The 144,179-nt window shown below is 37.3% G+C and overlaps 1 long non-coding RNA gene across 1 annotated transcript; it reads left to right on the top strand.

Moving 5' to 3' along the window:
- The first annotated feature begins 25,529 nt into the window (after positions 1 to 25,529).
- LOC129502608 (uncharacterized) lies at positions 25,530 to 137,642 on the top strand. The gene is made up of 3 exons (XR_008662990.1): positions 25,530 to 25,578; positions 137,073 to 137,202; positions 137,526 to 137,642. It is a non-coding gene; the product is annotated as an uncharacterized LOC129502608 (long non-coding RNA).
- The last annotated feature ends 6,537 nt before the right edge of the window (positions 137,643 to 144,179 follow it).

Raw genomic sequence — 144,179 nt, 5'->3', positions numbered from 1 at the left:
ACTGGATCTCATAGTCCCAGAGAGAACCAGAAGCCTTGACTAGAGAAGCATCACTGACCATAAATTCTTCAAGTGCAAGACCATCATGTTTATCTTTTCTTTTCTGTGCTTAGCTAAGTGACCATCAACATGTGGTCAGGGTCCGACCAATTTCAAGTCAATAAATGCACAGAAGTTATATCTTAGGAAAAGTTCTGGGGTCTAGTTGTGGGATGAATTGGAGAGGAAGACAAAATTGTGAAAAGATAGGGGGTAAGTCCAAAGATGCACACATTGGTTTCCTTTACCAAACACTCCTTGTGAAATGATCAAATTTTAAGTCTCATTGCTAGCACCACAACTATAGTTGAAAATAGCTGAACATGAACCAGTCATTGCACGAGTAGTAGTTGTAACCAGAAGTAGGAAATGTTTCATAAAAAGTCTATTTGTTTCTCTTTGGCTACCTGGCTATGTCTTACTGTGCCTAGTTTAGAATATTCCACAAATGCAACATGATGAAAAAAAAATTATCAGGAAAGTAGATTTTGTGCTCTCCTCAGTCACAATCTTTTTCTGATTGGTATGAGGAATAGTTTATTTAGTAAATATTTCTCTTTAATCATAGCATCTTCAGATCTGTTTTTGAGAGTTAAAGAATTTTTTAAATTTACTTTTTATTAAGCAAAAGCCAAGTAAAAAGAAAAGGTTTAATATGAGTTATCAAAACAGATTTTCTTCAATTCTTTATTCTGACCTGATACTTGGTTGATGTGTTTAGCTAGAAGGACTCTCAAAATCTCAGTGCTATTGGGGTTGAGAAATAAAGGCTGAAGTCTATCCCCAGTTACGTCAAGTGGTGTCAAATTTGGCTTGCCATTCTTACTTCCTGTTGACTCCAAGAGAAAGGCTGCAGTTGGCGTCCCACAGTGAAAAACATGAAGCTCTGAGACCAGTCTGAATTACTAATCACTACATGTCCTGTTCAGTCTAACCACTTTCCAAGCGATTAAATGAACCGCCAGGTCAGTGACTCAGCTTCCGAGGGGGTAGCCAGCAGCCCAAGCTCATCTGCACATCCTGGTTTTAATTCCCAAGGTTTGATCCAGAGCTGCCTCGGAAAAATGATTTCCCCTTGGAACTTGTCTCTTTAGGGATAGAAAGATGGACACAGATGATGAAGTCTATAGTCTACTGGAGGAGCGCCATCTCACGAGGAGTCCTTTGAGGGAAAGAGTTGCAAGAATGTCATCTTTCATCAGCTGGTGTCACTGTTTGGAACCAATCACAAGTAGTTGGGTGTGGCAGGGCGAAGTCGTATGAAGTTTGAAAGGGGAAAATATATTAAGTAGGAAACATTAACTTTTCTTTCTTGGCTTCACTATCAGTAGATACAGTATTCCCTGTTTGTTTCAGTAACTTCCAAAGGTTCTTGAAGATGTCAGCATTTTATAGTATATTTACTGGGTTTTCTAAGTGATTGGATAAACTTTGCTGCTTTTACGAAGCTTCATGTCCAGTTACCATAAAAAGCAGCACGTAGTCAGTGGTGGAAATAGGGGTGGGAGTGTAGGGGCCACAAGGGAATGCAATTCCAGGAACTCCCAGTCTCACATGCAAATTAGATTAAACTGCTCTGTGGCCAGGGCTCCCAGAGCAAATAATTCCCATTCCCACCTCTTAGCATTGTCTCTTGTGGGAATACAGAAATCACTTTCAATTTATGTCAGCTACTGCCTTGTTTTAAAAAAGTACATTATATGCCTATTATATGCCTGTTTGTCCACCTTGCTTAAGAAAACTCCTTACGAGGTAACATTTTTAAATACTTGAAAAAAAAAAAAAAGAAAAGGATTCTGAGATCCTTAGAAGAGAGTACTGTAAGCATATCAAAGTCTTATTTTGTCAGAAAGAAGTTGAGTCTTTTGAATGGCTGGTGCCACTGCATGCTTCAGGCGGCTTTCATACTTGGCATAAAACTTTTAGTCATGTCTCATATTTTCTTTGTTTTGATTAGTTAGCGCATGATAACTTGACAACACTCAAATGTAAAAGCTTGAGAAAGGGAGGGTGACAGGGAGGGAAGAAGCCCTCCAGCCAGCAATTCTTTCTTTAATTTTTTTTAAACATGAGGATTTCTTAAACACATGGACTGAAGAGGAACCTGAAGAATACATCCGAAACCACAACCTCAATTCTCTGAATGTGGCCATTTCATTGCTATCTGGAAACGACGTGCGAGCATGTGCGCTGTCAGAGAGCAAACATGTAAATCACTTCTTTCCCAGGACACTTTGAGCACTGCTGCTTTATCTACGCAGATGTGCTGTGGGCCTTGCAGATAGCATCTGTTTGTTCTATTTATGGGGAAAAAAGGCATGTATCTGTGAGCTCAGCATGAGCACAACTTTCTTTGTGGATATTTTATTTCATTATAATTAAAAATTTTTTGCATTTTGGAGCCAAGGAATTTGAGTAGTTGGCAGTTCTAGGTGTCTTCTGAATTCCTTCTTGTGTTCATTCCTCATTTGCAACCCCTGCCACCCCCAAACTTCACAGTTAAAATCAGAACTGGAGAAATGAGGTCACAAGCACAAGAGCATATAGCATTTATTATTAGTTTCATCCATCATTATTGAATTGTCTACTTATTTGCTTATTTGTTTATTGAGGATCTATTATAGTCTAGGCTCTGTGCAGCATTCTAGAAACTGGTGGTGAACACAAATGCCAGTTTCTGCCCTCCAAGTATTTTATAATTTACTAGGGAAAGACACAACAATAAAAATAATCAGGCAGAAATATACAACTTCATCCTTGACAAATACTACATGATGCCTTAAGAGCTTATAATAGGCTAATGAGTTGGTCAGCGGGGTAACAGAAGGTTTACTTGAGAAAATAATGCCAAAGCAGTGATCTGAAGGATAAGTAAAGCCTAATGAGGTATATCAAGGAGGGAAAAGTCTTTCTGGCAGAGGGAAAGGCATGGGCTAACACCCTGTGATGGATATAAGCATGAGAGTATGAGAACCTGAAAGAGAGTCAATGTGGCTGGAGTGAAGGGGAGGAGGAGCAGGAAAGAGATGGGCTGAGCAGTGAGTCAGAACCACACACTGCAGCACCTGTGGCTCATTTTGAAATTTTGCTTTACAGGTAATGAGAAGTCCATATAGCAAACAATGGGAGGGGGCAAGATTGGGTAGGGAAGACCATTGGGGACTATTGCTATCTAAAGTAGTGAGGGGTGGAAGAGATGAAAAGTAGTAGATACATTCAAGAGGTACTTAGAATGTAAAAATGTTACGAGGAGGAAGTGAGTAAGTGGGGACAAAGATGACCCCAGATTTCTGAGTGGAGAAAACAGATGAATGATGGTACCATTCACAGAGATGGAATGTTGGAAGGTGGGGTTAGATGGGAAGAGGATACATTTATCTTAAGAGGTTGACTATATGGGTCTGACCCTCAAAGGCAAGGTTTGGACTGGAGAGAAAGTATTTGTGAATGAATTGCTTATAATTTTGATACTAACATGATCTATTCCTCTTCAGTATCTTTCTGGAACAACACCTCTGTAAGTAGGAGTAAGTCCATTGATCTTGGACACCATGTTAAGTGAATTGCTAAACAACTTATTTTATATGGCAGGGATTTGAAGGACTTTTGGGAGGCAGTTTCAGGTCTCATGTGGATGAATTAGGTGGTTGTATAATTTGAAGGGTATCCAAAGTTACCTCTGTATGCAAATATCTGTATTCTTCCTCTTACCTGCCAGAGGGCCTAAAATTGCTGGCTAACATGTTGCTCTTTAATTGGTTCCCATTTTATTTGGGTTACAATGATACAACTGTAGTGTTTGAAGGTAATATGAAAGTTGTATACTACAAACTTCTCACTCAAAATGAGTCTACTTTACAAAATCTCAGACATATGGCCACAGCTTGAACGTATTTGTGATGGGGATTCAACATTTGATAAGGCAGTGTAGATTTTTAGTTGTGTTCTCCAAATTCCTCCTTTTATTGGATTTTCCCATCCAGGATGACATAGGACAGCTCTCCTTCCCCTTCCACACAGCAGACAATCAACTAGTGTTAATTCATAAATCATCACTATTCTTAGCTAAACTGCCACAAAGATGAATGATTGAGATTCAATTGTCATTGAAACCATTAAAGCCCTTGGACATACATCATCTCCCTTAGAGGTCACAATGACCCTTTGAGGTATGCATTATTATTCCACAAAGGGATGAAGAAACTGAATCTCTGAGTTAAGTGACTTACCCAGTGACAAGTTACATAAGTAAAGGGCAGAGCCAGGATTTGAATTCAGGTATTCTGACTTCCATCCTTAGTCTAAGCTACTTTGAGCATCTGGGGAGTTAGGGCTCTGAGCTGACTTCTAAAAGGGACACTTTAGTAGGGACTATTGAGCAATCAGCTGATGGCAATGAGGTGGAGCTTAGCCACCTAGACCTTGTGGGTCAAATGATGCCTGCCACCTTGACTTGCTCAGCAAATATTATAAAAAAAGTAATTACAGATGTTCAAACTGGTTTTTATTTTGAATACCTGGAGGCAGGACAGGAACTGTCTGGCTCTTCACTTTCTTCTTCACCACACCCTTCACCCTGTGCATATCACCTACCTGCACAGTCTGAAGGCACTTGCACTTAGAACTTTGTATCCCTTTAAGAACTGGAGAGAACTCCAATCTTCAAGTTTTTTTAGATTTCACTCCCTGTTAGATTAAAAAAACCCACTTGAACATGTATCCCAAATATTTTATCTGTGTATTTTTAGATTCAGTACAAATGTTTATGTAGATTACTATCTTTATTTTAAAATATATCAAATATATCTAAAAGACCATAAAGTTAGAAATGGAAGTCCTAATATTTTCATTTCTCACCCCAATGAATCATCTTCATGGATCATCTCCTTATGCTCCCACTAAAGGAACCACTGAAATGGAGTAGGGGAACAGGGGTAAGAGAGGCTAGTTGGAGTACAACACCTGGACAATGTATGGAAACATTTTAGATGTGCTGACAATGTGTTTTCCTCTCTGTGTTGCCCAGTTTCAGCTTATTTCCAAGGCACACACGCTGCTAAGATCTCTCTGGAGGTTCATAGTGAGTGAAGGGCTCTTTGCTTTGGTCTGCATTGTTTGTCCTTGGTTTTAATTGCCACTTGTGTCCCAAGCTATGTGGTAATAGGGCTAATAGCTAACATTTGTTGACTGCTTACTATGTGCCACTGTGCTAACAGATTTATGCACATTACCTCATTATTCTTATTACAGCTCTGAAGTTTTGCTACCCTTGTTTTACAAATGGGAAAACTGAGGTGTGGAAAGCTATGACTTACCCACGGGTATAGGGCTAGTTTAGTGGCACAGCTGGGATTTGAACCCCAGTCTGTTCTCCACCAAATCACTCATCTGGACTGCTATGTTCTACTGGCAGTAGGATTAGTGCTTAGATTACTGATAGTGATCTGGGTGGATTTCCATCACTTGAAGTGACTCAAATGGGAAGAATCACCAGCTGCACAGACCAAAAGGTTGGGTTCACAGCAGGTGTGGATATATGAGAGGAAACAGCCAGATTTATAGAAATACAAACGTGCTTATGCAGTTAAAAATGAAACCGTCCAACCTAATCTGGGTCCTTCTTTATTTCTAGATAATTTGGTCTCATTGTAACCCATAGCTCCAGGTAGCAAATATATGTTGAATACTTTTCTGAGTGAGAGACTGTTGGAGGCTACAGTGGTTATGTAGGGCAGATGAGTTCCATTATAGGCTGTATGTGGTACAACCTTATCTTCCTGTGCTTGAACAAAAGACACAGACATGTCAAGGAATCCTGGAGTTCTCTTTATTAACTGCTAGAGTGCTTCAGCCTAGTGGAGTCAGGTAGACCTGAGTTTGCACCTTGTCTCTGCTATATATTAGCTATGAGAACTCTGCCAAATTATCTAAGCTTTTCAAGTCTTAATTGCTCTCTATCATCTATCTTATCTATCTATCTATCTATCTATCTATCTATCTATCATCTACCATCTATCTAAAAGCTTATGTATTTGAGAGAGAGAGAGAGAGAGAGAGAGAGAGAGAGCAAGTTTAAGCAGGGGGAGGGGCAGAGGGAGAGAGAATTCTCAAGCAGATACCACACTGATCATGGAGTCTGACTCCAGGCTTGATCCCAGGACTCTAAGACCATGACCCGAGCCAAAACCAAGAGTTGGACACTTAACAGACTAAGCCATTCAGGCGCCTCTTAATTTCTTCATCTTTAAAGCAGAGATAATAAAACCTGCTTCAAAGTGGTGGTGTTAGGATTAAATCCTCTACCATATGTAGAATGCTTCACACAGTACTTGGGGCACAGTTGTGCTCAAAATTTGGCATCAGCTATTGTTCCTTGCGCCCGGCTTTCCCTAAAAAAAAAGGCACTGATTGATTATTTGTGCCATAAGCCCATGTCCTCTGCTATACTGGTTGGTTATGTCCTATATGTCCTATTTATAAATGACGAGGAATCCTTTCTTAAATCTCCTCAGTATCTTGTTTCCACAGAAAAACAAATCTGTTTCCACAAAAGAAGAACAAGAGCTGGAGACATTGGAAGTTTATGGGCTAGAGAAGGCAGCTCCAAGAAGAAAAGAATCTGGTGATCAGCGACACCCTCCTGAAGGGGCCCAGATGCAAGCCAGATGCTGAAACTCTGTAGAGACACGTTAGGCTCAATGAAAGGACTGTTATGCCATGACTTTCATCCATGTGGGCATGGAGAATATTGACTGATCTCACTCAGATTATTAAGAGTGACTTCAGGGCTCTGGAAACATGGGTGTAGGAGGCTGGGGCTCAAGGGGTGGTCTTGACAATCCTCCCAGTTGAGCAAAAGAGTTTCTGTAGATGACAGCCTGCTCCAGTGATGGATGCCTACTTCACATGCCTTGCCTCACGTGCCACCCCCAGAAGAGCGCTCAGCAAAAACCACTGGAGATACTTTAATGGGAGTGATTTGAGATTTCTGTCTATGTAGAAATCATCTCTGGTGACTTTTATTTGGTGTTACTAAAGTTATTTCAATGGGTTCCTAACTACAGTGGTTATTCCTACAGTCACCTTTCTTCAGTCAGCCGGTATGGCTAGTTTCTTTTCTGTCTGGACTTTCGACACCCTGCTCAACCTTCCATTCCACCTTTGAATAAGCATGTCTTGTCCTTCTAAACAAATAAGGATGGTGAAGCTTTCTCTTTTTGTGATTGGCACATTAGTATAACTCTTTCTAAAAAAGGGCTAAATGCAAGAGCTGAGCCTTGGACACAGAAAATATAAAGTTGATTGTTGCTGTTTCCCTGCCTTCAGTTTCCCCCCTACTCATTTCTAGTCAGGTCTTTCCACCACAGCCAGAATGACATTTCTACCTTCGTCCCTGTTGAGTTAATTTTCTATTGCTGCTATAACTAGTTGCCACAAACTCAGCAGCTTACAACAGTACAAATTTATTCACAGTGTTGTAGGTCAGAAGTCTGATACGGGTCTCAGTGGGCTAAAATCAAGGTGTGGGCATGGCTGTGTTCCTTCCTGGAAGTCCTAGGGGAGAAATCTTTCCCTTGCTCTTTCCAGCTTCTGGAGGCTGTCCATGTTCTGCTTCCATCTTCAAAGGAGCAATGTTGCATCTTTGACCATGCTTCCACAGTCTCATCTCCCTCTGCGCATGGCTGGGAAAGGGTCTCTGTTTTTAAGGACCCATGTGGTTAGACTGGACACACACAGATAATCCAGGATAATCATTTTACCTCAAGGTCTTTAACTTAATCACATCTGCAAAGTTATTTTTGCTAGGTAAGGTAATATATCACATCCCACAAGTTCTTGGGGATTGGTTGTGATATTTTGGGGTGGCTATTATTCTACCTATCTCATCTACCAACCTGCTTTAAGCTTGTCATTTCTCTACTGGACAGAGGCATCTGTTTTCTAGATGGTTTCTCTTTGTGCATCCTTGTTCTACCCCCTTCACTTTTTGTGATTTCTCCACCCTTTCTCTCTGATATAACCACACTGGCATCCTTGCTTTTCTTTGAACACACCAAGCACATTTCTGCCCAGGGCCCTTGCACTTGCTCTTTCTCTCTGCCTCGATTCCTTTTCATTCAGATATTTTCATGATTACCTCTCTTAGGACTTTTCAAATGTCGCCTCCTGAACCACTTATACAAGTGAGCACCTTATCCTTGTATTTTCCTTCATCCATCCCTTTGTCTCATGTTCTTACATATTGACTCATGACAGAGGACATGTTTGTTTCTTGTCTCTTTCCCTTAAGTCTTTATTTGACTTCCATTCTGAAAGATAGTTTCACTGATTATGGAATTCTAGGTTGACACCCACCCAACCCCAACCCCGGCTAATATTTTAAATATATAACTGCACTGTCTTCTGGATTGCATTATTTCTGATGAGAAGTCTATTGTTATTCTTTGTTTTCTTCCTCTTTATGTAACTTTATGCATTTATGATTTTCTCTTTGGTATTGGTTTTCAGAAATTTAGTTATTTATGTTGATGTAGTTTTCTTTGTGTTTCTTTTGCTTGAGGTCACTCAGGTTCTTTAGTCTATGGGTTTATAATTTCATCAAATCAAGCTATTATTTCTTCAGATATTTCTTTGCTGTCTCCTCCTTCTTCTGAGACTCCTATTATGCAAATATTAGTTCACTTGATATTGTCTCACAGATCACCAATTCTGTGTTTATTCCTATTCCATCATGGTATCTTTTCTATGTTTCATGTTGTAAAGTTCTGTTGCTCCATCTTGCATCTACTATTTCTGCTGTGTCTAATCTGCTGGTAATCCTATCCAGGGTTATTTTTCATTTCAGATACTGTGTTTTCATTCCTACAAGTTCAATTTGTGTCTTTTCATACTTTCCACATCAGCTCATCTTAGACTTTTTTTTTCTACTTTTTCACACATATGAAGTATATTTATTGTGGCTGGTTAGTATCCTTGATTTTTACTAATCCTATCATTTGTGTCATTGCTGAGTCTGTTGCTATTGATTGACATTTATTCTCATTATGAGCCATATTTTCTTGTTTCTTTGCATGCCTGGTAATTTTTGAGTCATTGCAGATACTGTGAATTTTATATTGTTAGTTGTTAGCTTTTTTCCTTTAAATAATTTTGGGCTTTTTTTTTTCTTTCTAGGACACAGTTATTTGTTGACAGTTTTGTTAGGGGAAATCTATAGCAGCCTTTAGTCTAGGATTAATTTGGTCCTACTGAGGCAATATTCTTCTGAGGACTCTGTTCAATGCTTTGTGTGATAGGAGTTCTTTCTCCTTTGGTTGGTGAGGGTAGCAACTCTTCTTTACTCTGTATTTTCTTTGAGGACTGTTTTGCCTGCTTTTTTTCCCAGTGGTTCTTTCTTTGGCCATTATAGTTTTTTTCACATGTATGCACTAATCAATAGTTTTCTAAAGATTCCAGGGTAACCCTCTGAATATGTTTAGAGCTTTTCCAGTGAAGATTCTCAGCTCTAGTACTCTGTTCCAGAATTTATTCCACCTTGAGCTCTCTGAATCCAGAACTCTGTCTATTCAATTCAGGGAGACTGCTAAACTGTGTTTGAGTCTCCAATCTCAATGCTGTGGTCAGGATATGCTCCCCAGGTAATAAGCTGAGTCACTTGCAGGGCTTACTGTGTTTATGTGCCTTCTCCTAGACATTACTATCTTGTGATGCCAGTTGTCCAAAACTATTATTTCACATATTTTATGGTGTTTTTTAATTGTTTAAGGTGACAGATTAAGTTCAGTTCTTGTTACTCCTTCTTGCCTGGGTAGAGAACTTTGTTCACTAACCTCTGAGACCTATTTTTTTTTTTTTGAGACCTATTTTTTTTTTATCAGAACTGTGTTTTCACAAACTCCTCGGTCTATGATCTGCCCCTGATCCCCACCTCTGGCCCTTCCAGGCTCTACCACTCTCTTCCCCATGTTTTTCTTGTTATTTGAATTTAGATTTTTCTGCCTAGATTCTAATTTCACTCACCTTTCTAATCCTTCATCTCTGATCAGTTCAGTTGAGGGTCCATGCACTTATTCTATAGATTCAGGATCTTCACTCTGACTTCTTTAGCAAGCCTTGGATTCTTTGCTGTGGGTGGAATTTGGACAATTATCCATTTTTAAAAATGTATAATAATTTGATAGATGAAAATAAAAATTGGTTTTGATTTTTATTTCTTTGACTACTAGTGAGACTGAATTTCCTCCAAACATATACTGTTTATATTTCTTTTTCCACAAGTAGACACTATCCATTTTCAATTTTGTATTGCTTTTCCTCTGTCCCAGAGACTCCACATTGAAAACTTTAGCTCCTACTGTCATTTGGATAAATTTGTGGGACAATTGATTATGCCAAAATTCCAAGGCTCTCTCTCTCTCTCTTGCGAATGGAAATCTTTTCAGATGAAGGAGTTTTATGCCTTAAAATCTTCTTGGAGAGGTTTTTGTTTTAGTTTAGAATAGTCAATAGTAGAAAAAGACATCAATTATTGATTATTTCTCCATCCCCTTACCATTCAAGATCAAGTGCCAGGAACAATGCCTAATCACTGAACTTGATTTTAAAATTAGTTTTAGTCCCAAAAGTAAGTCAGCAACTATGTCTAAATGAAAGAGAGATGAAAATATATCATGTAATGAATCCAACATATTAAAGAGTGATTAATGAATAATCTGCTAATAAAATCATTTGGAAAGAACAGATGAATGAACTGAGGAAAACTAGGAACTTTACAAACTGTAGTTTTATAATTCAAGCATTGGCCTAAATCTTTTCTGAGGGATGTTAGTGGATTTATTGGTGTAGAACGAATCATTGGATTATCATTACTCAAAGCTGCCCTAGATTATGTTACTTATGAGCATTGCCATCATTATAATGACTTTAAAATTTACTATCATATTAGTCACTAACTTTTTTCTTACACAATAATTTGAACTCCTGATAGATTTTGATCATATCCATAGCCAACAATTTAAGTCTCTTTCATAAATCCAGAAATTGTATTTTCCCCTTTTAAGGTCTCTACAAAATGAAATTATCTTTTGATATAACAGTTGGAGTAATGCAATCTTCCCAGCTTGGATGCTGGCTTCATATTAATGTCAAGATTTGGCAACTTGCAATTTTCTCCATCTACCTAACAGCGTTCAGTCCCCAAGTGATGCCTTGTTTTCACTGATATTTTACAGGTTAACTTTTTTTGAAGAGGAGAAAAAGTCAGTATATAACACACTTTTCTTGTCCTTCTATTTGGAAAGTTGGATCCAGTAGTAAGATAGATGGACATCATTGGATTGTGTCAGTTCTATCACTGATAAAATAAGACATTTATTTTTCAGTCATGGGAATCTGCTACTACTTCAACCTTGAATACACAGACTTTATATTCCCTATCCCTTCGGTCTCTGACACAGCAGGGAAAATTCAGGTTTTCCTCAGATGGAATCTCCTTACATTTGGTCAGGAAGGTAATTAGGAAGACAGGAGATGGGAAAGGACTCAGAGAAACATACTAGTTCTGTCTCTAGGCTACTAATTACCATGGGTTATTAACCTCCATAGCCTTTCTCCTTATCTGTGAAACAGGGACAATACAACCTGCTTTTCTTAACTGATGAGTGTAAAAATCAATACATTCATTAATGTATTAACACATTAATATATTCATATATATTAATATGCTTATGAAGAAGTAAGTTATTTCTAAATGTGTTTTCAGTGGCCAATTGTTGCTAAATGACAAAAATCTGCTTGGAAATTGTAATAGTAACACAAGTAATAACAGCCATCCGTTATGTATTCCTTTCCATATCAGGCCACTGTGCTGGGAATTTTACATGTATTTTCTCACATCTTCTCTTTAAATGTTTATTCTATTTTCTGTATCATTTCCTCATAAAAATTATAACTTCAAGTTATTCTTATCCTCAGTTTGCAACTTGAGAGAATTGCTCATTTTCCTCTCAAATAACTGTTTTTCTCTTTAACTGTACAAAACTTTGCAAGCGTCTGTGTTTTTGCTTCTTGTGAAAGGAAATCTTAACAACCCTAGACATCCTACACAAGAGAAAAGGGGGACAGAATCTTACTTTAAGTTTTCTAAACACGAAGGCATTCTCTGAAAGCAAGTGTTAGTGTTTCTGCCCTTTACTAGGGGGCAGAAAGTGGGTTCAGGGAGCAGGCAGGCTGGAGGACAGAAGTCATGTTCTGTGTGTCAACATTTGCTCAGTTAAAGCAAAGAAAAATCATTTTGCTCCCATCTAGCCCCTTTGATGTTTCTTTTTGCCCTCCCTCCCTCCCTCCTCTCCAAGGGGTGCAGGCCCAGTGGTCCTGGTTCTAGCAAACTGGAAGAAGAGGAAAGTGCTAAGCCTGGTGCCATACCCAGCTTCTGGCTGCTGTCCCTCTCTGTGTCTTCCCTGCTTGCTTCTGCCCCTGCCCTGCTCTCTTTCCAGACTGGGGCCCCATGTTACACTGCACACAAGGGTAGGATGACCCTTTCCTTCTTCTCTGCTGTGCTTGGGGGAATGAAATACAGTAGATGCGCTCCGTTCTGGCTTTGCCTCATTAAGAGGTCTCTATGGATTAATTCCCAAGAGATCGAATCTCGTTACTTTACTGTGGCAAAGTGAAATTAGTGTAAAGTAACAAGGAGCCCGATTAATGTGACCCCAGGAAATAATCCATAAAAAACTTATGAGGCCTTTAGCAGGCTGTAAATTGGATTTCAGACAGGGTGAGGGGAGGGAAAGAATCATGTTAAAAACAATCAGTTGGTAATGAATAGAGCTAATATTTTAGCACTTCGAAATAGAAAAAAACACCAAAGTAAATAACTCTGAGAACCAATGGCAATATTTTCTAACATGTGTAAATAATTGAAATTGTGATTATAATCCTAACTGAATTTTTCTTGCTTTATGGTTGCTGGGAAGTGTATTGTTCATTAAGCATCACAGAACTCTAAATCAAAAGAACAAAGGAGAAGAGAAAAGCAGAAGAAAGAGATGGAAAAGAAAACTATCTAGTCTGGGGTGATCAGTTGTCCAGCCCAGTCTGTAGGCAGAAGGGAAGAAAAACAATTCATTGGGTTCATTTCTGGGATAAGGAAACTGACTCTAAAAGGGGGAGGGGAGAATGGTTTGAAGGCTGATAGGATATCAATTTCTTTTTTACCTTTTTTTTTTTTTCTTAAGCTGTGACAGGAAGGGAGAAGTAATAGGTGCTTGGCATTTGTATCCAGCCTGTACTATATTATTATATGGTTAAGAAAGGATACCATGGATATATCAGAGAAATAGATAAACAGTCCTAAGATTCACATGGAACCACAAAAGACCCCAAATTGTTGAAGCTATCTTTAGCAAGAAGATCAAAGCTGGAGGCATCACACTTCCTGTTTCCAAAGCTATATTATAAAACTGTACTAATCAAAATGGTATGGTACTAACATGAAACAGACATCAATGAACAGAATAGAGAGCCAGAAATAAACCCACATATATATACTATCAACTAATTTTCAATAAGCAACAAGAATATACAATGAAAAAAGGATACTCTCTTCAGTAAACAATGCTGGGAAAACTGAATATCCACATGCAAAATAATAAAATCATACCCTTGCATCATACTACAAACAAAAATCAACTGAAAATGGACTAAAGACTTGAATGTGACACCTGACATTGTAAAACTTTAGGAAAAAAAAACTCATGACATTAGTCTTGGAAATAATTTTTCTGGTATGACACCAAAAGCAAAAGCAACAAAAGAAAAATAGAAAAGTGGGATTACATTAAACAAGCTTCTGTACAGCTAAGGAAACAACAAAATGAAAAGATAACCTACAGAATGGGAGAAAGTATTTGCAAACCATACATCTGAAAAGGGATTAATAACCAAAATACATAAGGGATTCCGAAACTCAATAACAAAAAAAAAACCACCTAAATATTGAATTAAAAAATTAGCAAAGGACCCGAATAAACATTTTTCCAAAAAAGACATACAAATGGCTAACAGGTATATGAAAAAATGCTCAACATCACTAGTCAACAAGGAAGTGTAAGTCAAAATCATAATGAGCTATCATCCCATACCTGTTAGGATTGGTATTATTGAGAAAATAATGTAACAAAATGTTGGCAAGGTTGTGGACAAAAAGGAACCTTGGTACACTCTTGGTGGGAATCCTTGCACAAAGGCCAAAGATACAGAGCACTTGCCTTATAAGTTCCCCAGAGCCGGGGTGAACTGCAGATAGGAGTTGTCAACGCCACCTGTTAATCCAATAAGAGCTGGGGCAGGAGATGGGAGGTAGATTCCCCACTCTCTAAAGGGAATAAAAAGCTCAAGTCCATCTCCTCAGCCCTACCTGTCTTGACAGTTGTTTTCAGGTTAAATGAGAATTTATATCTTCTCTACATTATTCATTTAATGCAATTTTAATATAATCCCAATGTTTGATGGAATTTAAGAAAATATCTCTGAAATTATTTGGAATAATAAACAGGTAAGGATAGCTAAGGCAGTTTTGAAAAATAAGAGTAATGAAGGTATGTATTCTGAAAGCTAATAAAACATATTATAAAACAGTAATAAGTAAACCACTATGAAATTTGGACAGGTAGACAGAAAATAGATTATAATGTAGTGTTCAAATCCAAACTATAGAATATATGAAAACTTAATATGTGGTAAAACAGATAACCCTAATGAGAGGGAGAGGAATCAAGTAATATGTTATTTAGGAAAATTTGATTTATCATTTAGAAAAAAAGTTAACTGAGAGTCTCATCATTAGGTAGCAAAATTTCTAGAAAGCATGCATGTGTGTGTGTGTGTGTGTGTATACATATAAATATTATGGATTGACTTATGTTCTCCAAAAAGATAAAACTTGGTTACAGCAGTCCTACAATACTAATGCTATATATATTTATATATGTATGTATGTAGATAATTATAGTATTTTTAATGGTTGATTTGGACATTGAAGTGCTAAGGCTAGCAAATATAATTCAACAAAGAAGCTTGAGTGGCACCTTGCCTTAACAGGTTTTAAAATATTTTATAAAACAATGATAATTAAAGCAAAAAGACCAATAGGTCATTAGAACAAAATGGGGAATTTAATATATAAAAAATATGGGAAGAGAATAAGGATGTGCAAGTGACTCAGTTCTTCCCTGTGTGGACCTGCTTAGGCTTCCTTAGCATGTGGTTCTAAGAGTGAGCATCGTGAGAGCACAAGGTGGATGTGTGTGACATTTGTATGGCCTAATTTCAGAAGTCATATGGTGTCATTTCTGACATACTCTTCTGGTCAAGATGGTAGACCTACCTGGGCTCAAGGGGAGAGACAGAGACTCACCCCATGATGGGAGAATGGCAAAGTTCTAAGAAAGTGTGTGTGATGGGGGATAGGAAAGCATGCTGTTACTGTCATAGGAAAATCATCTGCCACAATTTGGACTTGGGAAGTCCTTTCTCTCTCCATATACAAACTATGTTGGCTATAACTGGCTTTGCTTCCTGAATTTCTTGGATTGGTTCTTGCACTGGCATCTCTTTGACCTCTCGATTTATCCTTACCTTTACTTTGCTATCATTATTTTGGGGCAAAATTCCTGGACACTGGTGACAATTTTATCGTGTGAGACATTTTGGGAAAAAAATCTGAACTTGATTTCCATCAGGGTTAAGGTGATTGTGGAATCATCCCAAACATAACAACACAATGATTCAAATATAACACACAAAGAATAAAGGATTTTAGATAGTTTTAGGTGATGCAAATTTGAGGAGTTGTCAAAAGGAATTGTGAGAATGCCACCTAGCCATACATGCAGACTTCTAAATGTTTTTAATTGTGGAATGGCCACAAGAATTTTGAGTTCTCTCCACATTGTTTTGGGGGTTCAAGGCAGGCTCTACCCTATAAAACCTAATTCGTGGCCATGTTAAATCTTTGGACTACAAGTGCTGTATTGACAGTTTTATGACTTTAGCTTTGAGAAATTCCTTTTGTTCCTTGTACCAGGGCTCCCTTTTTGTTCCCCCCACCCCAATCCCTACATTCAGCCAACTATAGCCTCAATAGGGGTCCTCAGATAATGTAGAAGAATAAAAGATAAGTCTGTTTTAAAGAATCTGAAGAAACTCTACTGACTTCAAAACTCAACTCTGTATCATGGGAATCAGCTGGACCATGTAGTGTCTCAAGTTAAGTTCAAAGGAGCAAATTTGGACAAAACTTTATGTAAAGTCAAAAATTTCACTGCTCCCATATCACCATAGCAACCACATCCTGTAATAAGTAGTTGCTATTCTCAGAAGTAAACTTGGAAAAGTAACCTTTACCCTGAAATGGAGTTCTGATGGTTTCATACAAGTGATTTCATAGCCCATGATACTCACGGGCTAATTAGCACTTGAAAGCAGTCATTTGGATGAAGGTCAGCAAATTATTGATACTAGAGATATTGCTCATACTCTTTATGTCTTAATACCAATAAATAATGTCACCCTAGCTAATGTGGAGATGGTATAGAATTTCAGCTCTATTTACCTATGCTCTAATAATAGCAGCAGTCCTACAATACTAGGAACAAAAAGGGAGCCCTCGTACAAGGAAAATAAGGATACTACAGCATTTTAGATAATGAGAGGACCACTATCCAAAGGGGGAAATGTGTGTGTGTGTGTGTGTGGCAAGGTAGATGCTAGCATATACTCAGGCCTAACACAGCGCCTGCACGTACAAATGATCAGCATTTATGTATTGAATAACAAAATGAAGGGAGAAGGAATTGGGATTATGTAACAAAAAAGAAGATAGAAAAAATATGCAGAATAATGGATGCCTTAGCATTGAGCCATTGCTACATTAAGCATTAAGATGTTCTATTATTGGGTGCCTGGGTGGCACCATCAGTTAAGTGTCTGACTCTTGGTTTCAGCTCAGGTCATGATTTGAGGGTCATGATCTCAGGGTTATGATCTCAGGGTCATGAGATTGAGCCCAGCATCAGGCTCTGTGCTCAGCACAGAGTCTGCTTGAGATTCTCTCTCCTCTGTCCCTCCTACTTGTGGTCACTCTCTCTCTCTATAGCTCTCTTTCTAAAATCAATCAATCAATCAATCAATCAATCTTAAAGAAAGATATTAATTATTACTGTGTTGTATTTTTCACTAGGGTTATGGTTTTTCTTACCAGGTCATTGGCATTTTGAGGGAAGGTCCAGTTTGAAATCTTTTGCATAAGTTCATTATGTAGGATAGATCAATGAGTTCCAAAAAGACTATAAATTTTGATGTGGTTTAACTTCAAATAATTCTCTTTTGGTTTAATAGCACCTAGACAGCATTTTAGATTTTGTTCCTTTTTGCATCTGATGCTTCAGTGGCTGATTTCAGGTGGGCTTAGGAAACAAATTTTGGAAACAAGTGAAGGAAGTTGAGATTGTATTTTGACTCCCTTCTAAACAGAGAGTGAGGAAATGCAATTGCAAAAGTAATAAAAGCAATGAAAAGAGTCCTTATACAGTGCTTTCCCAAGGCATTTCAGACACTTTGAAGATACTAATTAATGCTTTTTAAAGTCCTATGGGGTAGGAAGGGGGCAAGGATTATTAACTTGTTTTATAGGGGAAACGAAGCAAGAGGGTTTTAATAAACTGTCATATCAAGCAGCAATTATGGAAAAGAATAAAGTGTCAGGCCTTGAACTCCTTTTTCTCAGGGCCTTGCTCACCAAAGCACAAATAAGATTGTTCCTGCATTGCGGTCTTAAGTGAATTTCAGCAAGCCTCCTTTTTATCTCTCTTACCTTCACAACTTGGTCCCCAGATCAGGTGTTCTAAGCCCTTTTTACACTGTTCAAGCCCCAGCCCTTTACTTCCTTCCTTCCCTCTCAAGCAGATGAAATTACTTCTTATTCACAGAGATCCTTGTGGCCGTATACAGTGAACTTTCAACCTCCCTTCTCTCGGACTCAAAATTTATTTTTATCTTCATCCATTTTCTGCTCATTCCTCTTCCTTGTTTCAGAGTCTCATCACCTTGAAAAGTGGAGTCTGACTATCCCTCTTCTGGATTCCATGCATGATATCCTTCTGACGGGAGTGAGGGGCTTTCTGCCACCTGCCATGGGCTCCCTCATATCTTAATCTCTCCTTAGCTCTTTCCTGTCAAGCTAAAACCAGGCTCAAAACTCTCCTTCCCTAAAAATACTTTTCCCTGGCCCTGCTTTTCTTTCATGCAATGCGACTTCTCTATCTCTCTCTCTTCCTGTGATTGCTAAATTTCTGAAAAGGGCGGCCTATGTCTGTCCTGTTCTTACAGACTCTTTGTAAAGATCCTTTGGACTGCTCTTGTCTTCCTGAGAAGCTGCAGAAATGTTGGAACCAGACTGCCTGGGTTCAATTCCAATGAGAGCAAGACTGGCCTTATCATCACCACTCTGCTGTTCACTGGAAAAAAGTGATTACTGCTTTAATACTGTCTTTTCAAGCACTGATTTACATCATTCTGCATTTTACAGCAGCTCTGCTTAGGGAGACATCTTATTTGCTTTTATTTTCAAATTTGACCTCGTGTCTGACATAAAATCTTGTCTTTTCTATGAAATTCAGTTGAGCTTATGTACTGTTAAGTAGAATTACTTCCATTTTTTAAATTTAGATTTTTATTCTAATAAAATGAGGAAAGCAAGAACAACCACCGCCACAAACTGAAAAATCTACCTATGTATAAGGGTTGGCTACCATGCATAGCTCTTCAGCCTCTTCTATTAAAAATCTCTGTACACACAGAATCAAATAATCACTTAGGTCTTGGGGAAGTGATTTTTGTTAGACTCTATGATAAAAATAAAGCAATATTGCTTCACCAGTTACCTGAAGGTCTTACAAGAATTTATTTTTTATACTTGGTTTAAAATCACTGATTTGATAGGTAAGAGAAGTCTAAATATACCATGGAGACTGTTGTAGAATAAGGAATGTACTCTGATTGAGGAAAAGAGACAAGTAAGAGCAAAAGGCCAATAACAAATGTTCACGGGAGTAGTTCTTTGGGTAAATTAAGCACCATTATGTTAAAATGAAATCTGATGAGACTTGTAATAAGAGACTGCCCATCTAAAGATACAGAGAAACCCAAGAGAGCTTCAACTGCTTCCTCTAGCTGGTGACCACCAGACAGACATTCATTCATTCAACCTACGTTTCTGGAATACTTTCTAGACGAGACACTTGGAAAGCAAGGGGTGAACAACACAGCTCTGGTTCTGAAGAAGGACGCAATCTTAAGAGCATGAGACACATGGATAAACAAACAGTATATGTGTGATAAATACAGTGATTCAAGTTTCCCTGAAGATGTGATGAAATGGTACAGACTCAAGGAGCCAGGCAAGCATCCCAGTGGAGGTGCTGAGCAGCACTCAAAAGGAGTCCGCCCAACATGGAGAAGTAGGAGTGGAAAGGCATTCAGGGAGAGTTATAGTGGAGAAATTTGGGGAGCGAAGAGTCTCAGAAGAGGGGCGGGTGCAAGATAGGGCAGGAAAAGTAGGTCAGGTCGGGATCAAAAATTAAATGATGTTGAAATAATACCAGTGGCAATAAAAATAGGGGGTGAAAAAATACAAAAAAGAACTAAGCACTTCAAATAAAATGTTCTGGCTGGGAATGGAAAATGTAAACCATGACTTACAAACCCCTGGGAAGAGAACTGTAAACCAGATTGTGTGTGGGTCTGAGTGACCTTGACCAAGCTCAGTAATTCCAAGTGCCCAAAACTCTTTAAACCAGAGGCTCCAGATCTCTGTCCCTATCTTAAATATGCCATGTTCTTGTATTTCAAGGGAAACCCACTTTCTATCTATGTTTATTTTTATCTTTGTTCTTTATGCCCTGCTGCAGGGCAGTGAGGACTAGAGGTGCTTATTGAACTGTAAGCTTGGTTTGGTCTCTAGATATCCCTTCTAGTCACAAGGATGGATGTGTAATGCTCCAGGCTGTGTTTGCTTTGTAGGTCAAAGTCTGGAGTGGCTGTATTTTTACCTTGTTCCTTGAATTTTTCCTACAGATGTTATCGCTAGTGGAAGTGATACCTGATGCTTTCATGATCTCAAGTAGCTCATCTTTGTAAACGAATTTTCACAACGAAGCTGGCAGTTTTATAAAGAAATAGGCAGTGTTTATAAAGAAACGAAACTACTTAACCAATTTTACAGGGTGTGGAGTAACGTCTCATACAATTTTTTGGCAAATGACTCTAAACATGGCAGTGAAAATGAAAAGAAAAATATAGCTTTTGAGGCTTTTTTTTTCTGTTGTGTATTTGTTCTGCTGAAAGATAGACATAAGAGCAAAACTCAGTTCTTGTTATGTTCCATTTGTTTTCACATATGTGACTTTACATGTGTAACATATCCAGTGAGGCAGGAAGTGTTACTATCCCCATTTTCTAGAGGAGGAAACCAAAAAGATTAAATAGAATCTTGTAGAATAGCACAGAATTAGTAAGAGTCACAAGTCTAGTTTTACTATTTGATTCTAAAGCTTCAACTTTCCGACTGCACCAAGTTATAAAAGTTTGGGAGCTACTTCTACTTCTGCTCGGAGGACCCTATCCTTCTTCTTTATCAATAAAAGAATCATACTTTTCTTTGAATTAAAACATATACAGAGAAAAATTTACACTTATCTTAAGTCTGATGGAGTTTTCACAGACTGAGCCCATCCCTGAACTGGCTCCCAGATCAAGACATGAAGGATCATCAGCATCCTCATGGGTTCCTTATATATCTGCCCAGTCAGGAACCCCTACCTCCAGAGTAACCACTCTCCTGACTCCTATCATGCATTAATTTTGCCTCTTTCTGTTTATTATACCTAGACTCATACCGTCTGTTCCTGCTTTCTTTCACCCAATATTGTGTTGGTAAGATTCATTCATAATACTGCAAGTCATTGAAAAATTTCATTCTCATTGATGTATAGTATTCCAGTATATGAATAAACCACAATTATCCTTATCCTTATGTCTTTAGTTGCCAGGAAATGGAATACTTTCTGTTTGGTGTTTCTAGTAGGCAGAATAATGGTTCCCCAAAGATGTCTACATCCTAATCCCTGTGAATATGTTGTCTTCCATGACAAGAGGGAGTTTGCAAGTGTGATTAAGTTAAGGCTCTTGAGATGGGGAGATTTTCCTAGTTTATCCAGATGGGCCCAATGTAATTGAAAAAGTTCTTACGAGAGAGAGGTAAGGGAGTCAAAGTCAGAGAGGAGATGTGATAATGGCAGCAAAGGTTGGAATGATGTGTTTTCAAGATATAATCTAAGGATGGCAGCTGGAAAAGGCAAAGAAATATTTACACCCAGCTCCTCCAGAGAGAATGTAGCTATGTCAGCACATTGATTTTAGCCCATGGGATCCATGGGGATTTCTGACCTACAGAATCATAGATAGCACATTGGTATTTAGCTCATGAAGTCTTTGGTAATTTGTTATAGCGGCAATAGTAAACTAACACAGAGCTATTATGGGTACAGCCACTATGAACATTCTAGTACCTGTATTTTGGTGAACATACAAACATATTGCTTTAGAATATACATCCCTGGGGAGGAGACTGCTGAGTCATAGAATATGCATAGTTCAACTAAAGTTGAACTATGTTTCCGAGATGGTTTTATCTATGTAAATTCGGCACTAGAAGTGATGAGAGTTTTGGTTACTTCACATCTTTGCTGATATCTGAAGTTTTCTTTTCTCACTTAGAAATTCTGGTGTGCAGTGGTATCTTTTTGTGGTTTTAATTTGCTTTTCCTGATGACTAATAAGTGTTGAACACTTTTTCATATATTTGTTGGCCATTTGGACTTTTTGTAAAGTGTTTATTTTCTTCCAATTTCTTTCTCCCTACTGGGTTATATGTCTGTCTTGATTATTTTAACTATAGAATCCATTCAGCAATACTTTCCAGAAACTGTACTCATGCTTCAAAATGATCTTTCTCTATTCTATCCCATTTTTCTAACTTTCATTCTTCAGTTTCCCTCCAAAGAAATACATCATAAGCTGACTCAGATCTACTCATGACTTCCTGTAAGTTTGCAATTACCTCTTTTAGAGCTTTGCAATTTTTTAAAAAGAGGATATTTGATCCAATTTCTTGACAGTACCGGCATTTCTACAACCTCTCCTTATCTAGGTCTGCAAAGTAAGGCCTAACAACTCCATATTTAGACCTCTTGGGGCTTTCCAAGAAAAAAGCAAAGTCTACCACATGGCCACTCTTCCCTGTAGCCAAATTTGATACGTGTAGTTAGGAAGCTTAATGGTCTATGGAGTTCAGTTATGGTGGGAGACACCAACAGAATTGCACTCTTTTAGTTTCTTCCAAATATTGGTGATTTGGGATCTCTCTTTTTTCTTTGTCAGTCTTGGTAGAGATTTACCAATCTTATTGATCTTTCATGTGGCCAGCTCTTGGTTTCATTTATATTATCTATTGGTTTTCTGTTTTCAGTTCTATTGCTATGCTGTTATTTTTAATTAATTCCCTCACTCTTCTTTGTTTTCCATTGTTTTAAGGTAGAATCTTGGATTATTTATTTGTGATCTTTATTCTTTTCTAACATAAGAATTTAATGCTATAAATTTCTCTCTAAGCACTGCCTTAAACACATCACACAAATTTTGAGAAGTTGTATTTTCATTTTTGCTCAGTTCAAAATATTTTCTAATGTTTTTCTAATCTTCCTTTAGTCTCCTTTTTTGACCTATGGTTTGCTTAGAAATTTAACTTTCATTTCCAAGTGTGAAGAGACTTTCTTTGTTGTAGTTATGTAATTAATTTTTAGCTTAATTCAGTTATGATCTGAGGACATACTTTGCATGATCCCAAGTCATTTAAGTTTGCTAAAGTTTGTTTTTGACATAGGTATTTTCTACCTTGGTAAATGTTCCATGTGACACTAAGAAAAAAATGTCTGTTTTTCAATATATTTTTGAATAGATTATCTGCCACTCTTGGTTGGAGTTCTGTATACAACTAGATGGAGTTAGTTGGTGGTGTAGGTCAGTTGCTATCCTTGCTGATTTTCTTCCTACTAGTTCTATTTACTGCAGAGAGAAGGGTGTTGATGTCTCCAGGTATAACTGGGGACTTGTTTATCTCTCCTTTCAGTTCTGCCAGTTTTTGCTTCATGTATTTTGAAATTCTGTTGTTAGATGCCCACACATTTAGAATTATTATGCTTTTTTGGTGTATTAACACTTTTTTCATTATCTAATGTCTCTTTAGGTGCATGGTTTAACTTAATTTTTCCATTTGTGTATGGAATCTGAGAAAAATACATATAGGATATTTTGGATTCTTGAATGTAGACTTAGTCCTGATTATATTATGTTCTTTCAACAATGCTAATTTGTAAGGGTCTGGACTCTTTTAATGTTAGTTGAACCAATATCCCAATATCACCTGTTTGGCTCAATCTTAAGCAGAAAAGTTAGAAGAGCTTGTCATTGAGAAATGTTTAGTCCTGTGGAGTCACAGGCTTTTTCTAGCGCCAATTTTCTCTAAAACTATAAGCTAGGAATTATTTGTTTTTAAAAGGCTCAATTTTGGTTTATAGATTTCAAGTGGATGAAGACTGCTTCCAGGATCCTTGTCCAAGCACTTCCTCTATTTTGGTTGTCCTTCACCTCTGCCTGTGAGAAAACAGGCATAGTTTCTAGGAGAGAGGGTATCTGTCTGTGACATAGAAGGCCAAAAAAGATGAGCAGAGAGAAAAAGGAGACTGTGGAAGTGAGGGAAACCATGGCCTAAGAAAGATTTGTTCCTTTCCCTAGCAACCTTAAGTTTTGGTCACACAATTCTACTGCACTTCTGATAGATTGATGATCTGATGGAGTGTGGCAAATACAAGTGTCTAGCCTCCTGTTCTCTCTAACTCACAGCTCAGCAATGGAAACCACACAGTGCCTGTTGTCTCTAAAACAACCACTCCTCTTTCCCAGTCTGCACTGAAGCAAGATATGACCAACCTGGAGAACAATATGGAGATGTAGCAAGAAGTTAAGAAGATAGGAGAAAAGTCCCTGAAAACATTTCTCTTGCTTCTTCTTATATCTGTCAAGTTAATTATGCTTCAACTAAAATAATAGATGGTCACCAAATTGAATACCACCCCAAAACCCATTCTCAGCATTAAACTACCATGGATTAACTGCTTAAATTGTGAGCTTTAGCGTATAGCATCAGCATAACCCTTGAATGAATTATGGACTTGCATTCACTCCAGGACAATCTATTACCCTCTCACATAACAGAAAATGCCATTTATTGCAATTTGTGCAAACTATAAATCAAGACATTATTACTTAGAGGCATGTATGCTGTGGCTATACTGCATACTCCTGCATTTGGTAATGGTGTGTATGTGTTTGGGTGGGGAGGAATAGATATAGATGTAAAAATTCCCAGGAGAATTAATGGTGGCTGCTATCTCCTTGTGCTGTAAAGTGCCATCTCTGTTCAAGTGTTCCTTTGGGTCTGAAATATATACTGACCCTCAAATAATCAAGTTTTGAATGTAGTTTTAAGTTGGAGGAATTGATTGTGCAGCTCCAGAAGGTAGTAGAATCCTTTTGCAGACATTTCCACCCTGGAACCATCTGGGAGGTAAGGCGGACTTTGGAAAACACTGATGCCTACATGAAACTCCTAGGGGTTATGATAAAAATTTTCGGGTTGCACCCAGATGGCAGAATTTTAAAAAAGCCATTCAGATGCTTTTTAAATGGATAGCCAGAGTTAATAACCTCTGCTCTACAAAATAGAAAGAGGAAAAAAAAAAAAACAGAAAACGTAAAAGGAGAGTAGTTATGGGCTGTAATTTTCTCAAATCAAAATGGAAATGCATCTTGGGGATTTCAGATAGGAGCAAATCCACGGGATGCTGCTTATACTATTTCTGTGAACACTCTGAGGAGCGAAAAAAGATAAAATTAAGTGTGTCTGACAAGAAGTAAGTGCTTAATAAATCCTTATTTCCTCTCTTAAAAATGCAGATAACTGATAGAGACCTCCTTGTGCAAGTAAGCACATACCAGCCTTGCATAAAGCTTTGCCACTTTCCTTTGGTCCTTCATGCTGTGCTTTTTGACCCTTTTTATGTCATGGTGCTTCTCGACCCTTTTTATGTCATGGTGCTTTTCGACCCTTTTCATGTCATGAGAAAACGATGTTTGATCTGCGCACTGGAGTGAATAACCGAGGCTGCAGCCCAACTATTGCCAGTTCTGAGGTGTCAATATCTGGTGGGAAACAGCAGTGACTTTTTGTCCCTGGAAGACAAGAGAGTTTGCAAGAGTTTCTGGGTATTTCTTGAAAAAGTGTACCCTTCAAGATTATTTTCATTTTACCTACAGCACCAACAAGACACTGGAAGTCAGTGAGATGGCTGCCAACATCATAAGGTAATAATGAGAGCTACAATTTGCCGAATGAATGCTATTTGCACCTACTATGCTGAAGTGATTCTCATCTATCAGCTCCTTCAGTTCTTCTGACCACCTTGTAAGTAGGCATATTTAACCCCATTCCCCACAAGGTAAGTGGATCCCCACTATTCCTGACCATCATTCTGTGACAGCTCAAGTACTTCATCATTTCCATTCTGTTCACTCTGTTTCTAATCACTCCTTCCTGGATTTGACCATGGCAGAGCCTTGGAAAGAGTTTTCTACTCCAGATTTTAGCTACCTGGAAACTTTCTCATTTTCATTTATGATTCAAACCCTGCCTCTTGTGATCATCAACCACCATGCTGGTCTCCTCTGCTTTAGAGTCCTGTAGAACTTAAAATCTGCTCTGTTGCACTCCAATTTCTGTTCCATGTGGCTAGCATATTTATGTGTGTGTGTGTGTGCTTTATTTTCCCAAAGATCCTACAACTCTTGATAGCAGATCTGTGTCTCATACTTCTCTTCCTCAGCAAATGCCTTAATTAATTAGCAGTACCTATTAAGCCCTACAATGATTGTTTTTCAGAAGTTTTAAACAATTTTTCCCCTTGAGGAGTGGAATGAAACAGGGTAGGCAGTGTCCTATAATGGAAAAGATGACTTGAGACATCGCAGACCTGGGTTTTTTTTTTAAATTTTTATTTATTTATGATAGTCAGAGAGAGAGAGAGAGAGAGAGAGAGAGAGAGAGAGAGAGAGAGGCAGAGACACAGGCAGAGGGAGAAGCAGGCTCCAAGCACCGGGAGCCCGATGTGAGATTTGATCCCCGGTCTCCAGGATCGTGCCCTGGGCCAAAGGCAGGCACCAAACCACTGCACCACCCAGGGATCCCCAGACCTGGTTTTTAACTCTGGTTCTGCTCTTCACCTCTTGCATGACAAGTCGTATAGTTACCGAATTGTCTGTTTTCTCATTTGTAAAATGGCATGATAGTGTTACCTTGCAAAATTATTATGAGAATGGTATTATCTTGCAGAATAAAATATCTGGCTCAGGACCTGAAATGTGTCCTTAGGAAATGTTAGCTCTTTCATAATTATTATGTGTCATAATTGGTTGCCATAGAATTTTTTATGACATCACTTTTGTAGGGACAATGTCAGGATAGGTTCTGTTAAAGTGAATTATCTCTCTGTACTTATGTTTTATGTCATGGTTAGTGAGGAGTATTGGTGAGACTGGCAGAGGGTAGGCAGCCAAGCTGGTGAGTGGAAGGCATCCAGTAGAGGCTGCATGGAGTCTTATTAGGTGAGGTTTATTTAGTCACAAAAACCCATCCTGGGCATTCATTTGCACTATACATAATAGCAAGAGCACTGAACATGGAGTCAATAAAGCTAGATTCATTGCCTGGCTCTGTTGCAAACTAGCTATGTGACTATGAACAACAGCCAAGTCCAAGTATCAGATTAGGCCCAGCCAGTTCAGAAACTGTCCTCTGAAGTCTATTTAACAATGTTTTCCTCCTTTGTTCTCAAAGACAACAGAAAGGACTCCTTGAGACTGACCGGACCACTTCCCTCCATGGAACAACATTATGCAAGGTTTATTAGAGAAGGAGCATAAGCAGTATTTTTTCCCTTGTGCCGTCACTTCATGTTCTTCTCTCTTATGGCCTACAACTGAAATGTTGTTTAATTTATCATCATTATCCAAACGGAGACACTTTTGAAAGTGAAAGGTGGTGCTACTGGCAATTAAACCAGAACAACAGGGATAAAGTGAGATTATTTTTTTCTGTAGCCATACAATCAGGTTGTATGGCTACAAGGCCTCTTGATGGCACTTTGTTCACCAGTCTAACCTCCCCACCTGATCATGTTCTCTCCAGAGCAGACCATGTTTCACTCATATCTAGATCCCCAGCACCCTGTACAGTGTCTAGGACACAGTGGGTACTCAGTAGGTATTTGGTGAATGAAGGAACTCATGAATTAACTAGTTGGGGACGCATTGGGTAACCTTGAGTAGCTCAGGTGAGCTCTTGGTGTCTCTGGAAAATGAGCAGTAGATGAGTGATTTCAAGGTCCTTCCAACTTCCCAGTTTACAACTCTTCCCAAATTGAGCAGTTTCTGCTTATATCCTTCCTCTTGGATGACTTAGATGTGCTCTCTGAGAACCAGAGGAAAGCCCCAGCCTTGAGTTGGAGGTGTTGCAGAGATAGCTGTCAACACCTGCCTTGCTGTGAGCCCAGGGAAAGATCTCTTCACATCTATGGGAGTCTGAAAGGTAGAAAGGAGAAAGAAATTAAGAAAACCATGCTTGTGCTTTTCTTACTTATGGTTGGTTAAAAGAGAGAGAAAGAGAAAGAGAGACATGGAAAGGAGATTCAGCAGTGCCAAGGTCATAGAATAAATTGATGACCAGGATAGGAAGAGCCTCAGACAACTATTTCCTAAGGGAAGTCTTTCAGCCTAAGTTGGGAGAGTGAGCCCATGGAGTCCCTCAGCATAGGCACAGGGCAGTATTTTTGTCAGCGGCAGCCCTTTCAGGGAACCATGACTGCAGTCATATTGAATCATGAACTAGATTAGCCACATTAGAGGTTTAGCTACAATATATTTCAAAGTTAAAACACAGGCTGTGGCAGTGGTATCAAAACCTATAATTTCTGATGCAAATGAACGGCATGAAAAATGGCCCCTGGCTACTGGGATAGATAGAGGCATATGTGAGTGAAATAACATGGCAGTTATGTCAAAATTGGAAGAATAACTGTATTCCAGAATAGTAAATTATTATCATGGCCTGACTCGTAGAGTAACCCAGAAGGTAGGAGAATGTATTTTTTTGTACCTGGATAAAATTACATTGTCAATTTTGTTTAGTCCCTCTTTAAAACCTGAGCATTCATTTTTGAAAATATGTGTGGAACATAAGGTGACATTTGGAAAAAAAAGCATAATTTTCAAAGAATACTGATCCCATTAGTTCTTATATTACAGATGTCGATGAATTTAACTTTTATAGTTTTGCTAACACATGGAAGGCATAAAATGGACTTTCAGCTACCTAGGGTTTTCAACAACATTTCAGGGAAGTACCTGAGCTTTATAAAATGTTTTCAGCGGGGCATACTGTGGCATTGGGTTTTGTAGGCACAAGCCCATGGAATCAGAAATCTTTAACTTCAAGTGCTAGGGCCATTTCTTATTGGCTGAGTGAACTTATGCAACCTACATAATTGCGCTGAGCCTAACTTTTCTTATCTTTAGAATGGGTATAATAATACCTTCCTTATTAAGGCCCCATAAAGATTAGAAATGATAATATGGGGAAAGTTTTAGAATATATCTGTCTTCATATATCAAGCACTTTAAAAAGGAACTGTTATTGTTGTTATTATTATTATTTAATGTTCCCTATGATACGTATCTTTTAAAAGTCATACTTTTAGAATCAACTGGGGGGGTTAAAGCAAAGATAGTGGGTTTAGTATTTTGTTAACATTGTTAACTTTTGTTCATGTTTGAATTGACTCTGATAGTGGGTGATGTGTATATATAGTGAGCTAACTAACCTTTCTAAAAGTAGCAATCTTGGGATCCCTGGGTGGCACAGCGGTTTGGCGCCTGCCTTTGGCCCAGGGCGTGATCCTGGAGACCCGGAATCGGATCCCGTGTCGGGCTCCCGGTGCATGGAGCCTGTTTCTCCCTCTGCCTGTGTCTCTGCCTCTCTCTCTCTCTCTCTCTCTGTGACTATCGTGGATAAATAAAAATTAAAAAAAATAAATAAAAGTAGCACTCTTCAAAGTTTTTAACAAATTAAACTGTAAAACCCTCCCAATCAGAAGGAAAATATAGATATATTTCATCTTTATTTTTTATTTATCTATAATTTACTAAATATCAGATACTAAAATATATAAATATCATTTATTTAAGTTTTATACTCACTGTTACCATGAATTAGATATATACACTCACACACACATACACATAAATACACACACATACTAAACAAATTTATGTATTTTGAGATTTGCCCCTCTATCCCAGAGAGCAACAAAACAAAGTGGCAATAATTGGTTGAGAGGAAGCCTTTGGGGTTAGGCAAACATGGGCTTGATTTCTAGCTTGTTTTTTTTTTTTTTTTTTTTTTTTTTTTTTTGCTAGCTGTGTGATCTTAGATTTAGCTTCTATGTGTCTCAGCTTCCCCATCTAGGAAATGAAAGCAATATCTGCTATAGGATTATTGTAGGGATTAAAATAATGCATAAAATGCTTGGCATGGTGCCTATCACATGGTACAGTCTACATAAATATTGTCTGTTATTAAAAAGGTTATGCAGGGTTTGAAACCATGATTTGGTCAAAAGGCAGAAATACCATACCAAGAAATCATGTAAATATCCAAGTAGTTCTTACAAGATGGTTAGCTGAAAGGATCTAATTTCTGTATAGACAATAGGTTCTTTATGTCATTTTCATGACTGGATGGCATTATTCCCTTGCGGTTTCAATGCATTTCTAGCTCCCAAAAACTATTGTAAAAAGAAAAGCAAATTTGAATATTGTATCTGGTTAACTTAATACTATGTTTAGAAGAAGACTTTTTAAAAAAGAAAACATTATTTTGTCTACCTACAAGTAGGTATGGCCTTGTGTTAATGTCATAGGTAAACTTAGTTTGATTCAGTGCATTGCAGTTTCAAAGCATTTTTCACAACTGTTATTCCAGTAGGAAAATATGGATATGGCAAATAAGTGGAACTGGTATTGACAAATATGAGGAAAGCTATTAAAAAATGTTATGGTCTAAAAAATGTTATGGTCTGAGCGAACATTTTTGTAGACCTATATCTATCTATCTATGTGTCTATATCTATCTGTCTATCTAAATTTGTTATTTGAGGATTTGAAAATGGTCTACTTTGCCATCTAGTAATTTTGATTATAGGTCTCATTTCTTTTGTTAAAAATTCTCAAATTCAACAATTTGCACTGAGTTTCCCTCATGGTGTATATAATGCATTACCATAATTCAAGTCATATTCAGTCAATGCTGTGGTCTCAGGGAGCCCATACACTTCAAATTTATTTCTAAGGTCATGAAGCCATCCCCCATGGCAAGTGCAAAATGCCTTTGATGTGGTGGGTACAACATCTGTGCAGACAGACACACTTAACTTATGCAGTGCTTTGATTTCACATTTTGGTTGAGAGGTAAGGTCTTTTGAACCCAAGTACATTTAATGTTAACTCATATTAAACAACTAGGCCAATGGGCCTTGGTAGTTGGAGAGATAGCACCCTGGTTATAAAGTCTGTTCTGAAATACCTGACAAGGAAAAAGAAAGACTCATGTACTGTTGTCATCATTATCTTGGGTTACATGCTGGAAGTAGCTCAGAATCAGCTCTTGAACATGTTGAACATTAAACTTGAGAGCTCCTAAGTATGTTTTTCTCTTGGTTTCCCCAACCCAGTTAATGGCACCAACATCTTTTCAGGTGACTGTGCCAGAGCCCTATTATCATTCTTAACCATCATAATTAATTAAATTAATTAATTCTTAATTCATTTCCTTCTCTCATCTTCATTTCTGTATCTAATTGATGACCAGGACTACTTAATCCTAAAGTTGCTCACATGTGTGTAGCACTGCCTTGTCCTCATCCCTTGCTTGATAATCACTACAGTCTCCTAATTTTCTTCCTGTCATAGGCTTGGCCCACTCCAATCCTCCATTCTGCAGCCATGATGAAATCTTTAAGCTACTTTCTTTCCTGCACCAGTTTCTGCAGAGAACTTCTCATGTGAATTCTAGTTCCTATTTCCTTGTCCATATCACCTGCTGACTGAAAACTCAGCAGAGCAGGAAATAATTCCACTCTAGCTGAGTGGCACATATTCACTATTCAAAGAATATCTGTTAAATCAATATATTATTTTAAATCTTCTGCTCCCTTTCCCTACAATTAAACATCAGACCTTGATATAGGCTTATCTATATGTGAGTCTGTGTTGGACATAGGAAAGGTTCTTTTATAGAAATGCCACTGGAAACCTGGATTATTGTGATTTAATGAAATATTATTAAGAGATATTGGAGCATGAAGTTCTATTTCTCGTCTGCAGGTAGTGGAAATGGAGCAGAACTGATGTACAGCTTCTTGTAGAGAATAAGCCAGTGAAAGAAGTGCGGGGAAAGCAGGCACAGTGGAAAGGATGTTTTGTGCACACATTGCTTTCCTCTTCCCAGTTTATAGGTCTTTTCTGAATTGTAGTATTTAGTTGGGTGATAAGGAGAATTCATTTGTCATGTATACAAGTAATTTTCAAGTGCTGTCATTTATGCAAGGCTGAGTAGGCACTAAAGAGACTCCAAAGGGACATGGTTCCTGCCCTAAAAGATTTTGGAAGGTTGAGAAGATGAGATTTTAATTAAAATATCAGTTACAAAAAGAGTCAAAACAGGAGTTATTTAGATGGTTATGACAGTTGAGATGAGAAATGCTGAATAGTTGGGATGCTATTTGGTAACAGGGCCTAAGAATGATAAATTTCTCAGTCACTGCTCTTCTACTGCTCTCCATGAAATCAAAGTTCCCACTGGAAGAAATGTGAACTTGGAATCACATGAATTTGTGACTGTCATATCCTTGAACAAACCTGTGGGACATTGAGAAAGCTGCTTAGTCACTCTGATCCTAAATTCTCTTATTTAAATAAGTGGGGATAAGACATACTTTATTAGGTTATCATTACATAAGATCACATGTGAATTAACATGACTCATGCAAAATTGCCTAACATTATGACTATTTGTTTAAATGTCAGGACTCGGAATACACAGGAATGGTTACATGCCTAAGGGTTAGAGGAAAAATTTAGAGAGCCAAATTTTTAAAGGAAGATTCAAGTATGTAATAGTTTTGTCTAGGATCTAGGAGGCAACATTATGTGTAAATAAGGTAAGCAGGATGATGGAGCCATCACATAAGGGGACTAGGAGGTATTTGTGGGGGTGGCCAGGCATATGAGGACCAGGGCCCATGGCAAGTCAGGTGCTATCTGGGCTGGCCAGGAAGAAAACTTGCTTATGCATTACTGTGGCAGGCAGGATTCTAAGATAAGCCTCCATTGACCCATGTCCTGGCATCCCCTTCTGGTGAATGGGGATGGGACTTGCAAATATGATTGGATATCTTTTTCATAAGTATATTGTGTTATATGGGGAGAGGGATTTTGCAGACATAATTAAGGTCAGCTTATCAGTTGACTATGAGTTAGCTGATCAGAAGGGAAAATATCCTGGGTGGGACTGACCTAACCTGGTGATCCCTTAAAAGAGACAAAAAGCAGCAGCTGAATCTCCAACTGTCCTTGAAGAAGTAGATCATCACCTTTTGAGATGAAGGGCCATGTGACAAGGATGTGAGAGTGGCCTCCAGGAGTTAAGAGTGGTCCCTGGCTGACAGCCAGCCAGAAAATAAGGACCTTGGTTATACAGTCGCAAGGAAATAAATTTTGCTAACAACCAGTGAGCTTGGAGGAGGATCCTGATTCACACATGAAATGATAGCTCTGGAAAATATATATATATTTTTAAGATTTTATTTATTCATGAGAGACACAGAGAGAGAGACAGAGAGAGAGAGAGAGAGGCAGAGACACAGGCAGAGGGAGGAGCAGGCTCCACGCAGGGAACCCAATGTAGGACTCGATCCCGGGTCTCCAGATTCAGGCCCTGGGCTAAAGGCAGCACTAAACCACTGAGCCACAGGGGCTGCCCTCTGGAAAATATCTTGATTTCAGCCTTGTGAGCATCTGGCTAACCTGTACCCAGACTCCTGACTTGAGAATATGGGAGATAATAAATTTGTGTTTTTAGCTACTAATTTTGTTCTATAACAACAGAAAATGAACACACTTAGTCTTCCTTGTCTACTTCAGGCCGAACTAGTTGTTTCATCCTTTTGGTTCTTATAGCCTTCTGATCTCTGCTTAGAGTCCCAATCACCTTATTTCGTAATGTTGGATTATGGCTCTCTCTCTACATAAACTGTTTATAAGGATGTGAGCTCTTTATAGAAGCTAGGTGTAGTTGAAAACATTTGGATTCCTTTAGAATCAAGGAGACCTCTGTTCTATTCCTGGTTCTACCAGGTAATCATTGTATAATTTTAACAGCCTATTGAACTTCTCCAAATACCAGTTCTTATTTACAAAATGACAACATTACCAGAGTAGTGGTACTCAAAGGGGAGAAATTTCACACCACCCAGGGGACATTTGGTGATGCCTGAAGATATTTTGATTGTCCCAGCTCAGGATGGAGATAGATGCTGCTGGCATCTAGTACATAGATACCAGGGATGCTCCAAAAATATAATGTGTAGGACAGCCCCCATTATAAAGAATTATCTGGCCCAAGGAGTCAATAGGGTTAAAGTTGAGAGATCCTTTAAAAGATTAATAAAATTGTTATGAAGAATATGAAATGGTCTATGTTGTGCTTTATATTCTGTGGGAGAGGTACCAATTCCCTTTTGAGAAGACTCTCTAAATTATTTGGAGAACTTTCTATAAACTACGCATATGCTTCCACTTTCCTTACATGATCCTGAATTTGACTTCTTGTCTTACTCCAAGTCACTGTAAACATTAAGAGATGTTACAAATGGGAGTTTCTTGTACAAGAAATAGCATGCAGCCAGGAAATAGTTTGAGAATCACTGGCTCTAAAACATAGTGGATACTGAATGGTTCCTTTTTTCCTTTCTGAAGCATATGATTTTGTCTCATCATTAGCACATATCTGCATGCCCAACCTATATCAGGAATATTACCAGTACTTAACTAACTGCTTGAAAAGATGAATGCCCTTTAAAAAAATAATGTTTTATAATTTATTCTCTGGCATTTTTCTCCTATTATATTTTATCTTGAAAATGAAGCCTTATGGTAAATATGGAGAGAGAATAAACTTGCAATTGGAAACAAACAGTATTACGTTGAGCTATTGATTTAACATTTCCAAACCTCTTGAAAGTAGATGTAATAACATCTGTCCCATAAGATTGCAAGGATTAAAGGAAATCTGCTAAACTGCCCCCATCTTTCAAGAACCAGCCCAAATTTCAGCTCCTTTGGGAAGGTTTTGGTAACTCCCATGGTGACCATAATGTTCTGTGCAAAGAACTTCATCTCCATGTCAACGATTGCACATATTTATAGTACATCTATTTGTTTGTGCTTCTGTTTCCTCTACTTGAGAGATGTGTGGGTCATTTTTAAAATTAGACTTTTAAATTTTGAGATAATTATACATTCAAATCTTATAAGAAATATTTATTTATTTAATTTTTATTTATTTATGATAGTCACACACAGAGAGAGAGAGAGGCAGAGACACAGGCAGAGGGAGAAGCAGGCTCCATGCACCGGGATCCCGACGTGGGATTCCATCCTGGGTCTCCAGGATCGTGCCCTGGGCCAAAGGCAGGCGCTAAACCGCTGCACCACCCAGAGATCCCAAAATCTTATAAGAAATAAAACAAAATTCGAAGTATTCTTTACACAGTTCTCTCAAAGGTAGTATCTCACAACATTGTAGTACCAAATTATAATCAGATATTGACATTAGCAGCCAAGATAAGAATATTTCCATCACCACAAGGATCCCTCATATTGCCCTGTTACGTCCATCCCACCCTACTTCCTTCTTTACTTCCTGGTGACCATAAATCTGTTCTTCATTTCTGTAATGTCATTTCAAGAATAATACATAAATGGAATCATAGAGAATACAACATTTTTGCATTGGCTTTTTTCATTGAATATAATTCTCTGGAGATTCACCCAGGTTGCTATGCGTATAAATACTTTATTATTTATTTATTTATTTATTTATTTATTTATTTATTTATTTATTTATTTATTTTTCTGAGTGATATTCCACGCTATGAATGTACTAGAGTTTAGCTAATTATCTATTAAAAAAGGGCATCTAGGTTGTTCCCAGTTTGGGGCTATCATGAATGGAATTGATATAAACATATATGCATAGTAGAATTTTGAATGAACATAAATCTTCCTTGGGATAAATGCTCAAGAGTGTTATTGCTGTCACATGGTACTTACAAATTTAGTATTTCAGAAACTGTCAAGTTATTTTCTGAGGTGGATGTATCATTTTACATTCTTGCCAGCAACATATAATTGATCTCATTTCTCCTCATCCATCCTAGCATCTGGTGTTCTTATTATTTTTTATTTTAACCATTCTAATTAGTATGTAGTGATACTTCATTGTTGTTTTAATTATCACTTCCCTAACGTGCCATGATGTCAAATGTCATTTCATATGCTATATGACATCTGTGTATTATCTTTAGTAAAATGTCTCTTTACGTCTTTTGCTCTTTTTCTCATTGGATTGTTTAGTTACTGTCAAGTTTAGAGAGTTCTTTATTTATTCTAGATACTAATCCTTTCTCAGCCTGTGGTTTGTCCTTTCATCTTCTTCACAGGGTCTTTCAAAGAGCAAAAGTTTAAATTTTGATGAAGCCTAATTTATCAATATTTCCTTTCATGATTTATGCTTTATTGTCAAGTTTAAGAACATTTTTTCCTAGCCTTAAATCCTAAAGATTTTCTCCTATAGTTTTTCTAGAAGTTTCATAGTCTTACATTTTATACTTATGTCTGTTATCCATTCTGAATTAATTTAAAAAGTACTAGTTTACTTTGAGTTTCTTTTCTTTTTTTGCTTATGGTTATTTAATTGTTCCAACACCATTTGTTGAAAAGATTTTTCCTTAGTAAGTTGCTTTTATACCTTTGTCAAAAATCACTTGGGCATATTTTGTAGAGGTCTATTTCTGGGTTCTATATTCTCTATATTAGGCCTTTTGTATGGATCTATTTCTGGGTTCTATATTCTATTCCACTGACCTATATATTCCATTGATCATATTACAGGTTTGATTATTCTATCTATATAATAGGTCTTGATATTGGGTAAATGGTTTTATCACACTATATTCTTATTTTTTAAAAAATTTAATAATTCTGATTTCTTTGCTTTTTCATATAAATTTTAGGATAATTTTGCCCATATCTCCAATATGCTGGGTTATGGGGTAGAGTTATATTAAACCTATATCTCTTTTAGGGAGAATTATATCTTTGCTACATTGTCTTCTAATGCATGAATATTGTTATATTTCCATTTATTTGGCTTCCTTGGTATATTTCATTTTTTTTTTCTTATCATTTTTGGCATGTAAGTCCTGTACATACTTTGTTAGATTTACAAATAAGAATTTCATTTTTTGAGTGATTATAAGTATTTTTATTTTCAATTTTCATGTCTTGGTTACTAGTATATAAAAATAAAATGAATGTTTTTATGGATATCTTGTATCTTGCTACCTTGCTGAAATTAATTAGTTTAAATGAGGTTTTTGGATAATTTTCGGGGGACTTTTTATATAAATAATGATACTCTTTGCAAGTAGGAGTGGGTTTATTTTTTCCTCTTCTGATTACTATGAGTTTTCTTTTCTCTTCTTGTCTTATTATATTGGTTAGAACTTACAACAGCATGTTGAATAAAAGCAGTGAGAATAGATATTCTTGGCTTGTTCTTTATCTTAGGGGGAAGACATTCAGAATGTTACTATTAAGTATGTCAGCTGTAGGTTTTTTTTGTAGATGCGTGTTATTAGATTGAGGAATTTCCCTTCAATTCTGTTTTTCTGAGAATTTTTGTCAGGATTCAATGTTGAATTTATCAAATGCTTTTTTGGCATCAATTGATATGATTATGTAATTTTTCCTTTTTAACCAATATATATAGTGGATGATACTGATTGATTTTCAAATATTAAAACAGTCTACAATCTTGGAATAAGCTTTACTTAGTCATAGTATATAATTCCTTTTATATAGTGTTAAATTTTAGTTGTTAATAATTTTGCCTCTGTTTTCATTAGTAATATTTTTTTTCTATCTTTGGTTTTGATAGTAGGATAATATTAGCTTCACAAAATGAATTGGGAAGTGTTATCTTCTACTTTCTGGGAGAGATTTCACTGAATTTTAAGACATTTAATATTTGGCATATATTTCAGTGAAAGCTTCTGGAATTGATTTCTTTTTTGCAATATTTAAATTATGAATTTAATTTCCTTAGTATTTATAGAGCTATTTAAATTATTTCATATGGATGAGGTATGGTTATTTGTATTTTTCAAGGAATTGGTTCATTTTATCTAAGTTGTCAAACTTAGGTGTGTAGAATTTTTAGTAGTCCTTTATCATCCTTTTGATATATGCAGACTTAGTACCCCCTTTTCACTCCTGAGATGGCTAATTTTTGTTTCCTTTCTCTGTCATTACTCCCCAGGGAGGTTGGAAGTCCAAACTCCCTACTTGGTTTCTACTGACACTTTGACAGGAATCTGATGGGGACAAAATCCTTCGTTCCTTATTTTGCCCTCTTTCATACCACACTGGCATGAGGGTGTTTGTGATGGATGGGTTGCCTTGTTACAGCCAGATGAGGGTAGAAGTGTGGCTTCCTACTTGACCTTTGTTGCCATGGGTGGAGGTGGGATCTTTTTTTTTTTTTTGGAGGTGTTTGTGTAGAATAGAATGGTTATTTTCTAAAATTTTTCTGTCTTACTAGGATGCCCTTTGGCCTAGAGGGAAAAGTTTTTGATGTTTTTATTTTTTTCTGAACCTGCTGGTAGTTCCACACTGAAAGCTTCTTCAGCTATAAATCTACAGTATATGAGGAAAAAAGAAAGCCCAAGGAATTCATCAGTGTGTCCTTCCTTGTATTCTGAGTTCCCTGGCTAATCTGCTTTATTCCTTCTGCCTTATAAAGTCTTTCATGTTTGTTTTATATATATAATGCCTAGGGCTTTTTTTTAAGGTTTATTTATTTATTTGAGAGAGTGAGGGGAGGGGCAGAGGAAGAGAATCTTCAAGCAGACTCCCCACTGAGCACAGAGTCCAAGGGGGGCTCCATCTCATGACCCATGAGATCTTGACCTGAGCTGAAACCAAGAGTCAGATGCTTAACCGAGTCACCCAGGTGCCCCATTGCCCAGGGCTTTTAACTATCCTTAGTGGGAGGAGTAGGGAAAATTGTATCCATTTTTCTTGGAAACAGAAGTTAAACAGTAATTTTAATTATTTTTATTTTAACCTGAAGCACCTATTTGGAGTACTTAATGAAGGTTGAAAGAGATAGTGATGGAGAAATCATCTTAAACTGTAAAACAGAAAATAAATGTAATGGATTACTCTTTTTCCATCATTTTTTTAATAAAATGGAAACTAGGAAAACTTCTATTTGTTACTAATGATAGTGGCTTTAAGACTGTTTTTGTTAGGTTTTCTCATTTGACTTTATTGGAGTTAATGCTTGTGAAGTGGAATAGTTATGGTGGAGCAGCACAAAAGGAAACAAATTCCATTAACACAGATGAGCTAATACCACAAAGACCAATATTCACTCCAAATTACTTGGTAAACAGGAAGTACAGGAAAAATATGTCTAAGTGAGCATACTCCTTCTGCATTAAGGCAAGCAGAGTATTGTTTTTGTATTAATGTAGATACACTCCCTATTTCATCAGCAAATCTGTCAGAGACTGGGTTATTCTGAGGAGAGGATGTCACTGAGGGGTGAATAGTCCTGTGACCTAGGAGCCAATTTAACCTGTCAAAATGTCACTTGCTGAGACATCCACTGAGAATTGCTACTCCTTTGAGACAAGAAACAGAGCAAGTTTAATTTTGTGGAGTAATTAATACTTACCTGAATGGTTGTCTGTAAAGCTAATTTTGGTAAGTTGATTGAATTTTTCCATTGGGTTCCATTATATATTTATATATAATATGAATCCTCAGAGATAAATCTTCAGCAAATATTGTAGTCATGTGTCATAGTCTAAAAACTTTGCTTGCAGAGAGCCTTCTCTGACCATACATTGCATATATCCTCTCTTAAAACATTCATCCCATAGAATCCAAAGAGATATCTGTTCCACAGCCTTGTTTCTATTCCACATTAAATATGCCCTTTGAAAATCTGAGCATTCATTTTGATGTAACCAATTTTCTTTTTGTAGAGCTTTCTTGACAAGAGCATATCTTTGAATTGAAGTATCTGAAGTTCTTTAAAATGATTTTATGCTGTTAAATATTTTGGTTCAATATAGGAGACTCTATTTTTTCCCGTTTTTTTTTTTTTTTATTGTTCACAGAACCACTCAAGACGGTATTTTCCTTGAGTTCTTTCTTACCTTTTATTGTTGATGCCTTCTATCTTCTTACTTTTTTGGTGAGTTAGTGAGCTTGTTTTTCTAGAAAATTCATAATCCTGTTCCCTTTGATGTACCCTGAATTTCACCATTTACAAATGTGCCTTCATAGTAAGGAAGGTGTCACAGGCTTATTGATTATCACCCTATTTGAAGGTGCAGTCTTGGATCTTCTTCTTGGCTTCAATAAAACTGGCTGAATGGTCATGATTCAGAGCACTGGGCTGTCATAAATCACCAGCATGAAGTAAGTGCAGCCAGTTTCTGAAGTTAATCCTTCAGCTTATGTGAATCAATACATTGTCTAACTGGCCAACTACTATTATTCTCCCTGCATAGAATTTTCTTCCCACTTTGTTCATCTAGTTTAAATGTCACCTTCATAGGGAAGTCATTGCCTAGGTTGGGTCACTTTTATTATGAGCTCATAGCATTTATTATTTCATTTATTCAATCAATAAATATCTATTGTGAGCCTATTATATGCTAGGAATGATTCTATGCTTTGTATATTCCAGCATCTACATGGTCTTCTTTTTAAAATATTTATTTATTTATTTATTTATTTATTTATTTATTTATTTATTTATTTATTTATTTTAAAGATTTTATTTACTTATTCATGAGAGACAGAGAGGCAGAGACACAGGCAGAGGGAGAAGCAGGCTCCCTGAGGGGAAGCCTGATACAGAACTCAATCCCAGGTCTCCAGGATCATGCCCTGAGTGAAAGGCAGACACTCAACCACTGAGACACTCAGGTGTCTCCATTTTTTTTTAATTTATTTATTTGAGAGAGAGAGTGAGAGACAGACAGCAGAGGGAGGGGCAAAGGGAGAGAGAGAGAATGTCAAGCAGACTTGACTGAGTGCAGAGCCTGATGCAGGGCTCGATTCCACAACTCTGAGATCATGACTTGAACCAAAATCATGTCAGACACTTAACTGAATCACCCAGGTGCACCCTTCATGTCAGTTTTTAAAATAATTATTCAAAATATTATTCACTTAACATCTACTGAGCACCATCTATTTGGTGGGCTTTGTGCTATGCATATTCCTGTTCATTGTGCACAGTTTTGCTTTGAGTTGCTTCTTTGTATAGGTTGTGAAGTTCTGGCCAGACTTTTAACTCCTACAAGACAGGAACAGTGTTTTATTCACTTATGTTTATGTTGTATTTTCAATAGTGGTTCCTAATAGGTGCTAAAATTTTTTTGATGGAAGAATGATTGGACAAAACACAGGCAAGACTGATTTTGGTAATAGAGAAAGGTCTGTGTCATTGCATATGAAAGGTAGTCTCTGCCTGTGGTGTCTGTGACACGTCGATTCTATCATAAGCAGTTCCAGCCAAATTGGCTCTCCTCAGGCATAGAGATGTTTTCCCTCAATCGGATTATGTACCATTTACCATATACTACTTGATGCCAAAGTATGCTCCCCTGATGAGCATGACATTTTATTTGCATGCACATAAGCAAGTTCATAGTGTTTAATTTGAAAGTGCAATCCCGCTACGAATGCATTTGTTTGTATTTATTTAAAAGCTTTTTTTTTTTTTTTTTTTAGATGGGCACATGGGGGTGATCTAGGGTATGGAAGCCTGACAAAGCTGATGAAAGCTGGTTCTCCCTTGAAGAATGCATTTTGGATGAAAGAAAAAAAATGACCATTAATAAGCTTCAGTCCTCTTTTTTTTTTTCTTGTTTCAGAACATTCTGTGAGTAGAAACTCCTAGACCTCCTCTGTTTTTTTTTTTTTAATGTTGATTTTATAGACTGATCATAGCCTTTGGTGTTTAAGATGAGTGTTCTAGTGTTTAGGTAGAATAAGTTTGAAGGGAGTTGGCTGATGGTTGGGGAGAGTATATTTGAGAGGAGTTTCTAAGGACTAACATGTCCAGATTCCTAACAGTTAAGGATTAACTATCATTCCTTCAGGTCAACTTCAACTATTATCAATCAAGGTAACTTCATGCTGCCTCAAGGGATTGAGCTAACTTTTTTTTTTTTCTAATTTTCTCAAAAATGATATAAATGTGATGGGTAAAGTAAGAGGTTCAGTTTTGCTTTGATGCAAAGTTGCCTGCATCCAGAGTGAGGCAGCCCATCCTTAGTTTGTTGTGTTATAGGTATTCCCTTTGTTGGCAGATTTAGGAAGTAAAAGAAAACAAGAAGAAATCAACCGGTTTCTCATTTCCAGCAGTGTTGCTTAGTGTCTCTCTTTAGTGGATGAATGTATAATTTGCAGGTTTCTTACGTAGAGAGACTTGCTTGGCATAGTAATGAAACAGGAAACCCAAAGCAAACACTGAGGGAAGGAAATGGTTAGTTTCTCACAGTCCCAAGCACCACCCAACTATTGCCTTTTTTCAAGGGAGTCAACAAAGAAGTCAGCCTCATTTTCCTTCAGGATATCTGTTTATTTTGCAATTAATCGGGAAGAAGGGAATTTTTCTGAAGTTTTTTTTTTTTTTTTTGATTGAAGACTTCTAATTTAAATGGAAGCTACTGCTTTGAGGATTAAGAGCATTATAAAGAAATCTCATAGGTTTTCCTTATATAAAGTTTATAATAGTTTATACTTACAAAAAAGATTAACCTATACCCCTGTAGTTTTGTGCTTTTTCCTTTTTATTCCAATTTCATCATCACATAGAAACACCTGAATTTTACCTCAATATTGGGGGTGAAAACAGACATATATTCACATACACCCATGGACTGTTGAGAATAGTTTTCTTCTTTTATTACTATAAAAAGTGATTTATAACCAAACCAAGGAAAACCTCAAGTCACTGGTATGGTGGGATTTATTATTGCTATCCGAAGTTAAGGAGGTTGGAAGTGTTATATTTGCTTCCAAGGTTCATCCAAATCACAGTGGTTTGGAAGTCACCTTAAACTTGACTTTTTCCTTTTTTCCCACTTAAACTAGCATCTTATATTCACTTTTATCCATAAGCATTAAGATAATTTCAGTAGAGCTTTTGGTTTATAATTTTGTAGCCTACTTTGATGCTGTGAAACTGGCTTATATAGCTTGGCATGTAGTGCCCTCACAGTTTTCTAACTGTCCCCACTGTGCTGTGGACATGTGTATGTTTTATATCCAGTGCTTGTCCCTCAACAAATATGAAGAAAGTTGATTAATCGCATTTACTATTAGAAGACAATAATTATAATATCTTGCTTTTGTATAGTGCTCTAGTTTGCAAGGCACTTTCACATGATTAAATCATTTGATCCTTAAAACAGTCTTTTGAAGTCAGCAAGGAGGACATTATTATCTGCATATTAGAGAGGAAACAGTCTCAGAGGGGTTAAGTGGCTTGTCTGTCATAATTAGTAAGAAGAAGAAACAGGATTGGAGAGCATGAGGTCATGGCCCACAGCTGCTCACTAACCACAGTGCCCTTCAACTCTGCTTTGGACCAGAACCCAAGGAATAAGGAGATTAATCTCAATGGATTAAAACAAGGTCTTTTATTGCATAGCACCAAAGACCAAAGTATGTACTCTTGAAACTCCCTCAAAAATACTTATAAACCAACAAAACAACAAGTTGCTATGAATAGGTACTTAACAATTTTAAGGATGTACCTTTAGGGAGTATTAATGAGGAGAGTTTACTGTAGAAGGCAAGCTTGAAAATTATTGCTGTGTGCATTGTGTTTGTTGAGTCCTCTGAGAAGCAGGCACTGAGGCAGGATTAGACAAAAGATTGACTGGAAAAAAGGCTACAAGGGAGGGACCTGGAGGAGGTGGGAGGAGGTGGGAGGGCCTTCAAGGCAACATGCAGGTCTGGCCTCTCAGAATGAGATAGGGAAGGCAGATAGAAAGGAGGGCAGGAAGAGTCTCAGATGGAAGCCCAGTTATAAGAAAGTTTGCATCCAGGATGATGGAAAACCCTTGAGCCAGAATCTCCCATAGAGAGGTCCTCTATCTCACAGGATGGGGTCTTTGTTAGGGAACCTAGGGGGCTCAATCCCTGGTTGGGAGTCGCTTGTGGGAAGCATGGTCTCAGCATGAACATGTTGGTGGATTCAGAGCCTAGTAGCTAGGACATGGCGGTCAATTATATTCCCTCCAGCAGGAGACCTGAGTGGCATGCTTTTCTGACCACCACATATATGTCATGGTACAACATTGATTTTCCACCTCTTCAAGACCAAGAAGTAAATAAAAACAACAGTAAATATTCTTAGTGAAAGACTGGAATGCCAGAAATAAAATGAAAAGCTTAGGTATCATCATTAACAAACTGACCTCTAATATGAAGGATGTGCTAGGATTCTGGAAGACTTAGATTTTGGTTTTCCAGAAGCTTTATTTGCAGTCCTTTTGATAACTTAACTGTGTGCTCTGTGATGGCTAGAATGGTAGACTATTTTTGTGTTCCTAACATAAACAGAGTGCCTGGTCCATAGAACATTCTCAGTAAGTGAGTGTTGAAAAAAATGGGTGGCCAAAGTTAAAAAAAAAAAAAAGGAAAAAGAAAAGAACATATTATTTCTGAATGTTTTTCATTTCTTCAGTATTTGAATGACTTCCAAAGGTGTTTCTTTATTAAGCTTATTAACAACAGACTCTAAGTTCCTGGAGTCAAAAGACACTTGGAACTCTAAAAATCAGAAAAGTCAACCTTTTCTGATCTCATGACTCGCATCTGCAGACTTGGGTGCTGACGTGGCCTTGTACATTAATTTTCTCTGCATACTAGCCTGCAGATGGGCTTGCTTGTTTTGGGAGTCAAGAGGCACTAGGGATGGGGAAGAGATGATGGAAACTCTGGGTACTTAGGTGAAGCTCTTTCACGTTTGTAGAATCAATAGAAATTCAGTACTTAACATAACCTGAAACTCATGAACAATGTATTTAAGTTTTATTTGCGTGGCATTTCAGTGTGTGTTTCTGTCATTAAGACCTCTAATTCCCCAGGCCCTTTGGACACCTTCGATTTTTCCTTTCTCTCATATCCAGCTAGTCAGGAAGTCCTGCCAATTCTTCTGCCACATTACCTAGTAAGATCCTTCTTCCATCTTAGTAAGCATTACTGCAGTGCCCTAAACTACTGTGAATATCCCTGATGGGTTTGCTCACCTCCAAGAACTTGCAGCCTTATGAATTTAAGAAGTGTCATGTGCACTTGAGCTTCAGTCTCAGATCAGCCTCTACCTGGCAGTGAACTTTAATGCAAATCATTGACCCTCTTTCAGCCTCAATCATCCCATTGTTGAATGGGAATAGTAGGACCTCCTCCAAGGCCTGAGGTGTGCTCAAAGTGAGAAAATACAGGGAAAGCCCCTGCTACCACACCTAAAGCATGGTGGTTTCTCCTTGCCACCAGGGAGTCCAGGAAGCATCCCTGACACTCTCAGGCTAATCCTCAACAAAGATTACTTCACTCTAATCTTCAAGTTAACTATTCAGACTGATTGCTCTTTTTTTGAACATCTCCAATGGTGTGAGGTCAAGGAACCACAGAACAAATTTCAAGTTTATCAGTCTGCCATTTAGTGTCCTCTATAAGCTACTCTTTCTCTAACTCGCTAATGCTAGGTAACCTTTATTATTTTCTTAAGGAAAATCTCCTATTCCAGTTGTGCTGGTTTACTCATTTTCCCTCTCATGCTACTTATGGACACACCTCTAATACTCAGTCATACTTTTGAAGGTACTTTTGAAGAACTGAAGTTCCCCTTTCTTCACATATCCCAATTCACAACCCACAGTGATCCTAGTTCCATCCCTTATCATGTGATCCAGGACACTGACCTCTTTGGCCTCTCTTTCCTTATCTACAAAATGATGGTGAATAATACCTACCTCACAACATTGTAGAGAGGATTGTTTGAGATAAGAAATGTAAAGCATATGGGGAAGTACCTGGCATGTAGCAGTAAATATTCACTACTGTTATTGGGTCTGTTTTGCTTGTGAACTGCTCTGTACTTACTGTCTATGCAGTGGTGACCACCTGTGGCTCCAAACCCAAACCCTGGTGGCTACTCAATATGTACACATATATTTTCTCTGTTTTCTTGTACTGAAAATACAACTTTTTTAAAAAAGATTTTATTTATTTATTCATGAAAGACACACACACACAGAGAGAGAGAGAGAGAGAGAGAGAGGCAGAGACACAAGCAGAGGGAGAAGCAGGCTGCATGCAGGGAACCTGACATGGGACTTGATCCTGGGTCTCCAGGATCACGCCCTGGGCCGAAGGTGGTGCTAAACTGCTGAGCCACCCAGGGATCCCTGAAAATACAACTTTTAATATAAGTCCTAAATGATGTTAATATTAGGTCCTGTATCTATTTGGAAATTAGTATAACTTTCAAAACATCTTTGTCTATGTTTTTTTGGTTAATTTTCAGTCTTTCCAAATGAATTTTTTTTAAGATTTTATTTTTAAGTAATCTCCACACTCAGGGTGGGCCTCAAACTCACAACCCCGAGATCAAGAGTCACGTGCTCCACCAAAGGAGCCAGCCAGGTGCCCCATCAAAATGAATTTTTTAATGTATGAAGATGAAAATAGTGTTTTTTGTTGGTGTCAAAGACAGAGCTTTTTGTTTTTAAGGTATACTTTACATACAGTAAAATTCACACAAGTGAAATAAAAACATGCAATCATACATAAACGTTGTTTCATTTGTCTTGGACAAATATATGGCATGTTATAACTACCACATCAAGAAATATATGCTTCCACCCCCTACCCTCACCATTCTTCTGTGGTCCTTTATAGTTAACTTTTCCTCCAACACCCAGCCTCTGGCCTCTGGTAATCATCAATCCATTCTTTGTCTCTTTACTTTTGCCTTTTCCAGAATGTTGTATAAACAGAATTGTTTGGCATATGGCCATTTGAGTATGGCTTCTTTCATTTAGCCTAATGTATTTGGGATTTACCTATGTTGTTGCATGTATCACTAGTTTGTTCCTTTTGATTAGTGAATTGTATTCCATTGTGTGGATGTTGCATGGTTTGCTTATCCATTTTCCAGCTGAAGGACATTTTGGTTGTTTTTAAGTTTTGGAAATTAGGAGTAAAGCTCCTATAAACATTTGTGTACAGGTTTATGTATGATAGCATGTTTTTATTTCACTTGTGCGAGTAACTAGGAATGGTATCTGGTTCATATAAGTGTATGTTTAACTGTATGAGAAACTGCTACACCACTGAGAAACTGCTACACCATTTTTCATAGTGGCTTTACCATTTTCCCTCCTACCAGCAGGATATGAGAGTTTAGTTATTCCACATCCTCACTAGCACTTGGTATGAGGAGAATACTTTCCACATAATAAGCACTGAATGTTTTTAAAGTAATCTTAATCAGTGCTGCTTACACTAATTCCATTGCTCTTGCTCTGACCACTATCTCAACAGCCTCTCTTATGAGCTAACTAACTTCTGAGTGTGACTCAATTTCTCTCTGGAAGCCAGAGCACCTTTTCATTAAAAGCAAAATATTGGGTTTGGCAGTTGAAGAGGCCACACAGGTTTTATGCTTCATTAAAACAAAACTCAAAAACCAAACACAATAGGCAGGGGGATGGGGATTAATAATTTAGGATCTTCAATTTCTAGGGAGTAAAGAAATCTATATTAATTGAGCTGAAATGGGACCCTGCTTTAGCTCACTCTCTTTCCAGCCTTACATTTCTCTGGTTGCCTGATTAGACCATTCAGTGTTTTCCATGAGTGTGTTAGCTTTGCTTCTTTTTTCTTTTCTTTTCTTTTCTTTCTTGCCTTTTTTTTTTTTCTGAAGCCAAGGAACTGCAGCGAGGGGGAGGGTGGACAGAGATAAGTAATGAGGCACTAACTAGGTGCTAACAAAGGGCTACAGCTAAGAAGAGAGAATGTGGAAATGTGATAATGAAGAATGTCTGATTAGGTTTCATGAGAAACAGAATTTTTAAGAAGCCCTACACTAAAAAGGACATTAAAAGCAGCAGAGCTTCAAATGTATGAGAGTTAATGCCAGTCTTCTAGAGTGGGTTGAAAAAGCTAGTGAGGGGAAGCACTGGTGATTTACCTGGATTCATAGCCATGAGCTAAACAAACAATTTTGTGGAAACCAGCAACCACTTCATTGAGGAGAGGTAATAGCTTGGCCCAAGATGTATGGAAAATTAAAAATAAGGAAAAAACAAAAATGAAAACAAACTAGAACTACCTTTTCTGTCTTTGCTGTGAACTACTTGAGTAATCTTAAGTGATTTTCAGCAGGTTTTTGTCCTGCCAATCTTTCATCTGTGAAAAGAGCTGGAAAATATTTACTGATTGCTTTGTTTTAAAAACAAAAGATACTTAAAAAAAAAAAAAGATTTGGTCTCAAACTATAACCATGGTAACTATGATTGGAATGGAAAAGGCCAAATGGTGTAGCAGGTAGAATTTTCAAATGGGGATTACAACCTGGGTTCTAGACTTGAGTTTACTGCCAATCAGTGAGATTTTGGAAAACACTTGTTAATCTTCCTGAATCTTGTTTCCTTAGGAATAAGATCAAGGTAAGTGGGCAATTTTTTAGTTCCTTTCTAGGTTTAATATCCCATTTTTCTGAATAATAAACAGAATGCAAAAGATCAAATCATCAATTTTCTTTTGGAAATATTTTTCTATGGTTTTTGGCTAGAAAGGTAGATAATCCTAGTTTCCATGGTTTAAGATGATATGAATCCCCTTATAAGAACTATCACTTTAAATTGTTTGAAAATTCTGATGCATGTTTTGTGGACATTTGGAGTTGTGAATCTTTGTAATTATTTCCTAAAGAAATCTCAGGTCTCTATTGTCTGTAGGCAGATAAGCTGAAAACCACAACACAACCATCTTGAGACTTAACTGGAATGTTATACTAGAACTATTTTCCATTTTCATTACAACTGTCATAAGAATAGATGTACATAATAGCAATTTTAGTTTCTCCTGTTCTTCATTGCCTCATATGTTCTGTGAATTACAGGGATATGTGGTATTTCCCATATGCTCTGATTTAATTTACCGCCTTCCAGTTGGGTTTTTACTAACCTGTGAAGGAGGAGGGTGTAACAAGAAACTGAAACTTATGATGTGGGAAAGATCAAAATAGTACTGAATTTAGGGATAAAGGAGGAGTGTCAGAAGGCATTGATGACAGAACTGCATTAATAGCCATTGCTCTCTGAGCCTTCTCTCTCCCTATGTTTAGATAACAGATAAAGAGATAAGGGAACAGGGAGCAAGATCTCAAGCTCAACAGTTAAATCTCCTGCATTGGGCCTTCGTGAATGGGACTTTGATAACTGGATGAGGAGCCGCCCTTTTGTTAGAAGTACCTGAATGCTAGCAATCAGTGTCTGTTATGTTGACATCACAGTAAGAGGTGTACAACAATGGAGAGGAAGACAGCGATTCAACCCAATTTAGGGAGTACTTAAGGCTCGAGTGACCACATTGTGATCTAGTCACTGAGTTGCAGATATTATATAAATTTTTACTTGCAAGATATTAGACACCATTTTGCAACAGGTAGACATATCAAATCAATATTCTTTTACTGAACAACACCAGCAAAACCAAATGAGTCAGATTATAAGAACATCACACATTTTCTTTTTCACCTTGAGGCATTATTTTTTTGGGTATAGTGATGGGCAAATTATTATAAGAAAACTATTGATTGGGATTATGGCAGGATGTAATACTAGCCACAGGCTAAGCATTTACGAAATATTTCCTGAATAGAATCTTTCCTGATATTTTCCACTAGTTTTCAAAAGATAAGGTATCTTGTACATTTTTATTTTTCCTAATATACAACAATGTGGCAAAAGAATTCTGGTCTCCTAGCCGTCACCACCTGGTTAGTGATTTGGGTTAGTCATTTTAGCTTATTCAGAGCTTATTTTTATCATCTGCAACAGAGCAAACAAACTATGGCCTACAGGTTAGATCCAGCTTGCCACCTGTTTCTGTAGATAAAGTTTTATTGGAATACAGCTACTCTTACCTGTTTACATACTGCTTATGTTTGCTTTTGCCTAAAAAGGTCAAGTTGAGTAGCTGTGATAGAGACTGCATGGTAGGCAAGCCTAAAATATTTATTATCTGGCTCTCTACAGAAAAAACTTACTGATCTCTGATCTACAATGTAAGAGAGAGAAGTCACTAGCTTTCAAACTTTTTTTATTGGTGAGACTAATTTTTTAAATTAATTCTTATACAAAACTCCAATATATAAAAAAGACACAAAACAAAGTTTCTGTGGTAGAAGAAGTGGTTGAGATTGAAAGGATGCGTCCAGTTTGGATCTTCCTGTCACCTAAGTTATTGCCAAAGATCCCCAGGTCTCCAATATGAAAATCCTTTGAAAAAATCATGTCTAACATATTTTAAAACTCTGGAAATACATATATAGTTTCTTATTTTTCAGCATATGTGGCAAAGTAGAATTAAGTGATAGATTTACTTCTTGTTTCCAGTCTTCCATTCTTAGGTTGTGTCAAGACTTCATTTGTCTTTAAACCAATTTCAGTTGGTAAGACTGTGGTGACGCTACCACATGATATATGCTGTGTGGCAAGTCTTTCAAATCTTTGTGTTTCTTGGAAAACTTTTGTATACTGATAAAAGAGAAACCAAAGTTACACTTTTAAAGCAGACCCCAAGGGTAGAATCTATCAAAGCATAATGTCTCAACTGTGACATGCAAGTTTTCCTTTCAAAGCATGGACCAATGGGTAAACTGTTTATTTCCATATACTTTAAACCAGCTTTTCTGATGATGGAGGCAGCAAAGGAATTGGATGTGGTCTAACAGCATAATAAAATCCAATTCAGTTAGTGTTTATGGAGTGCCCACAGGGTGTGGGCTATTGTGTTAGACAAGATAAAAACCTCTGTGATGTTCATTTTCTCTTTAGTGCATTTCTAAGGACTGTTTTGCTTTCCCAAATAAGCTAGAAACTTTCAGTTCACTGGAGAAAGTCCTCAGTGAAGGATATGTTCTTGTCCCTTGACTTTCTAGTGTGTAAAGGTGCAGGTAGGATGGATGTAGAGGAAAAGAATGAAAGCTATGGTTAATCTAATAAGATCTTGTGCTACACTTTTTCATAAAGTGTTCTCTTTTATTTCTCAAAACTATTTAGGGGGCATATCTTAAATTACATAAATGTGAAAACAGTAAATTCCCAAAGTTGCACAACAAATAAGTAGTGGAATAGGGATTCTAAGTCTGGATGCTTAGAAGTATAAAATTATAGTGTTCATTAGCTCTGGTTTGAATATTTAAAACACCATATGTACTCATGTAAATATCGATATGAATAAATATATCAACCACATAAAACCTAGAGTTGTCATTCCAAATGCATAGGACATTACTTTGTATTATCAGTAGCCTATATGACTTGAGAAGTTATCTTGGTCTTCTGTCCGAAGAGATAATAGGGAATTGTCTCAAGAAGAGATCAAGAATGAGAATATGTCTTTCCAGGAATCTGCAAACATTTTCTGTAAAGAGCTAGACACTAAGTATTTTAGGCTCTGTGGGCCACATGATCTCTGATCTCTGTTGTTGCTACTTAACACTGCCATTATAGTACCAAAGCAGCTACAGCTAAATGTAAACAAATGAACATGGCTATGTTCTTTTTTTCTTTTTTAAGATTTTATTTATTTATTTATGAAAGACACACAGAAAGAGGCAGAGATGAAGGCAGAGAGAGAAGCAGGTTCCCTTTGGGGAGCCCAATGTGGGCCTCAATTCCAGGATCCCGATCCGAGGACCCCAGGATCACAACCTGAGCTGAAGGCAGACACTCAGCACTGAGCCACCAGGTGTCCCTGAACATGGCTATGTTCTAATAAAACTTTATTTATGGACAGAATTTCATACAATTTTCACGTCATAAAATTATTTAGATTTTTAAAAACCATTAAAAAAATCTAAAGACCATTATTAACTGACAGGCTGTACCAAAACAGGGGCAGGTTGGATTTCGACTGTGGGGCACTGTTTGCCAATCTCTGCTTTAAACTGGGGGTTCACAAACAGTAAAAATCAACTAAAAATCTTGTTGAAAATAGTTTCCCAAGCTTCATCACTAAGTGTTCTGATTCATTTAAGGCCTAGAATATGTCTTGTTCAAAACCTCTATAGATTATTTTTTGGCAATGTTGGTCAAGTTTCCAAATGAAAATAGAAGGTACACTAAAATTAGGATGACTTTTATCTTGTTTTATCTAGGTCAGAACCAATTAGAAAGATGTGGGTGGAGTGTAGGAGAGCCATAAAGGAAATACAGAAACTTAGGGCCTATCAACACTAGGCCCTAAGGGTGAGGCAGGAAAGGGTCACTAGAATCCTGAAGGAAAAAAAATCAGTGAAGTCCACCGAAGTTCTGTGGTGCTGAAGGAACCATCTATCCAAGAAACTTTGTAGGGGGGAACTGGAAAAATAATCTGCCCACTTTAGTTTTTTCCCCAGTCTGAATATCCTGGCATGAGTCCCATTGATCAAACCCAATCAGAAAATAGGGAGCCCTGTAGCCCCATTCATGTGGTCCATGCTGATCAGCCTTTTGGCACAGAGCACGCTGGAGAAAATGAGAGAGTAAATCTGAAAGGGTCAAACAAAAGATAACCTTGAACAGTGGCACAGGCATGTTTAAGAACTTTGGTCTTGATTTCCCCTATCCCTTCAATGATACTCTTTTTCTTTCTTTCTTTCTTTCTTTCTTTCTTCTTTCTTTCTTTCTTTCTTTCTTTCTTTCTTTCTTTCTATTTATTTATTTATGAGAGAAAGAGAATGAGCAGGAGGTGAGAAGGAGCAGAGGGAGAGGGAGAGAGAATTTGAAGCAGACTGTGCTATGAGATCACGTCCAGGAGATCACAACCTGAGATGAAACCAAGAGTCAATGCCTTGGCTGTCCTTGGATGATACTTGTAATCCTAATTCCCTTTGATTGCCCACAGCTGAAAGCAGTAATGGCAGATAATAACTGATGATACCAATTTCCATGGCTGGTTGCCAGACATTTGGAGGTATAATTTTATCACATGCTCTGATGAATATGTGAGGTTCAGGAGATATTTGTGTTGTCTTTTAGCTCCGTAAAAGCCATAAAATTGACCCACATAAGAAGTTGGTTGAATGGTTTGGGTCAGAGACTATAGATCCAAATGTCACTATAGGTTCTAGCCTCTGATTTCTCTTCTACTGATTTGCTTGGGAGAAGAGATGTGAAACTTAAAAAGCCTGGGAGTAGGGGAAGAGAGAGGGAAAACAAGGAAGGCCTTGAGAATGTCCTGAGCTTGAGGTTGAGACCTCGCCTACCTTGATGTAGAGGATTGTAACAAGTACCCATTGGCTAAAAGAACCACTTATTGCTTAAGTCACAGGTATTTGAGATTGGAAAAAATGGTCAGGGAAATACCAAATATTAGCATATGCTGCAATATATTGTAATATAAATTGGTGTACTGAAACCTCAGGTCTTACCAGAGGGGCTGGAAGAGAAGTGAGACCAATAATTTGGAGCAGAGACCCTTGATGTACAATTGTAATCAATGGGGAAAGTCTTCTGGATTTGGTTATTAAAAGGTCAGTAATGGCTATCAGTAGTACAGTTTCAATGGGTAAGAAGCAAGACTTAAGGAGAGAGAGGAGAGAAACGCAGGCTCCTAGGCTTCCAGGCTTGAAGGAGCTTTTGTTGCAATGTTGATGCCAACAGCCCGAGCAGTTCTCCTCTGACAAGGCAGCCAGGAAAGGAGAGGACAGGTTAGTTTACAATTTTAAAAGGATATGAGTTTTTTAGAAAACTCTCAAATTTTTAGAGTTTAAACTTAGTGGTTGCCATCCCTGGAGAATCTAATCACTGCAAAAAATAGGTTTCCATTGAAAAGGATTGCTCCAACTTACCTGTTAAAAACTAATCATTTTCAAAGAAAATGATTCCATAGCTGAAAAGCATTTTGCATGCTAGGAGTGGCTGAGCCTAAACATTATCAAAAGGTGCAAGGAACTTTTCTACTACGAGTTTCATGTTTATTTGGTGAAATTGAACAAAAAAAACTACATAAACTCAGTTTATTTATTTTATAGCAAAATTTTATTTCTTAATTCTTTCCTCTTCACTATAGATGCCCATATATATATATAGGATTTTCAAATCTATTTTATACTAAGAAGAAGGTGAAATAAATAATAAGCTAAAAGTTGAATGCTAGATCTCTTGAGTTGATTTTGGTTCTTAAGGGTAGAGGAACTCAAAGGCAAAGAGAACATTTCTTTGAGAAGGCGCCACTGTGGTCTAAGACATTTCACATATCCATTTGGCTTTTGCTATTTGCATAATAACCACCCATTTATTTTCCCATTTGTCTAAATTTACACATTCATATGGTTTACTTTATACATAAGAAGACATCACTCCCCCTTACCCCCATCAGTATGAAGCAATGAAGAAAATCTGTTTGCCAAATGAAAAATTTAAGAGATTTTTCAAAAGGGGCATTAATGAATTGGTGGTAGCTCTGGAACAAAAAAGAATGGCAATAATTTTCAAATTAGTAAGTTTCTTCTTTGTTCTTCTCCAGAAGATTTTGAATGGATTGCCCAACTTCAAGCCAGAAAGTCTACTTTTCTCTTTAAAATCCTGATTATCTCATAAGTCTGTGCTTCATTATGTTTTCTGCTGTTCTATCCTTATATTTTCAGACAGAGCCACTTCCATGGGAAATTCAGAATAGAATTCCAATATTTCAAAGGGAGTCCACATAAAAAGTTTGAAAACCAGTTTTGCAAAGAGCTTTTCTTCTATTATCTTTTTCATTGACACTGAAGCAGGGCTTGAGAAATTATTAGGCATTTTCCACTTGGAGATTCCTAGATAATAAGATAAAATATAGAGTTGGAATTGGCAGTGAACAGAAAAAATAAAGAAGTAACTATCTGATCAATCACCAGAGTAGCTAATTACCCAAAAATAAGTTTCCATTTTCTTTGATGAATTCTCTCTGGCTCTGGCTATCTGATTAATTACAGTGTATAAATCGAAACTAGTTCCTCAGAGGTGAGAAGCCACTAGAAATGCTCTTATAAAATGTTCAATGAATTCTATCTGTTCCTTAAATCATGGATTGCTACTTAATCACAGGTTACTTTTATTCAGCAGCATAGAAGGGAATGACATAATAACCCCCGGAAATTGCTGAGACTGCTTATTTAAAAATCTACATATAGAATAAAATATCCTTCCTAAAGACATCATTAAAACTAAAGATCTTGACTCTGTTACTTTATTTAGTTTTAAGAATACTCCCTGGTTCAATCCCCAGTGTTCTGTTTGGTTACCATTTCTTCCTTGTTACTCTTCATACCTATAACTAGTGCTTTCTCAAACGATTGTATCACGTTCTTTTAGTTTGTTCTGTGAGTTCCTATTAAAATATCAGACTTTTAAAAATGTAACTATAAGAGTTGATCACCTCATAACTATAATTGCACCCCAAATGGAGGATTGGGGGAGGGTAGCAGAGGTGAGAGTTGTGAGTAAAAGGAATTAAAATGGTTCTCTTTTTAGTTTTCTTCTTCTTCTTCTTCTTCTTCTTCTTCTTCTTCTTCTTCTTCTTCTTCTTCTTCTTCTTCTTCTTTCTTCTTCTTCTTCTTCTTCTTCTTCTTCTTTCTTCTTCTTCTTCTTCTTCTTCTTCTTCTTCTTCTTCTTCTTCTTCTTCTTCTTCTTCTTTCTTCTTCTTCTTCTTCTTCTTCTTCTTCTTCTTCTTCTTCTTCTTCTTCTTCCTTCTTCTTCTTCTTCTTCTTCTTCTTTCTTCTTCTTCTTCTTCTTCTTCTTCTTCTCTTCTTCTTCTTCTTCTTCAGTATACTTTATGAGTAGCAGATGAGACAGAAAAGGGAGCAGGAAGTGTGAAAGAACTGTGATGCACTTTTCATCTTCACAGAAAAGCATTTCAGTGAATAATTTCAAATGCAACAGAAGACAAAACAAAGCAAAACAAAAAACAACCCTAGAATTATGTTCTGATTTTCTATTTCTGTTGTTCTGCATTCTTCATTGTGCTCTCTCCCTCCACAAATGCTTTCCAAGACACTGATCACTTTTGAAAACTGAGGTTTGGGAGTGAAATGCCTGTAAGACAAGACAGGAGCCCTGAGTATAGGATCAACCAAATGGGCTGTAGAGTTATGGAGCCCACCCCCACAACAGCCTCCCAACTAGAGGGATTGGCTAATGATTTCAGAGGAAGGTGCACCTAGTATACCCAAATCTCTGTATTTTCCAATTAAGTCTAGTAATCTGGATTTTCATGTGATATTTCTTGAATTTTGAATGTTGGAGACTAATTTAGTTAAAGGAAAATACTGCATGGGCCAAGGGCACACACATGCAGGCCAGCCTGAGTCTTCAGGTCACTACTTTGCAACCTATGACAAACATAGTATTATAGGCTTTGGATAGATCCCTGCTCTGGGAACTTCAGCACTACCAAGAAAGGAGAAACTGCTGTTCATATGCTTTGACTTCAGTATAAGGAGAGAATAAAACTGACATAAACTCATAAGCACATATATTTGCTTGAAAGAGAGACCAAACTCTAGCTCATTGTCTTTGTGAGGAGAAAAGTGTGGAATTATATATCTTTTTTTTTTTTTTTCCTCCCAGGAGCTACTTTTTGAAAGCCTTCTTTAGCTCATAGAAATGTTTTCTGATTTCATGGAAGCCTTTGATTCATGCATTCATTTTTGTTTTGTTTTACATCAAGGAGTTAGGTTCAGTTAAGTATACTTTCATCTATTTTTAGCATATATATTTAAGTGAGGCATCAATCTTTAAATATGTACTTGTCTTTGAAAATTGCACCATATATAAGTCTTGGCTAACGTGGTTATTAATGGAGCTAGACTCTTTGTTGCTACTCCCAATTTATACTTGCTTTGGTTGATAAGAAAGACAGGGCAGAGTGGTTAAGACTACCAGCTTTTGGGTGCAAAATAATTCAAGAACCAGCAAGGGCAGCTCTGGAGTGAGAAAGACTTGAGTTTGAATCCTTCTCCCACCTTTTTAAAAACAACCTGTCCTTGCTTAAAGTACCTAACATCATTAAGCTTCAGTGCTACTATTCACAGTGTTAAAATAGTTTTTGTGTGCTTAGAAGGTACTAGATGGTTGGAGACTTGTTGAGCTGGTTGGAACAAAGGCTTTGTTTCCAGAGCAACTAACAATGTGGGATAGTGGACAGAGCCAGATAATGGAAGCTCTTGAAACCTACGAGGAGTTTGGAGTCTAGGGCCTAAGTCTGGAGCCCAAGTTTGTAGACTAAGGTGAAGAATAAGAACAGTTGAGCAGGGGACAACCTTAAAAGAGAGTACTTTAAGCACAGTGATGAAGTAGCACTGGGTGACATGGCTCAGGCATGAGTAGCTATCATAGTAATCCATAGGAGAGGTAACATTGGTCTGAATTTGATCATGGCTGTAGAAACAAAAAAGGAGAAATATCATTTAAACAATATCACCAGATGTGACTTTCATATGAATAGACTTCTTTTGAAATTATGTTTTTGGGAAAGCTACACAGCAGCAAATCTCAGAATTTTAGGATTATTTAGGATTATTTTAAAGGTAATTTAAGATTTTGAAGAGAGAAAAGAGAGCTGAGGACTGAGAACATAGTACTGTCTAACAATTAAGAATTGGGAAAATATACTAGAGGGAATGGCGAGAGACTACAATATTCTAATAAGCCCTTTTTTGTTTAAACATTTCAAGGTATTTTTATACCCCTTATATCCTTAATGCTATTGATATGTTAATTCATATCCCATGTATCTTTTAGGAAAGCAACAGATTTCCTCAACTTGTATTTCCCATTTTTATATGTCACTTTAGGGTTTATTTCTCCTAAGAGGTTTTCATTACTTGACTTCACTCTTCTGTGCCTGCCTCTGAGTTGATGTGGGGTTATATATAGCAGAACGAGACTGAGAACATTGTGATCTGGTGTAAAATATGAAGTGCATATCCTTGTCAATTTTGTATATGTCTATATCAGCAAGGAGTCAGAACCTATCTCATTTTCTTCTTAATGGTTTGTGTGATTTTCGTTTTGTTAAAAATAAGACTGTCAGCATGTACAGGGCTGGAGCCATCTTCTGTTGTTGCTTCTGTCCAATAAAATCTTATATTATACCTTATGATTTTGTATCATGAAATATGAAATTGAACTGTGAGTAGGTTTATGTTAAATTTTATATAGTAATTTTTATTTATTTTCCATGCCTGCTGTACTTAGTAGAAACTAAAATAAGGGGTTATGTCAAAATTTGTAAAGGACTTATTCATGCTTTCTGGTCATTTAACTTTCTATTTAACATAAATTAACAGATTAACTTATTTGTTCCTTCATTTACCCTGGTCTCTGGCCATTTTGTTTATTTACTTATAAAATATTTTATATTCATTTATTTTTAGAGAGAGTACACGTGCATGAGGGGAGGGAGAGAGGGACAGAATCTTCAAGTAGACCCCATGTGCTGAGTGTGGAGCTCCACCTGGGGCTTGATCCTATGCCTCTGAGATCACGACCTGAGCCTAAATCAAGAGTCGGACACTTTTCCTACTGAGCCATGCACGTGCCCCTCTAGTCATTTTACATATGGTTAGATTAGGTCATGCCTTCCTCTGGCTTTCTTCCACATTAGTTTTCCAACATTCAATCAGTTGTTTGGGAATAAGTCTTTATAGCATTTATTTTCCCTTCTATAGCTTCTTTTCTCTGTTCTACTTTCATGTTTCTCCCACAGTTGCCTCATTTTCACATGCCTTTTTGTTGTTGGTGTTGTTCTATTTTAATTTCCTTTCTAGTGTCCCGACCCCCCACCCCACCCCCTCTGCCCAAGTGTGATCTCTGATAAAAATTTTACAACCTAAACATCTTAAGTGTCTGTTTTTAGAGAAGCCAACCCATAACACAGACACTGCCATACAGATTTTTCAGAACTTTCAACATCCCTGAGATTGCCCAAACTCTCTTTCCTTTTGGAGTTCTAGAAGGAAGAGGTCAGGAAATGTAACCTAGAATATAGTGGAATAAGGGCCTGCAGTTATATCCTCTTTGTTATTGGCCTAATATGATAGGGTGAGGTTGTTTTAGCTTGGGAAGAAATGAATCTGAGAAAACAAGTGAACAGTTAATTTTATGATTGGATTAAAGGTACTTCCAATCTCCAAAAGGGGCTTAGTTTAAAATCAACATATTGCAGCAATTGTCCTAAATGGAAACCTCCTACATATGAAGAATATGAAAGAGACCGTAGGAAAGTTTGAAGCAAGTTTAGCTGCTGTGAACCGGAACACTTTAATCTCTTATTAAATGAATGCAGTGTGATAATAATATAATGATACCTTGCATTTAGATTGCATATTTATTTTCCCCAAGACATTCCTAAAGCACTTTAATGCAATACCTTTTTTTCCCTTACTGCTGACTTTCCTCAAGTGGGGGAAGGAAGAATAGAGATAATTGAATCTTTAATAGCTAATGTCCCATTTTTTAATTCAAATGCTTTCCCAATGCACCTGTATTAGAGCTATGAAATAGTACTAGAAATGATTTTACTTCCTGTCCCTTTGACAGTCTAGGGGAGGTTGTCAGAATAAGAAATTAGATGGCTTGTATGAATAGAGAAATGAGGGTTGTGGGGAAAAGGAATCTGGCTACTGAATAATCTACAGACAGAATAATTTACCCCTTGATAATCAAAAATTGATACGGATCCCTAAGTTCTTATCATAATCATTAAAAAGCTAGAATATTGATATTTGTGTATCTTAGTGATATGCTTAGCAGGTATTCTGCTAAACATTTTATATATACTATTTATTGCTCAAAATATTCCTGGGTGGTAATTTTTCTCTTATTTCATAAAGTCGAAAACTCAAGCTCTGAGTGGTTGAATAAGAGGTCCAAGGTCACAGCTGGTAAGGAACAAAGGAACAGTGCTGGGATTTAAAACCAGGAAGACAGTTTTACTCCAAGGAAGGAACTTCTAGTTATATTGCTCACTGTCTCCATAAAGTGGAACTCTCTTATCTGTAACTGCGGTCCTGACTCTACAGTTGGAACAATGTTGTGTGTGTGTGTGTGTGTGTGTGTGTGTGGTGGGATAGGGTGTGTGGAAAAGCCTACTGAAATAGCCCTTAAGAGAACAGCTTGCTGAATATGCTTAAAACAAAACAGCTTCACTAGTAAAGCCCCAGGCTCCTATCAACTATTTCATCTTCCCGAACCCCCCTTCATGGAAATCTTTGGCTTTTCCAGTACAACTCAGGGAAGAGGATTTGACATCTTCAAGGATGACATCAAAAAATAAAGGAATAACAAACAATAAACATTGCACAACTATGCTAATTCATGCCCCAAAGGGAAGACAACAGGAAAAACCTAGAGTTTGCCAAATGGAAAAACAACTAAGCTGGTAGAGACAGAAATGTTAATTCAGACTTCAAGATGATAAAAGACTTGTTATGAACAATGGGGATTGGAAAAAATTGTTGTACTCAGCCAAATCCTTCAGATATATGTAAGCAACTAACTCCCACTGAGATAGATGGATGCGTCAGTTTCTACATTTTAATGAAGACTGTTAGACTTTGCGTGTTCACAGGGCTCTCTGTGTTCAGGTCCTTTTCTGGTTGGTACTGATGAGGCAATAAAAACAGTCAAATGCTTACACTGCAATCAGGGGAAGAAGTAGGCTCAAAATGGAAAGTGCATGGGCTCAGTTTGTGCTGGTTCCTTACACCCTCCCTTGGTGGGGAGGAGTGAAGGGAGGGGGAGGAGAGAAGCATACGTAGAATAGCTGACCCTGTTTTTGAACTCATGATAGGCCATTATTATTATATGTTTGTTCAATATTGTTATCTTAGGAGCAATCTTCCCTAAATTGCTACCTTCTACATCTGATATTATTTAGAACAATGTACAATTAGCCGCATTTTTGCATGAAGAACTTTTTTTTCAAAGCAAACATGATAAATTTTGGTAGTATGGTAGCCCTACAAACAATGCTTGATTGAGGCTGCTTAATTTAGTAATTTATTTATCAGCTTAAATGATCCCAGTCGTCTTTGCACATGTCAACATTCATTTGTTTTGTGCATATATTGAGGTCAAAATCAGCCTCTCATTCATTGGAATATTTATCTATACCACAGATGCATCTGAGTCTGCATTTGATATCGCCTCTTGCTAATCCATAAGGAAAATTTTCCTCTCTAATTAAATTGCTTTTATATTCTTACTGGGAGATGTGTTAATTTGTATTGTTCTGATGTAATTACTTTTGTTTATTTTTGTCTCTCCAACCAGATTTTGAACTCTTAACGGTAGAGAACAAGGTTTCTATTTCTTTTATAACCTTGTCCCTTTCCCCTATCCCAGTTACCAATAAATGCTTTTTAAATCTTACACCCTGAAGAAGTAGTTGTTAAATAAATATTTGTTAAACAACTTTGTAAATTTGGGTATTCAGACAGATAAGGAAACAGCCTAATTTCAAGTATGTGAAGTTTCAAAAACCAATAAAAAGGAAAAAGCAGTTTTGAACCTTTGAAGGACATTGATTGCCAAGCAAGTTACCTCTGGCAATTCTCCTGGATTGATGATCACCCCCCCTCAGAGGTGCAGTCATCTGATGAAACAAACTTAGCATGTGTGGAGGAGGTGGGACCTATACTGGTGAGTGCATAAAATAGATGTTCTCCTGTGACTTTGTCCTCAAAGCATCTCATGGTTTCACGTCTGATATTTCACTTGTGCATATTTCCCATTGCTTCCTTCACTGACTTTTTACCACCATCTTTCCTACTCTCCTGTTCTTATATTACTTTAAATTTGTTTAAAGGGTGCCATTTTTGTAGAATGTGATTTAGGGAGAAAGTGCTTTTCTCCAGCCCTATCTCAGTCTCCCTAAGGTTTGCCTTACCCCTGGAATTGTGAGAAGTGCACTTTAAAGATGATGTTGTATAATTTAGAATGCATAGGCCACACATCTCCCACTCCTTATTGGAGTAACCCATGCCATCTCTGCACCCCCTTCTTGTTCTTAAGTGACTTCTGGGCTGGTCCATTTGAAACTAGGAGAGAAAAAAAAGCATGGGTATAGCCAGCCTTTGCTGATTGATTATTTCATACTTGTGAAACAATTTTCTGTACCAATTATGTCTTTGCAGATGACAGAAGCCATTTAGTTTAATGACCATAATAATTAATTTTCATTATGAAGCAGATTGGTTAATGATGCTGAAGCCTAGATTTCATTATGGAACTAAAACACAAAACTTGCCCACACTCCCAGAACATAACTTTCAAGTTTGTTAAATCGGGGAGTAAGTAAATGCAATCATTACTTTTCTTATAGGGTCAACTAAGGCGAAGTTAGGATGAAAGTGTAAAGGGCTATAGCAGAGGTTTTTTTGTTTGTTTTGTTTTTGCATTGTGAAATCAGCTGCGATTCTCAAAAAGGAGTTTCTGACCATCAGCTTCAGCTTCACTGGGGAACTTGTTAGAAACGCAAATTAATGAACTTCACCCTAGATTACTGAACCTGGAAGCTCTGGGGTTGGGGCCCAACCATCTGCATTTTCATGAGCCTTCCAGGTGGTTCTGAAGCAGGCCAAAGTTTGAGAAATACTGGTGTGGAAAACAAAGGAAAGATGGTAAAACAGGTTTCCTTGTCATTTTTAGTGTTCCTCACTTAAGGTGTTAGGGGTTATAGGTCCCCCAATAAAAGAACCTCAATTTAAAAATCCAGGAGCAATATTTGACATATTTTTAAAATTTTATTTTATTGCCTGCCATTTGAAATGTTGGACAAACAATCTGGAATTCAGACCAAGATATATAATTTGGGGTCAAGAAACTCTTCTAACCAGTAAAACATCCAGAGAGTGGAATTCACTAGATATGTGACCCCAGTGAAATTGGAGGCAATTTTAAATATATTTATTTACTTTTGAAACAATTATTTACAGAGCAGCACTTTGGATCAAGATCTGTTCTAGGTACCAGGGTTTCAGTAATGATCAGAAAGACAAAAATCTTTACTAATATTCTAGAGTGGATAGGCAAGCTGTAAACAAATAATCAAGCCTGTAATGCCGTGTGGCATGACGTGCATTGAAGATAAAGAAGAGCTGATAAAGACAGAGAGGAAGACTGGGACATGAGGGACTGCTATTTTAGTTAGTTGATCAGGGAAGTTCTCCAAGATGAGCAGACATTTCAACGGTGTAGGAGAAAGACAAGCCAATATTCAAGGAGAGCATTTTAGGCAGAGAAAATAGAAAATGGTATGCAATTGGTATGTTCATAGTCCAGATTTCAAAGAAGATATGAAATTTAGCTCAAGTCATAAAGCTAATAATGAAGCCTGAATTGGCTGGTTCCAATACTTGGCTGGTTCCTTTATGCTGTACGCCCTCTCAGGGTAGTTTCCTGAGGAAACCTTTGTGCATGTATGCTTGATGCTTAAGGCCGGGGGTTTCTGCTTGATGAGTTGAAGGTGTACCCCAAATTCTACCCCAGGTGGCAATTGTTCTTTTTGATCATATGATTGACTCAGTCACTTCAAATGAAAGTCATGGCTATATATCTCTTGATGCTATTCTGAGAGGGATGAGGGAAGAGACAGAGCTTCCCCGTTTTAGCTGTCATCCTTGGTGACATAATTTTTAAACTGCCATTGATTGACCATTTGCTGTGTTTTAAGCACCAAGCTAAGTGAATTACCCAGATTTCATTCTCTGAACACTCATTTCTGGTTTTGGTGTTGATTGGAACATACCAGTATGTGAGTTCCATAAGGACAGCAATTTTATCTCAGTTTTCACAGACTTTCCCTGGAGCATTGTATGTTCATAGTATGTACACAATATATATTTGTTCAATGAAGGGATGAAGGAATTGTAAGTCATACAGCTAGCAGGTGGCAAAACTGAGACTTGAATCCAATTTATGTAATTCTAAAGCTTTACCTACTGTGCTACAATGTGAGTTAACCTGGAATGGAATGAGGGAGCAAATATGAGTGTTGAACATAAGAAAAGCAGTGTGGAAGAAGCAACTCATCTGAAGCTATTAATCAAGAAAAAATAGCGGGTCTGCTCTCCGTGACTGAACTTGTCTTAGACTTTCTTGAGGCTAAACATAAGGCTGTAACAATGCCAATTCTCTGCCCTCTAAAAGAGCAGGCTGGCAAGACTAATTCTCATGGAATAATTAGTCAGCAATATGATAAATTAAGTGGGATGCCATCTCATCTCATACTGTCCACTCTAGAGCTTGTCATCCTTGGAATCACAAACATGAAACTTGTAAATTACAGCACTATGTTGGAAACTCAAATTATGTGAATAGACAATAACCCTCATGCTAGTTTTAATTGGTTTCAGTTAATCAAAATTGCCATCATTTCTAATTTGCTGAAGCATACTGTTCAAATGGAATGTAATGCTTTGGATGGATGGGAAGGTCTCCCCCTTTCCTCTCCTCTTTCCACCCTCCCTGCCAATTCTCCTCCCCAACCCTGTCTTCCTCTCCTCCTCTCCTTTCTCTGCTTTCTTTCCTCTTCTTCCCCTCCCTTTCCCTTTCTCTCCCTTTCCCTCATCCTTCTTTCTTAAATTTATTTTTTCCATTTCCAAGTTTGTGATTGTAACCTTATAACTTTTATGTGGATTATGAAGACGTAATTATACCCACTTTACACATGAGAAAACTAAGTCATTGCAGACATTATGTAATTTGTGCATTTTGTGGTGAAAATGGAAAAAAAAACCCCCACATTTTATAACTTCAGGTACCTCATGCTTTTTGACATATTCACCAGTCCCAAAGCAAAATTTCAGGTTCAACATGGGCACTGGTTTATAGTGTATAATGAATAATAATACATTTATTAAAGATAAATGAAGGCTAGAATGAAAGTCCTTTCTGACTTAATATTTTAACAGGTAGTTTACATCACTTTTTCTCTATGTTATGGGAATAATAATGGATCCTCATATATGACAGATTTAAATATTTTTATGAAGATAGAATTATATTTTAAAGACCTATTTTTGTAGGATTAGATTGGCTTGGATTCCATCAAACATCAAGATGGCCTGTCTTTGCATATCATTTCTTGTCTACGCTTGAGTATGAGTTATTAGGTTGGTTCTGTTTTTTTGCCAGTAGGTGGTACTAGCAATTTATATAGTGTTGGTGAACCTGTCCTCATAGGGGAAAAAAGGAATGCTTGGGTACTTTGGGGGGATAAACTCTTCAGATGCTGTGGTTAATGAGGAGCCTTCCCCTGGAAGCAATTCCTTGAGCTCTATGGCCTACCTTCCAGGAACACAGTCTCTAAATGGTTAAAATGTAATTATTTGAAGAGTCTTGGTTTTACAACAGAAGAAATAAAAAATAAACAGGATGGAGCTCACATCATTTTTTCCCCCAGAGTAAATGATTTCTGATCATATGATAGCCAGTACCAACTCATTTTCTGGGGAACATTCTATTAGATCAGACGATAACTTTTTGCAAAAGATGTTCTAATAATGAAGCTGTGTTTGAAAGAAGTGCAGCAAAACAAGTTCACTGCTACTCATATAATAAAGGTTGTCATTGTCCTGATTCTAATAAGGCTCTAGTATTTTACAACAGGTAGTTCTTGTTGGAGATAATGTCCCTGTACAGTTTTTTTTTTTTTTTTAAGGGAAAACCCTGTTCAATAGCCAAGATGTCTGAAGTGACCATTTAAGGTCCAAAATAGTTATTTTCCAAAAGTGTTTTAATATGAAGCATCTGAGTTGTTAGAGAACCTTATTAATTTATAGGAAGGTGGTTTCAACACTAACTCCAATTAAAATGAATAGTGTTTAATAGCATCAATGTGAAGGGGAGCTAGTGTCATCATCATCTCTTATTTTCCTCAACTGCCACCCTCCACAAAACAAAATGAGAAATGAAACATGACCACAGACAATCATACTGTTGCCTAGTTTGAATTCTGTGTTGGGCAAAGTGGTGGAATTCTGAGATGAGGACCTCACTGTGGTTCCGGACTCTTGCAGTCCAAGGGCCCGAGATGGAAGGGAGCCTTTGGCCATGAAGACTGTCATTCAAGTCTAGTTCAATGACTGGACATAAAACCCCACATGAGATAGGAATGCACAGAGCTGCTGGAGTTTTCATTAGTTACTCTTTAAACGCAGCTGTATTATGCCATTTTCTTCTTCATGGATTAAGAGAGCTAAGGATTATTTGCGCAGTGCTTGTTAAATTTTCAGTTTGGTCCAGACTAGGATAATACTCCTCTTTTGGGTTTTCTCCTGCTGGTGGGTGGGCAGGCATGGGGCATCCTTATTTGCCTATCTGGCAGCACTATTGTGAGTTATATTTATTGACTGGAAACTTGGCAAGACTAATATTTTTTCTCAGTAACAAGACTCTACCCTCAATTTTTACTTACAAGATTCCACGGCAACCAGGTGGAACATACATCATTAGCTTACTGAATAATGAATATATTTTAAACCATGACTTAAAGCTGTTCATTTATAATATTAAACCAAAGAAAAGTTTTAATGCAGGCCCAAATTTTGTGCAGAACTAACTAAATCAAAATGAAGCTTCTTTTTTTCTTTTTTTCTTTTTTGGTCAACTTTATTGAAACTCATTCAACTTTCCAAGAACTAAAAATTAGCTTCCTGTCTTGACTATTTGGAATTACTTACTGTCATCTGTTTCAGACGTTAAAGGATGTGATTTAATATCAGCAATAAGGCCCCTTTTCCTCATTTGGCAGGTGTTAATTATTTAAACACTACTCATTTTAATTTGTTTCCAATCACTCTTTTGAGTGATTTGCTTTTTACAGATTTCATTATGTGCATTTCTTGAAAAAAAAAAATCAAAAGGAAGACAAGTTGAAGCCCTGGAACTGCACCGTATAATCTATCTATTGATAGGTGGGGCAAGGCAAGGCTGTATTTCATGTATTATGATCTTCATGATCTCTGCTGATGGAATATAATATACAATACATCATTTTTATCTTCTTTATAATAAAAAGTTGCTCAAGGCACAAAGCCTCAGGTTCCTGCATGCTAATGAACCTGACTGACTGGAGAAAGCCTTTGCATTTCCTGATCTGTCAATTAGGAATGAGCCAGACAACTAGAGTAATTGAAAATACAGGATGGACATTTTTCCCAGTGAAACCACTCCTTTCTTGAATTTTGGGTTATCATCTTTTTTGTCAATTCTTGCTGCTTTTTTCCCTCCAGCTAAACTGGCTTCTGCTCCACAATGACTCTTGTTTATAAAAAGCCCTGGGCTCGTGCTTCCCCTAAGTTAGATGGTTGTCAGAGCTTCCTCTGCTCGGATGGTATGGACCTGTGTGTGCTCATATGGAAAATCAGCTTCGCATTGGGCAGAAATGCTGGTGTCACTTAAGTCAGGCACTAGTCTAAGTGCTTGATAGAAAACTTTTTCAGAAGACTAACATCTAAATTTGAAAAGCAGAGGGATATGGAGAAAAAGCTTTCACAATCCCTCTGGGAAAGGAGAAACTGACAACCCCAGGTTTTTTTCAGTAGTACACAGCAAAGTGATTTCATCTCAGTGTGAAATGGAAAAGGTGGGTGTTTGTTTAGATTGAGGCCATTCGGTAATGATTTTAACACTCATTGGAATCTCTTAGCCAAAGTATTCCAGGGACAAAGTCTGTAATGAACACTTATCCTCCCAATTAAAGTTTCAGTCCCAATGAAAATGTTACCTGATATTCTCCTTCTCCTATTTTTTCAGCCTTTGCTCTGTTTTTGCCTTCATGATTGGTGGCCTTGCTCATCCTTTTTCCAGTGAAATTATTCTTCCTGGGGCAGCCAGCAACAAAGCCAAACAGGCTGATCTTCCAGCTTGGGAACCAGGTTAATCAAACTCACTGGCACTTTAGATTTGAAGGGTAGATGAACTGATTGAATTTCTGGATGACATGGATTCATTTCCTTGACTGAGTGGAAGAGGGAGCCATTAAGGCTTTATAAATAAAATGTTAATAAGCAAAAGCCTTAACTATTTCAAACATGACTCAGTTATCTAAGTTAACTTACTCAGTTTGCTCTTTTCCAAATCTCCGAGGCCACTTTCAGTTTGGGGATAGAGGGATGCCTGTGGTTGAAGTGGTGGCAAAAGTATGTAATGTGAAATGCACTTTGTAATGAAGAGCACAATAGCTTTGCTTGTCATTCTTCTCCATGTGTCGACAGAGTCTGCGAAGACAACATGTGTGGCTTCATCGGAAATCATCACAAGATTGGGTGGAGGGCTCATGTAGATGAAAAAAGGATGAGAACCAAGGTCTTTGAAAACATTTCAGTGTTTCTTCTGCTCATTCATTTGTTCAACAAATGTTAAATGAATGTACATTCTGTATCACAGGGCGAGGGGGAAAATACAATGTTTCACCAAGACAGCTCACAACTGAGTGGATTGGACAAACCTGTGAACAAAGAATATTAATCAGTGTATCACATGAACCATAAGTGCAGTGTCCTAGACAAGCTGAGAACAGAGAGAAGCTAATGTCCTCGGGAGTTTAGGAAGGCTTCCCAGAGGAGGTAGTATTTGAGTTGGGTATTGAAATAATGAGTGGTGTTCATCATGCAGAAGTGGTGATGGGTTGTGGAAGCAGGTGATAGAGGCCATTCCAGGCAGAGAGGAAGAAAGGAGCGTGGGATAGCACTGGTGCAAACGTCAGAGTGCACTCAGGGTTTGGAGACTGGTCGGTTTGGGCTCAGATTGTGCAGGGCCGGGCTAAGAAGTTTAATTTCTTTCCCCCAAATCAGTGGTCCTCCAAAAGGTTTTAAGCAGGGAAGGGCGAACATTACAGCTGAATTTTAGGTGATGACTGAAAAGGGGATATATTCAGCAAGGGAAGGAGAATGAAGTAGGAAGACCACTAAGGAGACAGAAACAAGCCAGGCAAGCAGGTAGTTTTGAGCTAAGCTAAGGCATTGGCAGTGGGTGTTTGGTAAAAAACTGGGAAGGGTCTGAACTTCATCCTAACTAACAAGTTAGTCTGCCACAGTTGAGCATAAAAATACTGACCGAAACATAAGACTTGGGGTTAGAGACAGATGCTGTATTACCCGCAGCAAGAAGAGCAGCTCCAGGAGCAACTTGCATCAGTCCATGTGCTCTAATCCCCATGAGGTGACTCCATAAGGGTTGGGTGTTAGCTATGTGTGTAATGGGGTGTTCCCCAGGAGGGGACCCCAAATTTTAGCACACTCTGATCTTTTATAGGGTCACTAGCATATCTCCTCATCTTCCCTCCAGAGAGAGAGATTATTTATTACCTGGAATGTAAGCCGGTCTCCTCCACATAAAAGGGGCAAGGCATCTCTTAAGTTTATAACCCTCGGATGTAAATAAACATCTCTGGAAAGATGCATCTCTAAATACATCCAGAATCTCAAGCTTCCTAAGCTGTCTGCTATTTAACACGTTCTTTGCTCAGAAGGCCCACTATGTAAACATGGGAAATCCATGGAGGATGGTTTCCCAGTGCAGAAATGGAGAGGAGGGATCCCTGGGTGGCGCAGCGGTTTGGCGCCTGCCTTTGGCCCAGGGTGCGATCCTGGAGACCTGGAATCGAGTCCCACGTCGGGCTCCCGGTGCATGGAGCCTGCTTCTCCCTCTGCCTATGTCTCTGCCTCTCTCTCTCTCTGTGACTATCATAAATAAATAAAAATTAAAAAAAAAAGAAAAGAAATGGAGAGGAAGGACTAAATAAATAAAATCCATGAAGAAGAATTGTCAAAGAAAATACAAGTTAAAAAGTTAGATGTTGGTTTTATGAATTGACTATACCTGAAGATACTATGGGGTTCTTGGGGAAGTGGCTACATTTTGCATCAATTGTAGTTGCACAAACAAGAGGGAAAGAAAATAAAAACGGGCAAAGAGAGCCAAAGTTCAACATTTCATGTGGACTCAGATTTTTTTTCTTCTTTCTTTCTTTCGTTCTTTATTTTGGTTTTTCTTTCTCTCTCTCTCTCTCTTTTCCTGGAAGATTGCTTTGGTCCTATTAGACAAAAAGAACTAAGACCTATGTACTATTTAACCTTCATTTTGGGAAACGGCTTCACGGGGAACTTGAACTTGTGGAGTAGAGCTCCTGAAACACCTTTCATCTCCCAAATTGTCACCAAGCAATTACTCATACAGAGCAGACCCTTGACAGGCTCTGGACATGAGAGAAATAAAATGGCATAGAAGGGAAGTGCCCAGCTCTTTCACATCTTCTTAAGAGCTGCTGCAATGGCAGAGACTGGGAATTCTGGAATGCATTTCTCATTTTTATGGAGTGGGAACAGCAAGGTGTGGTGCAAAGAGCCTTGGACTAGAGTTAGAAGGTCAAGGTGACAGTGTAGCTGCATCATTGACTAATCACGGGAGCCTGAGAAACTGCTAGGCTAACTGAGCCTTCTGTTCATCTTTTAAATGGGAGAAGGCTGCTGCTTTGCAGGGCTTTATCAAGTGAATATTCCATCAATTGTGATGATCTTGCAAGTTTAAATTGTTCCATGCTTTTGTATTTGAATCTGAATTCTATAAACATTCACTGAGTCAAGGTGCTTACTACATATTAGATATTTGAAGCAAAAGATGTTGATACTAGGTTTTTCTCGTCTTCTCTCTCTCTTTATGAAATCATTGTCTTTCCCTTTTCCAAAGCTTGTGGGATGGGTAACTCTGTGTAGCTTTTTATATGTATATGTGCCATGTTTGATCATGTATAGAGAATTCTACATTAGATAGATAAGAAAATATCTTGTTATCCCTACATTGAGTTTAAAACATGAGGGCTTTTTGGGGGAAAAGTTAGTGTTCTGTTTTGTTTTATTTTTTCTGATTGAGGTTTATTTTTAGTGGAAGCTTTCTTTTTCTTTGGCATCTATGACATTTAAAATACAATTTTATTACCCATGGTATCAAATAACTGTATATTATCCAACATGCAAAAGGTACTCTGTTTGGATTGTTATTAAAATGTCAATTATGATTGCATCACTTTAGGACTGGATATTTAATCTGAGAAAATAAACTAAGCACGTACCCTTCTGCATTTCAGGGCTTGGGTTCTAACTTTCTGGAGTATAACTACTGACTCCTAAATACACGAGACTCTACTTGATTCTAATGTAATATATCTAACCCTTGTTACAACTTGTCTTCAAAAGTTCACATGCTTTTCCTCTTTAGTCAGTTTAAAACATTACAAGCTACGCTTTATCTTTAATTATTGCTCTTTTATATACTAATTGCGTAGGCCCGTGCTGGGTGAGTTTAGAATTTCCGTACTGCTTGACCTTCCGAATCTGTGCATTTTATTTCAGACTTAAGCACCCAGTAAAGGCAGGACACCAAGGAAAGCCCAGGTATCTGGCTTTCAAAGGTACAAGAGTTGATATGTAAGATCGCTCCATTCTAATGTATGGTGAGTCCAAGAAGAATGAGGAAAAAGTTGGTGAGAGGAGAAAGAATACTTTTCAGAGAAGTATGGAGACACATAATGTCAGCATTGCAAGGGAAGGGATCTAAGTGATCCTTTAATCCAGGGTGACAAAGAAGTCAATTAACTGGACTGAAGGCAGCTTGTTTATCGGGACAAAGTTGGGCAAGAATCCTATTCCAAGTTGAATCTTGTACCACCTTTGCTCCCCAGGTTGTGCTCCTCCTACCTGGAGTTTGAGAAAGAGCTCTAAAGAGGGGAGAGCCAAGGGGCAGGAGAAATGTCGACTTAGGGAAGAGGTGTTAATGGAATTTAGCTCAGATTTCATTTCATGGAAAAGAGATCAGTCAGTGTTATGAGCTACTAAATGTGAGTAGATTGCTTAAGAACTAGTGAAGATTTACAAACTCCTTGGGTTATTTTCTCTGAATTGCAGTAGATTTTTATACAGTTCTTCCAATTTAAGGCACCTTGGGTTGAATAACAAATTGGTGATTTTGAACTGTTCTGTTTCACACCTGTTAAGAGTTAATAAATTGTAGCGCTCTTCTTTGCAGACCATTTCCCAAATAATTTAGATGCTGCCCTGCCTTGGACATTACAAACAAATTTTTTTGCACTTGGGACTTAAAACAGAGACTTGACTGGTCACTAGAGTTGGGAGAAAAATCACCCCAGTTCAAAACACCTGGAATCCTCATCAGTTCTTGGGAAACACTGCCACCATTGTCCTTTGGGTGATGTGAGCTAATTGTAGCATTACTGCGCAATAGCCCTTTATTTGGGACTAATAAAATCATAACCTCATTGGAAAGTATGGTGCCTACCCATTGGACTCTTGCATATGGTCACTAATGTCTGCACTAAAAAAGAGGAGAAATAGAAACCCTTTTCTACTGCTAAGAAACCCTGTCTGTTTATATTTATGGGCTATAGCTAGAATATTTCTTGAGCAAGATCATGCAGTGTGTGTGTGTGTGTGTGTGTGTGTGTGTGTGTGTGTATGGATGGGGATAAGTGGGCATGTAGTTCTGTAAAGATAAACAAAGCTCGGAGGGCCTAGAACCTGGAGTGTGGTGGTGCGGATGCTCATGGGGGAGTGTATTTGGTTGTAGTGAGGACAGCTTGTCTCCATCTCACTTCAACAAAATAGGCAGGAGACAGCACAGCTGAGTTTCCCCAAATGGCTAGTGCTATAGCCTATCTTTTTCAATGTCACTGGATTGATCGATCATTAAGATGTCTCATGTTTTTAAAAAGAGACAGCCTACTGACAAGCAGAATGGATATTTTAAAAAACTCATAACAGGGAAAGAAGCCAGCCAGACTGAAAGAAAACTATTTCAAGTATTGTTTTGGAAAACATTACTACCTTGTGCTAATCTTGTAATTCTGATAAGTAGCAATGATTTCATTGGTGGGCAAATCTTATTTCCTTGATAAAGCCTCTCCTGACCCCTTGATGAGATCTCTTTTGCCTCTGCGTCTATTGTCCATATCACTCATTTGCCAATGAATCTCATATTGTTCTGATCTGATTTTTGCTCATTTAAAACCTTTCCTGCAGTTTGACTTTGTCTTTGCTGGTAAGAAGCTCAAGATTTAGCTGGAGATAAGACCATTCTCTTATGTGTTTTGTTTTTTCTTAGTGTGGCATGACAAACATAGGGTGGATGCTAAAAAATATATAAATAAGGTGTGTTGACCTTATTTGCTATAGAATGACTTCAGTAGAGTAAGGAGCAATTTTACTCCTTTCTGAAGCAGTAAACAGTCATGAGTTTGTTATTGTAAGGTTGCCTAAGGCCAGGTTTTCAGACTAAAAGTGAGTGTGAGCTATCTATCAAGGAAGCAGAATTATTTAGCACAATAAACATTTTGGTATACATTTGGCCTAGAGGAAATTTTTTGTCTATCTGTATGGACCAAATTCTTCAAATAATGACTTTTTCCTTATCCCCGGTGTTTATGTTCCTGGTTATCAGGGAAATCTAAATCTAATCTAAAAAAGGAGAGAAATAACTTGAAATGTGGACTATTGGCGAATAAAATGCCATGATAATTTTGAGAATTTCTCAGAAAAGTAGCAATAAACATTCCAACTTGAGTGTAGGGCTCCAGGACTTCGATTTTGGGGTGAAGGCTCACACTCAGCTCTGTAAATGATTAAGATTACAGGTTGCTACAAGCATCAATGTCCTGTGTGCAGAAATGTTTCTGCTTACAGGGTTTATGACAGTGAGGATCGTGCCATCCAGTGTGTCTGTCTCATGACCCTGGGAAGTTTCAGGAATTCTTAATCAGTTGATTTCATGTTTTTAGGCTAATTCCATTTCCTATTCTGAAGACTGAAAGAAAAACATCAGTGCTTAAAAAAACAGTTTAGGATTCTTGCTTTTATCTTCGAGAATGTGATTATTAATGGCTATTTTAGAAGTGTTTTTCAATTTGGAGGCATTTTCCCCCTCCTTATTCATGAATCCTGAAGCTGCAACTAGTAAGCCTTCTCCGCTTTCTTCTACTCTTCCCTCTTGCTCTTTCAGACCCTCAGGCAAGCCTTTCATCCTCCTTCTGTATGCCACAAAATGGGGGAGCTATTTGAGGCCTGCAGCTTTTTGTGTGTATCAAAGGAAGGGATCCAGACTTCTTTAATGCAGCAGCACCCATCGGTCAATCCATCTCACTCTTTTCTGTAACCATCAGCCATCCCCCCAAAGTCCCTTGGCACCCCTTTTCTTGAAACCAAGGCCCAAGGAGATCAGACAGTCTCTCTTGCCTTGCCAAGCATCACTCAGCCTCAGCTGAAGTAATGTTTACATATATGATCATTCCATGCCATTTAAAATATGTAATGGATACTGTGAAAACAATAGGCATATTCAAGCTTCAGTGCTGTGCACAAATGAGAGAAATATTCCAATACTCCTATCAGAGCCTAATAGGTATAATTTTGCTCATGATAGAGTAATGCGCAGCAGCTTTCCCCAGACTGCTGAGTAAAACAAAGAAGTGGTTGTCAACCTTTTCGGAATCAGATGTTAATGATATTTCGTGTCTTTGTTGAGTCTGTGGAAAGCAGCTACTGCACCTAGAAGGGAAATGACTTCCATACCAACCGCCCTCAGCCAAAGTCATTCGGACTGGGAAAGCTGGACCGAGTCCATATTTACATTTCGGAGAGAGGTGTGAAAGAAGATTTCAAGACAGAATGGGCTGAGCTGCCTCCCATTTGCCTTACCCTATGTTCAATCTTATCTGTGCTATGAGGGATCTTACTATTTCCAACATATAGAAGGGGGAAATGTAATGTAAATAAAGGGCTGGCGTGTTTTGGCAAAGGAGGGAAGTATTTTCTGCATTTCATGTATTTTTGGAAACCTCTGAAATCCCAAAGTCATACATCTTCCAAGGTTAGGAGGAGGGTTTATGCAAGCATTGCCTGTGCTCTGCAGCTTGGGGAGCAGGGACTTTGCTGCATCTTTTATAGCAAGCAGCTATTTGGCTTTCTTCTCAAGCTGGTTGTAAAGAGCTGCAGCCATCCAATAGTTTGCTTTCCACGTCTTCCTAAATCATCCTTTTACACATTACAGTATGTCTTCACTTCAACAAGATTCTATTTTCGTTTGTTTTAAGAAAAGGTCTAAATTTTAGTTCAAGTCCACTCCAAAGGTAGGGCCTCTCAGTACTATGTTGTTGAAGCTGCTGGGAACTAGGCCACTTTTAGACTGGATGTATACAATTTTAATCCTAAATCTTTAGACACTGCACAACTGACAATTCATATTCTGACAGATACAGATCTAAGGGTAGGATTCACACCATTTTTAGGAAAACACAAACCCTATTACGATTATAAAAAGCAGAAGCTATACCACAACCATAGTTTAAGACTATGCTTAGGTTGAATCCCACTCTCAGAATGATTGTAATATGCCTTTATATAAAGACCTTCCCAGTTGTCCAAATTAAAATCAGGGGATATTTCCCCTGTCATGTGTGCCCACTTATGAAGGCTATGCAGCTCATCTCTGTAACTGTGAAAATTTTATTATATAAATTAAATTACAAGCAACATGTCTGCCAATATGGAACCTCTTGTGTTTATATATGTACTCGTGTCAGAGTTTCATGTAAGTTCTGAAATACTTAATAGACGTAATTGTGATTGTACGATGTGTTAATGAATACATTTTCCAGATTTGATGAATTACAGGGAACTTTGGTACAACAAATTCAATCATTTCTGTTGTTTTGGAGTCTGTTTCTGATTGCTGCAGCTTAGTGTTTTGCTGCTCAAAGTATTGTTTGTGGACCAGACTGGCAGCCCGTGAAACTTGTACAAATGTGGAATCTTGGGCTCCAAATAAGATTTACTGAATCAAGTGCTGGTCTGCCAACTGTACTTAAATAGCAAGGACCCAAAGGATCCTAAATTAGGTGTTCAGGTCATTTTGAAATTTAGAGAGCTTTGGAAGTATGTATACATTTTTTTGTGGCCAGGAGGGAATTATTTCATATATGATCAAATAATGTAGTAACATCCTCTTAGTTATGTGGTTTCCCAAAGAACCTGCTTTATTTTTGAGGACTATGCTTTTGGAAGAATTTGACTCATTAATTTATTAATTTGTGAATTCTTAATAGTGACTCTTGGATAGAATATGCAAACAGTTCATCCATTTACAATCAGATATCTCAGTGGTTTAGATGAAATACTTAAAAAGCAAAAAAAAAAAAAAAGAAAGAAAAAATAAATACTTAAAAAGCATTGGAAATTTAAAATAAAAACAATAATGACAATAATAGGTAATATTTATACAGCACTTAATAGGTGCTAGGCACTCTTCTAAGCACTTCATGTAGATGAACTCATTGCAGCTTCTTGACAATCCTATGAGATATCTTATTAGTATGCTGCTTTATAGATGAGGAGACTGAAGCATAGAATGATAGTGACTTGCCCAAGTTTACACAGCTAGGAAGTGGAGAAGCTGGGATTGCTTTGGTTGCCTTTTACGAACACTAGATGGTGATTTACCAAAGAATTCCAGCTTAGGTGGTTTCTTTTATAGCTTGGTACATCCTCTTGCTTTACATATGAGGGAAATGTGAGTCAGAAAAGCCATGGGGCTTCCATAACATTACAGATAAATTTGTGGCAATTAGCATATCTTAGCCCCTTGTAGTTCACACATTTGGACTTCATAATCTCCCCGGGAAATAGGTAGATACTCTGATGTCATACCAATGATGGTCCCATTTTGTCTTGTTACTTCAAGGGAATAGATTGGCCTAAGTCTAGTTGAGAGTGCCCATGAATTGGTTGCTTTTTTTTAAATATTTTATTTACTTATTTGATATATATAGAGAGAGCACAAGCAGAGGGAGCAACAGGCAGAAGGAGAGGGAGAAGCAGACTCCCTGCTGAGCAGGGAGCCCAATGTGGGGCTCCATCCCAGGACCTTGGGAGCATGACCTCAGCCAAAGGCAGACATTTAACTGACTGAACCACCTAGGTGCCCTGGTTGCTTCTTATGTGCTAGAATTGTGCTCTTTTTTATACCTCTACTAGACCCTGTCAAGTTATATACTGGACTAATTACTCTGATCTGTGTTATTTGTTGACATGTCTGCTCCACACCAAGGCTTGAGAGCTAAGACCATGTTTTATTTCTCTTTATGAACCTAATATTACCATAGACTATGATGTCACAGTAAGCCCTTAGTAAGCCATTGTCATGTGGACAAATAACTACTCCTTACCATTGCTCAGGTATGCTATGTAAATGGGTGTGAGGCTCAGGTGGCTCATGGAGGAAAAGAAGGAACTAGGCCCAAGATGAACATGGAGAGGGAGGGAATGTAGTTTCATGAGCCACTGGTGGTGTTGGTAGTGATTTGAGCTAGTAAGAGCACAATTCCGTGTTTCGGCTTGACTATTTCTTTCCTATATCTCTTCATATGTATATATTCTGGGTTTGAATATAAATTCTCAAAGGCAGCAACTCCCTTTCTTTACTCCCTTTGTACAGTGCCTGACTTTATACTGCGTGTAGAGAAGAACTGGGGACTGCGTGTGCAGATAATAATGAAATTGTTAATCTGCACCATGGAGAATTTATAAAAGTATCCGGTTTTTTTTGGAAAATATTCTCCTTGAAGGACTTTTTTAAAATTTAATTAGGTAGACAAATCTGCTGGTCAAAGTCATGGGGATAGTTAAAACATAGATGTTTCAATTTTTGCTAGCCCATGTTTTTAAAATGAAGTCATATTTTCAATGATCATATGAGCTAGTAGTCCATCCATGATCACAGTGTTTCCCAGTTATTTTGGGGATCCCCCCAAATAAGTGGCCCTATATCTTTATAAACCAGTCTATCAGCTGCAGTTATCACTTGGCCCCCAACTCTTGTTTTTCCTGCTCTGACTTGTACTTATCCACAACTGCTGCCTGCCAAGCCCTTGCATAAAATGTCATGGAGTTGCTGCTGCAAAATGTATAAGGAAAAGTCAAGAAAGGTCATTTGAAGAAGAATGAAAGAGTTTTGCCCTATTAGATTTATTTTTAAAAATCCAACTATTTGGAGATGATTCACATGCATTTAAAATAAATATTCAGAGAGAGCTTGTGCAACTTTTACCTGGTTTCTCCCAATTGTGACTTCTTTTTTTTCTTTTAAAGATTTATTAATTAATTTATTTATTCATGATAGACAGAGAGAGAGAGAGAGAGAGAGAGAGAGAGAGAGAGGCAGAGACACAGGTAGAGGGAAAAGCAGGCTCCATGCCAGGAGCCTCGAACCCAGGGTCTCCAGGATCGCGCCCTGGGCCAAAGGTAGGTGCCAAACCGCTGAGCCACACAGGGATTCCCCAATGGTGACTTCTTAAAAACTATAGTACATTATCACAACCAAGATATTGATATTGATATTGATACAATCAAGATACAGAACGTTTCTATCACCACAAAGATCTCTTGTGTTGCTCTTTTATAGCCACATCCACTCTCACCCCACCCCCCACATCCTGAACTCCTGGCAACCATTAATCTGTTGTCTAGTTCTAGATTTTTTTTCAAATCATCAATGACATATAAATGGATTCATATAGTCTGTAACCTTTTGAGATTGGCCTGTTTCTCTCAGCATACATGCAGGAGTATACACGCAGGTTGTTGTATGCATCAATAGTTTGTTCCTTTTTTAGTGCTGTGTAGTATTCCATGATATGGATGTATGGATATACTACAGCTTGTTTGACTATTCACTTGTTGAAAAATATCTGGGTTGTTTCTAATTTTAGATTATTACAAATAAAGTTGTGAAATTTGTGTACAGGTGTTTGTGTGGACATAAGTTTCATTTCTCTGGGATAAATTTTAAGGAGTATAGTTGCTAGGTCATATTATAGTTACATGTTTCATTTTTTTAAGAAACTGTTCAGTTGTAGATATTTCACTGCATGTAGGATTCTGGGAAGATAGTTCTTTTAATTCAGCAGTTGAAAAAATTTTGGTGACTTCCTTTTTGTTTCTATGGTTTCTGAGGAGAAATGTACTGTTATGAGTCCCCCCTCACCCATTGTCATATTGGTAAGGTGTTTCTCTCTCAACACTTCTAAAATTTATTCTTTGTTTTTAGTTTCCATAAATTTGACTACAATGTATCTTGAGGTAAATAGGGATTTGTTGAGATTTATCCCATTAAGATTCACTTAGCTTCTTGAATTTGTAGATTTATTTCTTTGCCAAATTTGAGGAGGTCTCAGCCATTATTTCTTTGAGTACTTTTTTTAACCCGACCCTCATTCTCCTTTTCTTCTATGACTCTCTTGACATGGATGTTACATCTTGGGTTATAGTACCACAGTTCCTTGAGACTCTGTTAGTTTTTTCCATTCTATTTTTTCCAGTTTGAGTAATTTCTGTTGTTCTGTCTTCCAACTCAATGATTATTTTCTCTATCTCCTCCATCCTGCCCTTGGGTTTATTTATTCAGTTGTTTATTTTGGTTCTTGTATTTTTCAATTCTATAATTAATTTTTTTTTTTTTAGAAGAGAGAGAGTGAGGAGAGGAGCAGAGGGGAGGGAGAGAGCAAATCTGAAGCAGGCTCTGCACCCAACATGGAGTCTGAAGTGTGGCTCAGTCTCACAACCCTGAGATCATTACCTACATCAAAATCAAGAGTTGGACACTTAACTGACTGAGCCACCCAAGCACCCCAGCTATTCAATTCTTGAATTTCTATTTGGTTCTTATTAAATCAACTACTTCCTTACTTAGACTTTCTGTTTGTTCAAGTGTATTCATACTTGTGCATTGAAGCATTTATATCATGGCTGCTTTAAAAATCTTTTTCAGATAATTCTAATGCCCCTGTAGTCTCAGTGTCAGCATCTGTTATCTTTTTTTTTATTCCATTTGAGATATTCCTGATTATTGATATGATATGTGATCTTAGGCTGAAATTTATACATTTGGGGTATTATGGTACATGAGACTGAATCTTATTTAAACCTTCTATATTAACTGGCTCATTTTGATACTGCTCCAGCAGGGGAAGGGAAAGGAGGTGCCACTTCTTTCCTGATATGCAAGGATAGAAATCCAGGTTCCCCACTGATCTTCATTGACACTTGAGCTGGGATGGGTAGTCTCTTAGATATTACTGAAAGAGATTGAAACTTCTAGCGCTACACTAGACCTCCATTAATTTGCTGTCTGGAAGAGGTAGGGTGATTCATTGTTGCTTGCTGCATGGTTTCCACTGATACATTTGGGGATGCCAGTGGCCTCATTGCAACTGGGTTGTGGAGAAATTCCTGATTCCACTACTCCTCCCCTGACACCATTTCAGTGGGGAAGAGGTGGGGTGCCTCCTTACTCTCAGATTGGGGTGGAAGTCGAGAATCTCTGCTAGGTCTTGCTGGCTTGGTTTGGGGATGTAGCCATAGTTTTTCTTTCTTCTATGATGTTTGGCAAAAGTAGAGAGATTGTCATCTAAAAGCTTTATGTTGTTTTCTAGGCTGCCTCTTGCTGGTCCTTTGGCTAAATTGAGTAGGCTTTGTTGGGCTTTTCTTTTCTCTGAAATTGTTGGTGTTTCTGGGTTGTTAGTGTCTTCAGTTCCAAATCTGGAATATATGGAGTGGAAAGAAAGCTTAGTGATCTCTCACCACCATATAATTCCAAAGTCCCTAGCCAGTCTGCTTTCTTCTTTCTTTAACTGTTTTCTTATATTATCTTTATATATAATGTTCTATGATTGTTATTTGCATTAGTAGGAAGGTTAGAAAAAATCTGCCTACTCCATCTTTTTGGAAGCAGAAGATTTGCTCTATTATATATTAACAATTATTATAAAGATCTAGAAAATTTAGCAAATTTTCATTCAACTCATTGATTTTTGGTGAATCAGCTTTTGGTCAGTTGATGTTTGTTCCCCTAGAACTAGTGTATCAATAGATAGGAACTACTACTAGTGAAAACTGGGTGGAAGAATTTAAAGCAGAATGGAGCTGTGCTCTGATATCCTTTGGACAATTCTTGAGGGGCCATAGAAGACTGTAAAAGAGCAGTAAGAGTACTTAGTATTTTTTATAGCAATTTCTTATTGTAAAATACCTTTTAAAATATCTGATATGTATAAATGACTAATGTTAATACATTAGGTATCTCTTTGTGAGGAATAACTATAGTTTATTAGTTTAACAATTTTAAGAGTAATTAATACAAAACGTAGGTTCTTAGGTCCTTGGGAACAAGAGGGTTCACATAATCAACTAACACTGAGTTACTAAGCAAACTGAATTGCTGAGACTTCCTTTTAAGAGTAACTAAACAATTTAGTGTGTTGACCTTTCATTTTTAAGGACTTCTGCTACTTCATGTTCTGTCTATAATAATGATTTGAAATCTTAGATTTTTATCGTAATGCCAGACAACTCATCCTTCCTCAAATAATGTCGCACCATAGGTTGCAGAACAGTGACCCATCAACTGCATTTAGTGCACTAATATGGGTATTTCATACCATGGAATGTTAAACATTTTTTAAGAAAAATCTTTAACACAGTAGATTTTGTGTAATAATAAGGGTTTCTGTCTTATTCTAAAAAAAAAAAAAAATTGAGTAATCTAGTAGTGGCTGACCTGCATTTAATTGTCTAAATGGAGTTCTGAACTGAGATCTGGTTAATTCTAACTAGTCTTATTTATGTTATCTCTCAGTTCTTAAATGAATGAATTAGTTCAAATACTTTTCACAGAATACCATTGACGGAGGTGCATTCCTTTTTTTTTTTTTTTAAGATTTAATTTATTTATTCATGAGAGACAGAGAGAGAGAGAGAGAGGCAGAGACATGGGCAGAGGGAGAAGCAGGCTCCTCATGGGGAACCCGATGTGGGACTTGATTCTGGGACTCCAAGATCACTCCCTGAGCAGAAGGCAGATGCTCAACTGCTGAGTCACCCAGGTATCCCGAGGGAGGTACATTTCTATAGCTATAGTAAAGAAGAAAAGAATATGCTGTAAGATGCCCTGAATTGGATCCAAAGATGTTTATTCATTTAAAATAAATAAATCACCTATGTTTCAAGTCTTACAGTGCAGGAGCTAGAACCTGGAATCAATTTATTATCTAGTTAATGGATGTCATAATTATTTTGATATTGTCTTATCTTTCTTATTTTTATATTTCAGCCTTGCAAGCTATGTTTCATTAAATAAGAACATAAGCTATGTTTCATTAAATGGGATTATAGATTAGACTCATATCCTAAAACAAATTCATATTTATTGGCCACTATATGGGATGCACTGTTAAGTGATTGTCAAAACTTATCTCACATTGTGTCCTCAAATAATCTATTTTTCACATTGGGCAGAAGGAGACTAATGAAAATTAAGTGATTTGTCCAAAATACACTCACAGAAAACCAAGAGCTCGTATCCATGCAGATCTGTTTACTTGGAAACCATAAACTTCCCTTAACACTTTGTTTTTTGTATTTCTCTAATTTACTCCTCCACTTTAGTTTACTTTGTTGAAATATTTTTCTTTATTGCTGCTACATACCAGTTACTCTTTTTTATGAACCAGCTTTTTTGAGTCAAGACTGTTTTTCTTAGAAAGCAAATTGTGTAGTAGAAGTTGAGGATATTTTTTGACAGATCTTACATTCCTTCTTTTTTTCTACCATTGTCTTCCCCAAAGCTCCCTATACATTTAATTCCTTAAAATCCTGTGAGTTTGAACACTTCTGTTCTCTGTCATCACTGCAGTGTCTCAGAAAAGAATCTCATTCCATATGCTTTCAGGCACTCAAGGAACCAAAACATGAAAACCTGGAATTTGTCATTACCCATTTAGCCTCTGGTCCATCAAATTCAGTAGCTTGCCTCCAGGAGAGATCAGTCCTTGAGTCCTCAAAAGAATCTCTTCTCTCTATTATGTATTTGGTTAATTGGAAAATGCTGTTTTTTAGGTAAAAGATCCTGCATCATTTGGATAGCAACCAAGTCAGCCATATGGGAAGGAAAATAATCTAGTGAGTTGCAAAATAAGAAATCATGGTCCATGTGTTCCTTCTGATGGTTTTCTTTGGGATATGAGGTACTATCTCTTTGCACTTCAGTTTATAGCTTTTTAAATGGGGATATCCTTGGCTCTATTACTAAGATTTGAGAATATGATGAATATGCATATAATAACTAAATCCTTTTACCAAGAGAAACAACTCTTCTGGAGAATTCCCTTTCCTGACCACCAAGGAATGTTATCGAATGATCTGACAGTTTTGACTCTCAGTGATTTCACCTTTTCTCATTTCATGCAGTAGTCCACTTGTAAAAATGTGTTGAGTACTTTACAATCATGGATGATGGCTTTGCTATAGAAATTAATTGGCCAACAGAAGCCAATGCATTGTTTCCCGTATTTGCTCTTCTAGGCCTTGTCTAAGACCAATGACTTACTGGAGAATAAAACACATTACTAATAAGTATTGCAGAGATAATGACAGGATGCGAATGTAGATATCAGCTGCATTGAGAATAAGAATTCTGTTTGGTTAGGCATTGCTGCAACAACTTTTTCTGGAGAAAACATGAGGGAAGAGATATATATTATTAACGTAACATTGAGGTTAGTGAAAGAGGAGAGGATCTAGAAGAGCCTCTGATATCAGACTAGGTGACCATTTGGTAGGTATTTTATGTTGTCAAGAAATCTCCTTCCTAAGGACTAAAAAGAAAACAGCCTCAGTCTTTCATGAGAAGTAAAGCAATGCTTAGTTGAGATTACAAACAGTGTACTTGCTAAATTGAAGACTCTTACATGTATAAACAAATCAGGAGATTAGTGAGTTCAAAAAAATGTTTATTTCTTTTTGGAAACTACCGGAGTCTTAAATTGTAGTTGTCATTCAAATACTGAAATTGTGTAGGTGCTTCAAAGTGGTGATGTCAATGAACTCATTCAAATTGTTTTCCTAGAATGAGTCAACTTTAAGAAATGTCAGAGATTTCATAACCACCAAAGCGCCTTTATAAATCCATCTTGTTACTTATGTGAGGGTCAAATTCTTCTAAATTCAGTGTGAAATTCAATCCGCTGGAGAATAGGATAAATCTTTCTAGAACGATTTAAGTAGGATCATGTCTAGATGGAAGGGAATTAATGGATTTTTTTTTTTGCTTCTTAGGGGCTTTGTATTTCTGTGAAACTCAGAGGGAAAACATCACAGATGATGAGTGGACACAGAACACTTTAGTTTTGTGATTGTCTTTTCTTTATCTTCACATATCTTCAGAGAATCTGTATTACTGAGAGTAGGAATTTGACCAGAAAATAGACAAAATTGAAGATGTCCTCTGGAGAAATTGCCACAAAAACAGTGTAGCTGATCCTCTGGTTACAAAGTATGGCTTCTTATCCTTCATTGGGAAGACATACATAAGGTTCATGTTCACTCATTTCAGGATAAGATTTCATAGCTGTTCTGGAGCTAATTATTACTTAGAAGTCTATCCTAGTTTATAATTTATAGATTTGCTATTTTGCTAGAGTTCAAAATCTTGTCACGAAAGACCAGTTAGTAAAAAAAGTTTGACTAAATTTGTTGGTCGTGAAATAGCAGTAAGAAGTGTAATGTTAGCCACAAAAAGAAAAATATCTATGGAAAGCTGAAAAGAAATGATTTTGAAGTCTCTCTTACACAAAACAGGGATTGTACATTTTTTTGGATCCTCTTTTTCTTGTGCTGAAATAGGCTTTTACTTATAGTCATAATTTGATCAATTATTTGTACCTTTCATAATTTAGTCAAACCTTACCCTCTGCTGAGCCAGTAAACATCATTAATGTACTCTTAAAAATTTGTCAACATTACGGGAAAAATAGAATGTTGACTTTTCTCCTGAAACATCTGTGACACAATTCAAGGAAATTTGACAGATTAGTCAGTGTACATGATAAATTTGCATAGCATCTCAGTTACTTTTTTTAAGGAAACCTCCCCAACATTCTTCTATGAAGCTGCTAAGCCTCTCTTTCCAGGAGGGGTAAGATATGCAGGGAGGTACAGGAAATGGGTTTTTGTATACTGATTCAGACACTGCTGTGAGGTTACAAATACAACATGAAGGCCATTGAGGGCTGGTTTCTCCTGATCCTGACCATTTTGCTTGCATGTGAGCAACCAAGGAAGGGCTAATGAATAGCCCCAATTTTAAAGATCACATTCATGTGATTTAATCACCTTTAAATACTCAAAGAAAAATTAAGAGATCTAGTCCTTCTCTTAAGGTGCTTCATATTATAAAACATCATGACAGACCTAGAGATATTGGATTTCATAATGTCTTTATACTAAACATACTACATCAGTCATTTCTAATGGATAAAGCTTTAATTAGTCATGTTATTTAAATGTGAAATGGTGACCTAGTAGAGTTTTGTGCCCGATAATATCAGATAGAAGAGAACACATGAATAACAAGATCCCTGCTGTATGGATAGAGCATAAGCAAGTCAATATCTTTACATTGTAAAAAATTTTTAATAAAGTAACAAAACTCAAATTGGGTTCATCTTTTTTTTTTTTGTTGACAATAGTACTTTACTCAATTAGGCTAAACATTCCAAACATGTGTGTAATGTGAAGAAATTAACATGGAATAAGTTTGAAATGTGTCAGAATGATAAATTCACCTCAAACAACTATGAAGTACAATATTAATATTTTACACTAGCATTACAAATCAATTCATTCTAAACAAAAAGAAACTAATTCATTCTATGCTTATGAGGATATAACAAAACTGCTATCTTCACATAATGGCAGCAAAATGGTACCACTTTTGGAAGGAAATTTGAAAATATATGTTTCCAATGAGCTAATTCTACTGCTGGAATATTAACTTAAGAATGTACGTAGCCCAGGGGCACCTGTGTGGCTTAGTCCATGAAACATCTGCTTTTGGCTCAGGTCATGATCCCAGAGTCCTGGGATAGAGGCTTGCATTGGGCTCCCTGCTCAGTGGAGAGCCTGCCTCTCCTCCTCCTTCTGCTACTCCCCTTGCTTGTGCTCGCTCTCTGTCTGTCAAATAAGTAAATAAAATCTTAAAAGAAAAGAACACAGCTCAAAATATGGGAGGAAAAGCTGTATCTACTAATATATGCACAGCAGCATTATTTATACTAGTAAGCAATTAGAAATAAATTAAATGTCCAACAATAAGGTAGTTTATATTACAGCATGTTACATGGCTATTAAAATCATACTTATGGAGTCTATTTATCAGCATGAAAAATGTTTATGTCATAATGTTAAGTGAAAAATTTCTAGAAAACTATATACTATTATTATAAAAATTTATATGTTTATTATATGTGTGTTTGTTTAAAAAATATTTGAAGCTAAGTAAAACTTAGTAGAAAAAATTATGCACAAGAAAACAAGCCTGAAGGAAATACACATAATTATATATTTGGGGGTTATTGTTCTATTTTTCATCTTTTGTAATATGTTTTAATTATTTTTATAATAAAAATTATAATTAAAAAGTAAATCCTACTGCATACAAAACCTTACTCCCCACCCCACAGAATGAAATTTAGATAGAGGATATTACAGAATTATAAGAAGAAGAAAATAAAAGGAAGTCAATTTGAAAGTTAATGACAAAGTGGTAGAAAAAGAAATATATAAGCATGAGGAGAACATTCCTGTGGGATACCAGGCAAATATGAACAGATACCTAGATGGCCTTCGAATTCACTGTAGACAAGTGAAATTTGGTAATCAGTTACATAGGGAAATTATTTTTTTAAAGATTTTATTTATTTAATTGTGTGTGTGAGAGAGAGAGAGAGAGGCAGAGACATAGGCAGAAGAGAAGCAGGCTCCATGCAGGGAGACCAATGTGGGACTTGATCCTGGGACTCTGGGTCACATGCTCAGCCAAAGGCAGATGCTCAACCACAGAGCCACTCAGGCATCCCCATAGGGAAATTGTTTACAAAAAAATGCAGCTAAAATAGATGATGGAAGCATGGAATGGAAAAGAATTCAGCAACATGGTAAATGGAGAGATGAGGGACAACACATTACCTGAATCACAGCCAGCTTCTTGAGTAGTTTTCCCAGCCTCATCTGTGAATTTTTTTGAGTGCTGAGTAGTAAGGCAGGTTATCAACACAAAAGACTTGGATCAGAGCCAGAAGTTATCCCAAAGAAACTTGGCTGAGCAGGATCCTATTCAAAGAATTGAAGCTAGAAGCCTATTTAAACAAGTTGTAAAATATTGAACTGAAGTAGTGGCCACTTGTGAATGAAACATTCATATTCCATCATTATAACTTTGAAAGAGAAGTGGTATCCAAAAACCAACAAGCTATCTTTGAGTTGACTGTGGCAGTAAACAAAACAGGTGGCTGCAGTATATGTGTGCTTTTTGAGACTTCATATAATGATTACCTGTTCTGGAGTTTCAGACTTTCCACTATCTACCAAAAGTGTCTGCATGTAAGTAATAGATTACACAAATATATTTGTTTGCATTCAGAGGGAAGTGTTTGTTGACGTAAAAGGGTTAATCGATTTAAGAATAAATGTTGTATTCTAAAAGGTAATCATTTACTCATATGATAGACTCCATGTCCTGATGATGTGTTTTATCGTATTATTTTCATGTGTTTGTAGACATGCAAAAGTAGTCTACACTTGGCTTTTTTCTCACACCACATTTGCCGTTTACTGCTCTCTGATTCCTTGGAATTTGGATTCCATTTCCACCGTTTCATTAGCACTTTTAAAATCATTCATTACTTATAAATAGCCATTGGCTTTTCCTTTTTTTCTCTGCATATTTCTATATGCACAGGTATTGTGTGACCATTTACTCTCTGCCAGATATTGCACTAAGAGTATCATGAAATGCTACTTTGAATTCTTTAACAGTTCAGGCTGGAGCAAGGGGACCTTCCCTGTTGGGCTGCGGTAGTTGCCTTGGTTCAGTTTCCCCTTGAAATCAACTCCAGGGCAGCCCGGGTGGTTCAGCAGTTTAGCGCCGCCTTCAGCCCAGGATGTGATCCTGGAGACCCGGGATCGAATCCCACGTTGGGCTCCCTGCATGGAGCCTGCTTCTCCCTCTGCCTGTGTCTCTGCCTCTCTGCCTGTCTCTCTGTGTCCCTCATGAATAAATAAATAAAATCTTTAAAAAAAAAATCAATTCCAGGTATAGTACCATAATGCATAAAACAACAACCCCCCCCAAAAAACAGAGGAGCTCGCTTTCATAAAGAAAATCATGTCAGTTAAGTAGAGTTTCTCTTTACTGTAAAACCACATTTAGAAATTACATGAGGAAGGAGAATCTTTACAAAGGAGATGCCTTGACTGTTAGTATTATTTGCCTGTTTCTTTCTCAACTCAGTGTTAAGTGGTCATTGAACAAGGGAATATTTTTGGCCCTGGTTATCTAGTTATCTGTCCCACTGGTAATATTAACCAAGGAATTATCGTTGTGTTGTGTAGACCTGAGTAAAAAGGGCCACAAAGAGCCCTTGCTATTCCGTTGATATGGGGAAATTTATTATAGGAATGCAAATATCATAAATATGGAAGGTTTGAAAATCATAACACAAAAAGATTTCTTTGTGTCCACCTCAGTGAGTCCATAGTTGGAACTGGAAAAGAGTAGAGGCAGGGGAGATGAAATGACATTCCACCCAAAGGCACATTCCAGGAGGATGTTTTAACTCAGCCTCTCCTCTGAGGCCCTCCCCTGTCTCTGTGTTTTTACAGTCTGTGTCTTCTTTTTGTCTCTTCTTTCCCCTCCTCCCTTTTCCCTGTCTTTACAAACTCCTGTTGAAGTCAGGGCATAGGTAGGGTGCTGTGACAGTGGTAGAAAGAGAGAAGGGAGTCACGGTTCCTATTCAAATTCTATCTCTTCTAATTCTTTCTTTCAGCAAGCATCGCACATTAGCAGTGGAGAACACACACACACACACACACACACACACACACACACACACACGCATTCTGTGCCAGAGCAGATCTCCTGAAAACTGCTGCCAAGTGGCCGCCGCCCAAGAGACTGCAGAATTTCTGGCACTAGGGCAGAATTGATGGCTGCAGCCAAGTGATTGTTGCTGAACTTACCTGTGTCGAAAGGTCAGGTTTGCGGTGCTAAGGCTGGGCACAGTCACTGAAGGTGGATGGGATTGTGAATGGAGGCCCTGAGGCGTGTTCTGCACTTTGCAACTGGTCTGGCAGGCTCCTCCACCTCCTGAGTCTGCCACAGGCCTGGGAAACACCTGGGCAGTGACAATGGCAGGTAAGGCAGCTTTGCCAAGGTACAGTATCAACTACCTTTGTTTTGCCCAGAAAAACGGAACCGTAACGGCCACATTCTTAGCAAGTGATTCTCTAATACACTGCTTCATGATGAAAAGCTCTAAATCTTTGCATTTAGAGACATTTACCTCAACTTCAACTCTAAAATCATGTGTTATTTGACTGGATCCTACACTGATTTGTAACTTAAATAGAAATGTTAACAATTCAAGAAAACACTAATGAGTTAGAGCACAGCTTAGAAATTGTTGTGTGTACATATTTGTGTGTGTGTGTGTGTGTGTGTGTGTGTGTTATGATGGCTTCATAGATTTAAAAAAAAACCATGGGTTATCAAAAAAATATATGCCAAAGCATAAGAACCAAAATTATTGAGTCATTGGCCACTTTTGTTCCTCTGCTCTTTCAGATGAAAAATAGATAAAAGAAAATATACTGTCTAATCTGCACAAGGGTCAGAGGGATGGATGAAATAAAAACTTTTTCATGAATGAAGTGCAAGTCATAAGATGGGAACTCCTTCAACTTCCTGGGACTGCCTCCATGCCCAAGGAGCCACCCTTTCCTCCTTCCTATGAAAGACGAGTCTACTTGCTTCATCCTACCATCTAAGCCTAATCCTTCCACCTTCCTTGTCACATACCCTTTGACCTCTTTAGGAACTATATTCTACTGCATATCTCCCCCTTTGGTAACCTCAACTTACTTCCTCCCTTCAGTATTTAAATGTGATCTAGTTTTTCTCAACTTTTAGGAAAACCTTCCTCAATTCCACAGTACCTTTCAACTCCCCTGTATCTTTCACAGCCAAACTAATTGGCTTATGGTAAGGGGGAGTGATTTTGCTCCTTTTCTCCCAGGGATTATTTGACAATGTCTGGAGACATTTTTGGTTGTTCCAATTTGGGGAGTGGGCACTGTTTCTGGCAACTATTGTTATCTATACCTGTCATTTTTTTATTGCTTCCCATTTTTTCCTTAGCACACTGAAGTCTGATGTCCACTAGCATATCTGACTTTTTAATTTAATTAAAATTTTTTTGCCTTTTTAATTTTTATTCTTCACTCATCTCATCAGTCAGCACCACTTGATCCTACTAGCTATTTCCTCCATTAGAGGTGTTTTTTTTCCCTTGGTTTCTGTGACACCACACTACACTTGGTGATTTCTCAAGCTCTTCCTTCCTGGTCTTTGTTGCATATAGGCACGTAATTTAGGCTGATTCTCAAAGATCTAATGTAAGTATTTTAATTTTTTCATAATAGAAGGTTAATATAGTATCAGTTAATATCTATGGGATACAAATAAACTTTTGATCATCAATTTTAAAGTCATTGTATTATTACTGTTACTTTATAGTGGTGTAGGCACCCAGGAGTGTCTATCATTTGACTCCAGGTCTATTGCTGCTCCTCTTTTTTCCCCTGGAAATGCTGAATACTCTATCATTTTTATCTTAATGGGATCCTTCTCAGTATTACCTACAATTTCATCTTAAGGCTACTACAGCAGCATCAGTATTCATGTTATTATTAGCTTATATTTCATGAGCACCTGCTATGTGCTAAGTTTTTCACATTTGTAATGGTCTCAACTCTATTCTGGTAAAAAATGTAATATTGAAATAATAATTCTAGTCCAGAACAAGCCTACAGAGCTAGATACTCTTCTGTTCCAATATTCAATTAGCAAAGATAGTATTCATACTAGGTTTACGTAATACCTAAAACCCACGTTCTTTCCATTATGCATACTTGCATTCTTTGCTATAACCCAAAGTCACTGTCCAGAACATCACATCTCAAAGTTGTCTAAATAGTTATTTGGTAGCTTCTTATGCAGTCTTTTCTATTCTAAATCATGACTTTAAAATGTTAGAGATGAAATCAACATTGAAGCCCCTCAGGCCCCAACCTTTTTGGAATGACCAGAAATATTTCTCAGATTTCTTTTATAAAATTTTCTTTTCCCCTGTATTGATTTTTGGTTGTTGACTTTGACTGGGCTTGGTACACTGTCAAGTACATTTCAAAAAATTACACTAAAAAGCACACACTCTGATTTTCTATGTGAGGGTTTTTGCACAGGAATGAGATAAAGAAGACAGATGTGAGGAACCAATAAGAGAATGGATAGAACTAATTGGCTGTAGGGCAACTAACTGGCTTATGGTAAGGGGGAGTGATTTTACTCCCTTCCTCCCAGGGATTATTTGACAATGTCTGGAGACATTTTTGGTTGTTCCAACTTGGGGAGTGGGCACTGTTTCTGGCAACTGGTAGAGAGAGGATGGGGATATTGCCAAAAATTGTAAAATGCACAGAACAGTTCTAATCTCATTTTCTCAGGACAAAGGATTTTCAAGCTCAAAGTGTCAGCAGTGAAGAGGTCAAGGAAACCCTTCTGTAGAAAAGAAGGAAAAAGAAAGAGAAAGGGAGACTTTGCAATTTTGAACTTGTGACAACAGACATGGAGATTTCATCCAGAGCAAGAAGAAGCCCAGAAGTTTTTCTGCATTATCGAATAAGGGGATGAATCATTTCAACCAGCTTGAGCTTGAGGTTAATGTGAGAGACACAGCTGGTAGAACCAGGAGGCAGATACGTTGTTAAACTAAAGCAAGAGGGAGAGGAAATGTGGAAATAGAAGTAATTCACCTTGGGGTGATAGTTGAGACCACAGAAGTGGTTGAAACGTTCAAGGACATGTGGGAAAGAAGAGTAAAGGCATTTTGCTGGTGCTTTAAAAACATACATCCTTCATATAAATGGTATATTTTAAAGTGATACACAGTAAGAATTATTCCTGCTATGCCCATCTGTTTCAACATGAGGAATCAAAATTTGAATACCAACCTTTCTAAAATAAAGGTTTCTGGACAGATTTAATTTCACTAGTGTTAACAGTTTGTTTCTTCTACCTTAATACCACACTTTTCTATTTGAAGCAGAGGTTATCAAATTTAATATTTATTTTTGCTTAGGGTTTACATGTTAATATGAGAACTTGTCAATGGTGGGAGGGGTCAAGATATTTTGCTGTAACTTAAGATCAGAAAAGAGGATGTACATAAAGAGAGGTGTAGCCCAGTTTTTTTTTTTTTCTTCAGTTTGTCTGCTTTCTGGCTTGATTTCAAAGCGCTTAATAGTTTCAGCTTATACTTGCTAAACGTGGAAACATTGAAACACCACACCCCAGGTTGCTTATAATGAATAGTGTCTTTTGCACAAACATATTTTTATCAAAGCACCTAAAGAAAACCTGCCACACCTGTCATGTTATTACTCAGCCACACTCTCTGGCTGTCCAGTCTAATTTTGGAGAAGTTGTGGGGTAGGGAGCCCCTAAGTTAAGTGACCTGTAGCTGAATTATTTTAATGACTCGGGCTGAGAATCACTCTACTCCATCTCTTCCTCCCTCCAAAGCAAGACCCATAATCATATTAAGAAGTTCTTATTTATGGATACTTGTAACTTCTTTTATCTGATCCCAGAAAACTCCTAGGTTGTTTAGAAATGTTGCTACTGAAGAATAAAATGTTGGCAGATAGGACACCCACTGGTTCTGCAGAAGGATGAGTTGGCAACAACTGGGCCTTCTAAGGCCTTCAGGCACAGTGAGATTTGGAGTTTCCCAGATTGGAGGAACCTGTTTGGTTCCTCTTCACTCTCTTATAAAAATTTCTGGACTTTATTGCTTGTGTCTTGTGAAGATTCATGGCTTCATCTGCTCTGTCTTTTGAATAATATTTATAGCTTTGTTAGCCATGGCCTTTAAAAAAAAATCTTACCCTTATTATTCAAATAGATGTCTCATCATGCTGAATAACGCATGACCCACACATGCTAAGAATAAACTGGATGGTGCCATGAAATCTTCCACCCACGTAACTAGAAATGCATGAAATGCAAAACTGGATCTCAAATGCAATGCTCTATGCAAAAAAGGCTCTTCATGTTGGTAGAGGAAACCACCTACTCATAATTCATTAGAGGGGCCTGGAAATGTCTGTGTGGAAATCTTTCCCTCAGGCCTGCTATCATATATGAAATTCTCACCATTACATTGAATGCTTTGTCTAAGACATCATTTCAGTAAAAGAACCTTTAAAATACATAGAAATATCCTGTAAGGGTAGAAAGATTAATTCAATTGAAGCCTATTTTTAATTTAGCACAGCTAGGAATTTCTTGCTTTCTTTCTTCCTTTCTTCTTTCCTTCCTTCCTTCCTTCCTTCCTTCCTTCCTTCCTTCCTTCCTTCTTCTTTCCTTCCTTTTTTTCCTAACTTAAACCCCTCTTTCTTAGAAAGCAGAGTTCTGACAAAATAGAATTTAAGAGAATATTAATCAAGGTAAGAAATCAGCAATATTCAGGTACAGTGGGCATTACTTATGGGGCCCTTGGTAGTGGTAATAGGTAGACAAGGCTGGAAAAGATGAAGAATGAGGCAAGGATCCATTGAGGTAAGCATGCTGCATGAAGAAGCAGAGCATGCAGAACATACCCTCTGGGATATGGCCATTAGAGATCTGTCCTTGAGACACAAAGATGGACCATTTCTAATAATAGCCACATGAATAATAAATCAATAGCAGTAACTTTGAGTATTCTTTATTGGATTCTTGGATCTTAGCTATACCTTTCACATTCATTATCTTAATTCTTACAATGACCAGAGATGAATAAACAGACTCAGAAAAGGTAAAATCAACTCAGGTATGAAGTTAATAAGTGGGGATAGTTGGCATTCTAAATGAGGTTGTTCTGATTCCAAATTCATGATATTAGCCATCATTCACATTGCATCTTTATGATATTTCCCCTTGTTCTCTATCCCTCTTGTCACTCCTTCAAACTTGCACTTCAGCCATATGCTATTTTCCCCACCTAGAATGTCTCACCTTCTTTTCTACTGCTGGAATATATTTTTAATTTTTTTTTTTAGAACTAGGTGAAATAGTCAAATATCACCTCCTTTAAAAATTTTTCTTTAATGTATCATCTGTTGCATTCCTATTACCAGTAACTAGGAGATATATAGCTTTATTCCCTGCCAGATTATAAGACACTCGAAACAAGAATTCTTTTATTATAATGTCTGTAGAACAAAGTTTAACTTGCATATTGAACACAATAGACAATCATTAGATGTTTGTTGAGTAAATAAATTTGGTCATAGGTATCTTGTAAAGTTGGAGAATAAGGAATTTTCATCCTAAAGGTATCAACAAAAGATTAAATTATGTTTACTGGAGTTGGTTTTAGAAGGCAAGAAATAACATGGTGCTTTCAAGATCACTTTCATTTTTGGAGTGCATATGTGGCTCAGTTATTTAAGTGTCTGACTTTGACTTAGATCAGGATCTTGAGGCCCTGGGACCTAGCCCCACATGCGACTCCCAGCTCAGCAGCAGGGAGTCTGCTTGTCCCTCTCCCACTGCTCCTCCCCCTGCTCGTGCTCAATCTCTTTCTTTCTGTTGCTCAAATAAGTAAAATCTTTACATTTTTTTCCATTTTTTAATTAACTGAAATTTTTATTAGTTGTCCAGTTTTTATCAAAGTCACTAATCTGCTTGTGACCAGATAGCTGAATTTTATTGTACATTCGAGTGACATATATATATATATGACATATATATATGTATTTTTGTTTATATCTGTGAGGACCTATAATTGTAAAACTTCTGCCAAGGGGAATATACCACAATGCATAAACTATAAGAAAGAGGAAAACAAAATGCTTGCCAATTTATTATTCAATGCATTTATGAATAAATGATATAAATGAGTGTGAAGAAATATAAATATGTATGCTACAGACAGAAAAACACCTTATAAATAACTTTAAAAGAGACATATAAAGGTGCCGTAAGCGTGAGAAACACATCACATATGGCCCTAGAGACATAACTCGAAACATCAGAGAAACACGTGGTTGCTTTTGTGGTCCTGGGAAGCCAGAGATGTGTATTTCTCCATTCCTACGGCTTTTTTTGAGTATGTGCCTTGATGATACCAAGCTATTCAAAAAATTAAAACAAGATGGCTATGTCCTTCCATCTATTTATATTTTCTAAATAAGAAATTATGTTTGTTTTAAATTTCTCAAAATTAGGTATGATTTAGAAATGTAAATACTTTTGAAATGGAGAAAAATTTATTGCAGAGTTTATCTTGTCCCTTCAGTTTCCTCTTCCTTTCCTCATCCAGCCTGTGGGATGCATATTAAGAACTGTTAAACCAAATTGAACTGTGAGTGTGTGAATGTGAGTGTATCTCTCCTTACTCTTTTTTACTTAAGAACCAAAAGTAGTTGATGTCTCCACAGGAAGCTTAGGATGTGAGCATCGACATGGTGCATTTATACAGACTACCCTCTGGTTCTAGACTACACATCATGCATCCTGCCATTCTTTCACTCCATGCACAATAATTGAGAACCAACAACTTTTTAGGCTGGGGTATAGATAAAAATGTGCCATAGACTCAGTCTTGGGGACTTAGTCTGGAGGAATAGGCATAATTATAAACAAAAAAATGTGACAAACAGTTCTTTTTAAAGATGTTCTGTTTGAAGATGTAGTGCCATTCTAATCTTAGATTCTAGGTGAAGAATCCATCGAGAATCATGCCATGGAGGCTTCCGGTCTTGATTGACATCTGTGTCATCCAAGGAGCTTTTTATTTCTGGCCTAATATTGGACTAGCAGAGAGCACCAGAGAGGGTAAGAAACTTGAATCCAATTCTCATTATATCTAAAGATAAAGCATTTGAAAGTCCTAGGTTTGCAGCATCGTATGCACAGAGAGGAGAAAAGTTACTTTGTCACTTTCACTCTGTTTATCTGTTCTAATTTATAGGGCATTTTTGTTTAATGATTATGCAGACAGCTTTGAAGCTAGACTTTCCAGGTTTATCACTTAGCTCCATCATTTACTATCTGTGTTACTTCAGGCAAATTATTTAACTAGTGCCCATTTCCTTGACTGTAAATGTAAAAGAACAACACCTGCTAATAAGATTGTTGTGTAAATTTAGTTCATTAATGCATGCAAAGCCATTAGGACAGCACCTGCCCTATAGTCAGTGCTATTGTTCTATTTGTTCTATTACCAAGTTTTTATGACACTTGTTTTCGCTGGGCATGAGAAGGCATCAGACTCCTCAGTATAATACTCCAGACAACCACTATCACTACATTAGAGTTGCATATGAGGTGAAATTAATTTGTCATCACTATCTTATAGAGATATAAAGATTTTTCTACTATGATAAGAAAAGTCCTCTGAAAACCAGCTTGAAGCAGTCTTAAGGACATTGCTCATATTAATCTGCCAACTGGTCCTTTTATAGAAGGCATCTCATAACTCCCAGAGGCATTTGCATTTTAACAGACTTACTAAAAATATACATGGCTTCACAATCCTGAGGTATAGTTTTCTGCTGGTGAATTTCCAGGTATCATGATCCGTAGTGAGGGAGCTTGAATCTCCCACAATGAATTGAGATACTCAGGGGACCTGCGGCTGACCCAGTTTACTTGCATCCTCTGGCTATCTGCCGGAGAATGTCTTCTCTGCAGAAAAGTTTGCTCAATTTTCAGTGAACAACTAACAGACTCCTGCAAATAAGACTAAGAAACGAGCTCCTAATAAAAAAATCCTTAGATACTTGAGGAAGCAGCCATTTTGACTTGAAGTTCTAGAACCAACAGACAATGGATTTAGAACCTTGAAATATTTATATTTTTTCAAATACAGAGTATGCATATAGAATATCACATAAAATGTTACATGTAGCAACTCTCTATATAATAATTAAAGACAGAGGATATGAAAGTTTACCAATCAACAGAAATGTATTAAGAAAGAACAAGGAAAAATGGAAAAGAAAAAACTCTAAATATGTAAAACACTGATGACATAATGATAAAATAAAAGTCAAATATTATAGACAGCATATTAAAACCAAGGCTAAAATGAAAAGTTCTGACATAGAGAATGGAAGAGGAGTAATATTTAAAGATTGATAGACAGGTGTGAATTTTCCAGATCTGATGAACATCCATGTGAATTTGCAGATTTTGAAAGAGTAATGTAGCCTAAGCAGGATAAACAAAAATAAATTCACACATTGTTGTGAAATTGCAGAACATCAAAGACAAAATAGACCTTAAAAGTGTCCAGAGAGAAAGAACAATTAAACCGAAACAGTGAGTGGAGTGATAGTGTCCTTCTCAAAAGCAATAGTGAAAGCAGAAGGTGACGGAATAATATCCTCAAAGAGTTGAAAGGGAAGTAGCTTAAGAACCGTTCATCTAACTGTATACTTAGAAAAACTATCATTCAAGAATGAAGGTGAATCAGAGACATTTTCAGAAAAATAAAAGCTGAAGACTCAATTTACTACCCAGACCGGCCTAAACCACTGTTTTAAGGAAATATTAAAGCAGTGTTTCAGTCTTTGGGGCCCTTGACTCCCTTGAAAAATTTTGAGAGCTCCAAAGTGCTTTTGCATATGTGGGTTGTATCTATCAAAAAATCTTAGACACCTGAGAAATGTATACATTTACAACACAAAATCATGTTTTCAGAGCTATAGGCATTTCTGGGTAATGACATTATATAAAAGTATGGGGACAGACCACAGAGGAAAAGGATTTGAAGTTGTCTTGGAGGGTGAGTGGAATCTGGATCAACCAAGAGGTGCTAGAGGGGTATTTCAGTGGACATTTGAGTAATGGGAAAAAGAATATTCATGGCATGTAAAGGGAACCATAATGAAACTTTCTTGACCTGTAAGTAAAACTCATTTGGGGGAAGTCTGAGTCAGGCAGCCCTGGAGTGTGGAAGTCTTTAAATATAAAGATGCCATAAGCTGAAAAATTCAGAGAGAGAGAGAGAGAGAGAGAGAGAGAGAGAGAGAGATCAGAACCTGTGCAAAATCCAGTGCTGTAAAGTTCATGAATCATCTAAAAGAATAATCATCAGACAATGAAAAGTGGCTTAATACTGTACAAACCACATTTGAAAGAGAATAAGCCTGTCATGTATAATATATGAGAGTTATTATAGGTGTTTTCAAACTTCGTGTTGGTTGTGTCCTGTGAGCCCCACGGCCTTCATCTTTAGGCAAATAACAGAATGGTTATAATGATCTCCTGCTTGTGTGGTCTTCTGCAATGTTTTTCCTTTTCTTTCTATCAATTCTCTTTATATTCATCTGGTCACCAAATTTTCATGTGTGTCTTTGAGTTGTTTTATGTTGCTGAAAAACGCTTGATGTTGCTGTATCCAGGAAATAAATCCAGTGTGGTGACTCAAGACCTGGAATAACAAGGCCTTTTTTGGCTGCTCTATTGATTACACATGACCTGAATCAACTCTTTATTCTTCAATCTTTTCATCTCTGACCTGGGGAGAGCAGCCACAGTACTGCTAGATAATGTGGAAAAACATTGACTCTTTCTGATAAAGGAGAATTGTTAGAAATCATTGACTAAAATCTTAAAACTTTTCATTGCTATTTTAATTTAAGCAACACTGTGCCATACGTTGTGTTTTAATTACTAGCTAGGTTTCTAAATGTAGACTGTAATTTGATAAAATATCTGTAATGTAGGCAAGCTACTATAGCTAAATACCCTTGCCATTTGCTTATACATATTGTATGTATACATGTGTACCATATGCACACATATGGTGACTTGCTATATGGCTGCAAGACTTGGACCTGTATTTGTAGCAGTTCCATTTGTGGAGGTTCAGAACAGTGTTTCTAGGAGTAGGAAAGAGAAAAACAGGAATAGCTTTGACAAGAATCAAAATCTGCAAACTTTCTTCCTCAACCATCATAATCATGCTCATCCTGCTCCTGATTTTGATAATAATAATAATGATGAATATGGATATAGCACTTTACAGTTTATGAAATACTCTTGCATAATTTTCACTGGGATTGCAGGGCACCTAACTGTGGAAACAAAGCCAGCGTAACACCAGTGTGTGAGTAGTGGCGAGGAGATGTGGGTTGAGTCTGTGAGCTAGGCAGCATCTACATTGCAGGGCAAGTATTTGGTGATAAGGAGTTTGGCCTTTATTATATATGCAATGGGAAGCCACTGAAAGGTTTTAAGCAAGAGAATAACATGAATTAATTTACATTTTAGAAAGTCTCCCAGGCTGCCACATGGAAATGAATTGTTGGAGGATAAGAGTGAAAGCATTGAGACTGGTTAGGAAGCTACTCAAGTAGCCTCCCTGAGAAGTAGTGGTGGCCTGGGATGTGTTCACCTTGAAGCTAACAAAGCTTTATCTTCAGGGTCCCCTATTTACAGAAGCCACTTCTTAGGCTACGGTAGAGCCTGAGCAACATATTCATGACATCCTGTATCTTTGAGATATTAGTAAAAAAAATACAACATTTTATGTATTAACTGCTAAGATGGCTATTTCTTTCCACACTGACCTTCCATCCACTATATTACCACGTGGGTGGGTGATATTAGAGTGACTGTAGGCATTTTGAGAATCTAGTCAAGGGGAAGTTGAGTTGGGCATATGTTGTTTAAACAGCAATTTGGAAAGGTGTTTTGGAATGGTTCCATTAAACAAATAAAGCATGCTTCTTTGATAATCTTTACATTTATTGGAGAACCAAAGAAATATAGATTAAAAACTAATGATAGGAAACAAAAGTGAGAAGGATTAACAATAAAATCACTCAAAATTTATTCTGACATCCAGAAGCGCATTGTGTAACCCCCAAATTTTCAAATTTCATTAATTCATTAAGAGAAAGAGACAAATTTTAAGAAGAAATTGATAGTTCACTAATTATTTGATAACCCAGTTAATGACGAGGAGTGGATCATGTGAACATATTGGGAAAAGATTTAAATTTCTTGCTGTCTTGACAAGAGAAAGAGAACATAATAACTAATACTATGCCATTCTCAATGAGAACATGAACAAACTACTTAATGAGTTTTGCTGATCCAAAGAGTATTTAAGGTTAGTCACTACATGTGTAGAAAGCTTGAAATGTTCTGAAATCTTAGAGCTCATCTACAAAAGAAACTAGAAAATGGTCTTTCCCAATTTGACAAGAATCTGAAACATTTACATAGTACTACAATAACGTGGTGATGCTGAAATAAAAATGTTAGGCTATCAGCAACTATTCTCAACTTGCTGGAAAAAAGATTGAATTCTCTACTGTCTTCATCAAAAACTATTTTACAAAACTGCTGTTGTATTAAGAGGTGATCAAAGAGTATGCAGCAGCCAATTACATAGGAAAAATTATAGAGATGTATGAACATGAACATGTTAATTAATAAAAATAGTAAGTATATCATCTTTCCAAGTTTTTATAAACTTTGTATTTTTCAGCTTAAAAAGTGTGTATATGCATATGTGATTTTTTCCTCATTCAAAAAGTATATTCTTTTTTAAACCTAATTTTGTATGCATAGCTTGTATGTCCTTTCCTTAGAATGTGGCCTCTCTAATTGAATAAGCCTCAGGTTCCACCAAACCTGGATCTGCCCTTCAACCTGAGTTGTGGCTGACCAGATGGAGAAATGTGGACATATTTAGGGTGTATTTTGGTGGTAGAATAAGTCTCATATGATTGTCTTTTTGAAGGGCTATATTGCCCATTGTGTGTGTGGGGTGGGGGCAGTGAATGAATTAAAACTGAGAAGAAAAAAGAATTCCAGGGAAATAATTCCTCTAGGGTCATTCAGCCTGGAATTGGCTAACTAGGATTGAATCTAGATATGTAGGTTCAAATGCCTTTGTCATTGTCAAACTTGAAATTTCAGTTTTCTTAGGGTGGTTTTGAGGATTCTATTAGAAGATGCTGACAAAATGCCTCATATGGTGTCCAGCACATTGTTGAGCATGCTTGTAAGTGTTGCTATTATTATGTTGATAGGAAGTTTATTCTTAAGGTGCACATGTTTTGCTGTTGTTGTTTTAAATTGGGCGATATTTATTTTTCTGTCTGCCTGTCAATCTCTCTGAGGGAGTCAGCCCACTCTACTGTAGGTTTCCATTTTTTTCCCTGTGGAAAAGGAATCTCTTCTTTGCTCCCTATTTGTCACTTGTCATCCAGCCAATTGCCATTGCTGAGGAGTGGCAGCTCACAGACAACAGAGCCCTCCAGCAGACCAGCCTATGGAGTGTCAGTAGCAGATCTGCTGGGGGAAACTTGCACAGAAATTGTGGCACAGAAATTGTACATGCTTCAGTAGGGCTGTTGGTGGTACCCTCATAGCTTTAAGAGGTGGAAGAATGAAGTCATACATTTCCTAATGATGCAAGAACAGAGGAAGCTTTTAGGGCTCCGGTAGAGTTCTAAAACAATCAGATCTAGCTATTTAGATTTAAGATGAGGAATGAGATGGGATGAGTCTAATTTTTAAAGATTCTACATAGCAGGAGCATTCTCTGAGTGATTTGTTATTGAAACTTGTTTTGGATGATTGACGGCTCCTAATGTCTCTTCGGACTTCTCAGTTATTTCTGTAGAACTTATTTTGTCACTGTTTACCAGGAAGAATAACATTTATCTCTTCGAGAACCCAAATTTCATTAATGGTTTTATTTTCTTAGTGTGATCATAATGAGTTCCTGCTTTCTCATCCAATATGCTGATAATCCTCTCTTTTTTATTTTTATTTTTAATTCTAAGACAAGAGAATCGAAGGCCTTCAGATATACAGATACATGTTTAAATGCATGCTCAAGTTGTTTTTGCTGGGAGAAAATGAGAGCGCCAAAAATGGGGTGTTTCTGTAATATTCCTTTCTCTCTTCTCGTAGCAAAGACTACTTCTGTTCTCCTAGGCTACCACACCCTTAATTGGTCATCATAAATCCTGTGGGTTCCCAGCAGTTTGCCAGAAAAGATAGCAGTTACTTTCGTTTGTTCTTTCATTTGCTGGTATTCTGCTTGTTGGACTTCTAAATTAGGATAGTGCCTGATGGAGATTTCAGTTTTAATTTGAATTCGGTACTTTGATTACATGTTTTCCACCTGTTCTTTAATGAGGGTGGCACCCTCAAATATGGGCTGGGACAACTTCTTTTTCTTTTCTTTAGCAGATCCACATTCCATTACCAAAGCTTCAGAACTCTCTGGGAAATAATGCAAACCAACTGTGACTTCTTTCTTTATGGGTCTCCCTAGTGTGGGACTTGAAATTATGTAAGAAATGGGTCAGTGAAAGAGAATGGAAGTCTGACAGAGAAGAGAGATGATTCAAAATTAAAGAAAGACTCGGTTAGGATTGCGATTTTGGGGCAAAACAACCATTTACTGAGTTTCTCTTCTCTATATAAGATTAAAATCAAACAACATGATTTTTATAGCATTAAATGTTAAATATTTCTCATTCAAAATTCATGATACATAAGCAAGGTATCTTCAGAATTGTGTGGTAAACTTTTGTCTTCAGGCTGAAGGATCATTCCCTTAACCAACCAACTTTTGTATGAGCCTTTTATTTCCTGTAACAAAAAGAAAAATTCCTACTCTGAATTTCTAATGGGATTATTTTTTCCCTTCTCCTCAGGCCCCTCTCTAAAAATGTACACACACACACACACACACACACACACACATATGTAAACATGGATTTACACATGCCATTACAAATATGCTTATATTTACATTAACAAAATATTTGACTTTTTTTTTTCTTTGGCGTGAGGTTAAGGTTTTATAGTTACAATTGAATGAAAGCTCCAACAGGGTCAGGAAGTGATGTCACTTCTCTTTCTTTATACAGAACGTGTAGGCCCTCTGGTAGCTCTGCCTACAGTCTCCATTTTGGCCTGTGAAGATGTTCAGAAAATCAGAGATCTAGACCCCAGCAGCATATGTCTTCCCTTTCACTGTGATGGTCTTGGTTCAGTGTAATCATTTTAGGTCAATGTGGAAGTGACAGTCGGGTAACTTGGAGACAACTGCTCAAACTTCGTATCACTTACTCTGTGGAAAACAATATAAATTTTCTTTCTTGCTGCTTTTCATCTGTTAGAATCCTCAGTGCTACAGAGGAAGACATAGACATGGCCAACATGCACATGAGAAAATGCTCTGCATCACTTGCCATCAGGGAAATACAAATCAAAACCACAATGAGATACCACCTCACACCAGTGAGAATGGGGAAAATTAATAAAGCAGGAAACAACAAATGTTGGAGAGGATGTGGAGAAAAGGGAACCCTCTTACACTGTTGGTGGGAATGTGAACTGGTGCAGCCACTCTGGAAAACTGTGTGGAGGTTCCTCAAAGAATTAAAAATAGACCTGCCCTACGACCCAGCAATTGCACTGTTAGGGATTTACCCCGAAGATTCAGATGCAATGAAACGCCGGGGCACCTGCACCCCGATGTTTCTAGCAGCCATGTCCACAATAGCCAAACTGTGGAAGGAGCCTCGGTGCCCATCGAAAGATGAATGGATAAAGAAGCTGTGGTCTATGTATACAATGGAATATTACTCAGCCATTAGAAACAACAAATACCCACCATTTGCTTCAACGTGGATGGAACTGGAGGGTATTATGCTGAGTGAAGTAAGTCAATCGGAGAAGGACAAACAGTGTATGTTCTCACTCATTTGGGGAATATGAATAATAGTGAAGGGGAATATAAGGGAAGGGAGAAGAAATGTGTGGGAGATATCAGAAAGGGACACAGAACATAAAGACTTCTAACTCTGGGAAATGAACTAGGGGTGGTGGAAGGGGAGGAGGGCGGGGGGTGGGGGTGAATGGGTGACGGGCACGGAGAGGGACACTTGACGGGATGAGCACTGGGTGTTATTCTGTATGTTGGTAAATTGAACACCAATAAAAATTAATTTATAATAAAAAAAAAAAGAATCCTCAGTGCTAGATCGATAGCTTAATCTCTTAACCCTAATAGGAAGAGGAAACAATACCCTGATTATTGCATAATTAATTCATCACTTATGCTTTTGGCAGTCTCCCTACTCTCTCTCTTAGCAATCTCCTCAAGACGAGCTCTTGCTGACTATACTATCCAAACATTTTGAGTCTGACCTACTTATTGAAGAACATGTCCAGAAATTTGATACTGTAATTTCTCCTAGAATGAGCAAATTTACTCATCTTATATTTCCTTATAGTAGCCATTTAGCACAGAAGCAGTGAGTGGCCCTTGATTAAGCATTAAAGGGTTTTTGTTGTTATTGCTTAAATGAACAAATAAATATTTCATTGGGACATCATTGGTATCTTGATTTGGTTTCAAAGTGAATGCAGCTAAATACCTCAAGTGACTGCTTTTAAACAATTAAGTCCCATCTCCACCTTAACATTTTGTTCATTAGTCACTGTTGAACCTTTGTCCTTACTTGTCAGTATCTGAGAAAACATACACTTTAGCTCACAATGTCTACTCATTCTCTCCAAAACTCTGATAAGAGTTTCCTCACTCATAGCCAACTTGTCAGAATGGAAACTCTGTATCACAGGTGGGATTGGGAAATCTCACTCAAGCTATGTCCATGTGACTCCAGTCAAGATGAAAACGGAAAGTGGTGACCTGGATGGTTATAAATGATGGAATTTCTTCAAATATCTGGATATTTACATCTTTCAGATTAGTAGACCTCACGTTCTTAAATTCTTGGTCTAGTAAAAAAAAAAATTGAGGGGTCTCCATAGGACTACCCATTTTTATTTTTGTCAGGTTAAAAAAAGGTAACAAGCTCTACATTTGCTATCATTTCATGAACGAAAGGGCATTTAAATACCGAAAAAAGAAAGGTCATAATCTCAGATTAAAAGAATTCTTTTAAGTGAATCCAGTTTTGTTGGGACACTGCCTATTGTTCTCATATCATACCACACCTGTGAGAACTCTGTGCTGGGGCTGAACATGGGACCAGCTTTGGGGACATAGCTTAGTGTTTGTTTAGATGCCTGATATTTTGACACTGTAGACCACAGATGCCTGTCAATGTAGGAGTTTTGCCTATGTGTTTTTCCTTCTTATCAGCATGCTGAGGTGGTTGCTTTATATCTCAAGAGTTCTACCTAATGGGTATGTCTTCCTATAGATGGCTTTTAACTTCAGTTGTTTCTCTGGTAAGATAACTCAGCTATGCTTTTGGGCTTAGTGAAGATTACTCATTCTGAAACAGGATCAGCCTTACCCTTATGCAGAGTAGGCAGTGGCTTATGTGGCATGATTTGTGAGGTGCTGAGAAAGCTTGAAAGTAATTCTTCCACTTAGTTGCCACACAGCTTAAAATCAAAATGTGAATATTTATTCCTTTGGGCACCTTGAGGGTCCCTCTGTCTCCTCTTCATTTACACTCTGCCCTTAAAGTCATCTCCATCACCTTAAAGGTTTTAAATACCTTATCAAATGTACATACGACTTTGTTTTTATTCAGATATGGTGAGGCCAACAGATCAGAAGACAGTTGTCATTGAAAGATGGTTTGTTACTCATAGTTCCCAAGAGGAAGGACATGCCACATTTCATAGAGCTACACTGGGAAGCATCAGGGTCTGCCAGAGGAGCAAGACGAAATCATGCACAGGATACTTCATTGTGGTTTTCATAGGAAGGAATGAGGTAGGCAGTGTCAGCAAGCTGAACAGGTTTAAGATTGAGTAGTGTAAATAATTGAGGTGGGATCTGGGCTGTAGGGATGGTCGTTAGTTGTCTTGTATCTGCCTATGGGTTGGTTAGGGCTGGCAAAGATTGCTTTGAAAGTGAGAGCCTGATGAAGGTAGTCCTTGGGGTTTGAGCTCTGGATTAGTTGGTTTGCATATGAAAGGCATGCTCTCAGGGAGATATTTGCAATCCGTAGGAATTACTTAGCCCTCAGAGGGGGCAGTCTTTCCCTGGTCAGTGAGGCTTCAGATGGCACAGCATCAAGAATACAGAAAATAAGGAAACATAGTTAATATATCAATCCCCAAAATACTACCTGCTTCCCAGACCTCCTTTCATGCATATTCATCTATCCAGCTGCTACTTGGCATCATCACTTAGATGCCTCAGGGCATTTCAGAATTAACCTGCCTAGAATGAAGTACCAATCTATCCCCAAACCTGGCTCTCCCCTTTCCTCCATCTCAGTAAATACTAACTCCAGAAATCAAGCTAGAAACCTAAGCAGCACCTTTCTTTTCCTTACTTCCTATGTTCAGTCCTTCTGCCAGAATATATCTTACATTTATATACCTCACCCTGTAGCAGCTGTCACCATGTGAAACTAAATCAAAACTTCTTATCTGATCTTCCAATTTCCAGTCTTCTCTAGGTGCAGAAGACACAATAGACAACAAACCAACAATTATTCAACAACCAAAAAAAAAAAACCCCAAAACAAACCCCACAAAACCCCACAAAGTCAGCAAATGAATATAAATGCTATAAAATTATAAATATTCTTCTCTTTTCCCATTTTCTCAATCCCCCATCCTCACTGCCCTGCAGCACAGAACATAATCTATTATCCTGTCATGTGTTAGAGTAAACTTTTAGAAATATAAAACAGAGCATATCACTGCCTTACTTAAAAGTCTTTATAGAGTTGTAAGATTTCAAACGTGCTCAGAATCCAGCCCACTTTCTTACTATGGTCTAGAATTCCGGCAAGATGTGACCGCAGTCCAGGATTCTGGCTTCATTTCATGCCATCTTCACCCTCACTCACTGTGTTTCATAGCCTTTTTGAGTTTCAAGAATATTCTAAATTCTTTTCTGCTGCAAGAATTTGGCAGTTGCTGGAAAACTCTATGTGAAAACTTTTTCCTAGACTTTTGTGTGCCTCTGGCTTTTCTTGTCCATTAGGTGTCTGCTTAAAATCATTTCTTTAAAGAGCAGTTCTGTGATCACCCTCTCTGACCACAATCCTCCCTCCCCTCTCCATATCATGTATAACATCAAGTTCTTTATTTTTATTACATTATATTGATGTTTGGTTATCTAGTCTTTGTTGCTTTTGGGGTCTTCCCTGCATGAATATAAGCTCTAGGAGGTCTGGCCACCACCTGCCTCATCAGCATTATAGCTCCTTGCATACAATAAGTGCTTGGTAAGTATTTTTTAGGTGAATGAATTATTAAGACAATGCCTTTTTTCATGATTTGTTTAGCCTTATTGAGGTATAATTGACATATAACACTGTATAAGTTTAGGTATACAACGTGATGATTTGATATAGATATATATTGTGCAGTGATTGCCACAGTAGAGTTAGTTCACACATCCATCACCTCACATAATACTATTTTCGTGTGTGTGTGTGTGTGTGTGTGTGGTAAGAACACTTAAGATTTATGCTCTTAGCAACTTTCACGGCTGCGATACAGTATTGTTAACTGTAGTTATGCTTTACATTACCTCTCCAGAAATCATTCATTTTACAACAGGAAGTTTGTACCCTGTGACCAACATCTCCCCATCTCCCCTACCTCCTAGACCCTGGCAACCACCATTCTACCTCTTTCTATGAGTTCATGATTCTTCTTTTAAACTTTAGGGCACAACTCCTAAGACATGAAAGCCTAGTGAAAATTAGTTTATCAGTTTGTTTTCCTCCCAGATGGAAAAAACTCAGGGAGAAGGGAGCACAGCAAAGGGTAATGGCTAGATGTATATAAAAGGTATGCAGAGAAATTGGCGTCAGAATGGACAATTTGTGAGTTTTAAGTTTTAATTTGTTTTATTTCTTTTAATCTATAAATTCTTAAGAACTTACTGATGGCCTGTCAGTGCCAACTATTTTTAAAAAATTATCTTATTTACTCATCACCATAACCCTAAAAAGTATTGTTATTCTATATTCGGCATTATTATTCTGATATTATAGATAAAGTTTTATGAGGGGGATTTGTAAGACAACAATTTTTATTTGGTTTTCAGTTTTGTATTATTTAATAGAATTCTATAAAAATAGGAGAGAGAGTTTGTGGGCTCTGGAGCCCTGTAGGATTGGGTTTTCAACCCATGGCACATTACCACCTATATGACCTTGAATATACTTCTTCTTTATAAATTATTTTCCTTAGGGGTGCCTGGATGGCTCAGGCAGTTAAGTCTCTAACTTGATTTTGGCTCAGATTATCATCTTAGGGTCCCGGAATCAAGTCACACATTGGGCTCTGAGCTCAGTGGGGAGTCTGCTTGAGATTTTCTCTCTCTTTCTTTCTCTGCTCCTTCCCCTATGTTCTCTCTTTCTCTGTCAAATAAATAAATACATCTTTAACAAAACTATTTTTATATAAGTAATGGGAAAAACATTATTGCCTACCCAGAGTTGTAGTAACCATTAATTTAGATTAGTTGATGGTGGAAATTATTGTGACCAGTGTCTGGAATGTAGAAAATGCTCAAAAAATAGTAGCTATTATTATCATTCCTTATTTTGTAGCATTTAGGAGCACTGCACAAAAAGGAAGTGCAGTGTCCTTGGTTTAAGAGAACGAGATGTCCCAGTTTAAGAATGTTATAAAACTATAGCAGAAATTTCTGTACTTAAATATCTTTGAAGAAGCTTGTGATACATGTAATGAATATATTTGTATTCAAATGAAATAAATGAAAAAGCTGATAACATATCACATAAAATATATACAAAATATGGCTCAAAGTGTAATTTCTGAGTTTATAATGAATACATTAATAACAGCTAATGGATCAACCTCATTTGCAATCACATGTAAAGAAAAAGATTCTTCTCGATTTCTGTTTTGTTTCTGAACTTGTGACGGTGTCATTTTGGTATTAGAGTTGAAAAAGCTTTGAGTTATGTTCTCTCCTCTCTTCATTCTTCCCCACCTCCTGCCACTGTTCAGGTCATATGGAATTGCTCTTAATAATCTAAGAGCAATTTCCTAAGTCTTTGTCCAAACTTGTTTTATGGGAACTCAAGTGATGGGGCTGCTTCCTCTCCTTTGGAAACCAGCTCCATGGCCCAGTAGCTTAGTCAGTAAAGATTATCTGACACTGTGCCTTCATTTTCTCTTTCATAATATCATCCTATTACTCTTAGCTAACACCCTTTGCATTATCCAAAGTAATTCGCTTCTTTCCTTGATGTTTGCACCCTTCAGGTATTAGTGGACTGTTATCATGACCCCCCTTTAATTGTCACTTAGTCAGGTTTTACATATTTAGTTCTTTTCATCTTTCCCCATAAGTCCATCCCTCCAGGCCTATTATCATTTTGTTACTCTTTGAGCCCTTTCCAGTTTGTCTACCTCCTTCTGGAAATGAGGCTCCCAGAAATGACAGCATCATAAACACACAGATTCTGCACAGAGCTCCATGGAGTCACAGAGCTGCTTGGTTGGAGAAATGATACCATGTTGAGGCAAACTCAAAATGAGATGGTGTTGCATTCCACTTTACATTTGCTTTGTGTACATGACTGACCACTTGTCTAGAGAGAAAGATCTATGTACAATGTACTTTTATTTTTTAGAGTGGTTAAATACCATCCATCTTAGTGGCACATTGGATTCACTTGACGATCTATAAAAAAATGCTAATGCCTGGCTCCTATCCCCCAGGCACTCTGAGTTAATTAGTATGGGATGTGAGCGATCCATCAGAATTTTTTAAAACTCCCCAGGTGATTCTAATGTGCAGCATAGTTTGAGAACCACTGCCTTAAACAACAGGTGCTTGTAAACTTTTGATAGGTGAAGGACTAAATCAACACTGTATTACTTATCTTTTCTTCAACTGATATCTGAAAGTATCTTCAGGGGTAATTGTCTATCAGCTTTCTGCCACTACTATTTCTGTGTGTTTATATAGGTACTTCAAACTTTTCCAGGTCACCACTCTTTGTTTTTTTTTTTTTTTTTTTTGGCCAGAATTTCTAGAAGCTTTAGAGTAATTGTATCACATGCTTGATCTGTCAGTTTTCCTTTTTTTTAAAATTATATTTTATTTAAATTCAATTAATTAACATATAGCAGACCTGTCAGTTTTCTGACAGGTTTCTTAGTTTAATGATGCTCTCATGTTTAAGTATCTCATTCTACATCCTTCTATGTGTGTGGGAATGAAATAAATCAGAACTTCCCTTCCCCTTTTATTTCCATTCATGCATTTTTACAGTACTTGTCAACCCAGTGACGACCTACTTTATTTAAATGCCTACAAGCTTTTGTGATGATTTTTCCCAGCAAATTTTGATTTGAGAGCATTTCTATCCAGATGAAATTACATAATTCATAGTAAATTTCAAGATACAGTTTAGCATATTCATAAATACCATGCCAATTCAGTAGTAGATTTTTAAAGCATTTTTTTAGTAGATCTTTAGAGCAGTTTTAAGTTTACAAAAAAATGAACAGAAAGTACAGAATTCCTGTAGATTGTGTGTGTGTGTGTGTGTGTGTGTGTGTGTGTGTTGGTGGGGGTGGGGGTTCATCTGGGATTGAGGCTCAGGAATCACATACAGGGAAATGTCTTTTGAATTTTTGTTTTGAATCTAATGTTTTAAACAGCGAATGTTACATAGGGAATTATTAAACTTGAGGATAATATTAAACTACACTGTGCAGCTTCCAATTATAATGATAAAAAGTGAGTTTATCTTGCATGGTTTAGAGTTTATTCTTCTCTATGTGGACCTTAAAATATTTTCACATTTAGCACAGTCAAAAGAAACAGCTGAAATACAGCTCTCACAATAAGACTACACCAAACCCACTTTCTTATCTTTTCTTAAAAATTTTTAAAAATTTAAATTCAATTTGCCAACATATAGTATAACACCCAATGCTCATCCCATCCAGTGCTCTTCTTAGTGCCCATCACCCAGTCACCACATCCCCCCAACTACCTCCCCTTCTTCAACCCTTTGTTTCCCAGAGTTAGGAGTCTCTCACGGTTTGTCTTACTCTCTAATTTTTCCCCACTCTGTTTCCCATCTTTTCCTTATAGTTCTTTTCACTATTTCTTATATTCCACATATGAGTGAAACCATATGATGATTATCTTTCTCTGACTGACTTATTTCACTTAGCATAATTCCATCCAGTTCCATCCACATCGAAGCAAATGGTAGGTATTCATCCTTTCTGATGGCTGAGTAATATTCTATTGTGTGTGTGTGCATATATATATATATATATATATATATATATATATATATATATATCACATCTTCTTTATCCATTCATCTGTCGAAGGACATCGTGGCTCCTTCCACAGTTTCCACATTCTTATCTTGAAAGGCCTTCCTTCCAGTAATGGCCAAGACACTGATAGATGAGACTCTAGAATGTGAGGCAGAGAAAGTATCACCAAACGGGCAGTTTGTTGCAACAAGCTCTTGACCTTCAGGGAGGAGACATTATCTTTAACATGTAGAAATTCTTTACTTGAGGCTTGCACAAGATTCAGAGGCCCACAGGTAGTTCTAATTCATGCTTTGTTTGTCTTCTGCATCCTGCTTTTACCAAACACTGACAGTCTGAAAAGTTGAAGAAAACAGTATACTTATCAATTGTCTCAGCCAATTAGGTTTGAGGTTGGAGGAAGGTGCAGGCTTTAATTAACCTCAGTAATGAACAGAAAAGAGAAAAGCAAGTCCAAAGAGATTCTTACTCAGTTGCCCATAGTATCAGATAAATGATTCTCAGAGGTTAGGTCTTCAAGTCAATTGTCCAATGACCTTTACTTTATAAAAGGGAAATAATCTAGTATGTGAGAATGACATCTTTATAAAAACCTGTGAAGCCCATACCCAGTAACATTCTTGTGGCTAAAATTCAGTTTTTCTAACATTTCTTTTAGTCTGTTGGCTGCATTTTTAACATGATCCCTAGCTAATTCTTATGTATACTGAAATAAAGTTTATTTGCAAAGTACAGACTAGGATGCATCAGAAAGTGTTGAGCACTCTATGCTCTCCTTATTTTGCTTTGCTAATCATAAATTGAAACAGAAAGAAATAAGTTAGAACTATAAAAATTCAGGTGGTGACTTCTATGCTAATAACTCATCTTTAAATCACTGCACACAGAAACTTCCCAAATTCTTTGTTTAATAAACAGTTCTAGCTCTTGAACTAGCAAGGATCCTGGACAAAAAAAAAGGAACATGAATCAAAGGAAAGAAATCTGAATATAATCAAGTCCCAAATGGGAAAGTGGAGTGGGATTATGATCAGGTGAACATTGTAGTAAAAGTTGCTTAGTAATTGTAGTTTACTGTATATACTTAAGCTAACAACCCTGTTCTGTCATTTTAATTCAATTCTTCTTATTTTGTCTTGCTCACTTTCTTTTTTAAAGATCTGGCTAAAAAGTGTTTCAAGTATTGTTTAGAAGAGATATTTCAGGGTGTCTGTGTGACTCAGTTGGTTAAGTGCTTAAGTATTGGGTCAGGTCATAGTCCTGGGGTCCTGGGATTGAGCCCCATGTCAGGCTCCCTGCTCTATAGGGAGTCTACTTTTTTCCCTCTGACTGTCCCCCCACTGGTGCTCTCTCTCTCTCAAATGAATAAATAAAAAACCTTAAAAAGAGAGAGAGAGAGGGAGAGAGAGAGAGAGATTGCAATCAATTGGACCTGATTTTTTTTTTTTCCAGAGTTTCAATTCCTAGAGTGGTCAGAACAAGAAAGTAGCACTCCTGTATGACTTGTTTGAACAAGATCTATTCCTGCCTAACTGTGTCATACATTACACTAAAAATACAAAGAAAGTAGACAAAATTATAGAGGGTTATTTATTCTCATTGAAGAGACAAAAAGGTTCTAAGCAACTCAAATGTATCAATTATAAGAGCTATATACTCATTTTAAACGTCCTGCATTGATTAAAATAGTTCCAGAATTTCAAGTTTTGATTTTTTTCTCTTTCTTTCTTTTCTTTTTTTGTTGCTAAGACCAAGTTATATTCTTTGGAACATCCTCTGGATGGAAAATTTTCATAATTTGAGAGTGGCTTTGATTTTGGGAAATAACCTGATGATATGATCATCTGGGCACTTTTGTTTTTTTTTTTTAACTGATCAAAAGCTAAGTAGCAACTCTAATATAATGAAATTGATTTTCCTCTGTGATTCATAAATGGGCTCCAAAGGTGATTCCAAAAGCAAAATTCTACTAATATTTTGAGCAAAAATACTATTACTACAATTGACAAGGAGTTTGTTGTGGTTTAGATGAAATAATTTTGGGCTTGGAGTCGTTAAAAAACAAATTTTCAACTGAGTAAATTTAAAGATCAAACTAGCTTTGTTCAATGACTCATGAGTTGAGCAGCATCCCCTCTAGCAAATAGCAAGGAGCTCCAAGGAGTTGTACAAAATGGAGGGCTTCTATGGGCAGAAGGGGGAAGAGATAAGGAAGGAGCAGATTACTTTATCTTCCTTTGGGAGATGGAAGAGTCTGTGTGGCAGATTACTTCATTGGAGCTGATCAGAAAATTCCAAAATGACTGGTAAAGATTATATTCCTGGAGAAGATTGAAACTGCAATTAGGTTAGGGATTAAATCTTGGTTTGATGATGTGGATTCAGCCAAATGACTCCATTTTGGATTTGTTTTCTTTTTAACAGATTGTAAGAATCTGTTTCAAGTCATAGCTCTGCAACTATTGTTTGTGAAACCTTAAGCAACTTGCTTGAAGTTTCATTTTTTTTTTGTCTTTAAAATGAAGATTACATCAACCTACCACACAGGATTATGGTAAGAATTAAATAGTATGTGAGAATATGCTTTCTAAATATGTTGTTATGGATAAACATATCTATTTCTAAGCTGTTTTGAAGAATTCCATTTGTATGAACAAGTTCAGTTTTTCTTTTTAAAAGAGGTTCATGTTCTGATGGTCTTACTTATTAGTAATTATGTTTCTTAAAATAAATACTATTCTTTAAAACAGATTTCCAAAAATTTATATTTGCCAGGACATTGGTCTCTCCTAGACATTGAAAAATAGTGCAATTATATATATATATATATATATATATATATATATATATATATATATAGCATCCTCACTCTCCCACTTTTTTTTTCTACAAGTAAGTTCAAATCATTGACATTTCAATACTCTAGACTTTGAGGAACCAATGCTTAAAATACAGGAATTGAAAAGTTATTTAAATGAGAAATATGAATATTTTTGAAAAAACCACTGGCCATATTTATCTATTTATTCTAAATTTCAAAAAAAATTAATAAGAAATTTTAATAACCTTTTATTAATTTTCATTTATTTTTGGAAAATGCCTTCCATGTATGATATGGAAAAGTGAAATTATTAATGATTATAATCCATAGAAGAAAGTCTTTAAAACTTCTCAATTTTTTTTCCAATACTTTTTTTAAATAAATGAGGTAAAGTGGAGTCGACTGATTAATATGGCTTTTTGCTTCTTTTTCTTTCTCTATCACATTAAAGTTTTCAAATCTAGTGAATGAGAAGAAGAGGGAAGCCAAAAGAGAGATTTGTGTTCTCCCCAAGTAAAATGCTCAGTCTGAGTAATTTCAGCTGCCTGTGTCAAAAAGATTTTGACAGTGTTAAATATAATTTTGAAAGCCTTAGTTTATTCTCTTAATTTTTCCATATTTCATTTTGACATTAAATGGTCAAACTTCTGTGTGAGAGGTCAAGTGACAGGGTTAATCTCTTAACCCCCATCAATAATGGCTTTTCTAGGAAGATCCTTTGGCATTATGGCAACAAGCTGTGTACACTTGATTAAGGTAATGACAAAAAAACACAGAGATAGAGTGAGGGAAGAGAATCAGATCATAAGTAAGGATAATGTCATATAGATAACAACTCAACATATTTCAAATTCTCACGAACATTCATTGACCTTCTGAAGATTAATTCTTTCTTAAATGTTTTTTCAGTCTTGGTCATAAGGCCTCTCATTTTCTAGAATTTATTGTCCTCTTCATACACTGCCCTATACTTATTTCACAAGAACCAAAGTAGAGATTCTATGTGCTTGTATTCCAAGCCAACATAGTGTGTCCAAAATATTATGATCTTTACAGGAAGGAAATAATCATTTTGTACCAGACGTTTAAAGGGACACATATTTTTTCTATACAAACAAAAACCAGGAATGAGAAAATAGGATATTCTTGTTTAAGAAATCACTTCAAATAAGAAAATAGGCCAAAAGGCCTTCTTTAAAAATCTTAAGGCTTAAATTCTAAAATACATTTTTAGTTTGTCTCCAGATAGAAATTTGCTTATATATTTTATCTTCCCATTAGTTTTCCTTTTTAAGATTATTTTTTAAAGAGAATGCATCATTTTTTTTTCTGATGCCTAGTACAATTCCTTGATCCAAACTGACATACAATAAATGCTTGTTCTTTATTTGAACACACCTGTATGTTAAGCTTTGAGAAGGCACTGGGGAAATTCCTGCCCCCCAAACTCAACCAAACATTTTATCAAACAGCATTTTTTCTTAACTCTGGGATAGAAATTATTCCTTAGGGCTTTGTCAGACTACATTTTAGCTGTCAGTTAAAAATTGTCTTGATAATAGCAGCAAATGAATTTTCATTGAGTATGTAGTGTGTGCCACTGCCACGCTAAGTTCCTCATGCATATCATCTTCTTAATCCTCATTACCCCTTTGAAATATAAAGCAAAATTGATACCCCCATTATTCAGAAGGTAAACTGAGGATCTGAATGTCCTATCCAGGTTATGCAGCTAGGTAGTTGCAGAGTCTGGATTGTATCTACAAACTTTCTTCCAACTGAGCACTGGCAGACATGGGATGTAAGTGAGAGCCCAGGATGCTGATAGAGATAACAAGCGCCGAAGATATTAATCTTCACAGATTTGCTTAAGCTACACGCAACCACCCCCCACTGCATCCTATCCACAAGATGAGAATTATTGGTGGAAATAAAACCTCAGCCTTGCCTCGAATTTCCTGTTCTTCCTCTGGTAGCCTCATCCTGCAGCTTCTCTCTTTCAATGCTTTGCCCTGGACTTCTGCTCCAGGATCTTTGCTCAGCTGGTTTCATGAAGGCAGCTCCACACAGTAGTGATGGCAGAGACCCCTGTGATTGATGCTACTCTGTGTAGTTACAGAACTCTAGAACACTTGTATATATCAGATTGGGGTGACTTTGATCTCTGTGTAGGTCTAGTGAGTGGACTCTCCCACTCACTCCCTTCTCTTTTGTGATTCTTTCTGCCATTTAAAAAATCCTTTTACCTTAGCTCTCCCCTTCTCTCTGTAGACATTTCTTCTCCCTATTTTTACTCACATTCAAGCTTGCCGGCAGCTACTTCTCTGAATATGCTCCCACTATCATGGACACATAGCTTCTCTTTCTCCCCTGATTCTGATGGGCAATTTAATCCCGCAGCAATGTTCAGGCATGGAACAGTTTAGATGGTATCCAGCAGGGGGGTGGTAGCACACAGCATGCGATGTTCACCTGCATCCTACGGCTAAATTACCTACAGTACAGTAACTGCTTTGTTTATGGAGTAGTAGATACTATCTTTGCTTTCCTAGCAGTCTCTATCTGCCGGTGCTTTCCCTAGTATCTCAGAGGTACAAATTCCCACTAGACTGAACCCTTGGAAGGAAACCTAGATTTTCAAACCTGATTTTTAAATGATTCTGTTTGACTGCTTGCACTACACACTTAAAACACAGACCTTTCAGGAAAATAAACTTCATGAATATTCACTTCCCTTTTGCTGATTTAAATGCCTCATTGAGCTGCTATGCACTTCACTTTTAGAAAAACAAATGGAAATTGGTTGATGCATTTTATCAAGTTAGACAAGTTCTTTTTCTTTTTTTCTTTTTGTTTAACTTCTTATCCTATGTCTCCAGCTCTCTTTACTTCTTTTTTCACTCTGGCATTCTTCCTGGAATCAGAGGCAAATTCAAAATGGTTCTAAATTTAGGTTTTCATACTCAGCAATGCCAGATACTGTATTTTTGCCTAGATGAGATAGAACAAAAGTCTCTAAAAGTCACCTGGGGAGTTAGCACTACCCCATATAAAATCTTCGCATCAGGTCCACATCAGTAACATCCATTACTGTCACATTGCCATGGAGGTTCTTCATGCCCCCACTTCCTCTAACATCTTTACCTGGAAGGAATAGGTTGAAAAGAACACCACAAACAGGTCTGAAGGAATCAAGACATGGTTGGAAAGTGGGCACGTGGCAAATTCTCTATGTTTATAGCAGGAGAGTGTGTTGGGGGACTTATGAGTTTACTGTATGGCTGGCAGCCCAAGATCTTTGTAGCACAGGTTTCCCTGAGTTACTGCCTAGTAGGAATGCTTTTGCTTATGGCACGGGGGTAACAACCCTGTGTTCTTCAGTTTGCCTTACAACTCCTCTTGCCATTTGGTCACCTCTGGGGCAGATACCCAAGTGCTAAGGGATTGATCTTGGCAAAGATTCCCAAATTTAGTTCTAGGGAATGCCCCTGACTCATGAGATGGGGGCAGCAATAATTCTAAGACCCGAGTCTTGCAGTCTTTACTGTTGTCCATCTACAGTCAATCTTTGTGTAGGCCTAGGTGGTCCCACTTACATCAATCAGATCATGTCACTGCCTAGATCTGAATCTAAGGTTGTTCCTATATCCACAATGACCTTCATGCTCTGGTTCCTGGCTTTCTCTGTGACCCATTTCCCCCACTCTTCTCTATGTTCACTCCATTGCAGCCTCTTGGACTTTCTTGCCAACTCTCAGGTCTGCAAACATGCTTTCAGCGTAGTGCCTTTGAAACTATCATTAGCTTGGCCTGGAAACACTATGTTCTCTCATTTCACTCAAGTCTTTGCTCAAAAGGCATCTCCTCAGAAAGGCTTTCTTTGGCCATTGTGTCTAAAATAAGACTCACCTGGCACTCTTTATTTTCTTACCCCAGTGGCTTTCAAACTCATTTGCCTGTTACCATCATGACCCCATATGATGTATACACATGATTGCAATAAAAATTCATAAAACAATACCTACGTATACTGTGGGAGATGCATTCCAATATATCCGATCCCATTCCATTCTACTCTGTTTCATATCATTCCATTTTAATTATTTCATTGAAAATCATTCTGGCTACATCCCCTCAAGTCGATTTTACTGCCAGCTGAATGTTTACAACCTATTGCCGTGTTATAAATACTGCCTTACTCTGATTTGGTTATTCATAGCAGTTATATTCTATATACTGTTTGTTTGTTCTCTCTCTCTCTCTTTTTTTTTTTTTGCTAGAGTATAAGTTCTGTGAAGGGCACAAAAATTGCAGACTTTAGTAGGTTTCATTATCACTGTTGTATATGCAGCACTGAGGTACATATAATAGGCACTCAGTAACTGTTGAATGACTGAGTGAATGTATTAAGTGTTTACAGGAAAAAAGTCTCATTTTCAAATAATTTGGGGGAAATTCTATATATTTGTATCTATATACATGCATATCTATATACATCTATATACATGAAATTCTATATATATGTATCCCTCTGGAAGATTTGTAATATCCATTAGAATGTTCAAAATTCCAAGATGTTCTTTAGCAAAGAAACTGGTTTTGTTAACCCCAGGATTCAGAAATTTAATAAACTCCCTCAGAGCTTTTCATTATTACACACCTTTAATGCATTGTGGGGCATCAGTTCAGAAAAAAAAAATCTTGGGATACCTGGGTGGCTCAGTGGTTGAGTGTCTGCCTTTGGCTCAAGTCATGATCCCAGAGTCCCAGGATCTAGTCCCACATCGGGCTCCCTGCATGGAGCCTGCTTCTCCCTCTGCCTGTGTCTCTGCCTCTCTCTCTCTGTGTCTCTCATGAATAAATAAATAAAATCTTAAAAAAAAAAAGAAAAAAAATCTAAGCAAATATACCAGTAATAGGTTTGAGCACAAATGATAGATAGTGGGTCCTAGAGTTATTCTCCCCCAAATGGAGGCATTAATAACAATTCAGTTAGTGGATACTGAATAGGCTCAAGGATCTGAAGGGAAGGGCTAAGTGGTTTGAGCTGCAGGAATGGGGCAGTTGGGTGAATTGGAACAGTGGTGGCTATATTCCAATCTGGAAAGATGTTCAGATAATTTTACAGCTTGGCGGGGGGGGGGGGGGGTTGTTCTTATCAATACCCCTGAATATGAAGCCTGAGTAAAGAATTACTCTGCTTTATTTCTCTTACCTTTTAGTTAGAGATCCATAGTTGGGGGTAATGATCCTCAGCAAGATGACTTGAATCAGGGGAGGGAGCAAAAGACCAACATCACTTCTGTCTTCCCTTGATCTAGAGGAGATCAGCAAAGAGAAGCTCCTTGTGAAGCAGGAGGAAGAGACAGAATCTTAGATGCTGTTGTTCATAGCATTTTTTTAAGAGGATATTTACATGAATAGAGTGATAAGAAATTAGGACCTAAGTCACTGTTAAATGCTATTCTCTCTCTCTCTTTCTTTCTTTCTTTCTTTCTTTCTTTCTTTCTTTCTTTCTTTCTTTCTCTCTCTCTCTCTTTCTTTCTTTTCTTTCTTTCTTTCTTTTCTCTCTCTCTCTCTCTCTCTCTCTCTCTCTCTCTGTCTCTTTTGTTCATTTTAAAACCTGAGAGACTCTCTCAGTAAGAGACATCTAAATTCAGTACCTTAATTCTGGAAACAGCACCTCAACTTTTATGATTGTGAATATTTATTCTTTCTCATTCAATCCTTGGTTCTATTTCCTCCATTTTCCTTATCAAAAATCTAAATCAATCAGCAGAATGGTTTGTCCACTGTGACTCTGTCCAGTTCTGTGGGCCATGAGGTAGTGCTGCACATCTGTCACTTGTGCCTGATGGGACACCTATTTTATTTGCTGTATTTCTGCAATTGCATGTTACTATAAAAGCGTGATCTCCCAGCTTATGCTCATATACGAGAGGGAGATTTGGGCAACACCTTAACACTGTAGATATCATTTTTAAGTCAGAAAAATGTTCCAATACCCTTGCTCCACAGTTCATCAGTTATTAAGAAGGATGATTACCGTGGATGTTTTAAAGTAATGACTTACTGTCTTTATTCACATGAAAGGCATTGAGAGTGACAGCTATAGGCAGAACGTTCCTTCAAAAGTGACACACTTATTCTTAAAAATGAGGGGTGCACATTGTCTTTATTGGTTTTGAATATTAGCCCTATGGTGACCCTAGTGAACGGAAGTGTCTGAGGATGTCTAAAGAAGTGCTGGAAGATTAATGCCTCGAACAAACCTAAGACAAAAGGAATAACACTCAAGAGCAGTTGCAAATACTTGGAGCCTTTCTCAGTGAAATAATGTTGCATGAGTCTCTAATGGAAAGTGCCTCAGAGACATCCAGGAACCATCAGGAATCCCTACTCTCTTAAAGCCCAAAGATTAATACCATGCATAGCATCAGTAAGATGGAGAGCCAGAGTAAAAATGCACTTCTGACACTGTGTTGAATCCTCTGGTGACTATATCGGGTGATTCTCTTTGCTGAGAGAGCCCATTAGTTCAAAGGCACAGAGGTCTTTGGACGAAGACCCTTGCTTTTCCAGCACCTCTTGAAACTAGCCTTTGATATGGGACAAATCTGAGCTCGCTTTCATTTTGCCACTTGTTGGCTATGTGGCTTTGAAAGACTTACTTAACCTCTCTGTGCTATTGTTCCTACATTCATAAAATTAAAGAAATGATTTCTATGTACCAAGGTTGCTTTGGTCACTAAATCACAAAACAGCAAGTCCTCAAGCTGAACATTCTGTGTTCAAATCCCAGTTCAGCTGCTTTGTCAACTGTGTATGATGTTGGCGCCAGGCTCCAACACTCTGCCCATATCTTGGGGTTGTGAGGATAAAATGTAATAGTTCATGGATAGTTAGCTATAGGTCCACCATAAATATCAACCATTATTAACACAAACAATATTAAGGTGCTAGGTTCATAGAAGGTGTGTCATAAATCTTTGTTTTCCTGTCTCTAAAATATTCCTGTTCAGGAGTTTATTTATTTAGTTATTGCCTGCTAATGAAAACTTTTCTGACTAGGGATGTTCTTATGAATGCTAATTTTGTAATTTTCCTCTCGAAATTTTGTGAACCTTATTCTGTGGGAGACACATAGGTCAGAATCATTTTGGGATAAGGGACCCTTTGTCTCAGATATTCTTGCATGAAAGGGAAGATGGGCCATGACTGATTTTACCAGCAGTTAAAGATAATTGTCACAAAGATTTGGGAGGTGTGACAGGAAGGAGCACAGACTGTGGGATCAGATGAGAGGGGTTGAATCCCAGTCCAAACACCCCTTTCCAGCTGTATCAGCCTTAGGCTAATTTTTTTTTTTTTAAACTATCCAGGGCTTCCTGGAAAACTATAATGAAGATAATGCCCCTATGAAAGGCTGATTAAATGAGATCACTGATGTGAAAAGTGCCTGTGTTTTGCAAACTATAAAGCCTCATACAAAAAGATTTGAAGACATAAAAATCAAGGAATTATTTCTATTACTTTAAGTTCCCAGAATAGAACGATTTGGGAAATAAAAGAGGAAATTGACAGCATTGTTTTCATGTGTTGTGGTAGCACAGAAATGTTTTGCTTGTTTAGCAATTTTCCCCAGAAAATAAGAGTGAGGATCAGAAGAAATTAGGATTCAAATTTAGTTATGTCTAAAAATTGCTTCTTTATTTAAAATGTATATTATAATATATTGCATCTTAAAGACAGATCATGGGCAGGTATCTGGAATTTAGTGCAATTCCAACATTCCAATTAGGTCATAATATAAAACTTGAGGTACACAGAACCAGACAGTGAGGAATGACATTTGGCATGGATTATTCCCTGTTCTATGATTATATCATGATTATGGAAAAACATAGTTAGATATACCTTTCTGCTTAACATTTCATTTCTTAGGTTGAAAGTATATAGAATTTGTTGTTAATACATGGGCTTTGGGAGTGAGGTAGACATTTTGACACTTGCCAGATATTTTCAGGATTCCATCTCCTGGGTACACTGTAAGATTGCAATTCCTGCATTTGCCCATGTTACTCCTTCTGGCTAATGAGATGTGAGCAGAAGAGACATTTGTTCTGTTTGGGCTATAGTGTTTGAATTGCTGCTTTGAGATCCTCAGACCTCCATTTTCTTTCATGTAAAGTGACTGGAGATGTTGGAAATTTTGGTTGCTCTGTTAGCTGGGACCCTAAATGATCAAGAAAAGGAGAGCCCTTCCCTCCCCCCACCGTTGAGGTGTGATGCACATCTTGCATAAGGGGAAAGACATCTGTAATTTTAAGCTACCGGAAATTGGGAAGTCATAACCTGGCCTACCCTGACAAAGAAACAGACAAATCCATGCTTTGTGTTTTGATCTTACCTCTGACGCATACTGTGTGACTTTGGACACATTGCTTAACTTTTCTAAGCCTCCATTTCCTTATCTGTATTATCATCTCATTGGGAGATTATTCTAATGCTAATAATTAGATTATTCTAATTCATAGGGTTGTTTTGAGAATTAAATAAAGCAATGTAGATAAAGAACTTAAGATAGAACCTGGCATATGGCAGGCATTAAGAAATGTATTTATTATTATTATTACTGTTTAGAATCCTAGGATCTTAGTATTTGAATGCAATTTAGAGGCCATCTACTCAAACATACTTTATTTTTCATCACTGAAGGAAGATTACAGTTAGGGTTGTTGATTGCTAAAGCAAGGTTCTTAATATGTGTTACATGTTTGCCTCTGAAGTTGCATGATAAACTTGTGCAAATAGGGTTCCTGGCTTCCATCAGATTCTCAGTGGATTTCACCTCCAACCAAATGTTGAACATTGCTTTTATAAGGTCTCAGCTGATTCTAAAGTTTTGTAATTCTGAATGCCTTGCTTAAGTCAAGATTGGTCCATGTGATCCTTCTGGTATCCCTAATTAGAAAAGGAAAAAAGGAAAAAGTGAATTTGGTCTGACCTATTGCACATTGCCCATCCCCTTTCCTAATGGCCCTGGGTGTAATTTTTCTGGGTCAGGAGGTGTCTCTCCCCTAGAGAGCAACTGTATGACTACTGCTGGGCATTGCCTCATAGGCATCTTCCAGCATGGGCTCTCGTGAGGCAGTTAGGATTACAGCATGCTGGGAGAACTGGGGCAACAGTATCTAGTCATAAACAGGAAGCAGAAACTGACCGTCTTAGAAGAGGTAGACAATTATGAGACATATCCCAGTGGGCTGCATAACTGTGGTTCAGTTCTGGACTGGTATGTAATCCAAGGTGGGAAGTAAGTGGTGTAGGAGTAGGCAAGCCTAGGAAGACTAATTAATGGTCCATGCACTTCAGGGAATTGGGGCTGGAAGGAAAGAAGGTGCAGTAACTAGGTAAGGTTTGTAATAGGTGCCCCCCTGGAATGACAATAGGCAAACAGACCAAAGACTTAGCCTTATTGGTTTTAGAGGGAGATAGGAGGGTCTTCAAGTCACTGGATGAAGATTACATATATTTAGAGATAGCTAGTGCTGGAGCAGGGCTAGAGACCATCACAGGTAAGCATTTTCTTAATTAGGCTTGTCACCTTCTTGTTCCAAAAATATTTGCAAAACAATTAGAGGCCAAGCACTATGCTAGTTGCTCTGGATCCAAAGGAGTGAACAAAGATTACCCTGTGTTATCAAGGAACTCAGATTCTAGTTGGGCAATAGAAACAAATTTACAGGGCAGGTGATGGGATTGAACAATTCTCTTTTCTGACTGGCATCAGAGAATATTACCTGATTTGCTCCCACATAGCAATGTTTCCTATTGTCTTGTTCTCCCTACTCTGTGATAGCTGTTTTATTTTCATACCTATGTTTTTACAAGCATGGGACTTCCTTTATTTTTCCCAGTCTAAGCCACTCTTTTGAGCCTATGCTTGTTTATGGCTCTTGCTCCCCTCACTCTCTTCTTCTTTTTTTTTTTTAATATAATTCCTAATTTATTACATAAAGCCAGAAAAAAACACTACTTTCTTGAGATGTTTCTACCTTCATTCACTTCCACTTGAAAACATAAGTGATTATATTGCTGGGATTTTCTCTCTCTTAAGAGTCTCTCATTTATTACCCTTGGGCCTTCTTTCTTTTGAGAATATGAACCCAGAAAATTATACTCAAGTTTTCTCTGGGCATTTTAAAATCAACCTTCCTTAAAGCTAAGGCCCACACTGATTGCCATTCACATTTAAACACTCAATCATAGTACTCTCATTCCTCCTTGTTCTAACAGGCTGCCTTATTGTTTTCCTGAGTTTTATCATTTTTATAGCATCCTAGGTAGGCCATTCTACAAAGGAAGAACTTGAGACCTAAGATACTGTCTTGGCTTTATTTCATTGGCAACAGTGTCATGTATTACAAGGAGAGCAAAATATATAGCTCCAGTGACCTGCCCCAATTTCTGGTTATCTGTGTTTATAAATATCCACTTCTCTTTGACACTGTGGAGCATAGTGTTTTTGAGAATGCACTCAAAAAAGTCCAGCAGTGGATATGCAAAAGGAAAAATGAAAGGCCTGTCGCAGTATGCATTAGTAGCACCAACTTTGGTGATAGAAGGAAGGCAGGGAAGCTGGCAGGGTCCATAGTAAGAACTTTAATTGCTCACATAAACAGTCGCATCCAAATAATTAGTAACACATTCTCATAATCACTTCCCAAATGACCAAGACATTTGGTTTTCTAGCAGAGGATCCTGAAGGCTCAGATATATGTGCTCTGTGACATATATTTTCTCCTCCTACCTCACTTTTGAACTTCTGTACACAGAAAATGGATCCATTTACTCTTTTCGATTGTTTTTGCTGTTTGACTTCTAGCCTCTTCTCATCTTTTCATCAGCCTTGACATGACTCTTCTCCCATTCTGGGATTTTAATTATCTTTGTCTTGCAGTTTTTGCTCATTAGACATCCATCTTTATACAACTTTGTGTCTTTTCAACAGAAACCCTCAGATTTGTACAAAGATGGAAGTCACATCAGGTTCAATGAAGAACTACTGGAACCTTGTGGGCCTTGAAGTTTGAAGGAACTTCTAACCTTTTGGAGATTGTGGTGTGTGTGTGTGGATTGAGAGAGAGAGAGAGAGAGAGAGAGAGAGAGAGAGAGAGACTTGCTGAAAGGTTTCTATTTCTAAGGGGAGAAAGCATTTCTTCACAAAAGCTCAAAAGACTGGGACATCAAATAACTCTTACAAAACATTTTGATGAGTTAAGTGTAAATGAATCAGAAACATATGGATTGAATTTCCCTTAAAATACACATGGGTTTAAAAATTAAGGGGAAAAGTGCTTGGCAAAATTCTCTTTGGGTTTGGCCAAGTCTGATTCCTTTGAAAACTAGTTCAAGACATGATGCCAATCTTGAAATGCTTCTGGGTCCACACATCTCTGGTTCAAAGTGCTCTCTTCTTCAGAATCCTCTATTTCCCTGCTTTGTTCACTGTTGTCAGGACTGTGTCCCCTCAATAATCCTAATCAGAATGACATTTAAGAATAGAAAGGTCATATGAAAATCTTCTCCCATGTAGGAACTGCTAATGAACAAATCTTTGCAGAGTGGATTGAGTGGGCGCATCATGATTCATTTACTTCCCAATTTATTGAATATCTATTACATACTAGGCACCTAGATAACAAAGATGAATCAAGCATGATGTTCCTATCCAGAAAACCCATAATCTGCAAGTAAACCACACGTTCATTATGATAGGAGGCGATGAGATGAGTGTTGTATGGGCTGGAGTCCTGTTGGGCCCCAGAATTCACTCCAGATGGTTCATCTAGCTCCCTTTCCTTCTTACTGGTATATTGATAGTTGCTTTCTAGTTCACATGCTCCTGAATTTAATGATGAGTCTGTTTACATAGACACAGGGTTAAGCAAAAATGAATGGAAAAGACTGTAGGAATAGTGAGTAGCCATTGTCCCTATAGGGCTTAAAGGATGATGGGAAACTGGAATTAATAGAACCCAAGGAGAGTTGGAACCATGAAGAGAGGCCACCATTTGGGTACTGTGGCTATGGCTGGTTACAGCTACTGTCAGACATAGCATTAGAGCTAAAAGGGACAGGGAAGAACTATATGGGAAGCTGGGATGCAGTCAGTGGTACTGAGTAGGGCAGAGGAAAGCAGAGAATCAGCCAGGAGGGGTGATGAGGTGCAAACAGAAACTAAGCTGATGTTCAGCTAAGGAGAAATAATTTCTGCCTCTGTGACTGAAGATGCCAGTGGAGATAGAGCTTGTTGAAGCATCTTTGAAGACTAAGGTAGGATCCTACAAGGTAGGAAGACTAAGGAGATTTGGGGATAGAAGCATCTGCACATCCAAGGTGTGACATAAAGAGAGTGTAAAGCACAAAGTATGTTGGTGAATGGTAACTGGTTCATATTTATAAAAGGGCTGGTTTACACAGGACATTTGAATAATATGCTAAGGAGCTTATATTAGAGTTCTCCAGATTTATGGGAAGGAATTGGCTCACATGATTATAGAGGTTGATAAGTTCCATGATCTGTTGTCTGCAAGCTGGAGCTCTCAGAAAGCTGGTGGTATAGTTCCAGTCTGAGCCTGAAGGCCTGAGAACCAGAGGGTATGTTTCAGTCTTAGAGTGGGAGAAGACTACTGTCCCAGCTCAATAGTTAGGCAGATATAAAGAGAAAGAATACACTTTTCCTTTGCCTTTTTGGTCTATTTGTGTCCTCAATGGACTGAATGGTGCTTAACCAGACTGGGGAGAGCAGTTTGCTTTACTCAGTCTATATTTTAAAATGCTAATATTTTCTGGAAACATCTGACAGATACACTTAGAAATCATGTTTAGCCAGATATGTGGACAGCATGTGGCCTCGTCAAGTTGACACATAAAATAAACCATCACAAAGGTTGAGCTTTGTTCTCTAGACAGAGTGAAGATGTTTGAGCGGGGGTGTAAAAAAAATCAAAGTAATATTTTAGGAAAGTTAGTCAGGTGATTTTGTATAAGATGGATCAGAGGGATCCCTGGGTGGTGCAGTGGTTTGGCGCCTGACTTTGGCCCAGGGCACGATCCTGGAGACCCACATCGGGCTCCCGGTGCATGGAGCCTGCTTATCCCTCTGCCTGTGTCTCTGCCTCTCTCTCTCTCTCTCTCTCTCTCTCTCTGTGTGTGTGTGACTATCATAAAAAAAAAAAAAGATGGATCAGAAATGGGAGAGTTCGGGGATCAGGTAACCAGAAGACACTTAGAAAGCTTGATATATATAGCTTGATGTCTTATCTATTTTGCACAAATAGTAACTGATTTCCTGATGATAGATGACATTTTAGATGTGTACCCCCCAATGCAGTTATATCTGTTTTTATTTAAATCTCAATTAATGATTGTGTCATCTTGATTTGTAAATATTGTTGACTGCTGAGCCAAATAGTGTATCAGGATTTCATCTTTTTCTTATAAAACATTTGTTTTCCTTGGAGTTTCTAATTGGGTCAATTTTTTTTTACTTGCATAATTTGCTAGCCACAAATTTTAATTATTTTCAAATGTTCATCATATCAATTATTCTATCAAATCTCCTTTTCTACTAAGGTCTTCTCTTCTAGACTCCTCAGTTCTTCTTCTCCAGTCTGGACTACTTCTGTTTTATGATTTTACCCTCAGAATTTGGTTCTGATTCTTCTTAGTGAATTTTTGCTTTCTCTTTCTTGGATTCATACTTCTTTCTTCCCCTTTATTTCATTGCTAGAGTACAGTCCTTAATAGGTTTACTGAAAAAGAGAACATGTTCACATAACTTTCTGTTTACTTGCATTTATTCATTCTAATCTGCAGTTGGCTAATGGTTTGGTTGGCTTAGAATGCTTGGTTCATAATTTCCATTTCTCTCCGAATTTTGAAGGCAACACTGCAAATGAGAAGTCTGATGTCTTTCATGTTTTTGACCCTTTGTATTAAATCTGACTCTTTCTTTTTTGGAGGTTTCTCAGGTATACTCTAAAAGAGCATACCCGCAGTGTGCTAAAATTTCATAGTGATGTGTGATGGTGAGGGGTTTTTCATTCATTGTGCTGGGCATTCAAATGACTCTTTTTCAGTCTAGACATTTGCATTCCTCAATTCTGTGACTTTCCATGGAATTTTCCTGTGATAATTTTCCTTTTTGATTTTTTCATATTCTCTTGGGGTTCATATTAATTGGTTATTAGATCTCTTCAATAAATCCTTAAATCTCATTTCCCCTGCATTTCACTTTATCTGGAAATTTTGGAAAAGTTTTTTCACTTTACCTGACTTCTTGCTTTTCAATTTTTTATTGGTATTTTTTATTCTAAGAGCTATTTCTTTCTAAATTGTTCCTTCCTCATAGTATTCTCTTCCTTTCTTAGAAAAAAATCTCACATATCTCTTTGTTAATATTAATTAAAATCCTTTTGAATTTTTTTCCTTGTCCCCTACTTATTTGTGTTCTCTATGTGTCCCCCTCTTTTTATTCACTGTGGTTTCTTTTTTTATGTGGGAGTCTGATTCTTCTGCGTAGTGAATTTTTGCTTTCTCTTTCTTGGATTCTTGAATTTTTGCTTTCTCTTTCTTGGATCCCTAAGTGTTGGCTGATACGTTCATATTTAAGACTAAAGCATTTTAAATTGTTTTTAAATTGTGTATCCACACAGTGGGATATTCCTCAGAAACAAACAAAAAGAACGAACTACTGATACATGGAGGAACAACACTGGTGAATATTAATAGCACTATGTTAAGTGAAAGAAGTGGGACCGAAAAGTACATTCCATGTAATTCCATTGAGAGGAAATTTTTGAAAAGGCAGAACTCTAGTGATAAAAGCAGATTAGCAGTTGCCAGGAGCCAGTGACTGTGGAGAAATTTGACTACAAAGGAATATGGGAGAAATTTGGGGGAGTGATGGAAATGTTCTATATTTTTATTGTGGTAGTGGTTTTATGACCATATAGAACACTCAAAACTCATCAAACTTTACAGTAAAATTGGTGAATTTACTATATGATACCACAATAAAACCGATTTAACAAAAATAAATTGATTTTTGTTGGGGAGGTTGGTTGACTTGGGGTCTTTAAATGAGCTTCCCATATGGAAGGCCTTCTATTTTGTTGGGAATATCCTACAAGTAAGTAGCAGTATGTAGAGGTCTTCACTGCCATTGAGTGTCTTTGGAACAACAGACTATTGATTGGTATTTTATACATGAACTGGGTGTCCTGCCACTCCACATATAGAGTTTCTAATTCTTTTATCTATTTTAAGGATCACTTTTCTTCATATCTGTTGCTTCAGAGTATATAGTTGGTCTATTTAAATTTTCTATAATAAGCCATTTAGAATCATGTCTAACTTGAATCTTGAGGTATAAGTTTATATATAATAGAGATTTTCCATAAAAAGCAAAAAGAGAAAGAAATGAAAATTGAATAAACTATGTATCTTTTTATTTAGAATTTCTATAAACTATGGAATTGGGATTTTAGGTAGTTTCCTCTGTTGATATTTAAGATCCATGAGATTCATAAAAAGAGGTATTATCAGTATCTAAGAAAATATTTGCCTATATCACAGTACCCCCCCAACACACACACACACACACACGCAACACACACACACACACACACACACACACACACACACTGGGCTATTATTTCTTTATAATATTTGTAAAAATTGGAGAGCATTTCAAAAATATAAAAAGTACAATATATAATACAGGAGACATCTATGCATTACTTACCCAATTTTAAATGATATTATCATTTTTCCATTTACTCTTTAGAATTATCTTTTTTTTATAAAAAAAAAAAGAGGGATCCCTGAGGGGCGCAGCAGTTTGGCGCCTGCCTTTGGCCCAGGGCGCGATCCTGGAGACCCGGGATCGAATCCCACATCGGGCTCCCGGTGCATGGAGCCTGCTTCTCCTTCTGCCTATGTCTCTGCCTCTCTCTCTTTCTCTCTCTGTGACTATCATAAATAAATAAAAATTAAAAAAAATTAAAAAAAAGAATTTATTTATTCATGACAGACACAGAAAGAGAGAAGCAGAGATATAGGCAGAGGGAGAAGTAGGCTCCTTGCAGGGAGTCCAGTGTGGGACTTGATGCTGGGACCAGGATTACACTCTGAGCCAAAGGCAGATGCTTAACTGCTGAGCCACGCAGGCATCCCTCTTTAGGATTTTCATAAGAGATAAAGTATTTTAGATATCCTTAAACTTCTCCTTGCCTCATTAATGTCTCCCCTTTCCTTTCCAGAAACAACTGTCCTCCTGATGCTGGTGTGACATTTCTGTACAGGTTTTAGTACTTAACAATAAATTAAAAAGATATAAATAATATACTTCTCTTTTTTTGAATTTTAAAAATTTGCATGAATACTATCATATTGTGAAATCTTTTGTCATTTGATTTTTTCATCCAATTTTGTTTTTGAATTTTATCCATAGTGATATAGAGAACTAGTTTATTCATTTAATAGCTGTTAAACATTTTATAGAAACAATAAATCAGAGTTTATGTAACCATTTCCCTCAGAGGACCATTGGACAGATTATACATTTTTGTGATTACATGCAATGCTTTAATGAGCCTTCATGCAGGAGCACAGATATGGGGATTTCTCTAGCACAGTGACTCTCACACATTAGTGTGCATCAGAAGTAGCTAATGTGGCTGTGACAGCACAGATGTTTGTCCTACAGTTTCTGATTCAACAGATGTAGGTGAGCCCAAGAGTTTGAATTTGTAACAAACTTTCAGAACCACACTACTCTAGGGTTGAGCTACAGGTGAAATTTTTGGCCTTTGGATATCTATATATTTTCTACTTTGCTAGAGATTTCCAAGCATCTAGAAATTTTTAAACATACAGTGTTTGCATCAGTATATACCTCCACTATCAAAGTATACATTCTCATTTCTCACTGTCTTGGCAGAGTGTGGTGTTATAAGTGTTGAAAATTGTCAATAAAAATGTTACGTTTCATTTTATGTTTTTCTGATTAATAGTAAGATTGAATTTAATTTCCTATGTTTAATGTTCATCATTTTTTTCTTTTCTATGAATTCTATATCTTTTTTTGGTCCCCCCCATTAAGGTGACTGATTTGTTTATTTCTTTATTTTAATTGCTTTGTCAAATCTTTTTTATATATTCTGGCTACTAATCCTTTATCTGATAATGGGCTGCAAATCTCTTCCTTTAATCTTCTATTCTGTGATATCTCCCATTTCATTTATAGTATTTTTGATGGAGAAAAGTTTGAAATATCAATGCAGTCAATGTCAATATTTCCCTTTGTGATTCATACTTTTATAACATTTTGGTTAAGAAATCTTTCCCTACCAAGATGTTGCAAAGATATATATTTGTAAACTTAAAACTTCTACTTTCATTTTCCACATTTAGTTTTTAATTTATTAGGAATTAATTATATGTATTGACTAAGGTAGGAAACTAATTTTTTTTCTGACAGGAGGAATCAGTCACTTTCTCTGTCATAACCAAGTTTCTATTCATTTTTGCATCTGTTTCCAAACTCATTTGTCCATTTTACTAATCTTTGTCTAGTCCAGAGCCAATACTATACTTTTCAATTACTTGAAATTCGAAATGTCTAAAATATATAGGAATTTTTTTTTCTCACCATATTCTTCTTCTTAGGTCTTCTGACAAGCCTTGATTTATCAAGTTGGGTGAAAAATTTGGTTCATTTACCAGTTGGCTCTATCTCTTTATTTGGCATTGTGAGTATTGCTCTGTAATAATATGTGTTATTTGAGCTTCATTTCTTTTTTACAAAAATTTGAAGTAGATTTTTTTTTAAAAAAGATTTTATTTATTTATTCATGAGAGAGAGGAGAGAGAGACAGAGGCAGAGGGAGAAGCAGTCTCCATGTGGGGACCTGGACATGGGACTCGATCCCGGGTCTCCCAGGATCAGGCCCTGGGCCAAAGGCAGTGGTAAACCGCTGAGCCACCTGTGCTGCCTGAGGTAGATTTAAAAAAAAAAACAAAAACACAATGCAATAGAAATAATTGTGTGTGTGTGCATTCTTTAAGATAGAAACAAGAAGAATATGCCAACCATAAAAGTCATAAAATTATTGAATTCAACGTAAAATTCTATTCAAACCTTTCTAGCGAGGATGAAGAAGGATGTGTGATAAATATTTGATTCCTCTGATAGAAAGAAACACACAAGTTTATGGTGGGAAAAAATTGTATCCTAATACCAAATACTGTCAGAAAGTCTTACCTGGAACATTTCATAGGGAATAATGAAAAGCGATGTCCTCTAGAGTAATATATAAAAAAGTACAGAAATGCATTTCTTATGGTGGCAGTGAGTAAAATTTTAATTTTATAAAAATTGCTAGCAAATAGCTAATGTGATGCATTCTATCCCTTCCCCCTGCCCAACTTTATTCAGGAATAGACATGAGACTAACGAGATCTTTAGGTAGACACAATTTTTCTCTAACTTCGTAGTTGGCAAACTAGGGCTCTTGGGTCCAATCCACCCTGCCACCTGTTTTTGCAAATAAAGTTTTATTGGAACACAGCCAGACTCATTTGTCTGCATATTATCTATGGCTGCTTTCCTGCTACCAGTAGCAGAATTGAGTAGTTGCGATAAAGACCATATGGCCCACAAAACTCAAAGTATTTGCTGTCTGACCCTTTCCAGACAATGTTTGCCACCCCCTTCTCCAAATTATCATTCCTTAAATTACTAACTTTATATTTACTCTCAACATATTTTTAAATCCCACCCTCACTTTTATAGCACCTTCAAGTATAAGCCGAAGATGTAATGGGCACAATGGTCAGGAGGAGGCACTTGGCCAAGGCGATTCATTATTGTCCTTATTCAGGAAGAAAATGTAATCGCATTCTGTACACTCTTCCTACCCAGGAATTTCATCACCCAAAGAAAAAACAACCTAAGAACACAAAGATATCCTGCATTCTGAATTAGGGAGATTTTCTGTTCATCTCAGCAACATACTCCTTCCTTTTTGCTCTGCTCAGAAGGTGGCTCAGCCTTTTGTCATTCACCCCTCCCTTAGTCACCTGGTCTTGGCAGTGCTTCCTGGACTCTCAGTGAGCAGGCCATAGGAATCCTGTGATGGCATCTTTCTCCTCATCTGGACCCAAGTTCTAGTCAGCTCTATAATTTTTTGCAACTTTGTTTCCACATAGACCCAGTACTGAATTCCTCTCAGCTCCCTGATATTAAGTCATCTTTGTTAAAAAATTTTTTTTTTTTTAAGGACTGGTTAACTGAACTGTCACAATTCCCAACTGGTAATATGTTCCAGTGGAAAAATCACAGAATTTAGAGCCAGAAGTCCTGTTTTTGAATTCCTAACCTTGATACTTACCAGATGAATGACCTTGGGCAGGTTTCTTAAACACTGAGACTCAGTTTTCTCATCTGCAAAACAAAGATACTAACAATGCTTGTCATCTCTACCTATTAGGATCAATGCTAAAAACAAATGAGATCTGTGAAAATAATTTATAAATTACAAAATAATACACACATGCTCATTATTGTCACCAGTTCTCAAAGGTTCCCTCGATGATTTTTTCTAATCTTCAATGGCTTTTCACTTGTGTTCAGGAACCAGTCCATGAATTCTCCATTGTAGCCTCTTTGCGGAAGGGCCTCATCATTTATTAGCATCTGTCTTCTCTGGGAATGTACTGCTCCTCCAGGGACAGTCACCCTTTACAAAGAATGTAGGACCTGAATGTCTCAAAGTTGAGCTGTGGATTTTGACAATTTGAGGGTGGTGTCAGAGAGAGAGAATGCTCCTTTTGCTTCTCCCTAATTCTGTGTTATCTTGACCTGGCCTCCAAAGCAATCCTGATTATGCTGAGTCTCATATACTCTTCAGTGAACACTTTCTTTAATTTCTTGACCCATTCATTTTTCTGAGCTTAAAGCCAGAGCATAGAACAAAAGTGGGAAAGGGGATACAAGTGCACCTAAACAAATACAGCCCATTAGCTTTGTATCTCCCATCTCTGCTCTTAGGATCTAAATCCCTACTCTGAATTCCTTCTTTCATGAGATTTTCTTTGTCCACCTCTTTACTTCACCTCACTCCTCCCACCATCTAGGAGGAAAAATTGGCCATTGGATTCATCCCATTTAGAACACAGATAGGATCACTTAAGAGTCGGTAGGGTCACTCTTTATTTAAAAATATCATCGTTTGTGAGGTCCTTTATTTTTTTTTCTTCATTTAGATATTGTTTCAAGCATGTGTATAATTTTTTTCTTCCATCTCCAGTACCATGGAGCCAGCCCAAGAATGGTCAGATTGTGAGATCTGGATTGAGTCAGGAGTGGTAGAGACCCTCATTAGCTGTTAGGGCAAGTTGTCCCTCTCAACCCAGCCATACTAGAACTCTGTACTGGAAATTGGACTAAACAAAATCAAATTAAAAGAAAAAAAAAAAGGAAAATTTTTTTTGCTCTTTGCTATTGCCTCCTTTGTGAATATTTCCTCCAAGGCTCTCATAGAGAATATCTTTATGCCATTAATAATTCATACAGTTTACATCTATGAACTCACAAATAAATTCCGAACAGTGGTCACTGGCCCACTGTTTTCTGCAAATGGCTAATCTCTACATCCTGGGTTAAGCTCAACTGGGACACTGTGTTATAAACTATAATCTAAATTTTCTTCAATTTTGCACTAACTGCTTTTTACAGAAAGGAAAAATGAGGATTACAAAAAAATGACCATGATATGTTTGCCAGATAAAACATAATTTGCTTTATTTTTCCCCTTTGCACCATTAAGAGATTTATTGTCTCCTATTTATTTTCAGCACTTTTCTTCATTTCTGGGAAGTCTGACCTGCCTAAATCATTATTGCATCTGAACAGAGTTTTGCAGACAGATTTCCAGTAATGGGCTCAAATAATGGGCTCTATTTGGCATTTCAATGGCCCTTTAATGACACAGAGAAGGGCAGTGCTTCTTACATGTTTCCTGAGAAGCAAACATGAGTGACCCCAGAGGCCTAGTAACATAATCTGAAGCAGATCACCACAAATTTAAAAATTCTTGTTATCATATATTATAGAAGATTTGCATTTCATATTATAATATATTTGTATTTCCTTGTATATAAAAATACCAAAATGCTTTAACTGACGTTTCAGACAGATGTACCATTTTTATCCTGGCATGCTTCTGCTGGTTGTTGTTTACTGTTAGTAGGTGGATGCACCCCCAGTCTGAGATTTGGAGGCAGGGAAACTGGATTTGAATCTTGATTCTTTCATTTCTAGACACCTACACCTGGGCAAGTCACTTTTGGAGGGTAGATCCTCATGTGTAAAACAGGCTCTTGTGATATTCGTATCTGCAATCGGGGATTCCTTTCTGTTGAATAATCGTCCAATGTTGAGAAGGAAGGGATGATTAGAACCAATGGGGAGATATGAACCCTAGACCATTTTGAAGATGATTAAGTCCAAACATTTTCATGAAATTTAACTGTTCTCATTTTCTAGAAGTTTCTCTTTATCATATTAGTTCCTTGGGGATGTTTATAGTGTTTCTCCTCATAGGCATGCTGATATTAGGAACATTTCTCATAGGAAATTTTACAGTTGCCAGCTTCAGGCTCCCAGACTCACCCCTAGTGGACCTAAGTTAAAAAAATACTTATCAAGGAGCTTCTCTGTGTCTATCACTTGCCAGGTACTGTGGGTCAGATTGACAAATTGTGAGCTACAATCTACACTTGGGAATTTTTTTTTTTTTAAATCCTGAGTACCAGGATCATAGACCAATTTAATCAAAGTATGTATTAGGTGGTACTCAGGCATCAATCTTTTTATTCTTCTTCTTTTTACCTTTTTAAAACTTTTTTGGTGATTCTATTATACAGCCAAATTTGAAAACCAGTGTGTTATATTAGTGATCTAAAAAAGAGTGGATCTTGTTCAAAAGGCAAATTCTTATCTATTCAGATTTATGGAATCAGATTCTTTTAGCAAAATCTGGGGAGAATTTGTAGGATATTAAAGCTTGAGAAACACTGTGTTAGAACGCCCTGCTCTACTTATTCTCAAAGTATGGTCCTCTGACTATAATCAGAGTTGCTTGGAAATGTTTTCAAAAGGCAGATTTCAGGGCCCAGGCCCAGCCTACTAAATCAGAATCTTATGATGGAAGTGCATGGATATTTACATCCTTACAGAATTTTATAGATAATTCGTGGCTTACCCGAATTCATATTTATCAGTTATCAACACCACTGCCCTTCCTTAGAATCATCTACTTTCTTTTCCACAATTCCTCTTCACCAACTGCCAAGTCTTCTGAGTTCTGCCCATAAGATCCAGGATGGGAAGGATGATAATTTTCTATTTTTAGCCTTATGTGTAGTTTCGGCTTGTAGTTGCTTTAAATAGAGAACTCCTCCTGAGCTTTCAACTGTTTTGTTTGCAGATCATTAATTACTGAACATGGATGCTCTGGAGCAGAGAAATTTTCAACTTAAATGATAAGAACTGATCTTGGCTGAAGAATGCCAAACCTGAAAACTAGGACTCCCTAAAATAAGTCAACATATGGTTCAGTTGATAGAGCTCCAATTCCTATTGATCTTTTCAGGAATCATATCTACTGTGTGAGGAAAGCTGCCTGTGGCACTGATCTAAATGATAAATGGAGAGAAGTCAAAAGAGACAAGGAAAGGAATATGCAGAAGCAAGAGGATGTTTGGGAAAAGACTGTAAGTCATGTAAGTGCTTTGGGCAAGGCCTGGTTGGGGAGTAGTCTTTAGTCCTGCTGATATCTTCACAAGTTTATGAAGAAAGAGATTGCTCTTTATCTAATAGATCTAATAGATCTTTTTGATTAAAGAGAATAAAAATCTCGTTCTTTCCCAATTTCCTTTTTCTTTCTCTTGATCTCTCACCAGTCTTCCACTTGGTTTTGGAAGGGTGACTTACATGGCTGCCACCAGAAGCTGATTGTAAAAGCTACAGACATCATAGCTTTTGTGCCTACTATTTTTTGCCCCTATATCATATTGTCCTATTCCTTACATCCTATCTCTCACAGGAATTTGTTGAACACTAGTTCTGCTGGAGAACTAGAAGTACAAGATGTGAATGTGGAGCTCCCTGGCCTGGCCCTAATGAAGCTTGTCTGAGGAAAATATAGTTGACCTTTGAATAGTATGGGATTGAGCGGTATGGGGCCACTTACATGTGGATTTTTTTTTTGCAATAAAAACAATACCATAAATGATTTTTTCTTCTGTATGATTTTCTTTTCTCTAGTATGTATTACATACAACATATAAAACATGTGCTAATTGACTGTTCATGTTATGGATAAGATTTCAGGTCAACAGTAGGCTATTAGTAGTTATAGTTTTTGGTGAGTCAAAACTTATATGTGGACTCTGAACTGTGGGAAAGGGGGTTGGTGCCCATAATCCCTGTGTTAAGGGTCAACTGTGTATGTGTAGGTGCTCCAGGAGAAAGGGCTCTATGCTTTGCAGGTGGACAGGAGGAGAGCCTGGGCTGAGGAAGGAGATGGACAGATCCATTCCTCATTTCTCTGTGAACTGCAGGGCACAGAGCCAGCTCACCACTTTCGTTAGAACTTTCCTGCTCCACTCTTTTCTAAGTGGGCATGAGGGATGTAAGTGCAAAATCCTGTATATTAGGAACAATCTGGGTATATCCAGACAAAACTACATGTAGTGGAAGACACTATGGTTTACATGTTTGGGGGGACAGAGCCCTGGGCCTCTGTTTCACTGCGGATATCCTAGTCTGCCATACTTCTGTGAAGCACACTGCACCAAGAGTAGGGTATCAGTGAGCTAAAATCCTGGGACACACTTGGCCACAGGGCTCTAAGTCCTGGGAAGTGACTGCAAATCTCACAAAGTGACTGAAACACAACAATTTGCAATAGTTAGACAAAGGGGTCCCTAGTCATCATGTTAGAATTGAGAATTTCTAGACCCTAGGAAGATATATGAGAAGAAGGTAGCATGGTAACTAGAAGCTTGGAATGTGGAGTGAGGTGAACCTAACTTCATACCTTCACTCTATCCCTTTATCAACTATTTGGCTCTGGGCAATTATCTGATCTGTTGGAGCCTCTGTTTCTTGCTTTCTGAAATGGTTATAATACACACATATGTACATACTTTATAAGGCGATTGTAAAGAGTAAATGAGGCAGTATCTTTAAAAGACTTAGTAGAGTCCCCAGTGCAAGTTGAATAAACAATAATAAATCAGTATTCTCCTTCATGGTAGTTGTAGTTTTGGGGTAGGTAAAAATGGAAGTGGGATGGAGAAAATATGTCTGGGATGTTCTGGTGTTTATAGGAACAATGACCAAAGCAGGGGCTCAATTTTCCATAACCAATAGAACTATAACACACAAGGGTAGGCAGAAATTCGGCTACCCTATACAGGCACCCAACCAGGGAAGGAGGTGGCTAGGGTCATTTGTTGCCGTCCATGGCAATGTGTCCTGAGACACTGACATCCTTCTTCAGGAAAGCATTGAGTGCCAGTGAGCCATCCTGAAAAGTGCATAGGGACTTAGGTTTAAGGGTGATCTCTGTACTCTACTAGCCTTGTGACAGGTTCAAGTTACTTAACTTATAAACCAAGGGTTGGGGAAGAGGAAGAGCTTATCTTTCAGAGCTAGAGTGAAGGAGCCTAGAGAGTGCCTGGTGAGTGGTCGAAATTCAGAAAGTGTTAGCATGGGTGGGGCTGAGCCCATACACAGCACTTAGTGGTTCAGACCTTAGGGAGAGAAGAGATACAGACAGAAGCCTGAGAGGCAAGGAGGGTTGGCTTTACTACTTAGGAGTAAATTAAAAATTAGGCATTATTTTTGTACTTTCCAATGCTTTACAGGGTTCTCAGTACATGTAGCAAAAGTTGTCAATTACTGTATACCTCCTCCTTGAATATACAGACAGCTTGGATTCTACACTGTGCTGAAGGCTACTTGCAGTTCTGAGTATGTTTCCCTGTGCACTGGGTACATAGCTTCCAAAGTGGTCCTTCATCTGCACTGCCTCCTGAGTTCAGTTCCTAGAATATCCTATTAAGGGCACTGTACTAAGGAGCAGCTTTCTTTTCTTTCTTTCTTTTTTTCCCCCCCAGCTGACACAAGGGCTTAACAGATTAATTCATTAGTCCTTAATATCTTTTCCTTCTAAGGCCTGGTTCAAGTCAGTGCTCTTTGATTAGCGCTATCTTTTCCAGGACTGTGCTGAGCTGTTTTGCATCTCAGTTCTGCTCGGCATTCTTTCCAGAGAGGGAGGTGAAAAGCTTAAAGAAAAACAAAGAGACTTGTAAAGTTTGTAAAATCACATCATCTAGTGATAAACTTTTTCAAACGTGCCATGTTTTCTGACTGGGCAAATATAAATGATCAATTTTCCACACAAGCAATTTATTTAAGAAGGGAAATACATATATGCATGTATATAAATACCACTGCTGGTGGGTGCTAAAGAACATGGTTTATTTCAGCAATAGGTTCTTAAAACTTAGTAGTTTTACTGAATTATTGGTGCAATAAACCTTATGGGTTTGTTACAGCATTAACTGCCCACTGTTTACTTCAAGCTGTTAATCAATACACCAGCCATTACTGCTGGCAACTTATAGTATTTTGAGGATTATTATTAATGTTTTTAGTTACAATTTCTTTCTGGCTTTTTCCCCCCTTATTTTTTGGCTGTATTTAGCAAAGAGGGAGGAATCTGTAGCTGATCAGATGTGCTATCACATGCAGAGTATCCTTGGAATTTAATAGGCGAAAGAAGATTTACCTAGAGAAAACATTTCTTTAAATCAACCAGCCGGAAAAATAATATCCTTCTTAATATTGAAGAAGGAAAAGTGAAATGTGAGTGTCTCATATAGTAGCTCTGCTGCATACATACGTTTTCTTCCTAGGCGCCTAGTTGGTAAATGCCAGTGAGAATGGTAAATGGTTGATGATAAAACCAGCCTTCCATGAATCTCTGATTCTCCGTAGTACAATTTGAAGGCATGCCATTTCTAGGAAGCATTCCCCAAAGATGTGATCTTCTGAACCATGGAAGTTTTTCTTGTTCTAATATTTGCTTTTTTTTATACGTGAATATTTGGCTCTGTTTCTTTCCATGCACTTTGGCATGGTCTCTGTTAGAATAACATGTAGTTGATGCTTAGCTTGGGGTCATGATGACTATCAAACTGCAAATCAACAGGGCAAGAAAAAAGACTTTGCAGCTGCTGCTTGCCAGAGAAGCCTTTCTGATCCTAGAACTTCACGGCTGAGGGCAGCAAGTGTGAGGGCCATTTCTAGTTGCAGGGAAATTTCCCCTTGAAGAAACCTTTGGTTCATGTACATGTGCTAGATCTGTGTGATGGTGTTCTCTCTCTAAATCTAGTGAATGATTAAGTACTGTTCTAGTTGCAGTACATTCCTTGCCTCCTCTGCCTCTTTATTTCAGAACTTAATTCAAAAGCTTAATTCACTTAAGTGGAGGAGGTGCCACAGGATAATTCATTTCTTGCCATTTTGGAAACTGAAGTGCTAACTCTTTGAATAATAACATTAAGCAGTTGGTTTGGAAATTGTCCACTTGATATTTCTTGGTATTGATGGTCTCCATTTCCAGTGGGATTTAGGGAGCTACTGTAGCTTTTAAACAAAGAACAGCTCTATCATGCATTTAGGGACCTCAAAATTAAAACTGCAGATGAAAAAAATTATTGTTTTTTATCATTTCCTAAGTTATCCTTTCTTTGTTCTTTAGTCTTAGGTTCAATGGCCCTGAATGGCTATACATAATTTCTTTTAGAATATATTTGTTCTAGGGATCCCTGGGTGGCGCAGCGGTTTAGCGCCTGCCTTTGGCCCAGGGCGCAATCCTGGAGACCTGGGATCGAATCCCACATCAGGCTCCCGGTGCATGGAGCCTGCTTCTCCCTCTGCCTATGTCTCTGCCTCTCTCTCTCTCTCTCTCTCTATCATAAATAAATAAAAATTTAAAAAAAAGAATATATTTGTTCTATAAATACATATTTTCAAATATTTTAGGAGACAAATTTTCATTTGTCTTCATCAGCCATTTAACTAAAAACATTAAATACATAAATAAATACTATCAATAATAAATTAACGATGAATAAGTCTTAAAAGGCAGAAGTAAATTGCTCCAATTTAGAGTTAATTTTGCTAATAGGAGATAAGATTAATAATGAAGGATGGAAACCAGGCACTTAAGAAACCCACATAAAGATGAAAAATAATGCTTATGTAAGTACAGCATATCCCCAGCTGGAAGGGCAAAAGAGGAGTGGAGGGAAGTAAAAATCAGTGTCTAATATCTTCAGTTTATAGACTTAATACATTTTGAAGAAAATGCCTCAGTGTGCTTCCCAAGGGATGGAACACAGACCCAATGTCAGATGCCTAAAGGAAATGGCAGATTGTCAGGTGGTGAAGAGTTCTCAGCACTGAGGTTTTGCATGTTGCCAGTTTGTTCCTCAAGAGATCACTGATCCACTGAACTTTTTGTAACCTTTGACGTGCTGTGTCTCAGTTTCTCCATCTGTAAAAAGAAGATACTTGATCACACGGAGTCTTTGAGGGTGTTGAGTATGTTAACTCTATAGCTTATTATATGATCTTAGTTTCACAAATTCATTAGGAACCATCTAGTATTTACCTGATTTGATCTTAAAGACCAAGATTAATTTTAAGCCTTTCCACCTGTCATCTAACCCTATTTTCTTCCTTGAGCTCTTCTTTGCTCTTCTGCTTGGCAGGTGTTTCCACAATGGTGGCATAACCCTTAACTATCTCTTGGAGTACCATAGATGGTATGTCCAGGTAGCATCTCCTTTATCTCTTTCTGTTTTGTTAACTGGTTAATCTAAACTCTATATTTAATTGCACTTATATTTTGGACTCTGATAATCTGAGATAAACTTACGTACATCCTCTTTAAATCAACCAGAGATATGATTAAAGTTGGCTGAGATCTTCAGCCTTTCAAAAGAGTTTTAAATGTGTTCAAATAACTCTGCCAAAAAATGTGTTGTTAATTATCTATTCTGAGTATGTGAGGTTTACTTTCTCATGCAAATTTCAACAATAAGCAGACATACGAAGTAGGTGTGCACAGAAAAAGAATATTTTTATTTAAAAGTCTATTTTGATCATTGCCCATAATAGTTAATAGTAAGGACAACTTAAGGGAAAGTTTGGAAAACATTTTTAAATCTTTTCTTAATCACAGATACCACTGACAGATATGTTTGGTTATGCTGCAGCCTGCTTTATTGTTTAGATTCTTCTATTTTCACCTTTAATTATTTATTTTTCATATCTAATCCTCTCTTCCTCCCTGTTCAGTTTCTATCAAGAATTTTCTTTTTCTTGAAATAGCCTCCCAAACAGGAAAAGTCATTTGACTTGATGAGCAAGAAATTAAAACAGTGCACTGAAATTAAATGTCCACTCTCAAATTTGAGTTTAATTAAATTTTCTTACTTACTTGTAAGTTGACTCTATTTCAGAACCCACATAGAATTCTTATCAGTAAGATTATTTTTCCTTTTCTCTGGGGCCTGTGTTTTCACCTGTCTTACATGTGTGAAAGTGCTGTTGTTTCCTCTGCATCCATAGTATTTTATTTTCTTTGCTCATGTTACCCTCCAGCACCCTTTACTTTATCCCTTATAGTACATAAATCAACTTTTTACTATATTTTCTATCAAGACCTTGCTAATGTTTTTTATTTCTACTCCTATTGTGGCATGTATAATTTGACTGCTTGACGTTTTTCCTTCTATCTCAAGTGGATTATACATATAAATGAAAGTCTGGATTTGAGTTTTCTTTTTTCATTAGAATACACATAAGCTTTATAAAAATTCTAGTATGTTTTAAATGTGCTTTCCAGAACTGTTAGAAATGAGCTTCTTTCAGCCTGTTCAGATTAAATTAATTTTTCACTGACTCCTCGTTTCAGACTGATTTTGTTTTAAATAAAAGCATTAAATGAAACTAGAAATACAAAGTAACTATACTCTGTAAGGGAAACAATAGAATCATTAAAAAAATAAATGTCATCAAGGCGTCAGTTAGATATGTTTGGGGAGATTGGGAGCAAGTAGTGATAGTTTCTCTTATCCTATATAAAAGTTCAACCCCCCAAAAGTCTTCTAATATGAAAAGATATTTTGAAAATGAATTTTAACAGGAAGTTAATAGAAATTGAGCATTCAAAACTAATTGAAGGGCATGTTTGGCTCAGTTGGTGAAGAGTATGACTCTTGATTTTGGCTCAGGTCATGATCTCAGGGTCCTTAGATCAAGCCCTGTGTCAGGTTCTGTGCTCAATGTGGAGCCTGCTAATGACTCTCTCCTCTCTCTCTGCCCCTCCCCCACTCTCTGAAAACAAAACAAATTGAAAAGTTCAACACTGGATTAGTTAGGTCTTTCCTTCCAAATCTTTAAGTTCTATTTTGGAATAATTTCGTTGCTACTGTTGGATTTTGAATCTGTTGAGAGTCGACAAAGCAAAGCCCTGCTATAAAGATTAAGTTGTCCATGTTTCTAGTGCCAATAACATGAAACCATAAGACTATCCATAGGATCAGAGAGACACAAAGAACAGATGACATAGTTACAAGTGGTACACTATAAATATAGTCTTATATTCCCCCAAATG

The sequence above is a fragment of the Nyctereutes procyonoides genome, unplaced genomic scaffold, assembly GCF_905146905.1.
Source record: "Nyctereutes procyonoides isolate TBG_1078 unplaced genomic scaffold, NYPRO_anot_genome, whole genome shotgun sequence".
Lineage (NCBI taxonomy): Eukaryota > Metazoa > Chordata > Mammalia > Carnivora > Canidae > Nyctereutes > Nyctereutes procyonoides.
The sequence above is the reverse complement of the archived record's forward strand: the minus strand, read 5'-3'. Positions and strand labels throughout refer to the sequence as shown.